Genomic DNA, 144,179 nt, shown 5'->3' with positions numbered 1-144,179 from the left:
CTAAAAATGTAAAACATCTTTTAGCCAACTGAAAATCAGACTAAAAATTGGTAATGAATCGAACCCGTCTTAGAAAGGAAATCTACATCTACATACATACTACGCAGTAAGGTGTGTGGCGGATGTTACCCTGTACCACTAGTAGAGACTACCTCTCCTGTACCACTCGCAAATAGAGCGAGGCAAAAACGATTGTTTATATGTCTCCGAATACGCCCTAATTTCTCGTATCTTATCTTCGTGGTCCTTATGCGAAATATATGTTAGCATCAGCAAACCGTTCTGCAGTCAGCTTCAAATGCTCTTTCTCCGAATTTTCGCAGTATTGTTCCTCGAAAAGAACTTCGTCTTCCCCCACTGATTCCCATTTCAGTTCCCAAAGTATCTCCGTAATTCTTTCGTGTTGTTCAAACCTACCGGTAACAAATCTACCAGCCCGCATCTGAACTGCTTCCATGTCTTCCTTTAATCCGACTTGGTACGGATCCCAAACACTTGAGCAGTACTCAAGAACAGGTCCCACTAGCATCCTATATGCGGTGTGTTTTACAGATGAACCACACTTTCCTAAAGTTTTATCAATAAACAGAAGTCGACCATTAGCTTTCCCTACCACAATCCTCATTTCACATCGATTTGCAATGTTACCTCCAAATACTTAAGCGACATGACTGTGTCAAGGAGGACACTGCTAATGCTGTATCCGAATATTACGAGTTTGTTTTACATACTCACCCGCATTACCTTACATTTTTCAACATTTATTGTAGCTGTCATTCATAACGCCAACTTGTTTACTCCTACTGTCATTCAAGTTCGACAGTTTCCCGTGCACCACAGCATCATCAGCAGACAACCGCAGATTGCAGCACAACGTGTCTACCCCATCATTTACGTATGTAGTAAATAATATCAGTACTATCACACTTGCCTGGGGCCTTGTCCCTGATGAACACTCGCAGTCGAGGACAAAATACTGGATTCTATTACTTAAGAAGTCTTCGAGCCACTCACATGTCTGGGAACTTATTCTATATGCTCGTGGCTTCGTTAAGTCTGCAATGGGGCACCGTGTCAAATACCTACTGGAAATCTAGAAATATGGAACCAGCCCGTTGCCCTTCCCCTATTGTTCGTAGTACATCATGTGAGAAGAGGGCAAGCTGAGTTTCGCACGAGCGATGCTTTCTAAAACCGTGCTGAATCGTAGACATAACCTTTTCCGTGTCTAGGAAATTTATTATATTCAATCTCAGAATATATCCTAGAATGCTGCAGCAAACCGATGTTAAGGATATTTGTCTGTAATTTTGGTGGTCCATTCTTTTGCACTTCTTGTATAGAGGAGTCACTTGCGCTTTTTTTTTTCATTCGCCTGGGACTTTGCGCTGGGTGAGAGATTCACGATAAATGCAACCTAGGTAAGGGGCCAGTGGCGTAGAATACTCATTATAAAACCGAACTGGGATTACATCCGGATCTGGTGACTTGTTTGTTTTCAACACTTTCAGTTGTTTCTCTACGCCAGGGATCCTTATTACTACGTCGTCCATAAGGGAGTCTGTTCGATGGTCAAACGACGCTATGTATGTACGATTTTCCTGCGTGAACGATTTCTTAAACGCGGAATTTAAAGCCAACACCAGATATCGTCTATGGCCACTGAAATGAACCGAATAAATTGGTAGAGCGATTCTTTTCCTTGCTTGCTTCGATATTGGTAGTCAATATTGTCAATAATTCACATGATAATGAAATAATATCTATTGAAGAGGAACTTCTAGAAGCATCGATTATTGCTTGCATTTTTTGCTATGGCTGCAGAAAATAAAGTGACAGATTCAATTGCAGAATGGTAAGTTGTGCATCCACAAAAGGTGCACTTTACGAATTTGGGAGCTGTCCATGTAATTATTATATTTAATTTGTTATATCCAGAAACTTGTATTGAATCTTAGGAAGAGATGCCAAGGGATCGATTTCAGAGGACGGTTGATCATGTGGGCAGAATTACAGTGCCAGTATTAGAAGCTGATTGTCACAGACGGTGAACAGATGTAAATATGTGAAGCGTGTAAACATTGAATGTAGATACACTATTCGATTCAAACTTGTCTCTGTTTATCCCTTGTAGATAAAATATGAACCTAACTTTTCACTGGAATATAGTATTTTGTAATAAAATTTATATACAGAGTGTTTTTGTTTAATTTTCCTCCCTGTCCCCCTTCTGTAATATATTAAAAGGAGAGAAATGAAATTTACTGCTTAGATAGAATTTTAGATGCTTGCGTATTTTTATTTGATGTTGCAAAATACGTTAGAAAGAACATTATGAACTTTTTTGACGTTCCGTGTATCTGAACGTTTACCAACCGTCGAAACTTTCAAAGAAAGTAGACGCGGCTACTTAATCGTTCGGAGCATCTACAGTACTGTGGTTGGTTCAACTTAGTTACATGACAGAGTCCAAGCCAGTACATGCGCAGAATGTCCATAACCTTGAGAATAAAGGTCATGTAGACGACAATATACCATAAACTGAATACTCCGAGATAAGGTTATCCTACGAATCATGGATCTAGCCGCAATAGAATGGCTTGCGTGCCTCAGCCATACGTATAGCGATATTGTAGGTGGAAACACGTTGGAGGTGTATCTGTAGAGAGGCCTTACGTTTACAGAAGAGGAGCAGTTGTCTTTTCAGTAGTTGGAGGTGCAATTGTCTGGATGATTAACTGATCTCGTCTTGTACGTTGGTCACGCTATGTTGGTACTGTCAATGGATGAAAGCAGTGAGGAAGTACAGCTGTTATGTTTCCTGAGAACAACCAGCTCTACTGTACAGCTTAATGATGAATTCATTTTGAGTAAAATACTCAGGTAAAACAGTTCTTCATTCAAATCTCCCACGGGAACTACTCGAGAGGATGTTGTCATCGGCAAAAACAAATCTGGTGTGCTACGGGTCGGGATGTGGAATGTGGGATACCTTATAAGCTAGAGAATTTAAAAGGAAAAAGTTGTAATTTGAAGTTAGACATTGTTGAAATTTCTGAAGTGCGATGGCAGGGAGAACAGGACTTCTGGTCATGTGAATAGAGTGTTACCATCACAAAACCAAGTAGGCGTAGTATGAAGTGGGACTGATAATGAATTAAAAAATAGGAATGAGAATGAGAAAGCAGCATAGTGAACGCATTATTATAGCTAAGACAGACACAAAGTCAACACCGACCATAATAGTATTAGATTACATGTCTACTAACTCCGAAGATAAGGAGATCGAAACAACGTATGACGAGACAAAAGATAAAATTCAGATAGGTAAGGGAGGTGAAAATTTAATTGTGATGGGAAACTGGAATTCGACAGGAGGAAATGGAAAAAAAGGGAAAAATCGTAGGAGAACGTGAATTGGGGAAAAGGGAGGCCACTTGCCAGAATTTTATTTAGCCGGTAATTAAATCGTTGCAAACACTTGATTCTAGAATCATGAAAAAAGGTCTCGTATGTGAAAGATACCTAAGTACACCGGAATGCTGGAAACAGATTATATAATGGTATTTATAAACCAGATATAAACTGCAAAATATTTCCAGAGGCATATGAGCCTACTGACCGTAATTTATTGGTTATTAATTGCAGATTAAAAAAAGAAGAAATAGTAGAAAGAAAGGTAAGAAGTTGAAGAGAAGGAGCCTGGATAAAATGAAAAAAATCAGACGTTGTTCAAAGTTTCCACGGGAGCATTAGGCAAATGTTAATTCAAAAAAAGGAACACAATAAAGTCCAATGGGTAGCCTGGAAAGATGGAAAAGTGAAAGCAGCAGAGGGACAACTAGGCAAAACGACAACAGCCATTAGAACACCTTTGTAGCTCACGAGATACTATATTTAACTAACTAAAGGAGAAAGCCAATGAAGCAGACGAACTGGAATACTCATACCTAAAACATAAGCTCGACAGGAAGCGCATAATCATAGAGCAGGAATGGCTAGAGGGGTAATGTAAAATTGTATAAAATATAAGAACACAGTAAATGAAGCAGGCAAAAGGGAATACGGACATCTAAAATATCTGACTGACAGAAAGTGCAAAGCGGCTTAGTAGGAATGGCTGGAGGACAAATGTAAGGCTGTAGAAGCATGCTTAAAGGAGTGCTAAAGTAACATTTGGAGAGAAGAAATAAGGGAGGAAGATTAGCGTTTAAATTCCCGTCGACATCGAGGTTATTAAATGCGGAGCGCAAGCTCGAAATGTTTCAAGGATGGGGAAGCAAATTCGCCGTGACCTTTCAAAGAAACGATTCCTGCATTTGCCTGGAGCGATTTTGGAGAATCACGGAAAACCTAAATCTGGATGGTCGGACGAAGATTTGACACGAAGTCCTCCCGACTACCAATCCAATATCATAACTACTACGCCATTGGAGAAGCTGTATGAGTATCAAGACCGCAAATGGCAAGCCAGTACTAACAAAATAAAGAAAGTCTGAAAAGTGTAAGCTATGAAGAATGTCTAGAATCACCATATAAAGAGGGAAAAAACTTGGCGACGATATCACGGAAAGGGAAGAGGATGTAGGCGAAGATGAGATGGGACATATATGGAGAGTAGAATCTGACAGAGTACTGAAAGACATAAGTCGAAGTATGGCCCCTGGGGTAGAGGGCATTCTCTCAGAAGTATTGAGATCGTTGAGAGAACAAACCATGACCAGACTATTCCACCTGGTATGCAAAATATCATGAGGCAGGCGAAATGCGAATTACTTACGGAAGGATTGAAACACTGGTACAAGCCGACCTCGGAGAAGAGCAGTATGGGTTTCGGAGAAATATAGGAACACGTGACGCAATACTGACCCTACGTATAATCTTAGATGACAAGCTAAAGAAAGGATAATCTATGCTTACAGCATTTGTAGATTTTGAGACAGTTTTTGACAAACTTGATTGGCACACAGTCACTGAAATTGTGAAGGGGACAGGGATAAACACAGGGAGCGAAAGGATATGGTTCAAATGGCTCTGAGCACTACGGGACTTAACAGCTGAGGTCAGCAGTCCCCTAGAACTTAGAACTAATTAAACCTAACTAACCTAAGGACATCACACACATCCATGCCCGAGGCAGGTTTCGAACCTGCGACCGTAGCGGTCGTGCGGTTCCAGACTGAAGCGCCTAAAACCGCTCGGCCGAAAGGATATTTAGTGTACAGAAACTATACTACTGTTATAATATTTCAAGGTTGTGAAAGGAAAGCATTAGTTTAGAAGGCAGTTAGGTAGAGCTGTAGCCTATCGCCGATATTATTCAATACGTACATTCAGCAAGCGGTAAAGGAAACCAAGAAGAAATTTAGAAAGGGAATTTAAGTTCAGGGAGAAGATGGCGATGGCATTGTCAGAGACCGCGGATGACTTGCGAATGTGGAGCAGTAGCCTCAAGAAACGGTCTCAAACTGTGGAAAAGACAAAAGTAATCATTAAGACCATACACGGCCGTGTCATTCTGTGTTTATATTAAGAGGTGCACAGGACCTACGGCAATAGTATCCTGTGGTTGTCTAGGAACTAACTGTTCTGCTCAACCCTAATTCAGTAGGAAGATTTTGATTATAATAGTTGATGGGAGGCAACGGAAGTAGCGAATGATTACCCTGAAGCAGGGAGCCTACGTCCGAAACAGTTCTGTGCGTTCTGGGTGGGCAAAATAAAACTGACACAACTAGCGTTTAAGGCTTTTTCGTGACATTATCTTGATAGCAAAGAGATCTTTAGAAAACTATTCGAAACACGTGCGAACACTGCAAGTCATAGCTCAAGTGAGAGACATCTCGCGAAAAGGACGTCAAAGTCGTACCGCCAGTTTGCTGTACGAGTGAGAATTAGAAGTTCTTCGTGTCAAAATATTAATAGAAAAGTTCTACATCATCATTGTTATATTTTTTCTCTTGTATGTTAGTAGAAGGTTCTAGACCAGCTTGGTCATGTTCATTTCTGCCGATAATTTTTGAATGAAATAGTAGCGGAACATTTAGATTCTCAATATTACTTTTTTCAGAAGAGGCGTGCTTCAGCCTTTGCAAGAATGTGAAGTCAGAGAACACTCGGCATTATGCATCACTAAATTCCGATGAGTGCGCTAGACAGCCGTGGTTTAATCTTTAGATTTAATGTTTAAAGTTTGGTGCGCAATTTCCGGTCAATTTTTATTGTGGTCACCACACACATTTTAGGTAGGAGTTTCCCCCTATTTTGATACTGAAATTGCTGTCAACGAGCTATCGGAATCGTTTGATTCGTTAGTCATAAGAATTCCCGTTAAACTGTCGAACATGTGGGTTCAGCAAGAAAGCAAGACTGTTGTAATTTGTTTGCAAACGTGTGTTATAAGTTTGGAATCACAATTTCTTCCAGAACGTATCTATTCACGTGATGTATTGTGTCGTGCAGCCGTAATCGGAGACGTTCGGCAGTGTTTGAATTGTCCAAGACTCATCCAGCTAATAAGCTAGTGGCCAATTCGCTGTGTCAACTGCGACAAAATTCACGATGTTCCCCAAAGCGTAGCGTCTTGTGAGCTGCACTGACAAAAATTTTTGAAATCTTTTTATATTTATGCTACTTGAAGTTCAGAACTCAACTAGCAGTGTTGCAAAGCAGTCCGATGCAAATCTCAAGAATTGTAAGTACACTCAACTTTGAAGTTTTCTGACAGTCCTTAAAAACTGATAGTAAGGTAGAAGTGCTCTCATCAAACAGCGTGGCACTGTGGTAAAATGCTCACTTGGTGTGTAAGAACCCTGCGTTAGATTTCTGGCTGATTTTAATTTTTAAAGAGACGTGCATGTTCGTAGCACTTCTGTGAAGCGTAAAATACGTAAACACAGAAAAAAATCAGTAGCGTACAAGACTGGTAATCGCTGGTTCGAGTCTCGTTTCGGGCATTATATTTTTTTGATTTTTTTTCCATTCAGTTCGAATACCAAAGAATTTAAATATAAAATACATCAAATATTTGCAAATTAACTCGCATATAACAATCATTTTATGAAAATGCACGCATTCTTTTTTTAATTCCATATTATAAAAAATCTAGTTTTCATTGCAAATATTAACTCTTAATTTCCTATATTTTATAACAGATTATTGCTAAATACCGTTTGAATTTTAAAAAATTATAAATTAATTTCTTTCATCCATATATTTTACCCTTCAAAGAAAAACTCATGGAACCTGTGTCTTCTTTTAAAATTTTACCACGGCCAGGAATCGAATGGAGGGCACCAACACAGCAGGCGAGTATTCTAATACAAAACGACGCGACTCCTCGAAAAGACGAGTTTCCTTTAGAGTATTGAGGACGCTCGAAAATTTCAAACTTCAATGTCGATTTTAACGAGAAGTTTTGAGAGTTGCACCTACATGCTTGGGACGACTAATAAATGAGTTCTAGTTCTGAACTTCACGTAAAAAAAAGTCCAATATGGAATATTCTTCACTACGTACTATTATGTGGCTTGTGGATTGTAGATGTAGAAAAATGGTTCAAATGGCTCTGAGCACTATGGGACTTAACTTCTGAGGTCATCAGTCCCCTAGAACTTAGAACCACTTAAACCTAACTAACCTAAGGACGTCACATACATCCATGCCCGGGCAGGATTCGAACCTGCAACCGTAGCGGTCGCGCGGTTCCAGACTGTAGCGCCTAGAACCGCTCGGCCACTCCGGCCGGCGTAGATGTAGATGTTCGTAGCTTAGTCGTTGTCTGTCAAAGGAACATATAAATAACCAAGTCGTACAGAAACTAAAACTTCTGCATTCCTCTGTGAACGACAGAACAGATTATTAAAAAGCAAATAAAATTATTACATTGTGCTAAACTACATAAGAAATGTGCATTTCTGTAAACAGAGACAGGAAAGAGTAAAAATCGCAAAGCCTATGTCAGTTGTTTAATAGTGACTGTGAGAAATTTGTATTAGTGAATGATGATCAATGAGGTTCCTTGCTACAAATATGTTCCGTCATTCCATGCGCCACTTCTGTTACGCGTATATCTTCCCAGAACAGGTCCGTTTTGCTAAGAAATTAGTCATGACGAGCCTTCTACACGGCAGTGGACACAGTTTTGTCCATATATCTTCATAAAACACAATGTGCCCAGTAATGTGTTAATTTCTTAACAGGATTTGTTAATATATTAGCCTCAAATCAAATTCTTCGCCACTGCCGAAGAAGTTACAATGAGGCGGTGACCTGTGTAATTAAGATACTTACTTTGCATGCACCACAAATATATCGTAAGTAACTGTTAGATCGTAATCATCGCCAAGTACCTATTAACAATACTTATTCCAATGCAGTACATAGCCCTTAATATACTCTGGGGTTGACATTTTTAGTTCAGTTATTTTCGTTTCCCAGTAGTTGCCGCGTAACACTTTTTCCATCAAGACAGGCAATGAACAGAAGTGTCAGCATGCATAAAGCTATTTTAAACAGGAGGGGCGCAGTTTATAGGCATGCATTCAGACATAGCGACGGGCTGGGAGCCATTGCCGTCAGCAGTCGGGAGTCATTCAGTGAACGTATGGGCGTCTAGATTAAAATAGCGGAGCATCCCATGACACTCACAGAACTTTAACAGCACCCGTAACTTGCACCTATTGCTGTAGGGGTAGGCACAGTCCTGAGTCCACTATTTTTATAAACGAGGCAGAGGAAATTATTGATACGTGTCAAAAACGTAAAAGGGTTATCGTATTCACACGGAATTTATTTAAGAGGAAACACCCTCAGAAAAGGGAATATTGTAACAGAGAGGTAGACTGACGTACAATTTTAGAAAAGATGAGATGAGGTACGGTGGGAGTGTGATGATTGTGGCTGTCTGTGTAAGTACTGTGGACCTACATCTTTACACACAAACTCACTTTTCAAATGTATCTCTACAATGCTTCGTTCACTTGTCGGCAAATGGTTATGTATAATTCAGTTCTCTTACCGGACCACCTAAAAACCTTATTTAGGAAAAAAAAAACTGATCGAAAACAGCTTAGAGTTCTGATGACTGTTTACACAGACTGCAACAGTCAGATTCAATACATAGTTCTTGAATTGTGATAACTGTTTTTCATGGGAAATACCATTTAATTTAAAGTTACAGACAACTTTTTCACTGTCTTTTCAGATAAAAAGCTTGCGGCACGCTCTACCGATATTTTGGCATGTCGGCAGTTGAACGATGTTCACCATAAACAGAATTAACACTGGCATCTCGTTAGCTCGCAGAAAATTTTTCTGTAGCTTATAGGTCCGTATTATCATTTTTCATATCTTTATTACGCATGAACTTCAGTTACAACTGAGTTCATGAAAGAAATGACTGAAACACTTAACGCAGGCACGCAGTACCAGCGGCTTCCTTAATAACTGGCATTCTCTGTTGTGAGACAAATGACTGAAAATAAATTGTTTCAAGCTCAGATTTTCAAATATTTTTTAAAGCAGAACTTCCTCCATTGTTCATCCGTATTTTTTCACAATGACAAGTGCGTATGCTTCAAGTTACGTCGTGAAATACCGATGACATGAGACTGGAATCAAATCTAGATTTGGAATAAATTTCTACACATTGTGAATTAAGTTAAAAAACAATAATCTTCAGATTTCTTTCAACATGCCTAAGATAAGTTTCGTAATTGAAAAATCTACTAGGTATAAATTCCTTCAGAAGGTCAGATTTATTCATTGTACATCTGAAATGGCAAAAGCGGAACTAACTTGATTAAACAGGAAAACCAAGTTCTTTTAAAGCTGGAAAAAAGGTGAAACTTACGTGCCGTAAGGAGACTCGTTACCTGATAACTGTTTCTTTCGCGAGCAATTGCTGTACCAACCCGACGTCTGGCCTCCATGTCCCTTTCCCTGCCACAGCAACCAAGGAAAGTATAGGGAACGGGGAGTAGAGGTTCAAAGCACATCAACAATTTTTATTTTAATTTATGGTTTTTTATTTCTTTTTATTTTTATCTTTTTTTAATGCCACCGATCATAGAAGAAACCGACCTCGCGACGAGGAGAGAATGGCAAGTCGCCACACTCGGTGAGGCAATCGATGCATAGTTTCTCGGAGTAGAACATTCCAATGGCCAGAGAAGAGCCGGTACTAAGAGTGGAAAAAGCGTGGGTAAACTACCCACAGGAGTAACGCCCCAAGTCCTGGTGAGTTAAGAGGTATATTACAAAGAAAATTGGAGAAAAATTGTGTGTGTTTGGCATTTCGGACAGCTGCGCATTGTCATTCATTAAGGACGTGCCAGAAATAAAGGACATTTTTCTCGCCATCAACAAACAAGCATGGAACTGTGTGTCCACAAATCCATTTCAAAAAGTTAGTCTTTGCTAGTGGTAAGTATTCCGAGTCTGAAAAGAGGGGCAGGTGATGAGGTATCTGATGAGGAGTCGTACGGGTAATTAAGGCCAGCATCTGTCGCACAGAGAACCAGACACCTATCGCCGACCCTCACATCAGGTGATGTCCGTCCGTGTCCGGAACATCATAGGCGACACACACCGGCGGTGTTTGCAAGGTGAATTCCGTGTAGGCGTGACCGGCAGGCTAGCTTCACATTGACCGTAAGTTATTATGCTGTCTGAGCGTCAGTGGCAAGATAATGGGCGCACACCGATCGCCAGACGACACGCCAGTCGACGTGGAGATGCTTCCTCTCAATCACACTCGGTGACCCGTTCTGCTGAAGGCAGCCATAGATCGCCTTCGTGGATATCAAGCGCGATGGCAGTATCGGAGTACGGACATAGCTCATTTCGAGGAAAAAATGGCGAAAATAAAAGAAGAGCGTCGGGATGTCAGAAAGGTGGAAAGGAGCTGAGAGCGTGGTGCAAGGGCCTCTAGCAACAGGCTGGTAAGGCACGAGGGACAGCGGCGCCACAGCACCATATGGGAGCTGAGGGAAAGAACTATCGTCCTGTCAGGGACATGAATACAGGCCTAAACCGCCCCTGCACTGTGGGAGGGTGAGGGTCTCGTACCGTATCGTGAACAGCAAGCCATGACAAACATATGAACCCAATGCCACTAGCATGCGGCGGGCCATGGGATGTGGAATGCGGAGAGTCTGCGCCACGTGGGGGACACATGACGCCAAACAGACATTTACATATTGGGTCCATTGCAGAAGATCAAGGGCTCGTAAACGATGATCTAGGAGCCCAGCTCGTAGTTCGGACAGTAGGCGCCGGCAGTAAAGGGCAATCGTGCGCCGTAGATCAGTTGCGAAATCGAGTCCTACGCATCGGATAATAGCAGCTACACGCTATGGAGCAGCGCTGTCCGCAGAAAGCCCCACACATATAGCCATAGGGCTAGATTTGCGGACGTCAAGGCAGTTACCAGCGGCTTCGCCGTAGGTGGTAACCCAAGACAATAACTCCCTGATCCTAGCACCGCTAAGAAGAATTAGGACGAGATTGTCCGTATAAGCAGTGCAACTGAATACATCGCTATCCCAGACAGGCGTTGGCGGAGGCTGCAGAGCAACGGTTCCATAGCGAAAGAATAGAACAGTGCGGAGAGTTATCGACCCAATCGAACGCCTGGCTGAAGTCAAGAGCGGCAAAAAGCCCAGGCTCACGACGAGCGTGAGCGAGAGCCATTACGACGTCTCTATAGTGACAGAGGGAAGTGCGGATGTTATTGGAACCTCCACCAAAGAAATTTGATAAGGGGAAACCACGTACTGGGCCGCCCTTTTAAACCGTGCAGCCAACAGTGTGGTAAAGATCTTCGCGTCGCTGTTGAGCAACGTCAGGGGGCGATAATAGCATATCCGTGATGTATCCCAAAGCTTGTGGATGGGAATGAGATCGTCGAGGAAACCGTCTGGGATCTGCACGATAGGCGACATAAGTCGCGACAAATTACCATCCACACCGACACTGGGGGGACACGAAATGTCCGATAAAATTCTAGTGGGAGTCCGTCAGTGCCAGGTGACTTGTTCGTAGAACCCACTCAGATAGCATCATGGACTTCGTCTTCAGTGGCGTCGGCAAGCAGATCCATCGTTGCATCCCCAGGAATCGAGCCAAAGGTGAGTCGCGAGACCGCTGTAATGTTGGAAGGTGGTGACGTTGTTCAGAGTACAACATAGCATAATGTGCGTGGAGGGCAGACGCTATATCGCATTGGGTATCTAGGCGACGCCCATCATATGTCGGCCGGTCGGTGTGGCCGTGCGGTTAAAGGCGCTTCAGTCTGGAACCGCGTGACCGCTACGGTCGCAGGTTCGAATCCTGCCTCGGGCATGGATGTGTGTGATGTCCTTAGGTTAGTTAGGTTTAATTAGTTCTAAGTTCTAGGCGACTGATGACCTCAGAAGTTAAGTCGCATAGTGCTCAGAGCCATCATATGTCGTAAGAACATTAAGCAAAGTCCTCCGACGGTGGCGGCGTTCCGCTATCACGTGGTACATAGATGGAAGTTTTTGCACTAACATGACGAGTGTGCACGCCCTGACCATAGCTCCTTGAAGGTGACGTCGATAGAGGACAGTGAGCTGTACCTTGGCACAATGCACCATCGTATGACGCCCTGAAGAATATGGCATCATTGACATTCCCGGAGAATAGTGAAGCAGAAATTCTGTGTTTGCCATCGCCACGCCGCGACCTCTCTTCCGTAACCAATCAAGGCCTTGTGGAGCGCACACTTTGCGCAGAGGACCCTCTATGACGGAGCAGACTGATACTGTATGCATCACTGCATCGAAGGCAAGCTGTCCACGTGGTCTCGATGAGCTGCTGGCAGTAGGGGTGAAGTAAGATGGTTCGAGTATGTGAGTCATGGTCAGAGAACGCAACGGGCCAGACGTCAGCAGCCTGGATCCTACCGACAATATCGCGGAAGATATAGACACGATTTAGGCGATTGGAAGAAATGCGCAAACCTCGGACGATCACCATGAACATGCTCCCAAGAGTCCACAACGTTGAGGTGTTGGACAATTGCCGCCAGTCCCGCGCAGGGAGAGTGACGCAGCAACTGCCATTTGAGCACCTGGGTGGAGTTGAAGTCGCCTCCCGTGATTCAGGCATTCTGCCGACCCAAGAAGAGAGGCGTTATTGCTTCAGAGAAGGAATTAGAATGTTCATTGTGGCGACCCAACCAGGTGGGACATAGACAATGATGATACTGACCTCACAAAACGTGAGAGTCATATCTCCGGCATCAGGGAGACAAGAAACTGTATCAGCGAGTATACCGTCACGTAAGACGCTCGCCATCCCACTACCAGTACGGGAAGCATGAGAGATATGTGCTGTAAACCCATTAGGAGTATAAAAGGCTGCAACGTGCACCTCCTGAAGGACGACAACGCATATGTAGCATACAGCATTTCATGAACTAATGCTAATTTATGGTGAGGGTGAATGGTATTGACAGTGACCGTGGCTATGCGATAAGTTTAAAATGCTTCCATCCCCAGAAGAGCGGTCGATGCAAAAGTGGACGAAGGAAGGGAAGCTCCCCATTAGGCCCCCATGAAAGGGCACATCACATCACTGTGACCCCACCAAGGGGGTTTCATCGTTCTGAACACCTCCAGAACGTCCATGCTCGGCAGCGACCTCGTCCGCCCAGGAGACAGAGGTCTGACTGAGCCGGTTTAGTAGAACACTGTTAGAGGTGTGACCTCAGATAGCATCAGGCACAGAAAGGAGGGCAATCGCATCAGACGCAGGCGGGGAAGGTCAGTGTCCATAACTGGATACTGGTTGGAGATGTAAGTGGGGTGAGATGATTTATCGTCCGGAGCCACGGCATTGGAGGACAGCGCATCATCAGTAGGAGGGTCATCATATTGTGCGCAAATTCGATGCAGGCAATCATCAGAAGGGGTACGATGCTGGCTCTTCCGTTTCCTCGGCAGCCGTTGCTTCCTAACATGTTGTCCCGTCACGGATGGAGGGTGGCTATCATCAGACATGCGTCCAGACGACAGAAAAGCGGAGGTCGTTAGCTCCGTGATCAACAACCATGGGGTCGGGATAGACAGCTTGTGTCTGTTGACGGCCGTCATTCTACGGTGACAGTGTAGGTGCGACAGGCAAAACATACATCGCGTCGTCGAGAGGAGTCGACACTGGTGCCGACTGATTCAGAGTGGGCGCAGCGTGCAGCCTCGCTGCGGACGCGCAGTATGGAGATAACACAGTGGGGTCCACATGGAGAGACATGACGTTCCTGGTCACAACCTGAATATGTGCGCGGCTGGCCATCGTACATGAGGCACCCTATATCCGGCAATAACCAGATAAGATGTCATGTGTTAACTCAGTTCAATTTTTAGCTGAGGACATGGTAAGTTTCGAACATCTTCCACGTTTCAGCAACGTGACTGATGACGTTGCCGTAAGGTTTAAAGGCGGCCACCACAACGTCCGACGGTACATCAAACGGTAGCTCGAAAAACCCTTAACGTTCGGAGGCCAAAAGAGCGTGGTCAATCACGATAGCCCCTATATGGCCGTCAGGGAATCGGAAGTTGAGTCCAGGATCATGGCGCCGCACAACGTCGGCGCATAGCTCTCCATTCGCCAGTTGTATGTACACTGTGTTACTGACAAGGGAACCTCCCCATCGCACCCCCCTCAGATTTAGTTATAAGTTGGCACAGTGGATAGGCCTTGAAAAACTGAACACTGATCAATCGAGAAAACAGGAAGAAATTGTGTGGAACTATGAAGAAAATAAGCAAAATATACAAACTGAGTAGTCCATGCGCAAGATATGCAACATCAAGGACAATGTGAGCTCAGTAGCGCCGTGGTCCCGTGGTTAGCGTGAGCAGCTGCGGAACGAGAGATCCTTGGTTCAAGTATTCCCACGAGTGAAAAGTTTATTTTCTTTATTTTCGCAAAGTTATGATCTGTCCGTTCGTTCATTGACGTCTCTGTTCACTGTAATAAGTTTAGTGTCTGTGTTTTGCGACCGCACCGCAAAACCGTGCGATTAGTAGACGAACGGACGTGCCTCTCCAATGGGACCCGAAAACATTTGATCGCAAGGTCATAGGTCAACCGATTCCTCCACAGGAAAACACGTCTGGTATATTCTATACGACACTGGTGACGGCATGTGCGTCACATGACAGGAATATGTTGTCGACCCACCTAACTTGTACACTTGTACACTTGTAAAAAGATTCTTCTTCCTTGCCCGATTTAGGTTTTCTTGTGGATGTGATAATCACTGCCAAAAAAGAGACGGACAGATAATAATTGTCTAAAAAAATTAAACTTTTCACTCGAGGGAAAACTTGACCCAAGGACCTATCATTCCGCAGCTGCTCACGCAAACCACGGGATCACGGCGCCCCTGAGCTCACACTGTCCTTGATGTTGCCTATGTTGCGCATGGACTACTCAGTTTGTATATTTTGCTTATTTTTTTCATAGTTCCACAGAACTTCTTCCTGTTTTCCCGATTGATCTGTGTTCAATTTTTCAAGGAATATCCACTGTGCCAACTTATAACTAAATCTGAGTGGGGTGCGATGGGGAGGTTCCCTTGCAAGCATAGAAAGCCGGCCCGGCTAGCCGCACCGGTCTAACGCACTGCTTTCCGAGCGGGAAGGCGTGCCGGTTTCCGGCACGAATGCACCCGGCGGATTAGTGTCGAGGTCCTGTGTGCCGGCCAGCCTGTGGATGGTTTCTAAGGCTGTTTTCCATCTACCTCCGCGAATGCGGGCTGGTTTCCTTTATTCTGGCTGTTACACTGTCTCTGCGATTTCAGTGCAAACACCGTTTCCATGTACACATATACCATAATTATTCTACGAAGCAAACATTTGGGGTTACACTCATTTGGTATGAGACGTTCCCGGGGTTGGGGGGGTGGGGGGTGTCCATTGGGGGCCGAACCGCACAATAACCCTGGGTTCGGTGTGGGGTGGGTGGAATGCTGTGGCCTGTTGTGGGGTTGTGAACCACTGAGGGCTACGGCGGGACGAAGCCACTCCGTCGTTTCTAGGTTCCCGGTTTAATACATACATAAAAGCATAGAAAAATGAATTCCGAAGACATCTTGCAGCGGGAGACGCATATCGCCCCATATAAACCGTTCTATTTCATACGCTTTTGGTAATTCGTGACCCAGAGGAAATGTTCATGAAATCGTGGCTTGGCGATAGGAAAACACCATGAAAGTCGATGAATTCGGACACGGAGGCAAGCCGCTAAGCGGAAGTAAACAAACGCGCGGTCGCTCACAAGTAACACAACAGGCGAGACGCAAACAAGGCGTGCCCGCCTCACCACAGCCGAAGGCAAATTCATCAACTGAGCTACCCAAGCACGACATACGACTGGCCCTCATAGTTGTACTTCCACCAGTACCTCATCTCCACCTTCTAAATTTCACAGAAGTTGTCCTGCATACCTTGCGGGACTAGAAAAGGTCCCTTGTTCGAGTACGAGTTCGGCAAGCAGTTTCAACCTACCAAGAAGTTTAGAATGAGCGCACACGACTGCGCAGAGTGAAATTTCGCTCTGTAAATAACTCCCTAGACTGTGGTTAAGCCACGTCTCCGCAATATTCTTTCTTCCAGGAGTGCTAGTCCCGCAAGGTATGCTGGAGAAATTTTGTAAAATTTGGAAGGTAAGAGATGAGGTACTCGTTCAAGTAAAGCTACGATGGCGGGTAGTGACTCGTGCTTGGATAGCTCAGTCGTCAGAGCACTTACCTGCTAAAGTCAAAGGTTCCAGGTTGGACTCCTGGTCCACCACACACTTTTAATATACTCGGAAATTTCAAATCTGCGCACACTGTGCTGCAGAGTGAAATCTCATTCTGGAAAGAAAGCCATTGGATTGATTTCCTCTGTTAGACAGGGCACTCGGTCGTGTTCAAATGCCAGTATAATAGAGATAACTATGAAACTCTGCTCGTTACAAAAAATTTCCACAGAACAGAAACTTTTTTGGAAGCCTAACATTTATTGTGAACAACTGCTTGAAATGTCTAAAAGTCTGGTTCTTTAATGATTACACTATATTAAAATGCCGTCACAGTTGCTTAGATATTCTTAAAGCAATTCATTGTTCCAGTGAACATGCAAAGTTTACAATACATGAAGCCGATTTTCCCTCGATGATGATCATGCAACAAACTCAACTCAGTTTACTAAATTTCATACAGCAATACGACGAAATTGTTCACCTTTGCAGTTACTGCTAACAATAAATCTCTTCTTAGAGATGAAAATCGACTTTACCTGCGGGAACTCCCGATTGGGAAGAAGCCGAAACTCAACAAGTTAAAGGATTATTGCAGTGTTTTATAGAGTACATTTGAGTTTTGAGTTGCTGTCTCAAAATATCACTGTCGCTATAAACGTCAAAGATAATTACGTTTGTAGTTTCATTAAAACTTTTATTACACAAAATGATGGAATATTACAAGGGGACGCTGAAAAGCTATGCTTCCGAATTTTTTATGTCAAAACTTTTACAGCTATTTAAATAAAACAAACGTTGTTAACATTCTGCATCTTTATTCTTCGTGTCTACATATTTATTTCTTAACATAGTCATCTTGGCGACTAACACATTTCTTCCAAAGAGTGATCAGTTTGTTGATACCTCACTGTAGAATGTTTGACTTTGTTGACGGAGCCACAATCTCACCTCTCCTTGTACCGTTTTTAATTTAAGTCCTCGAAAGTGTTTGTTAAGTTTTGGAAACAGATGAAAATCGGGCGCGGACAGGCTCATGTGTGGTCTGGCACTGTCATGCAGAAGAAGAGGGTGTTTTACGTGTGGTCGAACTCTTTGAATTCGATACTCGATTACAGCACGCTGTTTCTCACGCACCTATATAGGTACGTTCTGCACCGTCATGTTACACACTGCAATTCGGAAACCTCTAGCGACAGAGGGCTACAAATATGTATACATGAAGTATGAAGATGTAACTGTTAATAATTTTTGTTTTATTTAAGACATAAGAGTTTTCACATAAAAAATTAACTTTTAGCATTCACTCGTATTTTCCTTGTTTTATGAGGTTTGTTTTATCCATAAACAAAAAACATTTTTTATACGCTTTGCCAATTTGGTGCGATTTATTTTTTTGATTTTCTTAAAATCCAAATAATTATACGCCTATCCTTAGTGACACAGAATAAGAATAAAAAAGTAATCAAACAAAAACATTTACACACTTACTTCCACACTTATTCAGTGTAACCAGATGAAAAAAAGAAGCAGAGGTCACAACGTCCTCCAAGCAAGGTAATTAGTTCATACTGTTAGACACTTACAGGCTCAAAGCATTACATTGTCATGAAACATTTAAATACAGTATTTTGAGCAACTTTATATTATGTTTAGAAACAAATTTATAGCATAAAATAAAACTTAGCCTTTTGTTCTGAACCATTCACAAATGTTCGTTATTTCATTAGACTTGTTTTCTACAAACTCAATTGTCACACTCGTTTCTGCATGTATGTGTGCTGTCACAAAGTTACCTCTACAATCTATAAGTTTTTTCGCTTTCCAGTGGCTTAAGAGGATGTTTGTAAAATTTAAGTAATATACAGAATGGTCTGTATGTATAACTTATTTATATCAACCTACCGTCAGTCAGTCTGCTTTCCAAAGTCATTGACAGTAATATTAATTTTCCAAGAAATCTACGAACACGTTTTTCCATTTTCAAACAAAATGACTTTCTGACCAGCTCAAGTGTAATAATGCACGTACCTCTACAGTTTGTCACTAATAATACAACTATACAGCTGAATGTTGAATGTTAACCCGAGTTACAGTACATAAGAATAAAAAGCTGGAACGCGCTGTTCTCACTAAGTTATACCTCAATTTTACGATAGTGTAGTCACAGAACGGAGATGGACTAATTCCGATGCGGTGATGGAGCATCGGAAACCTTCCGTGGTTGAGTCATATACGCCAGACAATGAATATCAGCTATATGGGTAGAACAACAGTGTGGAAACATGGTCTATGTGAAATAACAAGATGAACACAGGCAAAATAGCTTCCCTTGTTCTGGTATCCTTGGCACATTATATAACGATAGATGAGTGAATTTTTCGTTAGTGATATGTCGCCTAGACGTATACGCACTTCGTGAGAAAGGACTCTGTAAATCTGTATGTGGATAGGAAGCGAACTTACTCTGATGGTTTTGATTGACAGCTGACCCCATGTTCCACCGCTGATCCCCAGAATAGGGGGGAAGCGCCATGAGGAGCATTCTGATAGGTTAAGTAGGGGTTCTTCAGTTGAGAATACAACTGACTATTCGAGAAAGACATCGTATTAAGTGGAAATTTGTCCTACAGCAGCTGCCTTTTAACACGTAATCGAATTTCATAAGCTTCTACTTCACAAACCACCAGACGGTGCGTGGCGGAAGGTACCTTGTACCACTACTAGTCATTTCCCTTCCTGTTCCGCTCGCAAATAAAGAGAGGGAAAAACGACTGTGTATATGCCTCCGTACATGCCCTAATTTCTCTTACCTTATCTACGTGGTCCCTACGCGAAATGTACGTCGGCCATAGTAGAATCCTTCTACAGTCATCTTCAAATGCCGGTTCTCTAAACTTCCTCAATAGCGTTCCTCAAAAAGTACGTCGCCTTACTTCCAGGATTCCAGTTTCCGAAGCCCATCCATAATACATGCCTGTTGATCGAACCTACCCTGGAACTTAATCAAAACTTATCCTTCCGGAATCAAACATCATAGTGCACAAACGATGTTCTACGGAACACCTAGAGTTATTACGTCGTGGAGAAAATGTTCAATGTTTACATTGTAATAGGCTCCTATGATCTCCAGCAACATAGCTGTGGTCTTTTCGTTCTTTGGAAAAGCTGGTAAGTATTTGTCGATAAAAGAAAGATATTATCCATTGTCCCTTTTCACCCTCTGAATTCAAACTGAGAAGAAACTCAGAGACATCGTGATTTCAGCCACCCTTCCAGTCGGTGTTTTTCGAATCGTTCAATTCGGGTTTTTCAGCCTCCTGAGACGCGACAAGGTAGCAGTAGGCAAAACGCAACAGGGAATGACAATATTAATATGGTAATAGTAAACAGCAGGAGCGTCCATAGAACGGTCCCAGAACTGCTCTCATTAATAAACGGTCACAATGCCCACAAAGTACTAGGAATGGAAAGTTGGCTGAAACCAGATGTAAACAGTAATGAAATTCTAAACTCGGATTGGAATGTAAACCGCAGAGACAGGCTGGACAGTGAAGGGGAAGGCGTGTTTATAGCGATAAAAAGTGCAATAGTATCTAAGGAAATTGTTCGGAGATCGGAAATGTGAAATAATTTGGGTGAAGGTTCAAAAATGGCTCTGAGCACTATGGGACTCAACTGCTGAGGTCATTAGTCCCCTAGAATTTAGAACTAGTTAAACCTAACTAACCTAAGGACATCACAAACATCCATGCCCGAGGCAGGATTCGAACCTGCGACCGTAGCGGTCTTGCGGTTCCAGACTGCAGCGCCTTTAACCGCACGGCCACTTCGGCCGGCGCTTGGGTGAAGGTCACGGTTAAAGCAGGCTCAGACATGGCAAATGGATGTCTCTATAGGCCCCCTGGCTCAACAGCTGTTGTGGCAGAACACCTGAAGGAAAATATTTCGAGTAGATTTCCCGACCATGTTATAGTTTTTGGTGCTAATTTTAATTTACCAGATATAGACTGGGAGACTCAAATATTTGTAACGGGTGGCGCGGTCAAAGAATTCAGTGAATTTTTTTTAAGTGCATTATCTGAAAACTACCATGAGCAGTTAAACAGAGAACCGACTCGTGGTGATAACATATTAGACCTTCTGGTGACAAACATACCCGAACTATTTGAAACAGTTAACGCAGAACAGGTAATCAGCGATCATAAAGCGGTTACAGCGTCGGTGATTTCAGCCGTAAATAGAAATATTAAAAAAGGTAGGAAGATTTTTCTGTTTAGCAAAAGTGACAAAAAACAGATTTCAGAGTACTTGACGGCTCAACACAAAAGTTTTATCTCAAGTACAGATAGTGTTGAGGATCAGTGGACAAAGTTCAAAACCATCGTACAATATGCACTAGATGAGTGTGTGCCAAGCAAGATCGTAAGAGAAGTAAAAGAGCCACCGTGGTACAACAACCGAGTTAGAAAACTGCTACGGAAGCAAAGGGAACTCCACAGAAAACATAAACATAGCCAAAGCCTCGCAGACAAACAAAAATTACACGAAGCGAAATGTAGTGGCTCTGAGCACTATGGGACTTAACATCTATGGTCATCAGTCCCCTAGAACTTAGAACAACTTAAACCTGACGACATCACACAACACCCAGTCATCACGAGGCAGAGAAAATCCCTGACCCGGCCGGGAATCGAACCCGGGCGCGGGAAGCGAGAATGCTACCGCACCACCACGAGCTGCGGACGCGAAATGTAGTGTTAGGAGGGCTATGCGAGAGGCGTTCAACGAATTCGAAAGTAAAGTTCTGTGTACTGACTTGGCAGAAAATCCTAAGAAATTTTGGTCTTATGTCAAAGCAGTAGGTTGATCGAAACATAATGTCCAGACACTCTGTGACGAAAATGGTACTGAAACAGAGGATGACAGACTAAAGGCCGAAATACTAAATGTCTTTTTCCAAAGCTGTTTCACAAAGGAAGACTGCACTGTAGTTCCTTCTCTAGATAGTCGCAGAGATGACAAAATGATAGATATCGAAATAGATGACAGAGGGATAGAAAAACAATTAAAATCGCTCAAAAGAGGAAAGGCCACTGGACCTGATGGGATACCAGTTCGATTTTACACAGGGTACGCGAAGGTACTTGCTCCCCTTCTTGCAGCGGTGTACCGTAGGTCTCTAGAAGAGCGTAGCGTTCCAAAAGATTGGAAAAGAGCACAGATCATCCCCGTTTCTAGAAGGGACGTCGAACAGATGCGCAGAACTATAGACCTAGATCAGCTGCATTTTGCTGCCACCTACTGCCAGACCTCAGTAGTCATAAGACATCGTGAAAGAACTGAATGGGCACTCCGCGGAACTTTAAATGGTTGAAATGGCTCTGAGCACTATGGGACTTAACATCTGAGGTCATCAGTCCCCTAGAACTTAGAACTACTTAAACCTAACTAACCTAAGGACATCACACACATCCATGCCGGAAGCAGGATTCGAACCTGCGACCGTAGCGGTCGCGAGGTCCCAGACTGAAGCGCCTAAAAGCGCTCGGCCACCAACGGCCGGCTCTGCGGAACTCACGGACTTCGAACGTTGTCAGGTGATTGAATGTCACTTGTGTCAAACGTCTGTACGCGAGATTTCCACATTTCTAAACATCCCTAGGTCCACTGTTTCGATGTGATAGTGAAGTGGAAATATGGACACCTACAGCACAAAAGCGTACAGGCCGACCTCATCTGTTGACAGAGAGACCGCCGACAGTTGAAGAAGGTCGTAATGTGTAATAGGCAGACCTCTATCCAGACCATGACACAGGAATTCCAAATTGCATCAGGATCCACTGAAAGTACTATGACAGTTAGACGGGAGGTGAGAAAAGTTGGATTTCATGGTCCAGCGGCTGCTCATAAGCCACACATCACACCGGTAAATGCCAAACGACTCCTCGCTTGGTGTAAGGAGTGTAAACATTGGACAATTGAACAGTTGAAAAACGTTGTGTGGAGTGACAAAACACGGTACACAGTGTGCCGATCCGATGGCAGGGTGTGGATTTGGAGAATGCCCAGTGAACGTCATCTGCCAGCGTGTGTAGTGCCAACAGCAAAATTCGGAGGCAGTGGTGTTATGGTGTGGTCGTGTTTTTCATGGAGGGGACTTACACCTCTTATTGGTTTGCGTGGAAGTATCACAGCACAGGCCAACATTGATGTTTTAAGTACCTTCTTGGTTCCCACTGTTGAAGAGTAAGTCGGGTTCAAAATGGCTCTGAGCACTATGGGACTCAACTGCTGAGGTCATTAGTCCCCTAGAACTTAGAACTAGTTAAACCGAACTAACCTAAGGACATCACACACATCCATGCCCGAGGCAGGATTCGAACCCGCGACCGTAGCGGTCTCGCGGTTCCAGACTGCAGTGCCAGAACCGCGCGGCCACTTCGGCCGGCAGCAAGTCGGGGATGGCGATTGCATGTTTCTATACGGTCGAGCATCTGTTCATAATGCACGGGCTGTGGAGGAATGGTTCCACGACAATAGCATCCTTGTAATGGTCTGGTCTGCACAGAGTCGTGGCTTGAATCCTATGGAACGTCTTTGTGATGTTTTGGAACGCCGACTTCGTATCTGGCCTTACCGACCGATATTCATACCTCTCCTCAGTGCAGCACTCCGTGAAGATTGGGCTGCCATTCCCCAAGATACCTTCCAGCACCTGATTGAACGTATACCTGCGGGAGTGGAAGCTGTCATTGAGGCCAAGGGTGGGCCAGCACAATATTGAATTCCAGCATTACCGATAGTGGGCTCCACGAACTTGTAAGTTATTTTCAACCAGTTGTCCTGATACTTTTGGTCACATCGTGTATGTGTGTTCTCCGACCTTCGCCCGAGGTCTGTAGAATCTTAAAGTTTGTTGTATATGAGCAAGAGTAGTAGTTCATTGGACGGCACGTTACGCATCATAAAGCAGCGGATATTATTGATGCCTGGAGGGCTGTTTGTAGCCGAGTTGATTGCCCTCTTCAGTTTTACGAAAGTAAACGGTGAAGCCAAGTAGTCATCATGTGTAGGTGAAATAGTGGACCTGTGATTTGTCGAGGACGTACTGAAAGAGGAGTGATTCGATCAGAGAAGTCTTGTAACCGATGTGCTTCCATTGTGTGTGGTCAAATCGCTTGTTCCGAAATTTATTGAGTTTCCATCACAATTCAGTGATACAATTTTTCTTAGTTAATGATGAGCAGAACTTTATCCAACTTAGCTTCTTTCCATGCTTAAGAACTTTCTTAGTGTATGCATTTATTCTCACGTAGAATTCGTTTAACAACTGAAAATGCTATATTCTCTTTTCTCTGTGAGATACTGGACGGTCTAAACAAAAAGTTTCGAAAGCTTGGCGTATTTTTTGATTTACCTAAGGCATTTGATTGTGTTGATCACAAAGTATTGCTTCAGAAGTTGGACCATTACGGAATACGGGGAGAAGCTCACAATTGGGTCACCTCTTACTTTAGCAACAGGCAGCAAAAGGTCATTATTCACAATGTTTATAACGGCTGTGATGTGGGATCTGAGTGCGGTATTGTCAAGTGGGGGGTGCCCCAGGGATCAGTGTTGGGGCCACTCCTGTTCCTTATTAATATAAATTATATGCCCTCTAGTATTAGGGGTAACTCTAAAAAATTTCTGTTTGCTAATGACACTAGCTTGGTAGTAAAGGATGTTGTGTGCAACATTGGCTCGGTTTCAAATAGTGCAGTACATGACCTAAGTTCATGGGTTGTAGAAAATAAACTAACGTTAAATCACAGTAAGACTCAATTTTTACAGTTTCTAACAAACAATTCAACAAAACCTGTCGTTTTAATTTCACAGAACGGGCATATGATTAGTGAAACTGAACAGTTCAAATTTCTAGGTGTTCAGATAGATAGCTGTCGTGGAAAGCCCACGTTGAGGATCTTGTTCAGAGACTTAATACTGCCATTTATACTATTCAAACGGTACCAGAAGTGAGTGATACTTCGACACAAAAATTAGTCTACTTTCCTTATTTTCATTCGCTTATGTCGTATGGTATTATATTTTGGGGTAACTCTTCCCATTCTACAAGGATATTTTTGGCTCAGAAACGGGCGGTTCGGGCAATAAGTGGTGTGAGTTCACGAACCTCTTGTCGACCTCTCTTCACGAGTCTGGGTATTTTGACATTGGCCTCTCAATATGTATATTCCTAATTGTCGTTTCTTTTTACCAATATTAGTTTATTCCCAAGAATAAGCAGCTTCCACTAGGTTAATACTCGGCAGAAAACAAACCTGCATTTGGATCGGACTTCCTTAACTCTAGTGCAAAAAGGTGTGCAGTATACCGCTGCATCCATTTTCAATAAGCTGCCACTCGAATTCAAAAATCTTAGCAGTAATCCACGCGCTTTCAAATCGAAACTGCAGAGTTTCCTCGTGGATCACCCCTCCTACTCTGTCGAGGAGTTCCTTGAAAATTTAAGCTGATTCTTATTGTATTGCTGATAGCGTTTACTTAAACTTATGGACTGACTTTTTTCAGGTTCATGAACATTTATTTTTATCTGTTATTACTCTTACGTTGAAATTTCATGTACTGACACGTTCCATGACCTTGGAGATTTGCTCCTCAATTTGGTCCTACGGAAATTGACGTGTAAATAAATAAATAAACAGGGTGTTACAAAAAGGTACGGCCAAACTTTCAGGAAACATTCCTCACACACAAAGAAAGAAAATATGTTATGTGGACATGTGTCCGGAAACGCTTACTTTCCATGTTAGAGCTCATTTTATTACTTCCCTTCAAATCACATTAATCATGGAATGGAAACACACAGCAACAGAACGTACCAGCGTGACTTCAAACACTTTGTTACAGGAAATGTTCAAAATGTCCTCCGTTCGCGAGGATACATGCATCCACCGTCCGTCGCATGGAATCCCTGATGCGCTGATGCAGCCCTGGAGAATGGCGTATTGTATCACAGCCGTCCACAATACGAACACGAAGAGTCTCTACATTTGGTACCGGGGTTGCGTAGACAAGAGCTTTCAAATGCCCCCATAAATGAAAGTCGGGAGGGTTGAGGTCAGGAGAGCGTGGAGGCCATGGAATTGGTCCGCCTCTACCAATCCATCGGTCATCGAATCTCTTGTTGAAAAGCGTACGAACACTTCGACTGAAATGTGCAGGAGCTCCATCATGCATGAACCACATGTTGTGTCGTACTTGTAAAGGCACATGTTCTAGCAGCACGGGTAGAGTCTCCCGTATGAAATCATGATAACGTGCTCCATTGAGCGTAGGTGGAAGAACATGGGGCCCAATCAAGACATCACCAACAATGCCTGCCCAAACGTTCACAGAAAATCTGTGTTGATGACGTGATTGCACAATTGCGTGCGGATTCTCGTCAGCCCACATATGTTGATTGTGAAAATTTACAATTCGATCAGTACATACTGACGAAGCTAAAATGAGGTGTAACATGGAAATTAAGCGTTTCCGGACACATGTCCACATAACATCTTTTCTTTATTTGTGTGTGAGGAATGTTTCCTGAAAGTTTGGCCGTACCTTTTTGTAACACCCTGAATAAAAGTAGTTAAGCAAATTATAGAAAAAGTTCGTTGCTTACTATAATAACTTAACAAAAGACTGCGTCATTGCCTGAGAGCAGATAGAGTTCCACCAAACACGTGATAGGTTCCTGACAACAATAAAGTCTTTCTTCGGAGGAATGGAAGCACGGGCTGAGTTGTTAATGGCATCAAGTAGCATCTTGTAGGCTGTACGCGGCGGTAATGAGCACCTGATGCACTGGAACGATTGTTTTAGTATCGACTGGTGATGTGGCCAGGGTGCCTGCTCAGTGTTTAGTGGAGTAGAGGGGAGAAGTATACGGGTGCTGTTTACATGTATCGTGATTGTTATCTCAATTCGGATATGATCGGACCCTAGCGAGTCCGTTTTGACGCACCATTTGTGGAAAAAAAATGTAATGTCAACATGTGATCCCTTTCAATGTGGTTCTGAGGGCACTGCAGGCGATCCATCACTAAGCACAATTGCCTGCATCAAATCTATTCCATTCGCATTCGCAGTGATACATCCCAAAGCTCGATGATAAACATTAAAATCTCCACAGACTATATAGGAAGCTGTTTAATTAAGTTGGTCTAAGTATTACTTTGTAATCTGTAGCAGGTAGTCTTGTACATTGAGGCGTTACAGAGTTGCTGTTATTCACATTAACCGATATTGCCTGGCGGAAGTTGTTTGTACACTTATAGGTATACGATGGGAATTAATCACAGAGCTTATTAAAAAGCGACACATTTACAGTCTCGTACATCCCGTCGTACCAGCACGTAACACGGAAGTGAATTAACATTAGGTTGGGGCCACGCTTCACTCAAAGCAACTGAAAAATAACTTTCCAGGGAAAGTTCTGCCTGCAAAGCTTCTCGATTAGCGAGAAGAGCGCTTGATAGTTCACTGGATAACAGAATTAATCAGTGCAGTTGTTTAGAAAATTAGCATTCATTATTTTCAAACTTTTCCTGTCTTGAATGACGGATCTAGAGACCTGCGAATGCCTCTAATAAAAAGAACCAAGATCCATTAGATTTCCTAGCATAAGCCTGACATTTGAAGGGTAGAATTGTGCTCCTACGTTTGTTTGTTCGACGATTCCAATAATGATATTGAGAATATTCTCTATGATCAAAGTATCGTCGTGATTTTTGTTACAAGAGACACCAATTCCTCCTGGTATACTGAGTGGAGCTTGTGGACATGATGATGTCATCGATGAATGTGGGTTGCTGTTGTAGCACAACACTGGTGTGCAAAACGTGAGGATGAAAGTTACTTTCGCATGATGTGTCACTGCCAAGTGACGTACCTCGATAAACCTGAACTCTACACAGAAAGAACTGCTGCAGTTTAGTACAGAAAGTAACTGAAAGAAATATGCAATGAGACGATCAGAAATGACACCATTATTCAAAGACAATAATTACACTAAAGTCACCGTGATTCACGAGTTGCTTTGGCAAATGAACCCAAGTTACTAATTGTGCTTCTGTTTTATTAAACAACAACTGATTCTTCACGTCACCCAAATTCGTCATCTTACTACCTACAGATCGACTAAGTTGTAAATTACACTCTTGATTTTTGCTTGATTATTCCTTGAGAATACATATGGTCTCATTGTTACGTAAAACAATTTGGTCTCCTCGGTGGGTGACATCGCTTACCTAAGGTTGTGTATTCCTTTTATTACATACAAGATAGCAACCCGCAGTGGCCACGTGGTTTGAGGGACCATGTCACGAATTGCGCGGCTCCTCCCGCCGAAGATTCGAGTCCTCCCTCGGGCATGGGTGCGTGTGTTGTGTTGTTATTAGCATAAGTTACTTTAAGTAGTGTATAAGTCTAGGGACCGATGACCTCAGCAGTTTGGTCCCTTAAGAATTCACACTTGTGAACATACAGGATACAATTTAATTCGTTTCTGGAAAACAGATCAAAATTCTCATCAAGAATCATATATCGAGATAACGACAATTACTACTGTTTTTGTTCTAGTACACAACGTTAGGAAACAGATGCTGTATTGAATGCAGTCATTCAAAGTTATTAAAACCTGCACAGGACTTTCATTTTATAACATTTCAAATCAATGTAAAGAGATCACTACACGCTTTACTGGCTCGTCTGGTCTGAAGAGAACAATGATGAACATTGACGGAAAAAAAACCGCAACATCAAAAAATAATTAATGTGCAGCAATAAAGTTTCGTGATTACATTTCTTTAGGTAACAAGTTTATGTAAGCACGCGATGCTGTTGCCAATATGAAATTCTAGTACTTTAATAACCGGTGTAGCCGTCAGAATGTTGAATGTAAGCATGCAACGTGCACGCATTGATTCGTACAGGTGCCTGATGTGAATTATGGGATGGAATTCCATGATTGTTTCACTCAATACAGATGCTGTTTATGGATGACGCTAAATTTGTCCGATTGTGTCCCATATGTGCTCCATTGGAGACAGATCTGCTGATCGAGCAGGGCAAGACAACATGTCGGCACACTGTAGAGCACGTTGGGTTACGACAGCTGTATGCGCGCAAGCGTTATCTTGTTGGAAAAAAATCCCTTGAGTGCTGTTCATGAATGGTAGCGCAACAAGACAAATCACCATACTGACGTACAGTTTTGCAGTCACGGTGCATGGGATAACCACGAGAGTGCTCCTGCTGTCATTCAAAATCGCATACCATAATTCTAGGTCTAGTTATTGTGTGTCTTGCACGCAGACAATTTGGATACAAGTCTTCAACTGGCCCCCTTCCAACCAACACACGGTCATCACTGTTAACGAGACAGAACCCTCTTTCATCAGGAAACACAACAGATCTCCACCCTGCCCACCGCTGAGCTCTCGTTTGACGCCACTGAAGTAGCTAATGGTGATGGTTTGCGGTCAGTGGAATGCACACTACAGGGCGTCTGACTCGGAGCTGTCCTTGAAGTAACTGATTTATAACAGTTCATTGTGTCACTGTGGTGACAACTACTGCTTAGACTGCTGCTGCAGATACCTTACGATGCTCAAGAACAGTAAGCTGAACACGATATCTGGCTGAGTGTCAGCGTGCAGTCTCTCAAGTCAAGTCCTCGGCTTACGAATGTCACCGTGTGACAAAATAATTCCGGGTTTCAGCGAGCTCTGTCGCGGCAGACGTATCTATTGATGATGAATGGCCTATTTGAATACCTTGTGCAGATACACAAAATAGTTCCTGGGTATGAGCTCCATCTAGGAGGCGACTGATCACACTATTTGTGTCGGCACGCTGAGACTGCCCGTTACGTGGCGCCCTCTCATGCTACCGCTGTGTTCCGTATCTGGCAGAGACGCGGCATGTTGCAAAAGAGTATAGAAATTTAGATTCTAAATGCCATGATGAGTTCAAAATGGCCTAATGAACAGTTGTAATACTGAATCGTTGACTACGCAAAAAGAATAGTGTGTGCCCAACCGTGTCGACATGGGATCGCGATTCAAACCATTTGAAAACAAGTTCTGTGTAGTCAGAGGTATGGAGGAAAGAGTAAAGTATAATTTTTTCCCGTACTTATCCGTTTGAGTTTTGGAAACGGTTCAGAGAAGTGTTACGTGAATACTGGATTGAGAGATGATGTATGCCATTTATTAAGAACTGCCTGGGAGGAGATACTTTCAGACGGGGAGCAGAGAATGCAGATGCGTGCTAAATAGTGCAGGATTTGGAAATATTGTTTCTGAAAGCATATTAGTCTTAGCAGGCCATCCACAATGATTTCTGGGAATGGACAGGGTATGAAGCTCGAATAAGCAGATGAAAGTGTTCTGAGATGTGGATTGATAAAGCTAAGCATTTAGCTAGCGAGCTGAAAGCCAAGACCACGATTCCGGAATTAGAAAATACGGCGCCCTGCATGTAAGGAAACTACGCTTTGGTAACGGCGTCTAGGTGAAATGTGAAAGAGTTCCTGACTTTTTGCTGAAGAGAGTGCAGCAGACTAATGTATCCAGGTGTCACTGCAGCTGTAGCGTTAGTCGTGGGAATAAGTAAGAGAGGAATGATTTCGGAATGTTTATAGAATATTCCAGCGGTATTTGAAGAAACATAGGCGTGTTAAAAACTGAAGCATGCAGTGTGAATGTTCCTCAGTACGATGATTTGCAATAAAATATACAAAAATATTATTGTGGCTCATTAATAGTGTGCGCTTCAGTTTGTCGATAATATTGGAATGAATCGTCTTCGAGCCACGGGACCTAGGTTTATTTATTTATTTTATTTTAATCTTGTGACGTCGTATGCATATATGGGATAATTAAATAAGCAGTACAGAGTTATCATTACCTATGTATAGTAGCCAACTTTAATGTAATGTATCGAACAGTTGATTGCTAAAGGTAATACACAGGTAGAATTGATGAGGGACGCCATGGTGAACATGAGGGGCAGAGCTATCCAACGTTTGAGAATATGTGGAACCCAAAAAATGGTTCAAATGGCTCTGAGCACTATGGGACTTAACATCTCTGGTCATCAGTCCCCTAGTACTTAGAACTAATTAAACCTAACTAACCTAAGGACATCACACACATCCATGCCCGAGGCAGGATTCGAACCCGCGCGGTTTCGGACTGAGCGCCTAGAACCGCTAGACCATGTGGAACCCAAAAACGGTCTATAATCGCAGATTAGTTTTATTCAATGACCAGTTTCGATCGTTAACGAGCATTGCGCTCTTATTTAAATATATGACCGAAAGAGTCAACCTACAGGAATTATGAAACGAACCCTGTCGTCCAGGACCATATGCCAGCCACAAAGGGCGCAGATTCACCACGAGATGGGGAAACTCACAGGCGCCTATTGTCTATTGAGGCCTAAGCGCTGTAGTGTGCGAGTGAGACAGACGAGAACCTACGTCATAGGGAAACCCAGTAGAAGCCGTTTGTAGCCGAGGAGACGTAGCAGTGTTAAATATGGTGGACCTAAGGTCGGCTATAAAGAGAAAGGTTTATGGGAACTATTTCATTCTGTAGAATGCAGGGAATTAAGCCACAGTTATTTTAATCTACCATCCTTCATAAATTATCGTGGTGATCACAATAAAACTTGAATATTGACCATATCTATAATAGTTTAGGATTTACTGTTAAAGCGAAATTAACAAGTTTTGGAACAAAGACCTGAGTGCTAAAATCTGAAGGCTTTGGTCGATCTTAACGATCGACATTTCATATAGAAGCGCATCATTAAAATGACAAACGTTGTAAATATCAACTCTGTAACTTCATTTGTTTAAAAGATATAGTAAATTTAAATTATCAGTATTTTCAGTTAAGCATCAGATCATTTCCTCCACACAAACAAACTGAACGATGACAGCATCACGCCTTATTGAATGACCGAGCGAGGTGGCGCAGTGGTTAGACACTGGACTCGCATTCGGGAGGACGACGGTTCAATCCCGCGTCCGGCCATCCTGATTTAGGTTTTCCGTGATTTCCCTAAATCGCTCCAGGCAAATGCCGGGATGGTTCCTTTCAAAGGGCACGGCCGACTTCCTTCCCCGTCCTTCCCTAATCCGATGAGACCGATGACCTCGCCGTCTGGTCTCCTTCCCCGAAACAACCAACCAACCAACCTTATTGAATCATTAGGTAATGGAATATTTGTTGTAAAGTTTGCTTTTGTTCTTTATTTATTTATCAGAAAGCACATTGGTGCAAGGCTACTGGCCGTGACATTCAAAGTTAAGAAAGATATTGTATTGGTTTTATGTAAAAGAATTTAACGTTTATTACTTAATGGATGTTATTGTTACTTTATTTAGAACGTGAAAGTGGTCAAACTTTGATTATTTAAATATGTTAAAATGTAAAATAATGTAGAATAAGCTGTAGCCAATCAGATGGACGGCTGCAGGAAAGGGAACTGCCCTAGTCAGTTGAGCGAGGATATTGGGCGCGCGGGAAACGCTGCCGGGGACGGTCAGAGGGACAGTGCTGGAGGAGACGTGAAAGCGGACGGCCGGTCTTTAGGCAGCTAGGAAGTGAAACGACTTAAAAAATTTCGCGTTGTGTGGTATCGCGGGACTTACAGACTCTGAGCGCTGAGCAGCAGCGCGTCTGTTATGAACTTAACTTTTCGTGTAGTTAAGGAGGTGGAGTATTGGACTTGTGTTTCGCGATGAGATTGTGAATGATCGATCTGTATCAAATAGATATGCGCTTGAGCGTAACAGCAAATCTAAATACTACCACTTTTGCTATTAGTTTGCTCTCTGAATAAACATTATTCTAACCAAATCGCAACTGTGTGGCCTACATCATTTATGGGTCGTTAATTTTGTTCCCGATATTATTACTACTGTTATTATATGTTATGTTAACTTTGTATTTCGCAAACTTGCAGTCAGCCAGACAAATTAACCAAAAGGGTCACAAGGGTCTAATTTAAGGCGTGTAATGCGATACATGCGGTTCAACCCCTAGACGAGTTTCAGACAAGACATTTCGACGAAGAGGAACCGCATGTGAGCCTGAACATCTTTGGGATGTTAGCTCGCATAATCATCAGATCGATCTGCCTCCTTAGTCTTAATAAGAGGTAAATATAATTTATAGACAGGTATGGCTTCATCACATAATATAAAAACACAATAAAAGTGTCACAGAATGTTAACGGCGGCCCTTCACCACGGTTCCTGAGTATTTACTACAATTTTATTATATTTTTATATTATGTGTCGATGCCAACCATGGCTATAAAATTTATCTACCTCTTTTATAAAATATAAAGAAACACGTCAGTTTGATGATGATCGTAACGATCGAAACCGGTGACTGAATAAAACAAATTTGCGACCATACATTGTTGTTCGGCTCCAGTGGTACAATTTACCTATGAAAGACAACATTAAAAAATTTATCACACACCTTTGGTATTTTAGCCAGGTACGTGTTTACCAAGCAGCCGATACTTAAACAGACCGGGCGCGGTGGCAGAGCGGTAGATCTACATCTAGGTGATTACTCTGCTATTCACAATAAAGTGCCTGGCAGATGGTTCAATGAACCACCTTCAAGCTGTCCCTCTATCGTTCCACTCTCGAACTGCACGCGGGAAAAACGAGCACTTAAATTTTTCTGTGTGAGCCCTGATTTCTCTTATTTTATCGTGATGATCATTTCTCCGTATGTAGGTGGGTACCAACAGAATGTCTTCGCAATCGGAGGAGAAAACTGGTGATTGAAATTTCATGAGAAGATCCCGTCGCAACGAAAAACGCCTTTGTTCTAATGATGGCCACTCCAATTCACGTATCATGTCTGTGACACTATCTCCCCTACTTCGCGATAATACAAAACGAGCTGCCCTTCTTTGTACTTTTTCGATCTCATCCGTCAGTCCTACCTGATGCGGATCCCACACCGCACAGCAATACTCCAGAATACGAGTAAGGTGGACAAGCGTGGTGTAAGCAGTCTCTTTAGTACACCTTTTGCACTTTCTAAGTGTTCTGCCAATGAATCGCAGTCTTTGGTTTGCTCTACCCACAATATTATCTATTTGATCGTTCCAATTTAGGTTATTTGTAATTGCAATCCCTAAGTATTTAGTTGAATTTACAGCCTTCAGATCTGAGTGACTTATCGCGTAATCGAAATTTACCTGATTTCTTTTAGTACTCATGTGAATAACTTCACACTTTTAGTTATTCAGGGTCAATTGCCACTTTTCGCACCATACAGATATCTGTATACCATACCATATCATTTTGCAAGTCGTTTTGATCATCTGATACTTTACAAGACGGTAAATGACAGAATCATCTGCAAACAATCTAAGACGGCTACTCAGATCTGCGCTTCAGTCCGGAATGACGAAACTGCTTCGGTCGCAGGTTCGAATCCTGCCTCGGGCATGGATGTGTGTGATGTCCTTAGGTTAATTAGGTTTAAGTAGTTCTACGTTCTAGGGGACTGATGACCTCCGATTTTGAACCTTTTTTTTTGATATTTTAACAATGTGCTTCACATATAAAAATTTTAATAAGACAGTAAGTTAGGTGATATAAGTGGTAACTTTACATTATAAAATTCCACTTGTGCTGTATTGTATTGTATGTTAACCGGGGGACTAGAAACGACGGAGAGGCTCTGTCCCCGCCGCCGACGCAGTGGTCCACAACTCCACTAAGGCTGCCGCAGTTCATTACACCCCTCCGCCGCCCCACACCGAACTACTCTTTCAGGGTTACTGTGCGGTTCGGCCCCCTGTGGAACTGCCAAATGTATCTTCCAGAACAATATTTCTGTTAAAAATATAACAGACATAATTAATAAGATCAAAGCTTTTCACGTTACCCCTAAAGCGAAATTTGTATATCTCAATATTATAAACCTTTACACCAACATACCTGCCAAAGACTCTCTTAACAACATTAAGAGCAGTCAACCGAAACACTATAAAAGTAGGGTCAACATACATTTACGAACTTAAGGAGCTGCTGGAACTCATTGTACCATTTAAAAACTAGAAATTCATTAATAAAGTTTACATTCGAAAAGGTAGCTAAGCCGTAGATCACTATACAGTTTGCCGGCCGGTGTGGTCGAGCGGTTCTAGGCGCTACAGTCTGGAACCGTGTGACCGCTACGGTCGCAGGCTCGAATCCTGCCTCGGGCATGGATGTGTGTGATGTCCTTAGGTTAGTTAGGTTTAAGTAGTTCTAACTTCTAGGGGACTGGTGACTTTAGAAGTCAAGTCCCATAGTGCTCAGAGCCATTTGAACCACTGTATAGTTTGTTTACTGGCTGTCGTACATACAAATGACCTTCACAATAAATTTATCTCTTCACACCTAGAGCTGAAAGGTAAACTAATGCACTATCACCATTAGGGTCACGACTCACTCAACCTTTTAATGACAAAACTGATAAAATTGATTATTTAGTTAATACAGTCATATGCAAAAAACGTAACTTTCAGAGCCTATGAAAAATCAAATTATGGCATCAACTTCCTTGATTTACGTATCAAAAAAAGAACTAATAAATTTATCACGAGCCTAATATGCTGAGTGAATGATACTGACAAACTCTGAAGGGTTTTAGTCGGTTTATTGAAGAACAGTTTGAGGACAGGAGCGGATATCAGGAAACATCATCCCACAATGCTGCAATGCACTGAAGTTACAGGGGGCCAATTCAAGCCGCTAGGCCATCCCTTCAGGAGAAATCGTGAGTTTGTACATTGATGTCCTTAGCGCTATTGCAGTCAGCGGTATTCACAATGTTTTCTGGCCGGTATGAATGCGTTCAACGCCACCTAAAGTCCTGAACACTATCAGACCCATTTCGAGAATTTCCATTTGCGGTCCGGCAGGGTATAAATGCAATTTTTCCTACCCACAGTATCGTTTTGTTACAAATTTATACAAGGTGACTTTTCTAAGTGCGGACAAACTACAGGAAGCAATAGTATAAGGGGGGACCAAAAAGTATCCGTTTGTGGGAGTTGCTGCAATGTATATGCAACCCAGCGCGGCCCCGTTGCGGCTGTATAAGCATCGACATGTAGCCAAGGGATTAGTGTGGCCTTCGAATGAAACTTTTTCATCGCCCATTATAGTACAGCTACCTATTGTTTGGCGCAAATATGCACACCATCTGTTCCTGGGATTGTACTAGGTGGTGGTTTGCACTGTGTTTGGTGGAACCACAACCCGCTATGAAGCCACAATGAAAGATCTCTCTTCTCTGCTACAATCACAGCCGAATGTTGTATCAGTCAGTAAAATGAAACAGCCAGTTACAACCAGGTATTTTATCAGCAGTAAGAACGATAAAGCAAATCTCAGCCCTGTATTTTTACAGCCCATTGAACGAAATATGCAGTCACAGCCCCGTATTTTAGCAGCCATTAAAATAAAACAGGCAGTACCCATATTTGTTCTCTGTACAAGAGTAGTTCAAATAATGTTCACCGCTTGGTGCAAGACCCAATGGTATGCTGAAATTAAATCTTTCCTCGTCTAAAATATCCGTGTTTTATATTGAAATACACTTAACACTACTGATGATCTAACTGAGAGGTTAAGCATCACATGTCAATTAGCTTAGTTAAATTTCTGTACCATACTTGGTAAAGGCACAATGGAGTCCCACAAATTAAATATTTCCACATCCAAATTATCTGTATTATTTACCAAAAATACATAATAACACACACACATTGTTTATCTCAATGTTATTACCACATCTAAATTGTTTGTATTCTTTCTAAAAAGTACGTAAGTGCAAAGTGCACATAAACACACACATTGTTTATTTCAAGTGTCATGTTGTTATTTCTATGTCTAAATATTCGTCAAAATTGATACCTTAAACATGGTATTGGACTCTCAAAATAAATATCACAATGCTGCTTACATGTCTAAATTGTTCTATAACATCACAAAACACATGTGGCTAAAAATAAATGTTAATCAGGCAGCTGACACTTCACTAGAGGCCTAAATCAAGTTATGTACAGAAACGTACCTTACCAACCCTATAACTGTACAAAACCAATGTTGGCTAAAACACTATGTTAAGCAGGCAAGAGGTATTTGACACTATAGGCAGCTGCAAAACGCGCAGCTGCCTCGCTCTTTCCACAGTCCAGGTGAATGCATACACTTAATGCAAAGGAATGGCAGTTGAAAATAAAAGTACATGGTTGATAAAAATGATCTGTATAGTTAACACTAGATTATGAGCGCCGGCCGCGGTGGTCTAGCGGTTCAGGCGCTCAGTCCGGAACCGCGCGACTGCTACGGTCGCAGGTTCGAATCCTGCCTCGGGCATGGATGTGTGTGATGTCCTTAGGTTAGTTAGGTTTAAGTAGTTCTAGTGGACTGATGACCAGAGATGTTAAGTCCCATAGTGCTCAGAGCCATTTGAACCATTTTTAGATTATGAGACACAGTTACTGGTATATCTGTTCAGTTTCGCTCTCAAGACCTATCTCCTCTACTTCTGCCCTCTCCCAGCCATCCCATTATGTGGAAGGCCACGTAAAACTCCTCACCTGCACCGACTGTCTGGTCACTGCTGCGTCCTTGTGAAGGCACCTTGTACCAACACGAACAAACACAAACAGCTAGGCAGTCTGAATTACTGTTCCATAACTGTAAGCTACTGGAAGGGTGCTATTTGCTGTGGCCGTCCACTTCAGACATCATAGCACCTACTGCACCGGCATCCCACCTCACTTCCAACCAACACGGGACGCCTGAATCACAGGGCGTATGTTCACCAGGAAAATCTACGTTGTCTGTGTTTCCAACACAAACATTTACCGGCGGCCACACCACAACACAACACCAGGTCTCCACCAATGGCGCCAGGGACCGCTACCTGTTCGCGGAGCCTACAGAACAGCTTCATAAGAGGTCGCAGCTAGCCTAGGAACTCAGCAGAGGACTTCCAACCCATGAGTGATGAATCATGTCCACGAACCAGATGGAAAACCTATTTCAGCACCCTCCTCTAGACGAACAAAGACGAATGCGAGGTATTCCATTCCCTTGCCATATCTTGAACATAAATCGAGTCTTCAGTTCCATAACTGCAGTGATTCTAAGTTAGTGGCAGGGGTTCGTGAGCTGCTGCAATCTCTGTGTATACATTTTCTTGACAGATGTCGTGTATGGAAGAGACTGTGTTTTGCTCACGGAGTTAGAGCAGCATGACGTGTAACTTCACATGTCAAACACCGCTGCTAAACGTTTGTCTGTTTCCTCATAAAATGTCGTTGTTTCATGCATTTTCCATTGCTGACGATCACTTTATAGGACTGATACGAGTACAGCACAATTTCCGAACCATAATCGGATGTGAATAGTGGGCTCTATATACCTCCGGAAAGCTACATAGCGCACGGATCACAAAAAATCTATATTTTTCTTTTGGTGTGGAAGGTAGTGATTTTATCATCTTAAAGTTTCTCATAATAGTGGGTGGGACAGAAAACTTGCAGGGTGAATGTATGTCATGAGATGGAAATATATTTCCTGTACTGGAGTATTTACAGCATTTTATTTCAAGTGACTACTGTATTTGAAACCATAATGCTTTAACGTTACAGCATGCTTAAGTGCAAAAGCGTGTAGCCTTAGAAGTGTGTGAATATGTTCTACAATCATTTCTCTCGTCCCAGAACCTCTTCGTATAAAATCCAAACACTACAAGAATTCTAGAGAATTGATAGAAGTGTCTTACGTAAAATGTTTCAAACTCCTTCCTTCTGGAATTCCATTATGCATAAATCATACGTTTCTTCTTCTTCTTAATCGTCTGTTATATCACCATAATACTCTCAAATGTATCGGGCTCATATCTACTATACATCAATAAGGAGTGCTAAACTCCTCAGCATGCAAGCATCTAGAGAGATAGTGTGTAACTGGATGGGTGATGTGAGTAAGATTGCTATGGAACAGTCTTTGCGGAACGGCAGTTACAATATTCGAATGAGAATATCGGTCTATATCACGAGTGTCGGTCAGTACAAGATTGGAACAAGTGTCACACTCTTTCTGAAAGCAAACTATCGAAGGATATTGATTACGTGGAACTCAGCTCATTCTGTTTCTTCACGAGACGTCGAATGTAGCTGGCATAGTACTCTCCTACTTCTGGTCGGTTCCAAATTAAATCGGAGACAATGTTGCAGTGAGGGCTGGTTAAAGACAGAGGAAGAGTTACTACGTGCGTAAAGAGAGGCCATCTAGAGTTTTGCTCAGGGTCCTTAGCCAAACAGTTCAACGAAGGAGTAACTCGTTTCGAAATAGAGGCAGAATCTCCGACTTGAGCCTACGAATGCAAATCGTAATAAAATCTTAACGAATTTATAAAGTGTTTCGACTAGGAGACGTAGTTCTTGCACCTCCTCTCTGCTGATGGCTACTTCCTAAACTAAGAAACAGTCTCTGTGTCGTGTGTTGTAGGCAGTGTAACAGGGTTCACAATATGTCCATATGTATATGAGCCTCGCAACTTAATGGAGGGGGTGGTTTAGCAATGATGTAGAAATTGAGAACCATGCTGCAATGTTACTGGCTGATAGCATCACGAGATCGAAGAGATGAGACGTTTTGTTGACGCGAAAACTCGTCGAGAGTGGTGGTTTACCTTGAGTAATACAGAAAAATGCGTTGAAATTACGGAAAACCTGGTATAATTACGAAAATTGATGGAAAATACGTAAAATTGATGAAAATACGAGAAAAATGTGGAGGCATGAGGATACTTACATGCACGCCTGTATGTATGAAAATCATTCCATTCCGTCCCTGGTGGGATTGACAAATGATGGTGCATGCTATTCGTGCTTTATGGGTTTAAGCCCTGCAGAATACTCCCCCCCCCCCCCTTGTTCCTCATGTGGTTATGCATTTTAAGTCATAAAAATGAATGACACAGTGTCCAAAGATTTGAGTGTCATGATGATTACCACCTAGGACACCAGAATGGCGATCACATGCATGAGCGCAATGTGCACCACCAATTTGAGAAATATCTGGGTCTTTTTAAAAATGGAACACCGAGACGTCTGCTACTCTGTCACTGTCGAAGATGAGATTAACTGTAGAGGTCATCACCTTAGGACACCTGTTTGGAAACGCTCCACAATGCCGCAAAGCTCTTCCAGTTTCCATATACGAGATCTCTTCCATATTTATCAGTAAGGAACACTGCCCCTGTCTTATTTCAACCTTTCTTTGTGTTAAAAGAGGAACTTAGTTTACACCATGCGATGTACAGCTTTCTGTGCGATTTAGTGGATTTAAAAGGGTTAATGTCAATTTAGTAACTGATACAGACCCCAGAGTCACGGTAGAAAAATAAAATGTATGGATGTGTGCACAGCTGTGGACATACACTGCTTCGATGTGTTACAGCAAAAGCAATATATCAAACAATTTATGAAACAATCACACAAGAACCCTCTTCTTGTAATGGGATATGGTCTTCCTCCAGTATAGGTGACATAACTTTACACAAGCCCGCAGAAGCAACTTCGATCACTGGATGCCTTCTCCAATGGACCAATACATGTATGTTTAATAGGATCACCACATATGGACGATGTCAACACGCAGACGGTATTTATTTCCGATAAATCAGAAGAGAAGGATGTAGTAATATTATTGAGTTCTCTACCGGGTGATGTTAGCGAAGTTTTTATAGTTCATAGTTTTACTCCATTGGATGTTCCAAAAATAATGAGGGGAAAGAGAGAGAGAGAGAGAGAGAGAGAGAGAGAGAGAGAGAGAGAGAGAGAGACTGAGCTGTCAGTGAAGACTCTGGTGCCATTCACTGTCATGTTTCTATGGTGGTAATAGTAGAAATATGATAAAGGAGTATAGGAAACATACAATTGGATATTTATAGACTATCATTTGGTATCAATGAATTGCATGTGTTATGCTTCTGAATTTCTTTGTGCAGTTCCCATATAATTTGCATGGTTCTGAATTTCCTCTTGTACGTTAGTGTGCTATTTTTCTCGTTGTGATAGATCTCTACCTAGATAGTGATGGATAGAGGACTCGACAAGCTTCTAAATATGGAACAGTTCTGTCAGAAAGTGATGGGATTTCAAGAGAATTAGTAGGGGTCTGTGACTTTGCTGGGGGTCTCAGTTCTTCTTGCTCTGGCAAACGCCAGCAAACATGCAAGTCGCAAGGGCTTTTTGATTGTTATTATGCTCGTTATCCTTTGACAGATATGTGACAATGATGATATGATGGGAGGGTTTTGATAGTGGGAAGTGTGAGTGTGAGTGTGGACATATCATAATTTTCGGGCACTATCCACCAGTAAATGATAATCAGAATTGTTATGCTGCTTGAACGAAAAAGTTATTGTGGCTTATATTCTGACATTTTCAAATAAGACAGTAAGTCCGGTCAAAAGGGAGGTGTGAATTTGACACGGAAAATTCAGATTTCATCACATCAGTAGCCGTAAGGGGGATGGAAGATTTTACTTGGAAAATTTTGTCTAGTCATAAGGAGGATATAGATTTACGTGGGAAATTGATACTTCCAGAGCTACAATCGTCAGGAGGAGATATTCCCGATACCTTACACATTGTCGAATGTCACCAGATTGGGGCTGCAGCTGAAATATATGTAATTGTAATTACAGTGATAAATATGTGGCTGGTTTCCTAGGACGACTCTGCCAACTGTCTGGGTCCGCAGCGGAGGTAGCCAGTCACCTTCTGACTTAAGATAAGAGCTGCTGCTGAGCGTCATGAACTGATCAGGCGACGTAGGGGGATGAAGCTAACCTCACAATGTCGCCCTCTGGGCGAGTTAATAGCGAACTAATACTCAGAATGTGTTGGGTTCCTTCGTGATCGCATGTGTTGCGAGTATTTTCCAATTTTTTACTTTTATGTTTGACAAGATTCAGTATCGATCTAACCCTGACAACTACTACTAAGGAATGGATCGTGGTTTAAGTGAGCCGTGTTTACTGCTTCTCAATACAGTCCGTTGAACTATGTCTTGCAGTAGAAAGGTGGGAATGGTATTCGTTGTTGTAACTATCCAGTCACGTTGTTTACCCTTCCTCCTGCTCCTCCTCCTCCTACTCCTCGTTCTTCGACCTGGCGTAGCAGAGGGAGTCAACTTAGGGATTATATAATGCTTTAAAAACCAAATCGCAACATGTATTTCCAGACTGATCGATTTATTTTTTCTGATAGTGGTATTGCGAGCACACACACCAGTCCAAACCCATGCCCTGTCTCCTGCAAATTGTTTAAGTGCACTGCATGCAGTTGAGCTAAAATTTGAAAATTTCAGCTACTTCCAGCGTAATGGATATACTGCCGAACGACCTACATGTGCCAGTATCCACCAATAGGACGCAAGGAAAATATCCTTAGGAGGGGGGGAGGGAGAATAGGCGTTGGAAACTGGGTAACTGCTGGGACGAATCCTGGAATTTCCCACGATATGTATACCAGTTCTAGTGTTCACCAATAGGAAGCAAGAGAAATCTGTCCCACACAGTGGGTATTGATTAAATTAATTAGTCAATCAATTTGATAGAGTGGGAAGGGGGGTAGCGTGAATGGACTATTTCCAAGACATCCACAGTTAGGGATTTACTAGGTATCCACTACTTTTTTCAGGACAAATGAGGGATTACTGCAGTACACGACAGATGCTCGCTGGGCAGGAAGTAGCCACTTGTGTGTGTGTGTGTGTGTGTGTGTGTGTGTGTATGAGAGAGAGAGAGAGAGAGAGAGAGAGAGAGAGAGGGAGAGAGAGAGAGAGAGAGAGAGAGAGGGAGAAGAGGGAACGTATTTTGACAGGAATTTCTCAGGTATCAATATCAGAGTTGCTGCCATGTGAAATTTTGTCAAACAGGAAGTAGCCTGAGGGGCGACAGGGAGGAGAGGAGGGGAATGCAGGGAGGAGTGGTGGGGAGGTTACTTCTCCCAGCATTCTCTGCTGGTGGCGTTGTGAAACTCAGCTTGCATATAGTGTCGTGCGCAGCGGAGCTCTCTGGGCACTACAGCAGTGGAGCAGCCTGGGCACTGACTACGCATCATGTGATTACAGTGTTGTTCGACAGCCTCTGTACGGCCAACATATTAATACCGGGTGATGTGCACTTAACGGTAGATGGCTGGTGGTCCCTTGAGTGTGGTGTGGCAGCCGACAGCGGTTGGGGGGGGGGGGGGGTATTTGAGGTAGGAGACCAAACTGCAAGGTCATCGGTCTCATAGGATTAGGGAAGGATGGGGAAGGAATTCGGCGATGCCCTTTCAAAGGAAACATCCCAGCATTTACCTGAAGCGATTTAGGGAAATCACGAAAAACCTAAATCAGGATGGGCAGACGTGGGATTGAACCGTCATCCTCCCGAATGCGAGTCTAGTGTGCTAAACACTGCGCCACCTTGCTCGGTGACATCAGTCATGGGCCCCAGCATGCCTCTTGGCTGGCTCGGACAACGGTGCGTGGTGGAGCCCAGCGATCGCCAGATATATTTAGCGCGATCTGTGGCAGTATAATTACATGTGGTGAGTGTTTCATGACGGTATTTCTTACATGATCAGAATAAAACAGCACAACAATTGTTTAAGTGCTCCGTGCACTGTATACCAGTATTGATTAAAGAAACAATGAAACAATATTCCACGTACTGTAATAGATTTCCCGCCAATCTATCAACGTTTTAGAGGGGCGCAGTATCCACCAAAGAAAACAGCCCCACACAAAAGGATATCGATTTAATTCAAATGTTCAAATGTGTGTGAAATCTTATGGGACTTAACTGCTAAGGTCATCAGTCCCTAAGCTTACACACTACTTAACCTAAATTATCCTAGGGACAAACACACACAACCATGCCTGAGGGAGGACTCGAGCCTCCGCCAGGACCAGCCGCACAGTCCATGACTGCAGCGCCCTAGACCGCTCGGCTAATGGATGGAACAGGAGGAGGGGGAGGGAAGCTTGGGGCTTTTCTCAGAAGGATGGATTGTAGTCATAAATCAATCCGCAGTGGGTCATAAATCAATTTGCATAACAGTAGGTTTTCCTCTGAATTTATGCTTGCCCCTGATGTAGGCAATCTGCAATGTGAGGTGGCACCACCACTGCCCTGATAATCAGATACACCTCGCTTGTGAGGCTTGTGGAAGGACGAATGGTCCCTCATAGCACTCGCCATTGATACCCATCCACTCACAGAAGCTGAACTGGTGCTACCAGCTCACTGCCACCATTGTGAGGGCATTCACCATAGCCCATAGGTGGGTGGTCTGTACGCTGACGATATCATTCCTCAAAAAGGTATCCTCATCTGTGAATGGTATAGATTACAGAAATCCCTGCACGTGTTGGTCTGTGTGACGAACCAGAGACAAAACTGTTAATGTGAAGGCAAGTGATTTGGATAGGGGCAGGAGAATGCTGCTCAAGGTCATCTGGATTACCCCAAGCTAATGGGCCAACTGTTTGGTGCTGATACTAGGATTACTGTGAACAATCTTTTCTCTATATCTTCAGAAGTGTGTACTTTCCTTGTAATGCATATCTGGCGGTAGGTCCATAAGATCTGTTTTACTCCTTAGCCTGTTATGGATCATTTCTTTCAGTTTGTCCCCATTTAGCAAAATAACTCTTTGTATATAGGGTGGAGAAAAAACAACATGAGTACAATTATAGCAGGACAGGGGACCGTGAAATCAATTAAAATTTTCTAAATAATCTTACGTCGTAAATACACATATATACACTCCTGGAAATGGAAAAAAGAACACATTGACACCGGTGTGTCAGACCCACCATACTTGCTCCGGACACTGCGAGAGGGCTGTACAAGCAATGATCACACGCACGGCACAGCGGACACACCAGGAACCGCGGTGTTGGCCGTCGAATGGCGCTAGCTGCGCAGCATTTGTGCACCGCCGCCGTCAGTGTCAGCCAGTTTGCCGTGGCGTACGGAGCTCCATCGCAGTCTTTAACACTGGTAGCATGCCGCGACAGCGTGGACGTGAACCGTATGTGCAGTTGACGGACTTTGAGCGAGGGCGTATAGTGGGCATGCGGGAGGCCGGGTGGACGTACCGTCCAATTGCTCAACACGTGGGGCGTGAGGTCTCCACAGAACATCGATGTTGTCGCCAGTGGTCGGCGGAAGGTGCACGTGCCCGTCGACCTGGGACCGGACCGCAGCGACGCACGGATGCACGCCAAGACCGTAGGATCCTACGCAGTGCCGTAGGGGACCGCACCGCCACTTCCCAGCAAATTAGGGACACTGTTGCTCCTGGGGTATCGGCGAGGACCATTCGCAACCGTCTCCATGAAGCTGGGCTACGGTCCCGCACACCGTTAGGCCGTCTGCCGCTCACGCCCCAACATCGTGCAGCCCGCCTCCAGTGGTGTCGCGACAGGCGTGAATGGAGGGACGAATGGAGACGTGTCGTCTTCAGCGATGAGAGTCGCTTCTGCCTTGGTGCCAGTGATGGTCGTATGCGTGTTTGGCGCCGTGCAGGTGAGCGCCACAATCAGGACTGCATACGACCGAGGCACACAGGGCCAACACCCGGCATCATGGTGTGGGGAGCGATCTCCTACACTGGCTGTACACCACTGGTGATCGTCGAGGGGACACTGAATAGTGCACGGTACATCCAAACCGTCATCGAACCCATCGTTCTACCATTCCTAGACCGGCAAGGGAACTTGCTGTTCCAACAGGACAATGCACGTCCGCATGTATCCCGTGCCACCCAACGTGCTCTAGAAGGTGTAAGTCAACTACCCTGGCCAGCAAGATCTCCGGATCTGTCCCCCATTGAGCATGTTTGGGACTGGATGAAGCGTCGTCTCACGCGGTCTGCACGTCCAGCACGAACGCTGGTCCAACTGAGGCGCCTCAGGAATGGCTCTGTGTGATGTCCTTAGGTTAGTTAGGTTTAAGTAGTTCTAAGTCTAGGGGACTGATGACTTCAGATGTTAAGTCCCATAGCGCCTAGAGCCTTAGAGCCATTTGAGCCATTCTGCAGAGTACCCATCTAGATGTAGATATGAACTTTTTATTTACACTGTGTGTGCACTGTGATGCCAGCTGAAATCAGCGACAGGTCTAAATTAATACTCCATGTCATCTACAAACATAAAGCATGTTAAAACATCGTCAGAAGAGAATTTTCTTTTAAAATACGACTTTTAATATATATATATATATATATATATATATATATATATATATATATATATATATATATATTCCAGTAAAATCGCGGCATATGCCCCTTTTTGAGACTTACCATTGCAGGATTTCAACTGTCTTGAGCTGTGGCTGGTTTTTATATATATCTGCCAAACGCGTTTTTATTGTTGCTTGTATATCTACAATGACCTGTGCTCATGGGTAAAAACTTTCGCGACCGTTTGGTATGGGGGACTATTTGGTGTTGTTTGTCGTTCATAGATTACTTTATATATTATAACAGTGTTTAATTACTTTTTATCCTGCTCATTGGTGAATTCTGGGTCTTATGTTGCTGGGATTTGGACAAACACAAAAAAACCAAGAGCACTCACATTCAGTTTATCACATAGTCACAAACCCATTGTTCTGATCAGACTTGTGGTAAATTTTTAGTACTGCACCAGCATATCATTTAGCCAGACACATGGACACTTTTCTAGAAAAACATATACAAACAACAGTAACTTAGAAAAAAATCAGTGTCCTAATCAAGAAAATCGAAAAAATGAATATACCCAGCCCAGCTATACTACTCTCATTTGACATCACATCATGTACACCCATATACCCACTAAAGAAACAATCAAAACAATTGCAAGGCAACTATGACAGTGAAACATGATAATATTCTTCTAGAGTGTGCAGCCGGATCATAACGTCATCTTGACACAATATTTCCGCGGTCCAACTGGCCGCCATCTTCAGGTGAGAGTGCTGGTACACGATCTCGCCGGAACAAACTCCTCAGCGCAAGCGGCGCCCCTATATAGGCCGCAGAAGGCCCACCCCGCGTGCGCGGGAAGGTGCCGTAACTGCCCTCTAGCGCAAGTAAACATATCGCGCCGCCAGTGGTGGAAACAGGCGAAATCGAGATATCGCTATCAAAAATTAAAAATTATTCCGGCGATCGAAAGACAGACCGTTGTTTTTTAATGTCAGATAACACCGGGTTCCAAGTCTTACTTAAAAGATAACCCTTGCCTCTATTAATAAGATTATCAGATAAACGAATCTCTATGGTTTCTTTTAAAACACAGTCCCAATAGCGAGATGCAGGGGCAACCATTTGTGTCTCGTCATACAGCATTCTATGTCCCTCGGTGAGACAGTGCTCCTCCACTGCACATTTCTCTGATTGAAGCAACCCTGTGTGCCGCTGGTGCTCAACACATTGGTCCTCAATGGTCCGGATTGTCTGACCAATATAAGCCTTCCCACAGTGGCAAGGGATCTTGTACACACCGGGCTTCCTCAAACCCAAGTCATCCTTAACAGAGCCAAGAAGCGCTGGCGGACGAAAAATACTTTTGATATAATATCTTTTTAGAATTCTTCCTATCTTCGAGGAAGTGCTCCCAGCAAAAGGCAGAAAAGCCACCGATTTGCAGGTATCTTCTGGTGGTTCAGGCGAAGGTCCACATTGGAAAGCAAGACGGATCTGTTTATCTGTATAGCCATTCTGCTTCAACACAACCTTAAGATGGTCCAATTCTTGTGTCAAACTTTCTCCATCTGAAATGGCATAAGCTCTTCTCGCCAACGTCCGCAGGACCCCCGTACGCTGTGCGTAGGCTACGTGTGCGTAGGCTTTCGATAAGCACTGTGTCCCAGTGTCCCATCATCCTTTCTGTAGACCAGAATATTCAGAAACGGAAGTTTTCCATCACTTTCCACCTCCATGGTAAACATGATGCTAGGATGCAGGGAATTAAAATGATCTAGGAGGCGGTCAAGAGCTTCTCTCCCATGAGGCCACACCATAAACGTATCGTCGACGTACCTCCAGAAACAGGTTGGTTTTAAAGACGCTGTCTTCAGCGCCATGTCCTCAAAATCCTCCATAAAAAGATTGACGACTATTAGGGACAATGGGCTCCTCATAGTCACTCCGTCAGTCTGTTCAAAATATTTGTCACTGAATAAAAAGTAAGTCGACGTCAGCACATGGCGACAAAGCTTGGGTTGTTTCCTCATCCAGTTTCTCACCAATTAATTGCAAGGATTCTTCCGGAGGAACCGGGGTAAAAAGCGACACGACATCAAAACTCACAAGCAAATCCTAGGGACTAAGAGACAAGGACTTCAATCTCTGAATGAACACCATGGAATTGGGAATGTGCTGTTCGCATTTACCGACGTGAGGGCCACGAACAGATGCTAAATACTTGGCTAGATTGTAGGTAGGAGCACCCAAATTACTCACGACCGAACGAAGCGGGACCCCTTGCTTATGAATCTTGGGTAGACCGTATAATCTCGGTGGAACGGTAGCACCAGGACGAAGTTTTTTGAGAACGTCGTCAGTAAAGAACTCTTCTCCAGCAGTGAAAGCGTCTTCCGGTTTATCCGTTCAGCTGGGTCGTCCTGCAATCTTCGGTATGCTGAGTCCTCAAGTAAGTGATCCATCTTTCCCAGATAGTCATCACGTGACAGAAGAACCGTTGCGTTGCCTTTGCCCGCTGGTAGAATTATCAGATCTTCGTCTTCTCAGACAAACATATTCCCCAGAAGTACAGACAGAACAGTTCTTAATCATTGAAAGTAATCAGAGGCCAAAATTTCCAACGGAAGGGTACACCACGAGGAAGGGGCGTCCTGGCCAGTGTTCACCTTAATTACCTTGAAAATAAAATATATGAAGAAATAATACAACTAAAACAGTAAAATGTAGAACATTGGGACCGTCATGTTGATGACATAGTTTACTTGGCGGGTGAAACAAATGACCATATACTGTAGGTTCATGGAGGCATCAATACAGCCCAAAACATAAATCCACTTCACAGCAGAGTTAGTTCTTTTTGCAGATGACAGTAGTATTGTAATAAATCCAAGCATACATATAGCAACAGATGCAGTGATAATAATGTTCTTAAAAAGTAACACTGACTGGTATTCAGTTCAGAACATCTAGTGGTACTACACAAATGGTAAGTGTTACACGTCGTGAGGAAAGAATAAATAGGGTAGAAACTTCAAAATTCTTAAGTATCCATATTGATGAGAATTTAAACTGCAAAAAGAACGTTTTGGACTCTAAAACAACTTAGTTCATCCACATTTGCCCTTAGAATCATTGAAAATCCTGGAGAGAGACAAGTAAGAAGGGCGACATATTTTTCTTATTTCCATTCAATACTGTCATACTGAATTATGTTCTAGGGTAACTCATCTTTAAGAAAGCAAATCTTCATTGCTAATAAAGTGCTGTAAGAATAATATGTTGTGCTCACCCTCGATTATCTTGTAGACATCTGTTTAAGGAGTTGGGCATTCTGACTACTGTTTCACAGTATATTTATTCCCCCATGATGTTAGATGTAAACAATTGGCTGCAGTTCAAAAGAAACAATGATGTGCCTAATTACAATCCTAGAAGAAAAAATGACGCTCATTACTCCACAGTAAGGTTGTCTTTTGCACAAAGAGGAGTGTGCACTGCCGCAGCGCAAAGTTTTGATGACTTACCCAGTGGCGAGAAATGCCTGACAGATAGCAAAGTAAAATTTGAAAGGAAACTGAAGAAGTTTCTCGTTGACAACTTCTTCCATTTTGTAGAAGAATTTCTATTATTTTAATATGTCTGTGGTGGGTCGGAATTACAAACTCACATCCGTATATTTAACTAAAAACGTCTTATTAATGTTCAGCATATAGCAGTGTTTACAAATTAATTTTCAATGTGCATGTACAATGATCCCCTTCCACATCATTACAATTTATCGGGTAAATAATCCATGTAATATAAAATTCACGAACTAACTCATCTTCGAAACAGAAATAGCCTAAACGTTCGTTTCCTAGTCATCAGAACAGAAAACAGAAACCGCAGACACTGGTTCTGAACATATGGAAAGCCTACATCCTCCAGTAGATTAATTCACAGCAGGCCAAACGGTCCCACAGCCTACATAAAGGTCAGTCTGAAATACCTCCTACGTAAACTAAACAGAATTCCTATGAACAAATACAGTTATGCACAAGCACTAAACATAATCAGATTGTCACAGAAAATGGTAACATCATAAACACAGTAGTCAAACTGCACCAAAAAACTGAAAGACAATCCACACCATATACGTACAACAGTCTCCCACACAACAAACCAGTAACAACACCACCACTTGACGACAAAACAACGCACAAAACTCGAAATATTATGAGAAAACAGGTAGTACATGTGTCATATAGAAAAAACAGTACAATGCAGGAAAGATTAAAAATACCGAACACCGCCACAGATAACATTAAAAAAGCAGGAAAATACCAGCCAACCTGTAAGGATTGTGATTCAATGCGTATCAGACAGACATGTAGAAATTTCAGCCTAAGGTTCTCAGAACATTTAAGAGCACTGATAAGTGACACCACACACTCCACATTTGTTGCCCACCTCATTAAAAACAACCACCATGTCAGTGGCACAGGAACAAACCTCCAGATCCCAAAACAAAATAATCATCCGTACCACTTTTTAAGAATAAAAGAAGAATACCACATCCCCATAGCTATTACACAGTGCAAAAGAGGCTGTCAGTGACCAAATACTCTAAGGGAACTATTAAGGCAACGGCCTTGCCGCAGTGGCTACACCGGTTCCCGTGAGATCACCGAAATTAAGCGCTGTTGGGCGTGGCCGGCACTTGGATGGGTGACCATCCAGCCGTCATGCGCTATTGCCATTTTTCGGGGTGCACTCAGCCTCGTTATGGTAATTGAGGAGCTACTCGACCGAATAGTAGCGGCTTTGGTCAAGAATACCATCATAACGACTGGGAGAGCGGTGTGCTGACCCCATGCCCCTCCTATCCGCATCCTCCACTGAGGATGACAAGGCGGTCGGATGGTCCCGGTAGGCCACTCGTGGCCTGACGACGGAGTGCTAAGGGAACTATTAAACAATACATAATAACACTCACTCACCCACTACACACACACACACACACACACACACCACAAACAAAAATGAAAACACTCGCAACACTTCAGCTTTCACAGCCGTCAATGAAAAACAATACTGCGTATCCAATGACTGTCAAAAGCGCGTCAAAAATGTAATTGTGTTGTGTCCAAGCCACAGCAACTTAACAATGTCGGGAAATCACCAATGAGAAGGAGAAAACGTAAGTAAACGCTGTTAAAATATACAACCTAATCTATAAATTACAAACATCAATGGAAATAGAACAATGGTAAGTCTAAAAAAAGGGGGATGTGCCTCTATTTTACTGGAGTATGTGTTTTAAAAGACGCATTCTAAAGGGAAATTCAGTTCAGACGATGCTGTAACGTCTTTGTTTGCAAATGACGTGGATTATTCATTTAGACCTGTGGCTGATTACGGTTGGCAGCCACAGTGCACACACAATGTAAATAAAAGATTAAGTAGATTGAAACAACAATAGAATACGATACAAGATATTTCAGTCGGCCGGAGTGGTCATGCGGTTCTAGGCGCTAGAGTCTGGAACCGAGCGACCGCTACGGTCGCAGGTTCGAATCCTACCTCGGGCATGGATGTGTGTGATGCCCTTATGTTAGTTAGGTTTAAGTAGTTCTAAGTTCTAGGGGACTGATGACCTCAGAAGTTAAGTCGCATAGTGCTCAGAGCCATTTGAACCAGCCATTTCTTAATCTACATAAAATCTTTGTGTGTGTGTATTGCGGGAACAATAAAAGAAAAAAAAACAGCTGAGAATGCGACAACTTTGGTGAAACGTATTTAGGTATTAAATCAAAATAACAATTGTGTATTTGCAAATTGCTATGTTTGTTCGTTTCCGATTTTTCCTTCTCACGTCGTTCACCCAGAGACCTTCTAGTGCTGGAATGGTAGGAAATATAAAGTCAAATGATAGAAATAAAACTACTCCAGTAAAAATAAACAGCACAGCCAAAATTTATATATATAAAAATGGAATATCGCTTGAACGACTCCACTGATTAATAAAATGTGATTCCTTTACATGTTAAACTATTATTAGAACGATTAGTGCACCCATGAATGACACAAGCTGCCATTTTTTAATCATAAAACTTCTAACAGAATATAATGTTTTGGGGCAACTAACATGGCGGACGTTGGCTTCAAGTTTGTGATGCCAGTACAGTCGCCTTATTATACCTCCATGCAAGTGATACGAGAAGTCTGCGCGTCTCTCAATGGAGACTGGATATTGCAACAAGCTCCCGAGCTGCGCTCCATATAAACGGCCGTAATAAAAGCACAGAAACAATCGTATTCGAAGTATTTTTGCTCCGTAGCTTGTTGGCAGACCTACAAAACCTGCGTCATACAGATCTATTATTCTGGAGCAAAAAATACTATACCTCGATCAAAAAAGTTGATGCATGTGTCTTGGTGATCAATTACTCTGCGAAATCATACTGTTTCATGAGCGCCTGATCACTATTTGTGCAGGTGAAAAGAGATCACAGGTATCTTTAGCTAGACAAAAGTTATTTGACTCGAAAAAATTAGTTGCCTCAGCCTGTAATATTTTAAAACTTTTTGCCGTTTTGTAGACAATTTGTACTAATTTCAGTTTATGAAATTAGAAATTAAAATGTAAAAACGATTACGAAAATCAATCTGTGGTGGCTGAAAGGTATTGATGTTCTTACTTAGCTGCATAATCAAAGTACTCTCCTAGCTATAATGTTTTCAGACTATATACTAAAATTGTTTGTTTCTGGCCTTGTGCTACCAGACCACATCACAGATTGTTCCGAATATTGTCTGCGTTCTGTTAATTTAAGTAAATTCACGGTATTATTGAGATAGTCATTCGAAACATATAGTGGAAAGATTAGAAAATAGTGACTGGCTACAGTTATTTTTGCATTCCGACTGAGATTGCAGACATTTCAAACTTTTACTGGAAAGAGTGTAATGTGAAGGTGCTATAGACATAAACTGTGATGATTATAATGATACATGTTGGGCGCACGACATCAAGGTCTTTAGCGCCCTTATGAAAATATTCCAAACGAGTATAGTTAAAGGAAATCCGTAAATGCTTCCGCATGAACCAGGCCAGTATCATAAGAATCAAAATCATAGCACTCTTTCGCTCTCACCCCCCCCCCCCCCCCCCTACCCTCCCAAACACACAAAAACTTACACATTAAAACCAAAGCAGTCGTCATTTCTAAAACAGTCAAGTAAAAGATAATACACACATTGAAAGGCGCGAAACAGTGCCGCATAAATTGTGGCTGGTTGAGCCAGTCACTGTGTGTTACACCTAAACCTCCAGTCTAACAGTTTTGGGTGGAGTCTGGACTATTCAAACAATTTTAAAAAGTGAATCACACTCACCTCGCCATCATCTAAAATAGAGGGCTGATTCACATTTAAATTTCTCGTCAGAACATAAAACACACTCCGTTAAAATATGGAGCACCGAAATGTTTACGCAACAGGCATCGTAAACGGATGGGTCCTCCTGGCGGAGCAATAAGGCATGTATGTGTAAGTAGGCTACGTCCTATACGGAGCCGAGTGAGTAGGACTTCGTCCCGCCTTTGAGATTGGAAGGAGGAACGCTGCGGACGTACCGTGGCGTCCTCAAACAACAGCTTGGTCCTTAACTTCAGCCACTCTTCCTTCTGAATCAACAGCAAGTTCACAACATGTAGGGGAATGGCACAGTGCTAAATTCTGACACCCCTAATAGCCTCCTTTGCTGCTACATCAGCTTGCTCGTTTACCTTCACTCTCAAACACCCAGGTACTAAGCAGAATACCACCACCTTCCCATGTCGTAGCAGCAGGAGAAGAGAATTTCGTATACAGTGTGATTCAGCAACCCCTATCGATGTCGTTTTAGGTAACCTGCGATGTTATCTTGCCTTCAAAAACCACGTGCGGTATTTTCAAATTCTCTAGTTCCCTACTTTTAATCCTACAGGACATTTTTGTAGGACATGTAACGTCATTAAATATTGTACTGGGATTAATTTTCACTAGAGACTGTAGTTTTTGAGTTTTTCAAGAAAAACGCACAAAATTGACCTTCAAACGCATCCCCACTTCCACACTCAGCCCCAGCCGGAGAGGATTTCTAGTACGTTGTTCATGGCACTCCTTCCTACCAGTGTACAAAAATTTACAGCTGCACTAATTATTTCCCAAATTCGACCTTTTTTGGTCTTTGTTGACGAGTTATTACGTCACTGGATTGGTCGGGGACTTACAAATTGTAAAACTGACGTTTATATAAACATTACCTAAAATTTTTGTGAATTTTAACAGCATAAAATAATCAATTACGTAGTTGTACTTGTCAAGCCTTCTGGCTACGAAACTAATGTGCTTCTAAGGATTAAGATTGAATCGAATTGTCAACGTTTAAAAAAGTTGTTTTCTTTCATTTCCCTCACGAGCAATTTTAAATTAATTACATTATCGAAATAACCAACTATACTGGTGGCGTCCTGAAACAACAGCTTGGTCCTTACCTTCAGCCACTCTTCCTTCTGAATCAAAAGCAAGTTCACAGCATGTAGGGGAATGGCACAGTGCTAAACTCTGACACCCCTAATAGCCTCCTTTGCTGCTACATCAGTTTGCTCGTTTACCTTCACTCTCAAACACCTAGGTACTAAGCAGAATACCACCACCTTCCCATGGCGAGGTGTGGCAGGGGGCGAAAGTCATTCCGGAGGGCTGAACGGAAGGCCTCTGCAGTTTGTCTGACGAACCGGTTTCAGGCTCTGTCTCAGGCTGATACTGATCTTCGGCCGGACATGGCTGCTTGTCCTGTTCCAAAGGTTGCCCCTCAGTCTGCAAGATCTGGACGGTTGCAGAGGGTGGGCTCACTGGTAGTTGGGAGCTCCAGGCGCGTAATGGGGCCCCTTAGGGATATGGCAGCAAGAGAGGGGAAGAAAACCAATGTGCACTCCGTGTGCATACCGGGGGGAGTCATTCCAGATGTGGAAAGGGTTCTTCCGGATGCCATGAAGGGTACAGGGTGCACCCATCTGCAGGTGGTCGCTCATGTCGGCACCAATGGTGTGTGTCGCTATGGATCGGAGGAAATCCTCTCTGACTTCCGGCGGCTATCTGATTTGGTGAAGACTGCCAGTCTCGCTAGCTGGATGAAAGCAGAGCTCACCATCTGCAGCATCGTCGACAGGACTGACTGCGGACCTTTGGTACAGAGCCGAGTGGAGGGTCTGAATCAGAGGCTGAGACGGTTCTGCGACCGTGTGGGCTGCAGATTCCTCGACTCGCGCCATAGGGTTGTGGGATTTCGGGTTCCGCTGGATAGGTCAGGAGTCCACTACATGCAGCAAGCGGCTACACGGGTAGCAGGGGTTGTGTGGCGTGGACTGGGCGGTTTTATAGGTTTGATGGCCTCGGGCAACTACAGGAAGGGCAGCAGCCTCAAAGGGTGCGGGGCAAAGTCAGGACATGCAGGGGCCAAGCAGCAATCGGTATTGTAACTGTAAACTGTCGAAGCTGCATTGGTAAAGTACCGGAACTTCAAGCGCTGATAGAAAGCACCGAAGCTGAAATCGTTATAGGTACAGAAAGCTGGCTGAAGCCAGAGATAAATTCTGCCGAAATTTTTACAAAGGCACAGACGGTGTTTAGAAAGGATAGATTGCATGCAACCGGTGGTGGCGTGTTTGCAGTAGTTTATCCTGTAGTGAAGTAGAAGTGGATAGTTCCTGTGAATTATTATGGGTGGAGGTTACACTCAACAACCGAGCTAGGTTAATAGTTGGCTCCTTTTACCGACCTCTCGACTCAGCAGCATTAGTGGCAGAACAGCTAAGAGAAAATTTGGAATACATTTCACATAAATTTTCTCAGCATGTTATAGTATTAGGTGGGGATTTCAATTTACCAGATATAGACTGGTACACTCAGATGTTTAGGACGGATGGTAGGGACAGAGCATCGAGTGACATTATACTGAGTGCAGTATCCGAAAATTACCTCGAGCAATTAAACAAAGAACCGACTCGTGGAGATAACATCTTGGACCTACTGATAACAAGGAGACCCGAACTTTTCGACTCTGTAAGTGCAGAACAGGGAATCAGTGATCATAAGGCCGTTGCAGCATCCCTGAATATGGAAGTTAATAGGAATATAAAAAAAGGGAGGAAGGTTTATCTGTTTAGCAAGAGTAATAGAAGGTAGATTTCAGACTACCTAACAGATCAAAACGAAAATTTCTGTTCCGACACTGACAATGTTGAGTGTTTATGGAAAACGTTCAAGGCAATCGTAAAACGCGTTTTAGACAGGTACGTGCTGAGTAAAACTGTGAGGGACGGGAAAAACCCACCGTGGTTCAACAACAAAGTTAGGAAACTACTGCGAAAGCAAAGAGAGCTTCACTCCAAGTGTCCAAGTGTAAACGCAGCCAAAACCTCTCAGACAAACATAAGCTAAACGATGTCAAAGTTAGCGTAAGGAGGGCTATGCGTGAAGCGTTCAGTGAATTCGAAAGTAAAATTCTATGTACCGACTTGACAGAAAATCCTAGGAAGTTCTGGTCTTACGTTAAATCAGTAAGTGGCTTGAAACAGCATATCCAGACACTCCGGGATGATGATGGCATTGAAACAGAGGATGACATGCGTAAAGCTAAAATACTTATCACCTTTTTCCAAAGCTGTTTCACAGAGGAAGACCGCACTGCAGTTCCTTCTCTAAATCGTCGCACAAACGAAAAAGTGGCTGACATCGAAATAAGTGTCCAAGCAATAGAAAAGCAACTGAAATCACTCAACAGAGGAGAGTCCACTGGACCTGACGGGATACGAGTTCGATTCTACACAGAGTACACGAAAGAACTTGCCCCCCTTCTAACAGCCGTGTACCGCAACTCTCTAGAGGAACGGAAGGTTCCAAATAATTGGAAAGGAGCACAGGTAGTCCCAGTCTTCAAGAAGGGTCGTCGAGCAGATGCACAAAACTATAGACCTATACCTCTGACGTCGATCTGTTGTAGAATTTTATAACATGTTTTTTGCTCGCGTATCATGTCGATTTTGGAAACCCAGAATCTACTCTGTAAGAATCAACATGGATTCCGGAAATAGCGATCGTGTGAGACCCAACTCGCTTTATTTGTTCATGAGACCCAGAAAATATTAGATACAGGCTCCCAGGTAGATGCTATTTTCCTTGACTTCCGGAAGGCGTTCGATACAGTTCCGCACTGTCGCCTGATAAACAGAGTAAGAGCCTACGGTATATCAGACCAGCTGTGTGGCTGGAATGAAGAGTTTTTAGCAAACAGAACACAGCATGTTGTTATCAATAGAGAGACGTCTACAGACGTTAAAGTAACCTCTGGCGTGCCACAGGGGACTGTTATGGGACCATTGCTTTTCACAATATATATAAATGACCTAGTAGATAGTGTCGGAAGTTCCATGCGGCTTTTCGCGGATGGTGCTGTAGTATACAGAGAAGTTGCAGCATTAGAAAATTGTAGCGAAATGCAGGAAGATCTGCAGCGGATAGGCACTTGGTGCAGGGAGTGGCAACTGACCCTTAACATAGACAAATGTAGTGTATTGCGAATACATAGAAAGAAGGATCCTTTATTGTATGATTATATGATAGCGGAACAAACGCTGGCAGCAGTTACTTCTGTAAAATATCTGGGAGTATGCGTGCGGAACGATATGAAGTGGAATGATCAAATAAAATTAATTGTTGGTAAGGCGGGTACCAGGTTGAGATTCATTGGGAGAGTGCTTAGAAAATGTAGTCCATCAACAAAGGAGGTGGCTTACAAAACACTCGTTCGACCTATACTTGAGTATTGCTCATCAGTGTGGGATCCGTACCAGATCGGGTTGACGGAGGAGATAGAGAAGATCCAAAGAAGAGCGGCGCGTTTCGTCACAGGGTTATTTGGTAACCGTGATAGTGTTACAGAGATGTTTAGCAAACTCAAGTGGCAGACTCTGCCAGAGAGGCGCTCTGCATCGCGGTGTAGCTTGCTGTCCAGGTTTCGAGAGGGTGCGTTTCTGGATGAGGTACCGAATATATTGTTTCCCCCTTCTTATACCTCCCGAGGAGAGCACGAATGTAAAATTAGAGAGATTCGAGCGCCCACGGAGGCTTTCCGGCAGTCGTTCTTCCCGCGAACCATACTCGACTGGAACAGAAAAGGAAGGTAATGACAGTGGCACGTAAAGTGCAATCCGCCACACACCGTTGGGTGGCTTGCGGAGTGTAGACGTAGATGTAGATGTAGATGTAGCAGCCCAGGCAATAAAGCTCAAAAGAGGTCGAATTTCGGGAATAGTTCATGTAGTCGGAAATTTTTGTACGCTGGTTGGAGGCAGTGCCACGAACAACATACTAGGAATACTGAATGGTGAGGGATGAATACGCGGGAGTGAAGGTAAGTTTGAAGGTCACTTTTGTGAGCTGTTGAATAAATCTAAAACAGCGGCCTCGAGTGAAAACGCATCCCACTACTAAAGATCCTGTTAATTTTTCGGTAGGACTTATAGTTTGCACGTAGCGAGCGAGAGAATACGAAAATCTCGATGGAGGTATTTGAAGGCCAGGTGTAATATTGCGTGTTGCATAAAAGACATCGGTAGGGGCTGCTGAATCACCCTGTATATAATACAAATTTCTCCGCTGTGTACGCTTGTCTGAAGACATGGTCAGGCAAAACTACTGAGCAGCTAAGGAATTCTGCCTGTTTTGATGCATCTGTATGTACAATTCTAAAATGGAGATGTTCATTTAAAATATTGCTAATCACGTATAAAAAATCACGTTTTGAGTGCTGCCTTCTTTGAAGTTAATAAAATTTAAGACAACTCTGGACCTCTGAAGAAGCCAACGAGGTGATTTTCTTCATTCTTGGGGTAAAACATTAGTGTTTGCCACATTGATTTCTAAAAGATATCTTTTGCTTTGATCCTAAAAAGCCTCGTTGCTCGCGGATCGGAGGGCGAGTAGCGGTGAGGTGTGCTGTCACCTGGGGTACCGAATATAATTTCGATGCTTGTTACAGTACAAGTAGTTGCAGCCTGATTAGAAGCAATGGCTTTTCAGCTTCAACGCTGAGGCTGGGACTGCGGCTCGTTCTAAAGGCGCTTGTTGCCAAAGTAATGCCCTCATGGTAGACGGAATCCAGTACCTCAAGGTAGGATGGTTTAGCAGACCGGTACACTGTGCATTCACAATCAAGCTGGTGCGGAGTAAAAGCTCTGTAAAACTGCAGCAGACATGCTCCGTCTGCCCCCCATACACGGCGAGCGACAACTTTTTAAATGTTAAGGGCTTAGGGAGATCGAGTTCTGAAGTCCCTCAGGTGTGGCAGCCACATGAGCCACTGATCAAAAGGAGCCTCAAATACCCCACAGACTTTTTAAAAATTAAAGTGATGTCCCTAGTCTTAAGTTCTGGGAAATTGAAAAGACGACGGAAACGTTTAAAGAAACACGTACAAATTTTTCTGGTGAAAACTTAAAACTAATTTTTAATCCCCATTCCTCAAGTCTCTTAATGATCATTGCAGCTGGCATGCATTTGCTGCAAGAATGAAAGATGAAGGAAAAACTGAAACGTCGAACACTGAAAGGGCTCTTTACTGTGGACGCAATGGCATCTACAGTTATTAAATACAAAGTCACATTTGAAACGGTACGTATTGGACACAATCTTCTTGCATAAAACGATCCGATAAAAATCACTAACTCAATGTCTAAAATAATGTGGAAAGGGGAAGGTTCACATAAAAACCGGGAGACATTCCCGGAAATTCCATGCATGAAGCTGTCCGAGGCCGTCATACCTCCGAGTAGTATCAAAGGGTTTACCAAGATCGGAAAACACACCACTTTAGTGCTGGTTGCGTAGGAAAGCCAGCTATATAACCACCTCCAACAGGAGTACGACATCAACTAAAAGCTAAATCTCCGTCTACTGGCCCAGATCGGCCATCCAGCACCGATCGGCCGCCGTGTCATCCTGAACCCACTGGCGTCTTTCGGTTGTGGTATGTAGGATCATTGGATCAACACACCGCTCTCCAGGCTATTTTCAACTTCCCAGCCTTTGGTGCCAATACTTGTCATTGAAGCACCTCCACAATTTGTATCACGAAGCAGAGCGCCCCATTCCCGTCCTCCCACCAAGGAAAAATTCCTGATACTACCGGGCTTTCAAGCCCGGTCCTCCACGCTAGTCAGACACATCGACCACATAGCTATGTAGGCGGACCTCCGATTGTCAACCATGGAGTAGAACTCCTGAAATCAACCTGAAAGCGCCTGGATTCTAAAATCCAGACTGGGCCGCACTCGTCTATCCGCTCCAGTGTCTTTCCCACACAGATGGTGAGGGCAACGTTACGATAACTATTCGAGTATCTCCGATTCTTCCCGTATTTAAGAAACGGTATTAAAATACACACATCAAAAAAAGTTTTGTATCACCTTGGTTCCGAGAGTTCCGGAACCTGTACAGAAAATTGGAATAGAGATCTACGTAAACATCATTTCCACTCTTTTTATTTACTCATGAAAACCACACATTGCATGTTGTACCACCGTACAGCGAAACCTTCTGAGGTGGTGGTCCAGATTGCTGTACACACCGGCACCTCTAATACCCAGTAGCACATTCTCTTGCATTGATGCATGCCTGTATTCGTCGTGGCATACTATCCACAAGTTCATCAAGGCACTGTTGGTTCAGATTGTCCCACTCCTCAACGGCGATTCGGCGTAGATCCCTCAGAGTGATTGGTGGATCACGTCGTCCATAAACAGCACTTTTCAATCTATCCCAGACATGTTCGATAGGCTTCATGTCTGGAGTACATGCTGTCCACTCTAGTCGAGCGATTTCGTTATCCTGAAGGAAGTCGTTCACAAGATGTGCACGATGGGGGCGGGAACTGTTGTCCATGAAGACGAATGCCTCGCCAATATGCTGCCGATATGGTTTCACTATCGGTCGGAGGATGGCATTCACGCATCGTACAGCCGTTCCGGCGCCTTCTGTGACCACCAGCGGCGTACGTCGGGCCCACATATGTCACCCCAAAACATCAGGGAACCTCCACCTTGCTTCACTTGCTGGACAGGGTGTCTAAGGTGTTCAGCCTGACAGGGTGGCCTCCAAACAGGTCTCCGACAATTGTCTGGTTGAAGGCATATGCGACATTCATCGGTGAAGAGAACGTGATGCCAATCCTGAGCGAGCCGGCCGGTGTGGCCGAGCGGTTATAGGCGCTTCAGGCTGGAACCATGCGACCGCTAGATTTAAGTAGTTCTAAGTTCTAGGGGACTGATGACCTCAGATAATAAGTGACACAGTGCTCAGAGCCATTTGAGCCAATCCTGAGCGGTCCATTCGGCATGTAAGGCCCATTTTTACCGCGCTGCATGGTGTCGCGGTTGCAAAGATGAACCTCGCCATGGACTTCGGGAGTGAAGTTGCGCATAATGCAGCCTATTACGCACAGTTTGGGTCGTAACACGACGTCCTGTGGCTGCATGAAAAGCATTATTCAACAAGGTGGCTTTGCTGTCGGGGTTCCTCCGAGCCATAATCCGCAGCTAGCTGCACCCACTGCATAAAAAGTTAAAAGAAACTGCTGGAATGTATAGAAGAAAAAACATCTCTTTAGTAACCAATAAAAATAATAAAATACTTCTAGATAGCATTGAGAAGATAGAGATATGGGAAGACTACATTAAAAACCTCAGACGACAGACCACGTGTTGAGACTTCTAGGAACAACAATTTAATAGGACCTCCAATCATGAAAGAAAAAATCGAGAAAGCCCTCAAAAACTCAAGAACCAATAAAGCCACAGGACCTGATGAAATTCCAATTGAACTTATTAAACTCCTTCATGAAGAAGATATCAAAGTCTTACACAAACTGTTTAACAAAATTTTACGACACTGGTCATTACCCTGCCAAATGGTTATTATCAACTTTCATTCCCTTACCAAAGAAGAGGAATGCGAGAAGATGTGAAGATCAAAGACTCATTAGTCTTATGAGCCATTCTCTGAAAATATTTCTGAGAGTCATCCGTCAAAGGCTATACGAAAAATGTGAGAAATTCATTAGTGAGACAGTTTGGAGTTAGGAGAAGTCGAACTACAAGTTCTGGTACAAAACTGCTATGATCAGGGTAAAAATGTAAGTCTCTGTTTTATTGACTACGAAAAAGCATTCGATTGAGTACATCATAAACTCATGGAAATTCTCAAAAGAACTGATATAGATGAGAAAGATATCCGCTGTATACAGAATTTATATTAGAATCAGACAGTGCAGGTTAAATTTGATAATGAGGACACAGATTTGGTCAATATATGTAGAGGAGTCCGACAAGTATGCATGCTGTCACCCCTGTTATTTGACTTATACTCTGAGAGTATTTTTCAGGAGGCACTTGATAATGTAGAAAAAGGCATAAAAGCTAACGGAGTGTATATCGACAACATTCGCTATGCTGATGACACGGTATTGATAACTGATGATGTAGATGACCTTCAACAATACGTCAACATAGTAGGAGATTACAACAGTACTCTAGGTCTGAATATTAACATCTAAAAGACTAATTTTATGATTGTCACAAGAGAGTTCGACTCATGTAAAGATGCAAATCTACGATTTCAAGGGTCTGTAATACAAAGATGAGCCGTGTGGCTCGATCAGCGTTATTCCCGCCGCCGGTATTGGTCATCTTTCCGGTGGTGTGCGCAGAGCACGCGGTGGCGCCACCTACCGGGCCGATCGGGGAGCGAGGGGTAAGCTCTAGCAAGTAGGGGGGATTTTGCTTTGGCACACCTAGCAGTAACGTCGTTTGGGAAGTTTGGCGGACAGTACAGGCGCCGTTTGAGGCAGCAGGAAGAGCACACTTAAAAGGGGCTGTTTACCCGGGTGACGGCGCCGTAGCAAATATCGCCGGCGTGGAAACAGTCACGTTACTGGGAAGCCGTTGGTGTATTTCACTTCCTGCATGTCTCCTGGCACCGGGATGTGCGGCGGCTGGCTTCGTCGAACAAGCAAGAGGGTAAGGGCCTTGCTTGTGCTGTAAATTGTGGCCGGAATTGACTACTGGTTTCGGTGCTGTTGACTTCGTTTTCTTGGCCGGCCGTTGCTACTCCGACTGAGTCTGTCCTCGAATGTGTTTATTTCAGCTTGCTTAGTACGCAAGGTTCTAGTGAGAGCTATATGTGATGTGATGATTAATATTTACTAGGGCCTGGAGTGCTGATGCGTTCTGTTTTTAGATTGCTCCTGTCAGTGTTAACCGCCATTGAATACAGTTTGGCTGTTCCTTGTCTAAGTGCCGCCTGGTTACTGTATTCATATCACACGACGGAGTTAAGCTGACCAGTTGCTATAGATATACATGGATTAAATTTTCCCTGGATATATTTTTCTGCGAATTGCAATAACTTTTCTGTTACGTTTCTATCTGAAGTGATAGTGTGTCTGAGAGACACGTGTCTAATTCTAAATGAGTAGTTTCATAAATTCTTAAGTTACTGAGAGGCCAGTTGTTATTGTGTGATTAAATAGTTTGAAACTGATTCTATTAATGAAAGTACAAGAATTCCTTCAATGGCAGTATGTGGATATGGTAATTCTGATTTAATCACAAATTTAAATGTGGCTATTAGCTGTAAGCCACCTAGCGTATGTCTCGACATACCGTCAGCCTGCACGCTAGTTACTTGCATTTGATTTCGTTTTATCGGGACTTCCGCTGTTCGTCTTGATAGCAGGTGCGGGGTCCTGGGTTGCGTCCTGATTGTGCTGTTGTGTATTTTCCGCCCCCTTTGCCCGCGCGTGCCGGCTGGCCGTGTATCTAGTTCGCTCGCGGCTTAATGTAATAGTTTTCTACTGTTCAGCTGATGTTCATTAATAGGTTGATTAATTTTACAGATGTGCTGTAATGAATTATTGTGTTTCTAGTTGCTTAAGGCAGATGTCAGTCTGTTGTAGATACTCACTAGTTCTGGGATTTCTCGTGCCTATTCGTGACCGTTGCTGCTCCCGTCTGGGGGGTCCATGCCGAGCCTGTATTGGAAACAGCTGAGTGGGCGGACGTCCGTTTTAGGGCGTAGTTTGTTGAATCCCACGAGGTTGCTTGGTCACACGAAATTATATATTTTATATCCTACGTTGTAGGGTGCCTGTCATTTAAGTAACGTGGTTGTGTGTCATGGTATCTGATTGGTTGTTGCCTGTACTCTGAAATTCTTTGGTAATACCAATCGATGCAGCAACGAAAGACTAGATTTCCTCGTTAGATTTTAGTAAATTGTTCTTCAGGTTGATCATAGTTTTTGAGTAAAATTTTAATTCATTTCACTGCCTGTGTAATAGGCCATAAGTGCCGTGGTTTATGAATGTTTAAATTCTGAAGCAACTTGCTCTCACCTAAATGGTTGTTTTAAAAGTGTGTTGATGGTTTTAAATTATTTGTCTTGTTTAAATGTGCCAAATATATGTTCAATGCAGCTGTCGATGGTGATTGTCTGATGTCACTTGCTACAATCTCAACACCCCACAGCCTATTGTGCTGAGCTTGTGTCGTTGTGTAAAAGTTGAATTCCATGCTGTGCTGACACATCAAAAGAGTCAACAAGATTAAATACCACGGAACCTGGCTTTGTGAAGACTGGCGAACAGACTTGGAAATAAAATGGCGCATAGAGAACGTCCGAAAGGCCTTCATAAAATTTAAGAATATTCTTACAAGCACAGACCTAGTGCTAAATCTTAGACTCCGATTTGTAAAATGCTACACCTGGTCCGTGCTTCTATATGGCTCTGAAGGATGGACAAAAAAAAAATGGTTCAAATGGCTCTGAGCACTATGCGACGTAACTTCTGAGGTCATCAGTCGCCTAGAACTTAGAACTAAGTAAACCTAACTAACCTAAGGACATCACACACATCCATGCCCGAGGCAGGATTCGAACCTGCGACCGTAGCGGTCGCTCGGCTCCAGACTGTAGCGCCTAGAACCGCACGGCCACTCATGCCGGCGAAGGATGGACAATAAATATGGCAACAACGAAGTTAGAGGCCTTTGAAATGTGGATTTATCGCAGAATGCTTAAAATACCGCGGACTGAAAGAATAACCAACACCGAAGTACCGGAACGAATGAACAAGCAGCGAGAAATGTTCAGTGATTAAAAAAAGAAACTGCATACCTAGAACACATAGTACGGAACACAAAATATATGCTTCTGCAGTTAATAATGGAAGGCAAGATTGAAGGAAAAAGAAAAGGGCGAAGAAAATCATCCTGGTTGGGCAATATAAAGCAGAGGATAGGGCTACGAAGTGTAGACCAGCTATTACATACTGCGGTTCACAGAAGAAAGATGCAACATGGGGTCGCCAACATCCATTAATGGATAAGCAGCAGAAGTAGCTTTTGGGCGGCCTTAGCGATGCATGTCATCGACTATTCCTATCTCCCTGTATCCCTTCCACTACGAGGTGGCAAAGCAAATTAAAAGACAATTACACCACTGGATAAACTTCCAAATAACATTAATGCAGAGGATAGATGAGTTGGAAGATGAACTTACATATATTGTGCACAAGAAAATGTACAAACAAAACCGACATACTCCCTCACAATTTCTCCCAGCCGAAGTACATCACACCACACATTCACAGGATGAACACAAACCAGAATCATCATCACATGGAAAACCCTACGACACACGTAAATGTGAACAGTACATCAAACCAGTCAAATTTGTCTCGGGAGGCACTCTTCACCCCGGGAAAATGGAACAAGGAACAGACAGGCATGCAGTCCCTGAATCAAAACACATCGAAACACTCAGGCTACAGACCAATACAAAACTCAAAACTACTGGACCCAGACTTATAAAAGTAGACCAATTAGATGAGGACAAATCTGAGGGAGAGACATGTGACATTTGCAACGATGTCAACGTGCGTCTAGCAACAACCTCCACTCCAAACACAAACAAAGACAACATAACATATACAGTCAGTCCCATAAAAATCACCACCATCGCCGACACCACGCAAGCAAGCACCACCAACATCAGTGAAAAACGTGTGAAGGCAAACAGCATTGAAGAGGCGTGTGACAAAACGAAAAGTAACCGTGTGACATCCCAAAGAGGTCTTAAGATGTCCCCCAATCAGCGGCCAACATCAAGCCACAATCCGTCCAGTACCACCTCAGAGACCGCAACAGAAACCAGCACCAACAGCAATCCAGCTGCACCTAATTATGATAATTTAGAACTTAACTTACTTTTAAGTAGGCTAGAGAAAAAAGAGATACTGCAGACAGCGCAGCGGATGCTACTTAGGTTGTGCCATCCAAAGGGAGATTCTCTCTGTTTTCCAGTAACTGAGCAAACAGACAGAATCATCCTAAAGACAGAAAATATTCCTACATCAGCAGAGCCGCTGCTCGATCTCATGCTCCAGGTCTGCCTGCGCAGGTCAGAATCTTTCGACTTGGACAAAATATATATAGATCATGTAAGAGCACACGGACGAACATATTTTGATTACTCACAGACTGGCAGTAAATGTTTTGTACACGTAAAACACCCAGAACACATAGACAAAAAATGAATATCTTACAACATAATACAAAAAACAGTACGACAGTCAGCGCGGAAATCCCTAAAATAGCACTAGACCTGCAGGCAGACATCATGTGCTTACAAGAACCCTATAACAGAAACGGGCAACTGATATGTCTACCAAAACATGCTACCACAATAACAGGCAGCAATGACTGTAAGGCTGCAATAGTAATTCTAAATAGAACTTATAACATAGTTAAGGTAACACAGTTATGCAATCAACACTTGGTTACCATAGAGATAACTAACGGGAACGTCACATGGGTTATTGCATCCATGTACGCCCAATACAGCCATCAAATACAACCGTATGCAGACTACATCAGAGACCTAGTAATGTATGCCAGAGGCAAAAAATTAGTGATAAGTGCTGACATTAATTCCAGATCGACCCTCTGGAACTCAGACAGAACAGATGACAGAGGACGCATAATCACCGATCTAATACAAGAAACACAACTACATGTAATGAATACGGAAGGACCTATACCAACATATGCAGGGTTCGATGGTACTAGCAGTAATATCGACTTCACGCTAGCAAATAATGCAGCAATGGCATACGTAACAAACTGGACTGTACACGACAACATAACCAGTAGTGATCATAATGTCATAACATACACACTAACTCACACTCAGAACACAATGACCAAATCACACACCAGACACTTGCTGTTGCACAAAGCAGACTGGAACAAATTAACGGAAATTATACAACGACACGATCTACAAAACATCAATGGAAGTATCGATTATAGAGCACACAAGTTAACACAGGTGATACAACATGCACAAAACACATCAATACCGACAGCAAAGAACACAAATTACTCACCAGTACCATGGACCAACGAACTTACGAGACTCAAACAAGACGCAAGACGCAAACGAAAATTATATCAAAGGGCGATAGCAGATAGGGACCGACGAATAAGACTTGAAGCATATAGGCATGCACAAGACTTACACAGACAGACCCTATACAACACGCGTAGACAACAATGGGAGCTATTTGTAACAACACAAACAGAGCAAAATATATGGGGGGGAACCATACAAAATATTGACAGAGAAGATAAAAACCCCACTAGTTCTGGGAACGCTAAGGCAGGATGACGGCACGATGACGAGGGGATGGAGGAATACAGCGGAGTTTCTGCTGTATAAACTGCTCCCTGACGACGTTATCGATACAGACACACAATATCATGCAACACTAAGAGGAAACCTACACACACCATACAACACTGCAACTGTCACCTGTCCTTTTGCGCAAGAAGAGGTTGCGCTAGCAATCTCAGAGCTCAAAAACAAAAAAGCACCTGGACCAGATGGTATCCACTCGGAAACACTGAAAAAACTAGCACCGCAGATCACCCCGTTCCTAACAACGTTACTGAACGATGCCTTACGGCTGGGCAGGGTACCTGCAGTATGGAAAACCTCCAAAGCAGTCATTATTAAGAAATCAGCGGACAGGGATCCTTCAGATCCAAAGACTTACAGGCCAATATGCCTAATAAACACCCTAGCAAAGATTCAGGAGAAGCTACTGTGCAAGCGCCTGCAAACACACAGAGCTCTCAGGGGTATGAGCCAACACCAGTTCGGCTTCAGAGCGGGCAGATCAATAGATGATGCCATCAACCAGGCCCTGCACATAGTTAACACCACAAAACAGAAATACGCCATGGCAATAATGATTGACATTGCCGGAGCTTTTGATAATCTTTGGTGGCCAGCACCGTTTCAGAGGCTAAGACATCTGGAGGTACCGCAATCACTGTACAACAGTTTTCTGGACTACTGTAAAGAACGAGTAGTCGAATGGCAGATGGACAGCCGGAAAGTAATTAAAAGAATTACCAAAGGCTGTCCTCAAGGGTCGATCTGCGGCCCCATCTTCTGGGACATAACAATCGAACCCCTCCTACAACTTCTGAATGGGGATGACAGGTCAGACGGAATTGTCGCCTACGCAGATGACCTATTAGTTGTAGTCACTGCAAACAACAGAGCCCAGTTAGAAGAGAAAGCCAGTGGATTACTACAAACAATTACTCAGTGGTGTCACAACAACAAACTCAGGATAGCCGAAAACAAAACAACATACACTTTACTGAAAGGATCACTCCAAAGGAATCCTTCGGTTAAAATTGGGGACACAAACATCAAACGAGCACGCATTACGCGCTATCTTGGGGTACACATAGATGAAAAATTGAATTTGCACGAACACATAAGGCTAACAACAGACAAAGCAGAAAAAATACTCCACAAACTGGTGAGGCTAAATTCAAAACAGTACAGACTACCTCTACCAGTCATACGTACATACCACTGTGCGCTCTTCGAATCAGTACTCAGCTTTGCAGCTAGCACGTGGGCACATAGACTGAACGTGGTCACCAACAAAGCATCCATCAGACGAGGGCAGAGAAGTGTCCTACTTAGGTTATCTGGAGCCTTCGGTACCACCTCTGCGGATGCACTGTGTGTGGTGCCCGGAATATGCCCCATAGATATCACGATCAAATACAGAGCTGCAAGGTACTGGTTAAAGGTGGGGAGACTAGATAAGGTACACACAATAACCGGTGTGCCCATAGAGACGATACGTCACCTTAAAAGTTGGCGTTTGGATACATGGCAAGGTGAGTGGGATGTAAGTGATAAGGGACGTAGATTGCACAACTTCCTCCCTGACATAAGGGAGCGATTGAGAACGAGACATATCGATCCCAGCCGCGGTATGGTACATTTCTTAACCGGGCACGGACCTTATCCCACGCACTTAAACCGCGTGAGTCTGAGGCAGACACCTACATGCACATGCGGGGAAGAAGGTTCCCCAGAACACACTGTCTTTTTCTGCGGGCAATACGCGAACAATAGACATACACTACACTTAGATTACACAGATACAGACATAGATATATACACAGCAATAAGAGACGAAGAACAATGGGCACAATTAAACGCACTGACAAACAGTATTTCAAAAACAACACATGAAGAGTATATGCGGACACGACGTCACAGACATGCCTATGTGCAGCGTAACAGAAATGTCCAGGGGATGGACAGCGATACCCACAGTGACAGCGAAAATAGTGACAATGAGGAGGAACAGGAGGAGGAAGCTGAGATGTGACAGTAAATAAGTAAATTGCTGGCCAAGAAAACACCAAATGCTGTGCATGGATGCGCACCTAATGTAGTTAATACATAGGATTAGTAACAAATAGGATAAGAAACATTTCTCTACTAATAACCATTTGTGTGTGTGTGTGTGTGTGTGTGTGTGTGTGTGTGTGTGTGACTGGCGGTCAACGGCTCGATGAAACCATTCCGAGGTATTCACCGTCAGTCACACTCGGTGATGGTACTAACAAATCTCTCATCTATCCTATCTTCTTTTTATATTCTTCTTAAAAACAACAAAATTTAATTTATATTTCAACCTCAAATTATTGTTATTTTGAATCATTCTTTGTAAATTTTGTAGATAAAACAAAAGGAAAGAAAACTGTAAAAAGATGAAAAACGAAAATTGTAAGATGTACGACCTGTTTTAAACATCAGGTAACAGGTCTATAATTTGGCAATAAATAAATAAATAAATAATCCCCTCCATGTCCGAACATCGCTTTGGTTCACTCAGAGACGCGTAGACATTTCGCTTGTTGAGAGCCCTTCCTGGCACAAAGTAACAATGCGAACACGATCGAACCGCGGTATTGTCCGTCTAGGCATGGTTGAACTAAAACACGAGCCGTGTACCTCCTTCCTGGTGGAATGATTGGAACTGATCGGCTGTCGGATCCCCTCCGTCTAATAGACGCTGCTCATGCTTGGTTGTTTACATCTTTTTTAGTGACGTCTCTGGACAGTCAAAGGGACTGTCTGTGATAAAATACCCACAGTCAACGTCTATCTTCAGGAATTCTGGGGACCGGGGTGATGCAAAACCTTTTTTGATATGTGAAGCTTCGTTCCATGCGCCAGGAAATTGTCTCCTTTCGCAAATTGTATTAGGAATCCTAGGGCGATGCTGCAACATGTTGTAATGTATTTTATACTGACCTAGTACCGTGACGTGTAGTACAATCAAAGTTGAAGCCACCTTTCACACAGAGGGGAGTTACAGACATAGTCACTGGTGGAAATAGTTTCAAGCAAGAACACAGTTGTGACGAAAGATCACAGCATTCTCTTCCAATGATTGCCTGTACCTGTGTTGGTTTAATGGTCAATTGATGGTGATGAACTGTTGCAACGATCCGACTTTGTTCTCCTGAATAATAAAGCGGCTTTTTGCACTCGCCGCCCGAAGGGTTGAGAGATTCTCATCAGATGACCATAACCTTACCTTGAAAGGTAAGTGTGTACAATTTTTTAAGTAATTTTCTTGTTTGTGGACTTTCAGGACTCGCATTTAGTTATGTGCGCGCAACTTCGCCAGAGACTCTACGATGTCCGGAGTCTAGTTAGGTCATCTTTGCTCGGAGAAGATGAGCGGGCGTCAAGTGTCTATGGCGAGATGAAGACAGGGAGTTGTAGTAGGGTGACATTGCAGTGAGCTTGTAGAGGAAAGTCGCAGAACATGCTGCTCTTTCGAATTATTTTATTGATCTGTTTGAAGATATCATTATTCAAAAAGCAATACAATCACCATGCACTGAATGAGATGGATTTACTAAGATAGATGCTATTCCGAGAAGTATGGGAATTAAGGTAACAAATGTGAATATTTTACTTAATTGCGGCAGAATTTAGTTAGGCATTCTTGGTTCAGCAGACATCCAAATCAGGGATTTGTTGCTGCTTTTATAAAGTCTTGTAGTAATCAATTTTTTGGGCTTGAAAAGACGAAAAGAATTTAATTACTATGAGGACTTGTGTCAGAATAAGTTTTCATATTGAGTTACATTTTGTATTTCTCCAGAGTTGATCTTACGTAATTATAATTTGTAATATATTATTTTCTTACTGCCTGATAAGCCTTCGATGGTGAAATTTTTGTAAATGGAATAGTGTCAAGAAATTTGTTTGAGATGATTTTTTCTTGAGAATAATTTTTGTCTAGAGTAACTCAGAGTATCCTAAGTCATTATCCAGCTCCCATTACCCGATGAATATTCTGTTTTATGAGAAATAAATTTTATGAAAACCAATTTTGCATTGCATGTGTTTAAGAGATCGCATTGCACAACCTCGATTCTCTGTAGTTAGTGGCAGCTCAGAAATTGAGACGCGCCTTTTCTTGTTTTTCTACGAGAGCAGTTGCTCGACGTTTTCCATTGCGACACAGGTAAGTCAAATAAAATTTCACAGGGTCAATTAACAGTGTTGAATTTAGTTTTCTCGTTAAAGTTCAGAGTAACGTTTTTGTAAGAGACAGTGTTGGTTCAGACAGGGCATATTTCATTTGTATTCTTCCAGTTAGATTTGCTTCTAATTCTTAATTGTAAGGATGTGGTTGGCTTATGCACACGTTTCTTTTCTATCAATGGAATTTTTTGGTATGCAATAGCTTACATTCATAAAGAGACTGTAGATTCAGAAAGATACAATCCAGAAGTAAAGGAGATAAGTGCACATTCACATAATCTTCATCTCTTTTATTTTTCAAGATAACTTTCACATGCAATTTTCCTGAAAGCATAGGGCGTAGGGGAATTTTCTGTGAATTTTTTGGGTAGTCGGATGAAGTGCACTTCCCTCGTCTACCATTTTTTTGTAATTGTTTTGCCGCTGCGCCATTACCTAACCATTTGTATTTCTTTTCAGCTTGCTGGGGTAGATTTTGCATTTCCTTTTTTTGCTCTGAATGTTTTGTTATGTCGCGCACAGGAATATCAAGTCCCGAAGCACTAACATCTTACAGGAAATCAATACAAAAAATCTGTTTCCATCTCGGACAGTCAGCCTAAGATTGATACATGCACTCCATAGTACATATAACTAAAACAGACAAATTTCGTCCATCACCCAAAGAATATTAAGAATTCTTTGCGGAATAATGACCTTGGGCCGCTGCTTCAGCAGTTATTACAAGAAAACAACAAAATAATGGCAAATAAATTTGTCACGAAACAAAAAGAAATCAATACACTCGAAGAAAATTTAACTAGGGAAATTAAAGACTTAAAGAATGTTACTAAAAAATCGAAGAAACTGCAGTTACAGACACGGTTAGAACAAGTTTTCTCATAGATATTTAGGTTGAGAAAATTTGAAAGAAATCAGACACGTATCACACAGCCAAGACTAATTATTTCAAAGATTAACGAGGTAGTTCCTAGCACCGATGTTGCGCAGTTGCAGAGGAAATTACAAACCCATTCCGAACAAATAGAACATTTAGAAGCAGAAATAAAACAGGCTGACCTCCGTATGAAAGAACAATTAAAGACGTTGAAAGCACAAGTAGATGGTGTTTCAAGCAAAGTTAAGCAAATCGAGATAAGCGCAGATGATCGCTCTGATGGTACATTTTACTGATACGGAAGAACTCCGATCTCTAGGACGCTTCAAGAAAGGAAAAACGGCAATTAAACACAAACAGGAAGTAAATACATTACATACTGATCTCGCTGAGACTAAGAAGAATTTGACACCTGAATACTTCACGTGTGAATGCAATGAGTCATCACGGACGCGAACAGTAATATGTGCAAGAACAACATTTAGGCAGGCTTACACGAGAAAGACACTACTCATGAACGCGAGTCATATTCAGACTCGACAGTCCTGACTCCATTTTTTTGTCAGTAAGAAAGTTCAAGGTCTTTAGCAATGGTGCTAACGACTTACTTTAGATTTGATTCAGCAAATAAGTTTTTTTACCTATTCGGCCAAACAGGGATAAATTAGAATTAGTTTGCGTCTTTTTGGAAGGAGAACCAGCTATACGTACGTAATCTGTAGCACGACAATGTTACTCATTAGAAGACTTTCAGAATGTTTTTCTTTCTGTTTTCTAATCTGAAACAACAAAGCGTTTGGTCAAGGGCAAACTTGTCAGCCTATCAAATTTTGAAAACTCAGTTTGCAAATTTAACTCAATTTTTTGAACACATGGTACATAAAATTAGCATGTAACAAAACCTACAGCACATTTGCATTACTACAGTTCTGTATATCTAAACTTTCCAGACCATTACGCCTATGATTATTAACAGGACAGCAGCAAGATAACATCAATGCTTTTCGCTGTTTCACAACTTCTCGAAACTGAGGAATCTAAAAATTCTTATAAAAACAGTAACTTTCACCCAATAATGTTATTATGAGGGACATAACAGAGGAGTTACTATTATTTCATGACAACAGAGATAATCGGTACGGAAATAACACAACCAAAATCGTTATCAGTGAAACGAGAATTTTAACAGACCACCACAGAAGAACTGCCAACAAAATCCGAACCTTTAGCGTAACAACCAGCAATAATTCAATACAGGAGGTAACATTTTATGGTATGATGATTATCTTTTTCTTTTCGACCGTCTGATTATAACTGAATGAAAGACAATTTTCGTGCCATACGCGTTTCGCTTTACATGTATGTCACCAGAATTGTTTCATTCAGCTGTAATTAGACGGCCCAGAGGTGAAAATTGTCGTTATACCGTAATATTGCACACAACTGAGGACGACTGGACTAGAAAAGTTGAAGATGTTAACATGAACAATCCTTCACACAACCTAATAGTTCCAGCAACAGTTAGGTAGAGAGAAACATCAATCTGCACTCCTAGAAAGCACTCATACCAACAAAGTCATTACGATTACAGGCAACAAAACTATAATTATACAGAAAATGACAGATACGGAAACAGGGCAACTGGAGAAGGGACTGTTTCAGAAACCAGCGGAACGTTTCGCTGAATGACTCATACAGTCGCTTCCATCCACTGCAAGATATTTTCAGCAATTCGGAACCACAAAGATTGGTACTAAAAGAAGTTTCGTTGCGCAACACACAGACGTGACAGCGGGGACAACTTTGACTAGCAGCCCAGTCTGAAAGATGGTCACGTTGAGATAACACAATGTACTACTCATTCTAACAACATTATTGAAAATACTATCTGTTTAGGAGGCATCAGGGATACGGTGTTACAAGGAAATAATTCACAGAAACATTTACCGCCTGATTATCAGCATTCATATAGGTAGACATACTTCAAATGCAGTTCTGGACTCAGGATTTCCCATCAGCGTAATCAGTGATTCAGTGTTTAACAAATGTCCACATTTACCCTTACAAAGAACTAAACAGAGGTGCTGTTTTAGGAAAAGTAGTTGATGTCAAAACCCAAATGCAATTCGAATTCATAAGAAAGGTAACACATTTTTCGCAAACTATTTTGTTTCTTTGCTTACAACAAATCTTGGAGAGACATAAAGCCGTTCTTGATTCAAACAGTTCGTGCATTTCGCTACGTAACAATGATACATCACATCACACTTCGGACATAGCTTTTCAGTGCAAGAAAAAGATATCAACGGATAACATTCTAACTTCAAATAAAAATATGAACTGGTACACGCCACACTACACAAATGTAGATTTCCTTTACGTGAATGCAGATGACGAATCGAACTTACATATTCTTCAGGGCAAACAGGTCAAAGTAGACGTCGGTGTAGCAGTATCAGATAGAGATAAACAACTAAGGCTGTTTCTCCTGTCTCATGCTCACGTTTTCGACGACGTTCCTGGAACTATTCATGGATTTGTTTATACGTTTAACGTGAAACCACATAATGCATTTGTTGCCATGTACTATACCATTCCTTTCGTTAACAGAGAAAAGATTAAACAGGAAACTGGAACTAAGCTCCAGCAAGATATCATTGAGACAACAGCTAGACCTTACAACAGCCAGTTACCCATTGCACCAAAACAAGATGGCTCTCTGACTTCTTCTTGATACGAGATTACTGTACAGGAAACACACACCTCAACCGTTGGATGAATTACTTCAGAAATTTCGTTTGTTACTGCATTTTCCACTCCTGACTTGAAATCCAGCTTTTGCCGTAAAAACGCAACCTTTTTCATGTTTTGGAATTTGTTACCAGTTTTGTAAACTGCGTTTCAGTTTAAATATTTCGTCAGCAGATTTTAACAGAGCTTTTAATTCTATTCTCCTGAAAGAATTAAAGAATAGAATCATAACCTATGTCAGCGACATCATTATTGAAAATTTGCTATCAGTGCAACAGCACCTTGAACTCTTTGTTATAAACCTTTTGGAGTCATGGAATCACTATCAACTTGAATAAATTCAATTTGGCAAATCTCCTGTTAAATTTTTAGGAAATATTATTTGAGCTTCTGGCATCCAACCCAAACCAGGTAAACGTCAGGCCATTCGTGATATTGCAATTCCAACAACAAAACGCCAAGTTAGAAGTTTCTTAGGCCTCATAAATTTAATTCGTCGCTTCATTCAAAAGACTCTTGACACTCCACGATTATGGCAGTTTAGTGGCAAAAACACAAACTGGTCTTGGGACGAACAGGCACAGAGTGAATTTGATAACTGAAACAAGCTTTTCTGGATGCACGTTTACTATCCCATCCTGACTCTTTTGTGTCTTCTGTATAACTACTGATAGTTCCAAGACAGATCTTGGTGTACATGTATTTCAAGAAATTGAAGAAAATAGTGTAAAAATTCAAAAAAATATTGTTTGCTAGTTGTTCCATCCCCCCCAAAACGTAATTATTTGATCACTGAAATAGAGGCATTAGCAATTGTTTTGGCATTTACTGTAGGTTCCTACATTTTTCAATTTGGAAAACACTCCAAAGTTTACACAGACCACCGTGCCTTACAATTTCTGATGACTGCCAAACTTCCTCACGATCGCTTGGCGAGACGGGCACTGTATTTGCAACAATCTAGCTTCATTATTGTACACATTCGTGGAACAGAACGTTGTAGCTGATGTTTTTTCACTATCTCTCGAAGGAAAGAAAAACCGATCTACAGATTTTTGGCAATCTAACTCCAGTTTACTAAATACACAAGAAGTAGCATTTGAAAATTACGTTTCTTCAGGTTTTACATGACATTGCCAGGGAACACGACAGAGATCCGGTACGGAAAGACATCAAGCAGCAGCGGCATGACAAGAACAACTCTACAATTAGACACTAATATTTAGTAAAGAGTAATATTCTATATAAACGATTGAATCCTGACAGCACTACATGGCTTGTTTGCATTCCTGGGGATTTAATCAAGCAACCTATATGGTACATTCGTATAAGTTATACAAACTGTGGAACGAGACAATATTTTCACAAAATAAATGTACAATAAGGCAATGTCGGCATAAATTCTTTAAGAAAAAAGCACAAGGATCAAATATTTTGTCAATCCAAGATCATTTTCAGTGGAGCATGAGTTTTAATAGTACAAGAATCAGGATATCGAGAGTGTATTTCTTACTTCAATATGAGCCGGCGGTGTGGCCGTGCGGTTCTAGGCGCTTCAGTCTGGAACCGCGTGACCGCTACGGTCGCAGGTTTGAATCCTGCCTCGGGCATGGATGTGTGTGATGTCCTTGGGTTAGTTAGGTTTAAGTAGTTCTAAGTTCTAGGGGACTTATGACCACAGCAGTTGAGTCCCATAGTGCTCAGAGCCATTTGAATTTCAGTATGGGAAAATGAATGTGTCGTGTTTTTAAAGACAAACTTCGTCAAGAAGCTGACACAACTACTACATATCTCGTTCAACTAACTACTTCACATTTTGTTCAACTATTTCTAATCAGTCCTGGAAAATTACGTCATTTAGCAGATGTGGATTTATATGAATGTTTTACCCAGTAAGCAAGAATTATTGTATGTTTTTGTCACTATAGAGCTCACATCAAAATTTGTTTCATTCACACCATTACGTAAAGCGACTGCCATAACTGTTTAAGCAACATTTGTCAAGAATTTCTTAAGAGAACTAAGACATATTGGAAAGGTAATCTGACAATGGACCACACTGAATAATAAAAAAAATTAGTCATCTTCTCTTCTCGGTGCCATGCATCTACTAACACGACTGAAAGAATTATGGAAGAAATAGGCAAATTGTGCAGATTTTACTGTCATAGGAAGTACACCGACTGGGAAGAGTATATTCACGTATTTCACGATATAATTAAATATAATGGAGAAAAAAGGCATATGTAGGTTAATTTACAAGTTTCCGCACAAAAATTATGATCTCAGTGTAAGTACGTTAAAACCTCGACCGTATATATAAATGCTTTGCAACAACTGCTCGAAAGTAACGTACTCCTAAAATAGCGAAAAACCTTTTATACTTGACTTTATTGCAATTACATGACGTCATTGGAGCATAGCGTAATATACCGTCAAAAATCGTCCATAAAGTAAGTTATAAAGCGCCTACTATATCCAAGGACATGACTCGTTCCAATGTCAAAACCACAAGTATCGTTAATGTATCCAGTGCCAATGCTTCCGTTTTAGATACTTAAAAATGGCCTGAGGCTGCAGCTGTACAATTTTACATTAAATGAAGACAATGGTAGCTGAGGGCATCAAAAATCCATTTAAAAAATTCCTCGAAGCTGCAGACTCTATCCCACCGAAAATTATAGAATTACAGAACTTGTTCTCTTTCTCAGATCACAATGTTTAAGACATCAAATTATTGACATTGCCCTTGCAATCATTGAAAAGGCAACAGGGAAGAGGAAACGACTTCAGAAAACAAAATGCAATGAAAAAAATTTCGAGGTAGGTCAACAAGTGTTAGTCCTGTCATACCGACTATAAATCAGAGCTAAAATTCAGTACAAGAAATTCTTTTTGATTTACAATGGCCCCTTCTGCGTTCGTCGGATTGCCCATTCCACCGCTACTGAAGTCGAAATGTTATGGACCACACGTTCTCGTGGATTACACCATGCTTCCAATTTTAAGGACTTTATTGAACAATTTTCTCACATCTCCTTTAGTAATCAGAAAGCATTTGTAGGTAAGGTTCTGATGTTGCTACTATGAGCATTTACTGCGGTCAAGTGGGTATGTCTGCGTTTGTAGAAATTGACTCGTATATTATTCAGTCCTATGTATGTGTGCATTTTGTGAGCTTGTATAGAGGAAGTGTATATTTTTATCACATATTAGATTATGCAGTTTGTGTAGATGTGTATCGTTGGTATTATGCCATGTCATTTTATCTTGTTAGGTGTAAGTTGAAGCTTAAATTTAGATCTTGGTTTTTATAGAATCAAGAGGGTGTAAACCATTTGTATTTCTTTTACCTCATGTAATTCTGTTAATAAAATTTTCTCTGCTGTTACAGGGAATCAGTCCTATGTCATTGATCATAATTTTTTTTTGTTGTATGTGCCATACGGATTCTGGCAAAACGACGAAGTAATGAGGAAAAAACATTTTTTCATCACATGGTAACACAAAACAGAATAAAAGCTTGATTGATAAAAGATGACATCAGATACAGGGTAAACGAATGAAATATTTCTTACAGGCAGATATAATGTTATGCTAAGCAATTTGAAGCACGATAACATAAGATGTTAAGTACTTATATATGGATCAGGCAGTTATTCTTTGGACGGGTTTGACATGATTCGTGGCTCATTAAAGGAGATTTCTTATTTTCAGCAGACTGCTGGGATAGAACAATGCACTGTAAATTCTATGAGTAGAAAATCAGAAGAAACCTTTGGTATGTCTATAGTATAAGACGGAGGATACTGCTATTCTTGATGATTTTTTTCCTTTCCTAGTGGACATGATGGCTTTGACTGTTGGATGATATGCTGATTTTATCGTAATGTGGATTTATGAGATATTTGTTTTTGAGGAATTATGTTTTATATGCCATGGCGTTAGAGGCTGTTGGGGACTATGTGATTATTTGCTTGTAGTGCACACTTTGAGTTATTAAGGTTTAGTGATTTTTGTCTGATGTAGGGGATTTAGTTTGAACTGAGACGGGATGTTGCTAGGATTATATGCTATTTGATTTTCCATCCTGTGGTGAGAGATCTTTTTTCTGTAAGTACTTTTCAGTACGCTCTATTTGAGATCTGTGGCTGTTAACAACTATGTTCATGTTTTTCTTCCTTTTTCTAACAACTTGTTATCTGTGGCAGATGACCACTGTGTTCATGCTGTTTGTTTTACAATTGTTTTCTTTTTCCTTGTTCTAACAACTTTCCTTTTACTGTCAGCACGCTAAGGACAGTTTCTTTAGCGAAAGTCAGTGTACATAAACTTAACAGGTGAAACACATTTAGTAGCAGTTTAGTATGCCAATTCTTTTTTGTGTGTATATCTTTAAGGCATTTGTTTGTTACAACTTTCTTTCTTGTGTGGGGGATACGTTAAGCATGTTGTTCTTAAATGATAATTATTAGTAGGCACGTGAATAGCATAAGCAGTTTTAGCCACATTTTATTATTCTTGTGTTTAAAGGTTGGTAACAGACGTTTCAATACAATTTGTTTTTTCTATCAGATATAACGGCAATTTTGTGCATAAATCCTATGTTCCCTCTCTTCATCACTTTCCTTGTTAGTAGTTGCTCGAGCTCGAGAATTCTATAAGAAGTAGTATTCTGATTTGTAACTATTGTAGGTATTTATTTTTATATTTTACTGTGCAATGTTTATGGTATTCTGTCATTTGATTAGCATTAGGATTTTCAATTTTAATTATGTACTGTGGACTGGTCTTGACTGTCTCTGCCAAACTTATTCTTTTGTGCAAACTTCATTTAGCTATTAGTGTATTACAATATTGCAAAAATATCTTTCAGTCTTTATATTAGCTTACGTAATTAATGTTTCACAACAATATTTATCTCCTATGTAATATTCTGACTGAACACATTTTTGAGATTACTTATGCTTGGAAATCCGCAGTGTGATATAATGCAAGGAATGAGCATTTTCACAACAAAGATAGGCTACCGCTCTTCGTTTGGATTTATGACAAGGCTGCTATCAATTACTAGAAATTTGACGAACTGAAACTACGTTTCTGTCTTGATATGGAACTCTGCGCCTCGCACAGTATGGTTGTGAGACACATTGGCTTTGAGTTGTCAGCGAAACATTTATGGACTGGTTCTGCATCCTGTGAGTCAGCTCTTAGACTATTTACGCATGAACTCATCTACTTATGCAACATCAGTGGGACTTAACACAATGTTTATCTTGCACTGAGGCTTCGAGAAAATGTTTATTTCGGGATACCCTTCTACGAGATCGTAGCGTTGTACTGTGTACACTCATGTTGTCGTCAAAATTCCTTGATTATATATCACCGACAGCATCACCTTTTACTCAGTGCTATACAAATATGACATTTCAGTGAAGTGCGATCTTTATCTTTGTGATGAAACAAACTTATTGTAGCACTCTCAGAGACTATGTGCAGTTTGAATCCAACTATTTCTTATGTATACAAAACAGTAACATAGAAAAAAGATGCGATTATCACGAGTAATACTAATATACTATGCTGGATTATATGTCTTTCTTACTTGCGCCTAGTGCACACAGATCTTTATTATTGTTTTTGAACCTGTGCACAACGACTTAATGCGTTTGTCATTAATGTAAAGCAAGCTTTTTTATGCTCAGCGTGTTGTTATTCCATTGTTTCAACTTTTGTAGTCTCTTACTCTGTTTTATAACTTCACGTCAGAGAATTTTGCAGAATAATCTTTGTCACTTACAAATCACACTCTCAAAAATTCCAACCAGAGATGCCGAGGGGTCATAAAGGCATACGCATATAATTTTATAGGTAATATTCTTATTTTTGAACGTCTGAGGATGCACATGAAATCTTTGTATCGTTTGATTATGTGCACACCGCCTCGTCAGAGACGCTGTGCTACCCAGAGACTAGTTAGGTCATTTTTGTTCGGCGAAGATGCGCAGCTGCTAAGTGTTAATCACGAGGAGAGGAGTAGAGGAGTGTCATGGCAGTGACCTTGTACAGGAAGGATGCAAAACATGGTGCTGTTGGACTTATTTTATTGATTTAATGAAAGATATTTTTATTACCCAATACAAATCAGGGATTTCTTGCATTTTTATAAAGTTTTGCCAGAGTAAATTTTAGTGGATCTGAAAAGACAAAAGGAATTCAGTTAGTATGAGGACTTTAGTGTTAGAGTAAATTTTCATGCTGAATTACATTTTTGTGTTTGAGAGCTGAACTTACGTAATTGCAATTTCTAATATATTTGCCTATTGCTTGCTAAACCTTCAATGGTGAAATTTTGTGAATGGAATACTGTCATTTTTTTAGATGATTTTTTTTAATGCAGTGTCTTGAGAAGAATTTTTGTCTAGAGAGTAACTCAGATTATCCTACGTTACAATCCAGCTGCCATTACCTGATGAACATTCGTTTTTTATAGGAGATGAATTTTCAGAATCAAGTTTTCATTTCACGTATTTAAAATACCGCCATTGCACCAACGCAATTCTCTGTAGTTAGTAGCAGCTCAGATATCGAGACGCGCCTTTTCTTCTTTTGCACGGCATTTTCCATTGCGACACAGGTAAGCCAATTACAGGAGATAAGAGTGTTCAGTTCTACAGAATCAGTTCAGTTTTGAGTTTAATTATTCTCATTAAAGTTCAGAGTCATTTTTTTGTAACACAGTGCTGGTTCAGACAGGGCATACAAGTATTTGATTGACATTCTCGCAGTCATATTTGCTTCTCATTCTCGCAGACTGATTTAGTTCTTAACTGTAAATATGAGGTTAACTCATATACATTTCTAAAAGAGACTTTCTTTCTTTTGCTTGTACCGTTTTCCCGCAAGGACGCAGGGTCGGCATTGTTAATCGGATTTGGCAAGGTTAATTTTTAAGGGGAGGCTGGATGCCCTTCCTGCTGCCACCCTGTACCCCCCGGGACTGAATTAGTCTATCGCAACTGTCCGTGTCTAGTGTAATCCATGGAACAGTGCGAATGTGTTCAGATGTCTGCGAGCTGTGTAACTGAGGCGGGACGCGGGGACCAGCCCGGTATTCACCTAGCGGGATGTGGAAAACTGCCTAAACACCACATTCAGGCTGACCAGCACACCGGCCTCCGTCGTTGTTCCGCCGGGCGGATTCGATCCGGGACCGGCGCGTCTACCCGAGTACAGAAAGCAGCGCATTAGTGCTGTAGACTAACCTGGTGGGTCACATTTTTAAAAGAGACTATACATTCAGAGAGAGACAGTCCCGAAATAAAGGAAACAGGGGAATACTCACATAATATTCATTACCAATATTATTTATAAAGATAACTTCCAACCTGAATCTCCACAATGTCGCGAGTGTGTCATCGGCTGCGAGCGGCATTCATCACTGCATCACGGGCAGGAGGTCTTCGTGGTTGTCCAATCCTGGACGCTGTCACTAAGCTCAAACACAGCCAGTTCGCTATAAAGTGTCCAGTTACCCTCGCAGAGCAACCATCTAGGTGGAACTTATTTGACCACTGTCTTTTCTTGTAGATGAATCCAGGTTGGGAAGTGATCACTGGAGTACAGGTCATCGCCGACATCCCACTGAACTGTATGTGCGAAGACTAGAGAAGATACGGAGATTTCGTTGGCAGAGAATGACCCTGTAACAGAGTTGAAGTGCGTGCTTTTCCTCTACTCTAGGAAGTAGACAGTAGACAGCTCGACGGCGGGAGCATGAGGTGCTGGAATCCCACTGCACATGTGATCGAAGTCCTCACAATGTAGAAACGGTCGAGGAAGCCGCGTGATGAGATTACTGAGAGCCGTCCTTTATAGCTTCGTTAAGTGGGAAGTAAAGAGAACATATTGTCAACCGGTATGGCGTGTGCGATATTACAGCAATTGCTTGCAAGCTGGCGTGCAAGGGGAGAGTCGAGGAATGGTAAGCATCTGCAAGGATAGGACAAAAATACGGTAACACTGCGAGAAATGCGAGCTTGAACATAAATGCAGATGCTGGCGAAGCATGGAGGTTGCGCTGTTGTATTTGACCACAAGCTGTATCTGTGCTCTGTGCTTAAGACGTCACAAGTCGCAAGTATCAGTCATGGTCAGAACAGTGTATAGTTGTGAGTTCATTATGTCGGTGCTGAGTGAAATCGAACGTGGGCGAATCGTTCGTACTCTTATGGTGGGTGCCTTCCGTAACCAAGGTAGCGGAAGTGTTTGGTGTTTCAAGAGGCAGCGTATCGAAGATTTATACCGCATACAGGGAAAGCGGGTAAACGTGGACAAAAGTGTGCGTTGAGTGATCCTGACAGACGTTCATTGAAGAGGATTGTCAAAAAAATAAGAGGACTAAAACTACAAAAGTAATTGTAGAGTTGCATGTCGCGCTTGTGATCTCTGTTAGGACCAAAACAATACAAAGGGAGTTCCACAAGCAGGGAACTGTAGGACAAGTTGGAATTACAGAACCACTCATCAGTGACGCAAACGCCCCTAACACGAAAACGTGGTGCTGAAGCCATAAAACCTGGAGTGAAAATAGTTCAAATGGCTCTGAGCACTACGGGACTTAACATCTGAGGTCATCAGTCCCCTAGAACTTAGAACTACTTCAACCTAACTAGCCTAAGGACATTACACACATCCATGCCCGAGGCAGGATTCGAACCTGCGACCGTAGCGGTCGCTCGGCTCCAGACTGTAGCGCCTAGAACCGCACGGCCACTCCGGCCAGCTGGGGGGGGGGGGGGGGGGGGGGGGGGGATTCGGTGATGATTCGGACAGCCATATCGTGGTATTCCATGGGTCCCGTAGTAATTCTGCAAAATCACTTTCCTGCCAAGGATTACGTGACATTTCGAGCGATCAGGTGCATCCCATGGTAGAATGTTAGTTCGCTAATGGTGATGCTGTGTTCCCAGACGACAGAGCCGCTGTTCACAGTTCTCATCGTCCAGGACTGGTTTTGTGAACACGAAGATGTATTATCGCACCTCCCCTGTCCACCACACTCACCAGGCTTCAATATTATTGGGCCTTTGTTGTCTACTTTGGTCTACGATGCACGATAACACTCCGCCTCCACCAGCGTTACGTGCACATGCTACTATTTTTCAGGAGAATGGTAGAATACTCCCTTAAAAAACACTAAGAATCTGTGTTTATCCATTCCGAGACGACTGGTAGCTGTTTCGAACGTCAGTGGGTTTGCTACGCCGTATTATTCATGGCGGTACGTTGTGTGTTTGGCGTTTACGTGTTTTTTTTCCAACCACTGTACGAAGATGACAACTCCTCCTTTAATATCTCGTCATTTACACATCCAGAGACAAAAGAGTGGAGCACCCAGAAAACATGGTAGGTTTTGTATCCCGCCTGGAATGTGGCGCGTGGGTCTGATCCTGAAAACTGAAAGATTGGCCGAATGAAGGAAGCGAGTAGGAGCAGGTGAGGTAAAACGTGTCGGGACTGCAAGTAAGTAAAAGTGGTTTACTGGTGCATGAATATATACAGAGGCACACATAACTTTGTACAGATGAGCACGTAGGTGCGAAGCCTTAGACTTGTAAGTAGTGCAAAGTCTCTATGTGAAGCGAAGCTGAACCGAAGTGTCCCGGCCGTCTGCTCTTTATCAAATGGGTAGAATCTGCAGCGGCGCTCGTAGAGCTGAACATCGCCGGCTATAGGGCGCTGTCGTGTTGTCGGTGTCATAGTGCCAGCCTACGAACTTGCACCTACTCCGTGGTATCGTAGCTATCGATAACACAGTTGTATGTCAATGTAACATCTTACACGTACATACCATCCGCGGATATGTGAATGATTAAGTTGCGATTCTCTGTGACGGTTAGAACAGCCACCAATGTGCATCAGTATTGTTCATATTTTGTGTTATCAGATCTGGTACGGCATATAAAGGGCGTGAACAGCGTCAAATGGTCAGTGATGACTGTGAAGAACACGAATATGCTTCGTGTGTACTTTTATGAGACAGCGTTATCGGCACCTGACATAGTTTGAAAGTGGCCTCATTGTGGGTGTTCATTTGGCCGGCTGGTCGAATAGGTCAAGATTCAGATTTAGGGGCATTCGTATGTGACAGTGGCTCGATGTAGAACTGCATGGGCTGGCACAATTGTCAGCCAAGTGAAGCTGGAGACTGCGTGAACATGATAGCGGACCATCTGCATCGCTTCGTACTTCACATCTTCACCGATAGCGATGTCATCTTCTAGCGGGATAACTGTCCGTCTCACAAGACCAAAATGATGTTCCTGCGGTTTGATGAGCATGATAGTAAAGTTACGTTGGCCACCAAATTTGTCTGTTCTAAGCTCGATGGGAAACATCTGGGCTGCCATCTGGCACCAAGTTCGCACGCGAAATTTACGGGCTCGTAATTTACGGGAGACGTATGACCAGTGTCAATAGATCTGGTGCCACATACTTCTGGAAACCCAACAGGAATTTCTCGAATGCTTGCTATGCAGGTTCTCTCCTGTACTGCTTTCCAAAGGTGGACTAACAATCTAATAAGCAGGTGTTCATAATGTTCTGGCTCATCAGTGTAGAATAACAGCCTGCAGAAGGCACTTAACAACTAAAACACGAAAGTATAAATGTAAACTAAACAGTGCAATTTTGTGTTATGTTATTTACGGATCATTAGTGGAACGTATCACTGTACCTGGTTAGTGTTAACTGTATACCGACAGCTACATTCTGAGGCTTTTATTTGGTATAGAGATAAAAAATCGAGGATTTATTAATACTGGCAAGGAAAAAGACATATAAAATCAATTTTTACAAGAAGTATACTGGGAGTGATCATGAAGTTATAATTAGCACCTCAAAAGAAAATAAAGATATGTAGTTCAATTTTTGCTTGTAGCTATTTAACTTCAGTTCTGATACACAGTGAATTCCCCGTACCCTGTACTAAGCATACCGTTCCAGAAGCGATAAAAACTACGTAGATAATGTAGAGCCGGCATGGGCAATCTTTGTTGACCCGCGCGCCTGATTCACTTAGCAATGCTACGTTTTCCTAGGTGCGGGAATTCACCACAGCGTGCTGCGAAATACGTCTTCGGCTGTTCGATGCAAGTTGCAGGACGCTGTGTGAAACGTTCTCCTAGGAGCGGGGCAGTGCGTGCCAGAACGTAAAAAATGAAAGTGGTGTTTTTTGCAATCTGGGAACTGTACGTAATAGAATGATACGAGAGCTACCTTTTGACACCTTTTTCTAATTCGATGAAAATTCTGTGCTATTGAAATAGAGAAATATTCAAGCTTTTAAGATAAGTTGATTAGTCACGGAACTCAGTATTTATTACGCCTCATTACCTAAACTGTCTGTCGTGCAACAACATAATTTTATAGATGCCTTCAGTAGTGCATCTCGATAACCTGAAAGCTTTCTGGCCAAAAGATTCGGTAATAGCGAAGTAATAAGTTAAATTATCACGTCTGACAAGAAATTTTTTGCAAACTAACATCCGAAATGTAGTTAAGCGACAAATTTTTCTCATTAAGAAGTCTCACAGAGGGTTGAATTTATTTTTACTGTTTGTTGGAAGTCGGTAGGTGCTACTGTTTCTCCTACACGAGAGGAGTATTGTGTGATCCATTGTCGCCTCACGAGTTCCAGCGTGCTGCGAGGAACATTTTGCTAGGCGCGGGGCAGTGAGGCGCGACAGTAGTAGCAGAGGCAGCGAAGGTTAAACATTCAGCGCGATGCTCGATCTAAAAAACTGTTGATTTTAACACTCCGAAAGTACATGGAAGTTAGGGAACAGCAGGAAGACTGTGTATTATTGGGAAGAGTACTCAGGAGGTGCGAAGGAACCAAACGAATGTCCTCACAGCCTGAAGAAGAAGGAACGTATAACATTTTAGTAACAAAACATTTGCTCGACGATGTGGACAAGTTTAAGGCATTTTTCAGATTTACACCAGACCGCTTTCATTGTCTTCTTTCGTCGATTGAAGACAAACTCAGAAGGAATTCCTGTACCGAGAGGCGAAACCCTTAACACCATCAAAAAAACTCGCAGTTGGGTACATTAAGGTGAGTTATTCATTAATAAGTAACATTAATGTAACTTGTCAGGCGATGGGACGTAGTATCGATCGTTATATGTACATCTGGTCTATTGTTCTAGTAGAATAAATGATGATTCATCGAGCTTCTGCTACTTATAAAGAAGTGATGATATTGGATCGTAATCGATTGCTTTCCTTCCACACTAATTATATGGTGTATACACGTAGTTTTTACTATTTCTAAAGGCAAGGAATGGGACAAAAATATTAATTCTCTAGTTTGACTGAAATACATTGCAGCAGAAAGAATGAAAATAATACTATATGCCCTAATATAGAAAACATGTTTCGCATGTTGTAGGCAGTGAAGTCTGCAGCAGTGTCATTATTTGTCGTTGGAGGTAGGTCCTTGGTGACAGTCAACGCCTGAGGTAAAAGCTGGAACTCAAGATGACGATGTGGCGCTGCAGTTTTCGTACATAATATCGAGTTATTACTCGTAGCATATGCTTGATCTCTCCGGTTTATGGTTTATAACTCCATCACAATGTTGCAAATTCAAATCAATTTCGACCTCAGTTTCAGACTCCACTATATTGTTGATAAATTTCTAAAAAGTCTTTCGGTCCTCATGCCTTGCTTTAACAAGTTTCTGTAGTAAACAGTAACGATTTTTTTGTCTGGGCGTAAGTCCTTGGACGAGAGGAGGAGAGATGTCAGGTTCTCCTCCAACCAAGTAAATTGCTGCGACGTGCGAGCCAGACTCCTCCGGTAGCACGCAAGTGTTTGCCACAGGTACAACCCGCAGCGGCACTGCGTTGTTCGCACCCTAGGAAAACAGTCTCGTATGTTTGCATTGTGTGTGCTGATGGCGGTCTCGCATGAGTTTTACGCAGCTGGGGAAACGTAACTTTACTTACGCTAGCAGGCGGTCTCGTCACGTGATGAGACGTGACAACTTTAATATGAAAACTGTAGCGTCCGTGACGTTAATTTTTATGAAGTAACCCACTGACATGAATGGCATAACAAATCGCGGGCCGGGTGTGCTCCGCGGGCCACCAGTTACCCATCCTTGCTGTAGAGTCGAGGTCACCAAACTTTTTTTACAGTGGGCAGGATAACTGACAAAATGATGATCTCGGGCCGCACCATCATTCTGTATCTGTATCTTGACACAATAATTTAATATTGAGCACAGAAAATTTAAGGCTCATAGGAATCAGGAGGTCTCATTACACGTAAATATCTCCTAGTATTCTGAACATAGTATTCATATTGAATCACATTGTCTCGTTTTCCATACGTTTTATCAAGCATATTAAAGTATTGTCGGTGGGCCGGATGAATTGACATCGTAGCTTGGATCCTGCCCATGGGTTGTTGAGGTTCGGTGGCCCCTGATGGAGAGTATCCTACCTTTTTCAATCTGAAGGGCAACAACACTGCAAAAATGCATAATGAGCTGGTGGATGGTTACGGTAACAGTGCACCGTTATTTCACATGGGTCAAATGGCTCTAAGCACTATGCGACTTAACATCTGAGGTCATCAGTCCCCTAGACTTAGAACTACTTAAACCTAACTAACCTAAGGGCATCACACACATCCATGCCCGAGGCAGGATTCGAAACTGCGACGGGAGCAGCACCGCGGTTCCGAACTGAAGCGCCTAGAACCGCTCGGCCACAGCGGCCAGAGGACCATTATTTGACGCAGTACATACTGATTAGGTGGAGCAGGCGCTACCAGTGTGGGCAAACATGTGTGATGGGCGAAGAACGAAGTGGCAGGCCATCGCTCTATAAATACCCGAGAATCACAAGAGAAGTGGAGGCCCTGGTACTCGAAGGCTGGAGTATTACAATCGAGGTGATAATGGAAAATCAGTCATGGATTTGCTTTCAACATTTTGTGCGACATTCGGAACACGGCAAAGGTTGCCGAGGCAGAAGCGGCAATTTTGTAGATGTGTTACGCCAGTCTAGATTTGTAAGATGCTACTCTAGGCGGGGGTAAAATGAATGTGCGTAACGGAGAATAATAAACGCTAAAATGAAGATTTGGCCCTGTCTGACTATCCCCTGAAGCAGCTCTTAGGATCTCTTAATTCTATAAATTACAATGTAATCATAAATGAATGATGAAGGCAACTAATCCTAATAAATGATAAACGTTGTTCCTGCTTATATATTTATTGTAGATTAAAACAAACTTAGATTATAAAGGTTACATCCCCTGAGTAAAATTGCTAATCAATTGCCCAACTCTGCCCCTTATTATGACTGCGCGATCTAATGTCAATAACGCAAAATGACTGACATCATCTACGTACCAAACACCAGAAGACATTACTTTCACAGATGATCTACGGTGGTGTGGAACCTCAGTGGATGTAAACTAACGTGATCACAGCTGTTTAGCTTTATAGCCCTAAGAAACTGAAGCAATTTGCGATATCACCGTATGTACTACGTCCAGTGCGTCGAAGTGTTGGTTCTTGTACTCGTCTGCGAGGATGGAAGAACTCCAGCCACAAATAAACTCTTTCAAACACTAGGGCGGCAGAAGGCGGTCCTCTGACTAATATACTCTAATACTGTCTTCTCCTCTCTGTGTTCTACAGACGAGAGACCCGAACCCCCAGCCACAAGGACGGCGTTCAGATAACGTCTCAACGTAAGTATAGGCAGAGGAAGTGCTCTCAATTACTGAATGCTGCGTACTCAACGACGACTTCCATCCCGGAGGTGAAGTCCAGAATAGTAAAGGTTCTCAGCAGTACAGTGCCTAACTGTTCTAAAAAAAAAAAAAAAAAAAAAAAAAAAAAAAAAAAAAAAATCACACCTCTCCTGAGAGCAAAGACAGTAAGTCCGTCTCTACCAACAAAAGCTGGTATCGAGCGGGCGCTCACAACAGAAGACCACGTCTCTCCAGCGCTGGCTTCCCAGCAAGGCTTGGCTTTCCACCATCGTAATTCCGAAAACGAATCATATTCCCGAAACCACGGAATATTCTCCCTCTCTACAGAATCTTCCGACCGCCGACCAACCATATTTTAGTCTTTTGTCGTCCAGCGCGGAAAGTTTGCGAGGAAAATCCTATACTCGTACAATGGTAGACTACGCTTCTGAGTAAAAATCCTTGGACATAATCCTGGCTGCGTGGTTTCCGAGATGCTGCTTCTTCGTTCCTCGCACCTGCGTCCAAGCTTTTCGTAGTTTCCGAAGTGTAATCCTTCCGGTTCAGCTACAACACCTGCCGGCCGGTGTGGCCGAGCGGTTCTAGACACTTCAGTCTGGAACCGCGCGACCGCTACGGTCGCCGGTTCGAATCTTGCCTTGGGCATAGATGTGTGTGATGTCCTTAGGTTAGTTAGGTTTAAGTAGTTCTAAGTTCTAGGGAACTGATGACCTCAGATGTTAAGTCCCATAGTGCTCAGAGCAATTTGAAACCAAGCTACAACACCGGCTGGTCGCGACTCTATTGTGCTCCAGCGCTTAGGTGCTACGATGTCCGTCTTGCTATTTCCTGTGTTTAAGCAGGACCAACACACATGTGTGCACCTTCCACCTAGGGCTTGAGTTCCGCCTGCCGTTTCATTTCCACTGTCGTTCCAACCTCTACTAGTATGATAATAAAAACACTCCATCACCTTTGATGCAACAAGCGGTAACAATTATTTACAAGGCGTATGTGACAATGTTAGTCTCCTTTAAATATTCATATATACGGTGTACTACCTATCAAACAATACCTAATGTGGTTGTAGATCACGGCAAGGTATGTGGATGAGTGCTTGTAATGTGCGAAATTATAGCCACCTTACAGATTATCGTAGCCACCTTGTCACAATGGACAATTGCTATAAGGGGGCGATCAAAAAGCTCGCGTTTGAGGGCTTTGCTGCAGCGTATATGGAAGAAAGCGAGACTCCGATGCTGGTGTATAAGCACAAACATCTAGGCAACGGATCAACGTGACACTCGTGTCTTTCCAATGTGCTTGCAGTAAATGCGGAAACGTGAACTATGGCGACGCTATAACCAAATGCGTCCAAACAGGACTAAAGTGCTGTTATTCTTATCTTGGGTGCCGAAGGACAGACACTGTTAGCTATTAATCGGAGAATGAATAATGTGTATGGGGCAGTATGTCTCTCGAAGCCCGTTGTGGGGTGGTGCGCCACGATCCGAGCTGGTCGCAATTCGGCGCAAGACGCCAGACGATTTGAGATGCCAGCCAGCCCAAGTGGGAAGCAGTCGGGCATACACCCTATAGTCCTGATCTCTCCCCATGCGGTTATCATGCTTCAGTTTTCTTTCGGACGAGGATGTGCAGCACACAGTTACAGATTCCTTCATGCAATAGGACAGTGTTTTACCGAACACTTCAACCAGGTGCGTCGGTTGGATTGTTGCCTCAATGTTCTCGGCGATTCTGCCTTATTGGCTTTTCTATTATAGACTGGACGGACTTCAAACAACACTTTTGGCCCGGCGCTATGACACTGAGACAAAGAAACAAAGCAGTTTGTAGAAATATGTGGATTCATTGCCGCCAAATAAGACTACGAACCGACCATCACTGGGCAAAGTGACGCTGAATATTCTTAGGTAGTGCTATGAACTGGCACTAATAAACTATACGGGTAAGCGCTAAATCGTTACAGCAATGTACTGACGAACTCTCCTGTCGTGGATTCGGGAGGCTGTGAAGATGAAGCTACGTGGGAAGCTGTCTAAGGTCTGTTTGTGCGCCAAGACAAAGCCCGAGCTCATTCTGCACAGGACACAGCAACACATGCTGCTTCCTTTGGCTATCGGACCTTTCTCATTCCACCCACATTCTCCTGAAATACAAGGATATCGTCAGCAGCGCCCTTGAGAAGTGTGATAGGACTGCTGTTACTTTCTATATACATAAATGATCTGACGGACATGGTGAGCAGAAATCTGTGACTGTTTGCTGATGACACTGTGGTGTACGGAAAGGTGTCATTGTTGAGTGACTTCAGGAGGATAAAAGATGAGTAACACAAAATTTCTAGTTGGTTTGATGAATGGCAGACAGCTCCTAACGTAGAATAATGTAAGTTAATGCGGATGAGTAAGTAAAACAAAAGCTTAATGTTGGAAGACAGATTAGTAGTGTGCTACTTGACACTGTCAAGTCGATTAAATATCTATGCGTAACGTAGCAAAGCGATATGAAATGGAACTAGAACGTAAGGATGTAGTAGGGATGACGAATGGATTCCTTCGGTTTATTGGGAGTGTCTTAGAGAAGTATGGTTCGTCTATAAAGGATACCGCATATGAAACACTAGTGCGACCCATTCTTGAGTACTGCTCGAGTGTTCAGGATCCCCATCAGTGTTCAGGTCAGATTGAAGGACGACATCTAAGCAATTCAGAGGCGGTCTGCTAGACTTGTCATCACTAGGTTCGATCAACGCGAAAGTATTACAAAGATGGTTCAGAAACTTAAATGGGAATCACTGGAGGGAAGGCGATGTTCTTTTCGAGGAACACTACTGAGAAAATTTAGAGAACCGACACTGAAGATGACTGCACTATGATCCTGCTACCGCCAACGTACATTTCTCGTATGGATCACGAACGTAAGATAAGAGAAATTAGGGCTCATACGGATGCGTATAGGTAGTCGTTTTTCTCTCACACTATTTGCAAGTGGAAATGGAAGGGAAATGACTAGTAGCGGCGACGTACCATACGGTGGCTTGCGGAGTATGTACGTAAATGTAGATGTAGATGTAGATGTAGACTTAGCAGCCAGTAACTTCTTCCTCTTTCATCGAATGAAGAAACCATTGCGTGGAATGACGAGGAGGTGATTTCCAAGGTGGAATCTTTTCTGAAAAGTCAAGATGCAGACTTCTACAACCAAGAGTTTCGTCAATTTATCCATCATCGCGAAAATTGGTGAATAGGGGAGAATGACTAACATCATCAGCAAGTTTCATTTGAATTTTTCGGAGTGGAGAGCAAAATTTTATGAGTACCCCTCGTATGTGAGTTCTACAGCATACCACGTGTCACATTTTTCACACACACACACACACACACACACACACACACACACACACACACACAGTTGGGTTTATGCATGTATAACTGAGAGTAGTACATAAATATAGAAACTACTACTTAGTCTTGGAAATAATCACGACAAGAACAGTGATTGTACTAAAATCAAACAAACGCAGAAAATGAATTAAACAATCTCATTTTCAAATTTCACCTAAGCGCTTACATTAAACTAACTTCTTCATGTCCCGTGTGCACTGCCATGTCATACTGTAGTCTACCGTCCTCTTACACAGCACCAGGGCCAAATCTGCTAAAGTAAGTTCCTTTACTCTGGTTTAGGCTAGCTCCAATTTTCTGCATATACAAATGAGCTCAAAATGTTCAAATGTGTGTGAATCGCTAAGGGACCAAACTGCTGAGGTCATCGGCCCCTTGACTTACACACTACTTAAGCCAGCTTAAACTAACTTACGCTAAGAACAACATACACACCCATGCCCGAGGGAGGACTCGAACCTCCGGTGAGAGGGGCCGCGCTAATGAGCTCAAATTAGTATCCAGTCTGCTCCTCATTCACTGTTCACATTCACCCTAATCGTTCACTCTATCAATGAAATTGAAAACTAGCTGCTATGGTTAAAAAGAACACTGGTTGCAAGAAATTATTGAAAACTGTACAGCCAATAGAAAGAAATGAAATTTATAAATCTGAATCCTCAGTTGAATGTCTTAGCTCCGGATTTGATCTCTAGAGTGATGTAAGTGGTGATATATACAAATATCCAGTTTTCCTTCCGACCACACACAAAAGAAGTTTGTTATAATTTAACATAGGCAATTGCAAATGTACACTTTGTATTTATTAACGTGGTCCTATCAATTCTAATACTCCCCTCCTCTGTAGCACCTCCCCCCCAAAATACACACAAACACGCAGATCTCGACTGAATTCATTGCCCGTCTCGCGTCAGATGTTGAGTGATTTCTGTGTGGGACACGGACTGCCACGTACACGTGTGAGACAGCGTTATTAGTATCTTAAAGAGTTTAAATGGGGCCTCTTGTTTGTTAATATGACTCCATTCTGTAATCACTGGAATAACATCTCTTATCCACTCAAAACGTTTCATTTCGTTTTATGCTCCGCTTCTGTGTGCTTCACATTTTTTTTATCAAGTAGGTTACCACCTGATATTAGTGGCGGCACTGCAAGCGAAGATGGACCGCTAGCGTAAATGTAATCCCTGGACGCAGAGGATGATACCTCGGCATTCACAATCTCTTTGACGTCATGATAACAAAATCTAGCCAATCAGATATCGTCTTCGGAACTTAAAAGTTGGTGCGTCGTCAGTTTCACGACAGTCAGACTTACGACCTTGACGACGATATTAATGGGTATCATCGAAAGCTTGGGCTTTTATCCGAATTTGACGCCCAGAGCTGACCGAGACCCTCTTAACCAATTCATGATGCACCAGAAACATCAATCCTTCCAAAAACATTTTCGCAGCGATGTTTGTGGCTGTCCGACCAACTGAGAAAATCTTGTGCTCGAGATTCTGCCTTTCACCTACCTATGATCTTCAGAGCATGGTACTGTTCTTGCCTTGACAAGCATGGCATTATTTATTGTTGTAGCGTTGGTTTCGGTCAAAAAGGTTTACTGATAATCGAGTGAATAGCGTGCAATAAGAGCAGTGATGTGACAACTACTCGAGTAGCTTGTGGTTTAAGGTGTATTGTAGTACATGGAAATTTCCCCGTATGGCTAGGGCCTCCCGTTGGGTAAACCGTTCGCCTGCTGCAAGTCTTTCGAGTTGACGCCACTTCGGTGACCTGCGTGTCGATGGGAATGAAATGATGATGATGATGATGATGATGATGATGATGATGATAAGGACAACACAACACTCAGTCCCTGAGCGGAGAAAATCTCCGACCCAGCCAGGAAGCCAACCCGGGCTGTTAGGTATGACATTTCGTCGGGCTGACCTCTCAGCTACCAGGGGTGGAAATTTTAGTATATGATTTACCTCTTTCATTAAAATTTATCTCAAAATATAAGGTTGGTGAATAAGTTCGTAGCGTTTTTGTTTAGCGTTTTGGTGCAAGTGTTATTACAAGCGTATTTATCAACTGTCATTAGTTATTTGAAGTGCTAGTAGTATTGCTGAGGCTATGTATTTAAGTTTCCGTTCTTAAACGTAATGAATACTGTTATAGGCATTATCAAACGGAGTGTCAAGTGGAAGTACCCTAACATTAGTGGCATAATTTCGCAAAATGTTTGTGTTTGGGCTTGTGGAGGAGACCTGGGACCTTTGTATTGGATTATGTTAGAAAAGTCAATGTCTTGGTCACATGCTCCTTTATCAAAATTACTGATTGTCAGTTATGCCATAGTGATAGCTAAGGTAGAAAATTCTTAGTGTGAGAGATCGGATCTTACGGTTAACGGTCTTCCTGAACTCAAAAACATAAATTTACCAAGTTAATATCATACCTTAGGAGACAATAATTTCGAATACTTCATAGATATATAAAGAAATTATCAAGTGAATTTAGTAACATAATTCGGTGCTACCTACAGAAGCACGACAATGGTTACATGGTTGTCATACATTTTCGAACATCTTGTTAAGTCTCAAGTGCGCCAGCACTAGGAAGAATACGTCTCCGTAACTACTCTGTATCTTGAGTAAGACAGAACGGTTTCGCATGCGCTACAGAGCATTCTAAGACGTGTCGCAGGTAGCCCTCTGGTTGACAGAGAACTGAAAATATCAAGAGAGTGAACCAATGAGATTCTTCCCATTTCTATAACTACTGAAAGAGGTTATAGCATAGTTACGAACGGCATTCAAATGCATTAGTGGTCACCGACAATGTAGGAGGTTTACCAGAGTTAGAACGAGTTTAACGTGTAGGTCTCGGGAGCAAAACATCAGGGGACGTAAATGCAATGTTGGAGACGAGCAGAATATATGAGATTGGCCAGAGGCTAATCTAATGCTGGTGGTCTATAAAGCCAAACGCACACTATATTTCAACAGTGGGCGTTCGGTATAACCCAGATTTAATTTGTGCTGGTGAAAAATTCCTCAACACAATTTGAACGGCATCAGCATCCGTACACCATACACACACAGACACATTACATTCATGTATTTGCAATAATATGTTCGATGCATACGCCTCTTGACAGGCAGTTTGACGTTAAGAAAGCTGACAGATTAAGTTCAATGCCGATTTGGAAAAAGCTGTACCACTTGTTAGTTAATATAAAGTGAAAATTTACTATTTATGCCCGACTCGGAGTCGAAACCAGACTTATTTCTTCTTGCAGATTTGATTCTCGGTGTGACACAGATTATCAACTGCCACATCATATTCCTTATTTTGCAGTTGCAACATTTCTTAACGATTTTCTTCGATATCATTTCATGTCATTGCAAGTTCACTGATTTTAGCCACATTGATTCCAATTACTTTCAGTGAGTTCCAACCAGTCCAGATGTTGCTACTTGTGTAGCTGAATAACACCTCTTTGTGGAGATGTTAAAAAGGAATTCCGTATTTTCAGCCCCCCCCCCTCCAACTACCCACGAAGAGACGGTGATAAAAGGCTTAAAACTGACAACAGCGGCAGTGAATGCAAACGGGATTCAGCAGATCATATCTTCACAATTTTACAGATATATTTGGGAGAAGAGGAAAATGAAGAAAATAATTTTTAGAGTGCGTCCTGTTTTCGACTAGCTACAAAAATTTGATTTCTGGAATACACATTTCTTGTTTATACTTACGTCAGACGTTTTCTTCAAACACGCTAAAAAAAAAAGACTCGCCACGAAGGAATCGTTCGAAAGGGACGGAAATCTGTAAATGTGATGAACATGTACAGATAAACGAGTGATTACAATTTCAGAAAAACTGGATGATTTATTCAAGAGAGAGCTTCTCAAACTGAGCAAGTCAATGACGCGTTGGTCCGAGACTGGCCCTTATGGAAGTGGTTATTCGGCATGGCTTGAACTGCTCGAGCTATTGAATGTCCCCCTGATCGTACCAAATTGTGTCCAATTGGCGCCGGCCGTTGTGGCTGAGCGGTTCTAGGCGCTTCAGTCTGGAACCGCGCGACCGCTACGGTGGCAGGTTCGAATCCTCCTCGGGCATGGATGTGTGTGATGTCCTTAGGTTAGTTAGGTTTAAGTAGTTCTAAGTTCTAGGGGAGTGATGACCTCAGATGACCCATAGTGCTCAGTCATTTGAACCATTTTCCAATTGGCGCCTTAAATCGTCGAAATCCGGAGCTGCTTGGAGGGTCCTGCCTATAATGCTCCAAATGTCCTCGATTAGGGAGAGATACGGTGACCTTGGTGGTTAAGGTGGAGTTTGGCAAGCACGAAGGCAAGCAGCAGAAACTCTAGCAATTGGCGCGCGAACATTATCTTGCTGAAGTCTAAGCCCTGGATGGCTTGCCATGAAGGACAACAAAACGGGGTGTAGGAAATCGTCAATGTATCACTATCCTGCAAGAGTACAGCGGATGACAACCAAACGGGTCCTGGTAAGAAATGAAATTGGAAAATTTGGAAATTTGTGGTAAGTTCTATGGGCCCAAACTGCCGAGGTCATCGCTCACTAGGCTTACACACTATTTAATCTAACTTAAACTAACTTACGCTAAGGACAACACACACACACACACACACACACACACACACCACACACACACACACACACACACACACACACACACACACACACACACACACACCCATGCCCAAGGGAGGTCTCGAACCTCAGACGGGTCGAGCCGCGCGAAACGTGGCAAGGAGCCTCAGGCCGCACGGTTACACCGCTCGGCCCAAGAAATGAAATGTTACCCCAGATCATCACTCATGGCTGTGGAGCCATATGGTGGACGACAGTCAAGTTGGTATCGCACTGAAGTAGAACTGTCTGCAGTTATGAGACCCACTCCGAACTGAGCCCCGATGACCAGCGAGACGCCCCGGAGAGCGGTGGGATACAAACCTGACTGTCGGCTGCGATACGGCTTGAAAGCCAGGAGTCATGGCCTGTGGTATCTCTTCATTTTATAGCAGGACCTTTTTGGTTGTCATCCGCGGCACAGCGGTACGTCGACAATATCCTGCACCCCCCTTTGTTGCCCTTCAGGTAAACCATCCCGGGCTTACATTTCAGTAAGATAATGCCCGCCCGGACACGGCAAGTGTTTCTACTGCTTATCTTTGTGCTCGCCAAACCCTACCTTGGATAGCAGCGACAATTGAGAAACCTTTGGAGCATTATGGGCAGTGCCCTCAATACATTTCCGGATTTCGACGCTCTAAGGCGCTATTTGCACAGAAATTGGCACAGTATCCCTCAGGAGGAGATACAAAACCTTTACCAATCGACGAAAAGTCTACTAACTGCGTGTATATGGGCCGGTAGCGGACCAACGTCATACTGACCTGTTGAATCTTTAAGCTCTTTCTCTTGAATAAATCAGATTTGCTAAAAATGCAATCATTTGTTTGTCTATTCATGTACGAGGGCTATCCACAAAGTACATTACGTTTTGGAATCAAAAATAAATAAAATATTGGAAATTTTTTTTATTATACACAGATGAAAGTTACCCCACTACTACTTTTCTACATAGTTGCCATTTAAATTAAGGCACTTATCGTAGCGATGGACGAGCTTGGAAATTCCTTCGTCGTAAAATTCGGCCGCCTGCGCCTTCAACCACGTGGTTACCTCTTTTGGGACAGAAAAGGTGTGATTTTTGTGGATTTCCTGGAAAGAGGCACTACAATAAACTCTCAAAGGTATTGCCAAACTCTGCACAACCTCAGAAGAGCAATACAAAACAAGCGCAGGGGAAAGGCGGGCTCAAAGATTTTGCTGATTCACGACAACGCCCGGGCCCACACGGCAAATGCCACTCGTGAAGTTCTCGAATCTTTTAAGTGGGAGTTGTTTCCTCATCCGCCGTACAGTCCCGACCTGGCACCGCGCGACTTCCACTTATTCCCAGCAATGAAGAAGTGGTTGGTTATGCAGCGTTTTGATGACGACGCACAGCTTCAAGAAGAGGTAACCACGTGGTTGAAGGCGCAGGTGGCCGAATTTTACAACGAAGGAATTTCCAAGCTCGTCCATCGCTACGATAAGTGCCTTAATTTAAATGGCAACTATGTAGAAAAGTAGTATTTAAGTGTGGCTTTCATCTGTATATAATAAAAAAAAATTCCAATACTTTATTTATTTTTAATTCCAAAACGTAATGTACTTTGTGGATAGCCCTCGTACATCACATCTATCGATTTCTGTCCAATTCGACACCATCGTAATGTGCATCGTTTTCTTTTACGCCTTAGAGTGTATCAACCATTTACCAAAGAAGTAAAAGAAATGACTATGTTCTAACTGTAAGTTTTGTGAGAGTCAAACTGCACATAAATGGTACTATGAATACTCCTGTTGTTGTTGTTGTTGTTGTTGTTGTGGTCTTCAGTCCTGAGACTGGTTTGATGCACCTCTCCAAGCTACTCTATCCTGTGCAAGCTTCTTCATCTCCCAGTACCTACTGCAACCTACATCCTTCTGAATCTGCTTAGTGTATGCATCTCTTGGTCTCCCTCTACGATTTTTACCCTCCACGCTGCCCTCCAATGCTAAATTTGTGATCCCTTGATGCCTCAAAAACATGTCCTACCAACCGATCCCTTCTTCTAGTCAAGTTGTGCCACAAACTTCTCTTCTCCCCAATCCTATTCAATACCTCCTCATTAGTTACGTGATCTACCCACCTTATCTTCAGCATTCTTCTGTAGCACCACATTTCGAAAGCTTCTATTCTCTTCTTGTCCAAACTACTTATCGTCCATGTTTCACTTCCATACATGGCTACACTCCATACAAATACTTTCAGAAACGACTTCCTGACACTTAAATCTGTACTCGATGTTAACAAATTTCTCTTCTTCAGAAACGATTTCCTTGCCATTGCCAGTCTACATTTTATATCCTCTCTACTTCGACCATCATCAGTTATTTTACTCCCTAAATAGCAAAACTCCTTTACTACTTTAAGTGTCTCATTTCCTAATCTAATTCCCTCAGCATCACCCGATTTAATTTGACTACATTCCATTATCCTCGTTTTGCTTTTGTTGATGTTCATCTTATATCCTCCTTTCAAGACACTGTCCATTCCGTTCAACTGCTCTTCCAAGTCCTTTGCTGTCTCTGACAGGATTACAATGTCATCGGCGAACCTCAAAGTTTTTACTTCTTCTCCATGAATTTTAATACCTACTCCGAATTTTTCTTTTGTTTCCTTTACTGCTTGCTCAATATACAGATTGAATAACATCGGGGAGAGGCTACAACCCTGTCTCACTCCTCTCCCAACCACTGCTTCCCTTTCATGCCCCTCGACTCTTATAACTGCCATCTGGTTTCTGCACAAATTGTAAATAGCCTTTCGCTCCCTGTATTTTACCCCTGCCACCTTTAGAATGTGAAAGAGAGTATTCCAGTCAACATTGTCGAAAGCTTTCTCTAAGTCTACAAATGCTAGAAACGTAGGTTTGCCTTTTCTTAATCTTTCTTCTAAGATAAGTCGTAAGGTTAGTATTTCCTCACGTGTTCCAACATTTCTACGGAATCCAAACTCCTAGTAAATTCAATTTCAACATAAAATATTCAATATCGAAATCTATTTATGAGTACGTTTTTATTGATTTAATTAGATGAAAGAACAATGTAGTAATTTCAGAATAATTCTGTAACTGGTACAGAAATGACGAAACACTAATGTAAGGATCGCACAGATCACCTAAAGGTCAAGCCACAGGGTTTTAAATATATAGTATAATAATAAACACTTTGTGACTTAAGGCAGATTTTATTCAGTAGTCCAGAAAAATCGCCTCTAGAGTGTCAAACGCATGAATTGTGACTCATGAACAAAATTTATCAGTTGAAGTGATTGTGATGAAAAATTTTCATATTTCACTGAAGTAAAACATGTTCAAATGTGTGTAAATTTCTATGGGACCAAACTGCTGAGGTTATCGGTCCCTCATTGAAGTAAGGTTAAACGTTATTTGTGGTTTAGTATGCCGCATTTTGCTTGGTTTTCTTCAATTTCATACGCTGTTATGGTGTGAACCTTTTTGAAGAGCGATTGGGACTCATCTAACAGAAAGATGATGGCTCTGTTGGTCGACTTAGTATTGTAATGGTCCTTTGTCCTCAGTCATCAGCTGGAAACGAAGAGAAAAAAATGTATAACTGAAGAACATATAACCTTTGGACACCGAAAAAATCATCTTGTCCTTTAATAGTGACATTTAACAATAATATAAAACAAGGTCGTACTTTATCTGTGACCATCGACAATCAGCATTTTGAATCTCTTTCCCATTCACCACATTCTACCAATTTCAGCCTGAGAAACCAACAGGAAAGAGATATGTTGATAGAACCGATTAGGATGTAGATAGATTGTTATAGCAATAAGGCATGATGAACTCACCAGGACTGGCAGTATGGAGTATCAGGTCACCACCTGACGGACGGAACTCTATTGACAGTGTTACACACCTTCAGTCTTTGAGCTACCGTAGAGAGGTCTGCGATTCAATACGGGACAATGGCGCACAAATGACGACCGAGAACTACACAGTACCAACTCTCTCATTCTAATTTCATCGTTAATATTTGATGCTACCGGTTTTCTCGAAATTGGGCTGTGGTCTGAGACATATTTCTGAGCCTGGCGTTTCATCTCCTGCAGCAAGAGACATGCTCATATGTACTGGAGAAGAAGGTAGTTCTTTCCTCAATGTAAGCTGTTTTAAAAAGTGAACAACTGTAAGATGTACTTGCTAAACTGGCCGAAACAATCCAAATGTTTGTTCGTAGGTTCGTTACAGCACAATGATTTCGTCGTAGCGCCATCCGACCGTTGCCAAAAATCACGAAGTAGCACCGATATATGGAAGGATGATTAGAGTTTAAAGTGCCATCGACAACAAGGTCATCAGATACGGAGCACAAGCTCGAATTAAGGGAGGTGGGGGAAGTAAATTGGCTGTGCCCTTTCAAAGGGGCCATATTGGCATTTGCCTGGAGAAATTTAGAGAAATCACAGAAAACCTGAGTCTGGATGGCCGTACGGGGATTTGAACTGTTGTCCTCCAAACGCGAGTCCAGAGTGCTAACCACTGCGCCATCTCGCTGTCAACGTACGTTATGGAGCTTACACTATAAAAGAGCTGGCACTGTTTGCTTTATTTCACAACAAACTCCTCTTTTCTGATAGAACTGTTTTTGTAGAAGGAAAGTAGTTTAGAGTTTATTATAAAATAACAATTTCTTATTATCACACGAGTTTCGTAATTCCCTGTAATGGGATGGAAAATTAAACAACTTTAAATGTTTGTCGAGTGGTACCAAATCTAATGAGAAGACCTGTACCCAAAAATATCCGAACGATCTTATGGCTTCGCGACGGTGTCGCATGTCTCACAACGGCGTCACATCAGCGTCCCATCGGTGTCCCGTTCCTTTAATACCATCAGGTGCTGCTAAGACCCCTTTATTTAGTGCTCAGAAGTACCTGTATTATTTATCAATGATGCACTGTTGCTCTCCATTCGAGGCCTGTGCTCTGTAACGAGTGGAGCAGGCTCTGAATATTTGTTGTAACTAACAAAATAATTTTTTTTATTATTTCAACTATGAAAAACTGTAGTGAGATGCAGAGTTAAAAAGTCGTGATGTAAAATACTTTTACATTGCAATATGTCTGATGTCACAGCATTTTCCGCGAAATGTTGGTCGTGTGGCACCAAATCCGGAAATCGGTAGTATTGGCAAATTGGCAGGACGCCAAATCTGGCGGTTAATAAAACTGTCTGTAAGAATCGAAATTTGGTAGGATGACAAACCAATACAATGGCGAATTGGTAGAGTAGGCCAAAATGCAGATGTAGCAGCCAGAAAGGAAATGGTGGATGTGTATCTGCCTGTTGTCTAAATACTGTACGTCCATTTTGGCTGCACTTTTACTTTAAAATATTTGCGTGCTTCGCTTTAATGATTGCTGCAGACATATTGAACCACTAGTGTCCATAAGTGCTGAGCTGAGATTTGGAACTTAAAAAAGGAAATGGTTGTAAATATTACGAGGTGAGGCACCTCGACGCTTCAGTGTGCGTGATGTTATAGCACATTTAACAAAACATAGGTAAATATTGACATGACGGTTTGTGTGAATTCAGCAAAAATATTAGTTCTGTAGGTGAACCGAGCGAGGTGGCACAGTGGTAGCACACTGGACTCGCATTCGGGAGGACGACGGTTCAATCCCGTCTCCCGCCATCCTGATTTAGGTTTTCCGTGATTTCCCTAAATCGTTTCAGGCAAATGCTGGGATGGTTCCTTTGAAAGGGCACGGCCGATTTCCTTCCCAATCCTTCCCTAACCCGAGCTTGCGCTCCGTCTCTAATGACCTCGTTGTCGACGGGACGTTAAACATTAACCTAACCTAACCTGTAGGTGAATTGTGTCTGACTGAATCCAAAAATGCTAGCGAATATTGCCATAATCAGTCGCATTTGTATCTCAATTAACAAAATTAGCAGCAACATATTAAATGAAACTTCCTGGCAGATTAAAACTGTGTGCCCGACCGAGACTCGAACTCGGGACCTTTGCCTTTCGCGGGCAAGTGCTCTACCATCTGAGCTACCGAAGCACGACTCACGCCCGATACTCACAGCTTTACTTCTGCCAGTATCTCGTCTCCTACCTTCCAAACTTTACAGAAGCTCTCCTGCGAACCTTGCAGAACTAGCATTCCTGAAAGATAGGATATAGTGGAGACATGGCTTAGCCACAGCCTGGGGGATGTTTCCAGAATGAGATTTTCACTCTGCAGCGGAGTGTGCGCTGATATGAAACTTCCTGGCAGATTAAAACTGTGTGCCCGACCGAGACTCGAACTCGGGACCTTTGCCTTTCGCGGGCAAGTTTGGAAGGTAGGAGACGAGATACTGGCAGAAGTAAAGCTGTGAGTACCGGGCGTGAGTCGTGCTTCGGTAGCTCAGATGGTAGAGCACTTGCCCGCGAAAGGCAAAGGTCCCGAGTTCGAGTCTCGGTCGGGCACACAGTTTTAATCTGCCAGGAAGTTTCATATCAGCGCACACTCCACTGCAGAGTGAAAATCTCATTCTGGAAACATCCCCCAGGCTGTGGCTAAGCCATGTCTCCGCTATATCCTTTCTTTCAGGAGTGCTAGTTCTGCAAGGTTCGCAGGAGAGCTTCTGTAAAGTTTGGAAGGTAGGAGACGAGATACTGGCAGAAGTAAAGCTGTGAGTACCGGGCGTGCGTCGTGCTTCGGTAGCTCAGATGGTAGAGCACTTGCCCGCGAAAGGCAAAGGTCCCGAGTTCGAGTCTCGGTCGGGCACACAGTTTTAATCTGGCAGGAAGTTTCATATCAGCGCACACTCCGCTGCAGAGTGAAAATCTCATTCTGGAAACATATTAAATATTTTATGTAAGCACCCCGCAAATAGCCACACTAATTATCAGACTGTGTAATGGATTTACATCAATTGTTTGGTTATTGTGAACATGTATTAGCGATATTGTATCTTATAGTATTTGTTCGATGTAGTATGTAGATTAGGCTACAGCAAGTATGAATTCGCATTTTTTGCAAGCCTCCGGCAGTACCTACATACACGTATTTCTACCAAGTCTGTTATTGCTAACAGTATTACCTAAGTAGTTCTGCAGGCCTCAAATTGTTGCTGACGAACATCCCATTTACTGCCATGTGTACACCAGCGCCTATGCCATAGCGCAACTGTTATATTAAAGCAGAAGGAGAAACGTAATTTTTCACGACAATACCGTCAAGTAATGTTGTTTCGCAGCTATCAAGAAAAAGAACCAGTGTCCTAAACAGAAACAGTTATCTTCGCATCTATAGTTTTAATTATTTTAGTAAGAAATCTGGACCCTGTTGTGTATAGTACGTGCTATCAGGTCTTTCAGCATACGGTTGATCTATTTTGTGCCTTCATTTATAGCTAAGCAAGCCCGGGTTCCCGGGTTCGATTCCCGGCGGGGTCAGGGATTTTCTCTGCCTCGTGATGACTGGGTGTTGTGTGATGTCCTTAGGTTGGTTAGGTTTAAGTAGTTCTAAGTTCTAGGGGACTGATAACCATAGATGTTAAGTCCCATAGTGCCAGAGCCATTTGAACCATTTTTTTATAGCTACAGTGTTTACCCTACACATACAAAGAAGACATTAATTGGGTAACGGACTTCTCTAGATATTGTACTGCTACAGTGTTGGTACACAGAAAACGACGTTAAAATGTCCACATGTCACCGTTGTTAAGTGTAACAAGCCATACGAAGTAATGGAATAGAAAGTGTACAGAAACTGATAGAATTAGCTGTCTGACGTTAGCAGAACACATCTCTTGTTCAGTAGTTGCACGTCTGCCCTTAACACAATTAGAACACTGACACCACTATAATGTGCTCTAGAAGGAAAGATAAACTATTACTACCCACCACAGAGTCTGTGCACTTCAAATCGTGACCACCCCCTGTCTTTTTTCCGCTACATTTTCATGCGTTAATATGACGCCTATATTACATCCTCACGTGGAAACCAATACGTACAGTAAAAAAGTTCCATGTATCAACAACGTTTTAGTGATTGTGATTCGCCCTGTCTCGTGGCCTCCCACCTAACGCCAAGAACACAGCTTGCCGACGTCATGATCAAATGGTTCAAATGGCTCTAAGCACTATGAGACTTAACATCTGAGGTCATCAATCCCCTAGACTTAGAACTACTTAAACCTAACTAACCTAAGGATATCACACACATCCATGACCGAGACAGGGTTCGAACCTGCGACCGTAGCAGCAGCGCGGTTCCGGACTGAAGCGCCTAGAACCACTCGGCCACAGCGGCCGGCATCATGATCACCTCGCCCCCCCAAAACTGCCAGATGAGCTACTAACTGTGAACTACATTCCAGATGGATAAGGAAAACGTCATTTTATAAAAAGCGCTTTGTTAATATTTTCATTCCATGTTCTATTCGAGTGTGGAAAGACTATGATGCACATGTGCAAACTAGTTACTAGCAGTGCAATCTCCCAGAAAAATATCAGCGCACTTTGCGTGCTATATGAAACCAGTAAAGTGGCTGTGTGGCAAATTGATATTGTTGTGTAGTTTCAGAATACTGGAATAACGCACTTCCTGCATCCACGTGCGTGTGAGCACCACGTCACAATGTATATCTATAAATTAACACAAGCACCTGGATGTCACGCAGCCAGTCAGCCCTCTACTGAGGGCATTGTCCCCCATTGCTTGTCTCAACAGGCCCCCACCCTACACGTGCACAGAAATGGCAGTAGCCTTGACGGTGCGTGTCAGAAACCACCCATGGCCGGCGTGAATCTTGACGCAGTGTGCTGTCATTCCAATTAATCCACACACTAATCGCATAAACTACAAGTAACAGGACGTGTAATGAGAGCTAAGTCTGTTGCTCACATAAAAAAGCCTTCCATATGCTGCCTCCTGAAACACAGCTCCAACATAATGCACTCACAGAACACTTGACGACATTGCACAGGTGCACATCGTGGTTACGAAACTTGCCGGCTTGGGTAGTATTCACTTCTCACAATGCTCTTCACATGGATAGTAGTCAGTAAAACAGCAGGCGTCTTTTAATCTTATGTCCATATAAACACCATGCCCTACATCACAGAATACTGACAGCTGTCGCTTATTCTAATCAAAGTCTGAGGCGTCATAGCTCTGTGCACAGAGATGTCACATGCGTGGCGTTGATTCATCTACCTGACGAAGTACGGAATAGTAGTTCGTAGTACGCTGTTGTGATGACGCTGGACCCCCTCTAACAGGACAGCCCACATAAAAATACGAGGAATCTGCGACATGTGTGCAGAGTTAGGTAGCATTTCAGTCTGATAGCTGTCCGAACACATGTATATGTAAACAGTGGACTACTTTACCGTCACTACAGTAAAATAGGCTTCCATCGTATTTCCGTCATGGTAATTACACACCACATCTATTAGTCCAACTTATGCTGCCAAAAAATCCTGGATTTTATATATTATACACCCCGAAAATCCAAAATGTGTTATAAAGGCGAGAAATAACTATAGACTGGATGGAAAATGAGGAGTAATGCCATGCATATTGACATAACACCTTTAACAATTAAACCATTAAGCACTGACGGTCTTGTACAGTATATCCATGCCATACACATTTAATGAAATTCGGAAGATGCTGAGGAAGCAAAGGCCGTTGCACTTTCGGTTCGCCGGCCTATGTGGCCGAGCGGTTCTAGGCGCTTCAGTCTGGAACCGCGCGACTGCTACGGTCGCGCGGTTCGAATCCTGCCTCGGGCATGGATGTGTGTGATGTCCTCAGGTTAGTTAGGCTTAAGTAGTTCTAAGTTGTAGGGGACTGATGACCTCAGATGTTGAGTCCCATAGTACTCAGAGCCATTTGAACCATTTGAATCACTCTCGGTTTAAAACAGGATATGCAAACGACGACAGACAAAGACTTGTGCGCCTGTGAAAAGGTCTATGCTCGAAGCATACAACAGACAACACCATCATGCCTTGGGTAAAGGTCTGGCAGAGAACCCGAAAAAATTCTGGTCCTATGTAAAACCGCTAAGCGGGTCTAAGGCTTCCATTCAGTCACTCGTTGACCAGTGTGGTTTGGCACTAGGAAAATGGCAAAAGGAACGGCGAAGTTTCAAATTCCACGTTTAAGAAATCGTTCACGCAGGAGAATCGTACAATCGTACCGTCGCTTGACCATCGCACAAAATCCCTATAGCAGAGAAACAACTGAAGGAGTTGAAAACAAATAAGTCACCAGGTTCGGATGGAATTCAAATTCGGTTTTTCAAAGAGTACTCTACGTCATTGGCTCCTTACGTAGTTTGCATTTATTGCGAATCTCTCGACCAGCGCAAAGTGTCAAGCTCCTGAAAAGTGGCGCAGGTGACTCCTGTATATAAGAAGGGTAAAAGAACCGACCCGCAAAATTACAAAAAAAAAAAAATGGCTCTGAGCACTATGCGACTTAACTTCTGAGGTCATCAGTCGCCTAGAACTTAAAACTAATTAAACCTAACTAACCTAAGAACATCACACACATCCATGCCCAAGGCAGGATTCGAGCCTGCGATCGCAGCGGTCGCTCGGTTCCAGACTGCAGCGCCTAGAACTGCACTGCCACTCCGGCCGGCCGCAAAATTACAGACCAATATCTTTAACATCGGTCTGCTGCAGAATTCTAGAGCAAATTCTAAGTTCGAATATCATAAATTTTCTAGAGACCGAAAAACTGATGTCCACGAATCAGCACGGCTTTAGAAAGCAACGCTCACTGAAAACCCAGCTTGCTCTTTCTTCACATGATATACTGCGAACTATGGATGAACGGCAACAGACTGATTTCATATTTATAGATTTCCGTAAAGCATTCGACACGGTACCTCACTGCAGAGTGTTAACGAAGTTACTTGCATGCGGAACAGGCTCCCAGATATGTGACTGTCTCGAAGACTTCTTAATTAATAGAACCCAATATGATGTCCTCGACGGCGAGTGTTCATCGGAGACAGGGGTAACATCAGGAGTGCCCCAGGGAAGTATGATAGGACAGTTGCTATTTGCTGTATACATAAATGATCTGGAAGGCAGGGTGGGCAGCAATCTGCGGTTGTTCGCTGATGATGCTGTGGTGTATGGTAAGTTGCCGAAGATAAGTGGCTGTAGGTTGATACAAGATAACCTAGAAAAAATTTCTAGTTGGTGAGATGAATGGCATCTGGCTGTTAATGCAGAAAAATGTATGTTAATGCAGATGAGTAGGTAAAACAAACCCGTACTGTTCGGATACAGCGCTAGAAGTGTCCAGCTTGACACAGTCACGTCGTTTAGATATCTAGGCGTAACGTTGAGAAGCGATATGAAATGGAACGAGCATGTGAGGATTGTGGTAGGAAGACGAGTGGTCGACTTCGATTTATTGAGGGTGTAACGTGCGCGCGGGGCACACAATACTCATTAAAGCCTGTACTATGGTAAGTAAGTGGGGTTTACCTTACGAGACAGGATTTTTGTATAGATATTGACCGCGTGTACCCGAATGGAGGCAAATCAGACTTACACCCACTCTGTAATAACAATGATACGTCAAATAAGTCCGAAATACAACTACACGTCAGGACGGACAAAAAGCAACACAGCAGATGCTACCAATTTGTTAATAATGCGGTCGCCAGCCTAATTAGGCATTAACTGATTTTCTTCCCTGTACAAGTTGGCAGATATTCGTGCAAAGCAACAAGTAGTAACACTGCATAATATAGTAGAATTTTAGAACCAGAAAATCTATTGAACTGATAGTTTCACTTTCTGTACTGATATGGAAAAACCATAAATACATAACACTACACTATAATGTATACTACCAAACTTCGTACTGTCTATTGATCTGATTAAAATCGGGCATAGGTTACCCTAGAAATAGCACTTTGGGGCCACACACAAAATGTCAGTTTTGATAAAGATAAAACACTGATAACTTTTGACTTTTATATTGACTTTAACTTTTTGCTGGTCAAATCAATTTAGAACACTTCAGAATTCAAATGAATAAAAAAAAAGGGGGGGGGGGGACCCTGAAACTGTTGTGATCACTGTATTAAAAAATTTGATTACTGAAATTATTATGCGCTCAAGATTTCCAGTATATGTGTTACTACTCTTTTTATCGCATTTACTGCTCATTTAAATACCTTTATATCTGTCTCAAAATAATTAAACTTCATTACTATATCAATATTAAAGTTATCTTCCAACTTTGTCAGACCTTCGTTATTCATTTACTGGTTCATTAACAAAACAGTTCTTTAAACACCATTCTTACATAGTTAGGTCTGCAAGTAATTATTATCAACACAAAATTTAATTTTTCATTTCGGGACACTCGGATTGCACAACATTTGGAAAGGACCCTATCTACGTTAGTTGTGAGGATAATTAAATGATAGGAAAGTTCTGGTAAAATTTAAGTTGTTATTAAGTTGTTATTGAACAGTATGGAACAAAAGTAACACTGGTCCATACGAATGCAGTACTAAAAGTTTCAACCTGTTTGTATCGATGCGGCGGTTGGCGGGCGGCGAGATGGCGAGGCACAGAGCACACATACAACCACAGCTATGGCTCTTGACGTATCGGCACTTTGCTTCTTAGCGTCGCAATACTTTTCCATTTAGTGCCTATGGAATTTTGCCATGATGTATGGGCGTTGGAACGGCATACCCGAGGCTCAATGAAACTACGTCTTCCAGGAGAGCCTCCTCGCTCCAGAACGTGATGCTCAGACCAATGCCAAACTCCAGCTACTACTGCTGAGGCCGTTGTGCTGTGCAGTGCCCGCGTGCATTTTCCCGCGCTCGCTTGCCATCCACCTTCTACCGCTCCCTTACAGACAGGGTATTCACCCAAGGTTTTACATTCTACATATTCTAACACATTGCCTACGTATGGACCAGACGCACATTTACAATTTTAAACATCTTACAATAGTTTCAACATTTGTTACATTTCAATTCTATTACAATATTGCTTGACATTTGACATAAACATTAATATTCACATTGAAAATTGTTTACAGTTTCCTTAACATAATGGCATGAAACAAAAAAGAAATGAAATCAGAACATCAATTACACTAATTTATCGAAAAATCAGATGGAAAAAAAATTTACTTATATGTGCAATAGTACAGCGTCGTTGTTGTTACAAGGGGATTTGAGGAAAGTGTGGTTCATCTGTAAAGGAGACCGCATATAGGACGCTAGTGCGACCTATTCTTGAGTACTGCTCCAGTCTTTGGGATTCGCACCGGGTCGAATTGAAAGAAGACATCGAAGCAATTCAGAGGCGAGCTATTAGATCTGTAAACGGTAGGTTCTAGCAGCACGCAAGTGTTACGGATGTGCTTCGGAAGCTCAAGTGGGAATCCATGAAGGGAAGAAGACGTTCAATCTGAAGAACCTTACTGAGAAAGCTTAGAGAACCGGCATTTGAAGTTGACTGCAGAACAATCCTACTGCCGCCAACATACATTTCGCGAAGGCAGAAGAGACCACGAAGGTAAGATACGAGAAATTATCGCTCATACAGAAGCATATAGACAGTCGTTTTTCCCTCGATCTGTTAGTGGAACAGGAAAGAAAACGACCAGTTGTGGTACAGGGTACCCTCAGCCACGCACCGTACGGTAGCTTGCTGAGCGTGTATGTAGATGTAGATTTACACACATAATTTTATCTGTTGCGGTGTTAGAGGATTAAGGTAATGTTGTGGATTGGCAAGAGAGCCAACCCGGGTTTGAGAGGACGCCGAAAGGCACGCGTTTTAGCTCACGCAGGCTGGTGTGAGGTCTGGAACAGGACAAGGAAATTAGACTAGCAAAAAAAGGACGTAGCTGTGGAATACTTAACTTTAATCCGTAAATGGTGAACATCGCTCTTGACGGTACATGTTTTACAGCATCAATAGTAACTGGTAATGGCGCCTCGCTAGGTCGTAGCAAATGACGTAGCTGAGGGCTATGCTAACTATCAAAAATGGCTCAAATGGCTCTGAGCACTATGGGACTCAACTGCTGTGGTCATAAGTCCCCTAGAACTTAGAACTACTTAAACCTAACTAACCTAAGGACAGCACACAACACCCAGCCATCACGCTAACTATCGTCTCGGCAAATGAGAGCGTATTTTGTCAGTGAACCACCGCTAGCAAAGTCGGCTGTACAACTGGGGCGAGTGCTAGGAAGTCTCTCTAGACCTGCCGTGTGGCGGCGCTCGGTCTGCAATCACTGATAGTGGCGACACGCGGGTCCGACGTATACTAACGGACCGCGGCCGATTTAAAGGCTACCATCTAGCAAGTGTGGTGTCTGGCGGTGACACCACAGGTAACACACCGAAAAGCGACGTATCGGTCATGTAACCAGCTTATGCCTTAAGTCTGCTTGACACATTGACTCCTTCAGGGATCTACATCTCCACCAGGAAGACAGTCGGGTCTTTCTTTTGTTAGCGGAGATGTACAGCTATTTTTTGCGTTCTGATAGTTACTGTCATGGAGGGTGGACTCGTAATAGTTTTGGCCTCATTGTTAACATTTGAAAAATAAATTCATTTGGGAATGTGGTGCTTTTGCCAGCCATAGGAACCGCAAATAATAAACGTGTTTTCCAGTATCATAATCTTACCCATTCTTGACTCTATACCAGTTATCTGATGAAAGTAACGTAGATGGCTAATGGATTTCTATTTAAATGAGCTTAATGCTCTACACGGAAATTGAGCAACGAATAGCCAGTCATCAACTTCCTTCAGCCATTAACAAATGTACCATTAAGAACTGACAATCTTGTACAACATATATGCTCCATACTGAGTTTGAAATGTAATTTGCGTTCAACGAATAACCAGCCATCCAGCAGCAGAACAACATAGAATTCCAACGAAAGATTATCTACAAGACAGCTGCCTGTATTGATGTCTTGGTAGTTTGTGTAATCGATTTCCGCATTAAATAGTTAAAACTATAAGCATACACAGCATAGCGCATTATCAAGCCTGATTAGCTGGAATGTGTGTGCTACACATGTCAACTGTCAGCTAGTATGTACTTACCTTAATTCTCCAGAAGGTGTTGCTTTACGTCCCATGTCATTCTGTCATAGTATTTGCATCTGTTACTTCTCTCATCCATGTTAATGGTTTTTTTTGTAAGTGTAGGACAAACACAGAGAGGCGTGTTAGTATAGCAATATAATCAGAATGGCTAGTGCTTTTTTGTTGATGATGATTATTCAAATGGCTCTGAGCACTATGGGACTTAACTGCTGTGGTCATCAGTTCCCTAGAACTTAGAACTACTTAAACCTAACTAACCTAAGGACATCACACACATCCATGCCCGAGGTAGGATTCGAACCTGCGACCGTAGCGGTCGCGCGGTTCCAGACTGTAGCGCCTAGAACCGCTCAGCCACTCCGGCCGGCGATGATTATTCGAACCAGTGTCAAATACCTCTAGGCGTAGAGCAAGATGGTAACGCTTCTAGTCACACATTCTTCCGGTGATGTCTTCTAAATGTATTTGTACTTGCAGTTTTGTTACACTGTCGCGCGTGTGTGTGTGTGTGTGTGTGCTGCAACATGGATACCCCCAGGGCCACTTTTCGTTTTATGGAATCATTCCACTTTAGAGTGCATCCAAATATTTTACTTCAAAAACCTGCATGTGCGAGCCCATCAGCAGATTACTGCTTCCATGTAATAACACAAGCCGCCAGTAGTCGAAACTCTATGCAGCACTCCGTGAAGCAACAGCCACACCGCCGGCACGTACACCGACTGAGAGACCGGCTGCAGTGCAGTGCCCCAATGCGAAAAATTGTTCTGGAACTTGCTTGTTCTTGTGTAAACAAATTGTGGGTCACTGGGTGGTGGTGGTGGGGGGGGGGCTATCGTGCTTAAAATGGTGGCCAATATAACTACAATTAATGGTTTAAAATGGTTGCAACCAAGTTTCGTATCTTAATTAACACATTTGGCTGTTTTTTTTAGTAAGCACTCCACAGACATCCGCTCTAAGTGTGAGATAAAATATCGCTACAAGTCCCGAGAACGTTTTTTCGTGTTTATCGTATTAGTAAGTTTAACCTTATGGGAAACACCCAAGCTTTTTCCTTTATTTGCAACCTATGTCTACCTACCTTCTATGGGCATCCTGCACACATATTAGCACAATTGGACTAGGAGTACTTCTAGATATGGTAAATATCAGCAAACCTGCCGGTAACTCGTCGGAATGCAGTTATGTACAGACAGATACACAGATACACACGTTAAATTTATAACATCCCTCGCCGCACGGTCCGTGCGGCTCCGCCCGTCGGAGGTTCGAGTCCTCCCTCGGGCACGGGTGTGTATGTTGTCCTTAGAGTAAGTTAGTGTAAGTTAGATTAAGTAGTGTGTAAGCTTAGGGGGCGATGACCTCCGCAGTTTGGTCCCATAAGACCTATTTGCTTCGTGCCTTATAAAGGAGACTTGACAGCGTCAACCAATCAGTCTTCTGTGGTAGCGGACAGCATCAATATATGAATACAAATCTTTCTTAATTTTTGTTTGGTGTAGTTTTAGTAGAAGTACTAGGGAGTGTTACCTTACCTCTTATCCTCTGCGTAACGTTGTTGTTCAAACACTACATCCGCCTGGGTGTACGCTACCTGTTCTTCTTTCCACACACTTGTAGAATTGCCGTGTAGAACTTCGTTAACTTGGAAACTGACTCGCCAGCTACATTACTGTGCAATGATACTTGATGTAGAGTCAAGACTGGGTAAGATGGTGATACTGGGAAACAAGTTTGTTATTTGCGGTTACTATGACTGGCAAAAGCACCACCTTCCCAGAGACTTTTTTGTGTGTTAAGAATATAGACGAAGACTAGTAAGAGTCCATTGCCTCCATGACAGTAACTATCAGAACGCAAAGAAAGCTGTACAGCTTTGCTAACAAAAGAAAGACCTGACTGTTGTGCCGGCGAAGATATAGATATCTAAAGGAGTCAATGTATCAAGCAGACTTAAGGCATTACCTATTAACATCTTATAAGCTGACCACATGACCGATACGTCTTTGTTTGATGTGTTGCCTTAGTGCTCTAACGCTAGAACATATAACATTATGTGTGTAAATGTGTAACTGTTCTACCACGCCATTCTGATGTCAATATGCAGTCCTAAAATACCTGCCATTACCAGGCACGTTCGATCCAATCTAAAATTATTTCTCAACTTCATAACACGTTTCGAATTTTCGTGATGTGTAATGTATAAAATACAGGATTTGTTCGTCAGAATGGAATACTTATCAGGTTGGATTAATAAAAAAATGGCTCTGAGCACTGTGGGACTTAACATCTGATGTCATCAGTCCCCTAGAACTTAGAACTACTAAAACCTAACTAACCTAAGGACATCACACACATCCATGCCCGAGGCAGGATTCGAACCTGCGACCGTAGCGGTCGCGCAGTTCCAGACTGAAGCGCCTAGAACCGCTCGACCACAGCAGCCGGCTTGGATTAATAGATGTGTGGAGTAATTAAGAGTGCTGTACGGAAAGTAAGGTCCGATCGGTCGCGAAATGAAAACCACAATGAAAATCAAAGAGTAACCTTCCAGTTGCCTCTCTAAATACTCGCCGCTCTGACACAGACATTTGTCGTGGCGTTGAGCAAACTTTCCAGTATCCTCGTCACAGAAAGCAGCCGCCTGTGCATTCCGCCAATTCTCTTCGATGGTCTGCCTTCCGCTGATTGTGCCAAAATGTTGTCTTCGTAGCCAGAGCTTAATGTGAGCATAGATCAACAACGGACGGAGCCAATTAAGGGCTGTACTGTGGGTGATCAAACACTTCCCATTGAAAACGATGCAGAAGCGCCTTCATTGCCCCTGCAGAATGCGGCTGAAAATTGTCTTGAAGAAATAAACGCATGACAATTATGTCATGTGAGCTACATAAAATCAGGCGAAATCTCTCACCAGATCCACATACTTGGCAGGAAACACTGTTGTTTGAGGCATTTCTACGTGATCACTTTGCGCTCTGAACTGAAAAGAGCAACGTGAAGCGATCGACAGGCACACTGCCGGCCGGAGTGGCTAAGCGGTTCTAGGCGCTACAATCTGGAACTGCGCGACCGCTACGGTAGCAGGTTCGAATCCTGCCTCGGGCATGGATGTGTGCGACGTCCTTAAGTTAGTTAGGTTTAAGTAGCTGTAAGTTCTAGGGGACTAATGACCTCAGCAGTTAAATCCCATAGTGCTCAGAGCCATTTGAACCATTTGACAGGCACACTAAAGACAAGCATTTTCACAGTGGTTTTTATTTCGCGCCTAATCGTACCTTACTTTACGAATATATCTCGTACAATTACAGAAATACGATGGAAGCCTATTTTACTGTAGTGACGGTAAAACAGCCCATCTCCGAACAGCAATCAGACTGAAAGGCCAACTAACTCTGCAAACATGTCGCAAATTCATCGTGCTTTTATGTGGGCTGCGCTGTTAGAGGAGTCCAGCGTTATCACAAAAGCGTACTACGAACTACTATTCCCCACTTCACGTAAGGTAGTTGAATCAACCCCCTGCATGCGACGTCTATGTGCACAGACTTGTGAACGCCTTAGACTTTGATTTGAATAAGCGACAGCTGTCAATATTCTGTGATGTAGGACATGGTGTTTACATGGACATAAGGTTAAAAGATGCCTACTGTTGTACTGACTACTATCCATGTGAAGAGCACTGTGAGAAGTGAATAATACCCAAGCTGGCGGGTTGCGTAACCACGATGTGCACCCGTGCGATGTCGTCAAGTGTTCTGTGAATGCATTATGTTGGAGCTGTGTTTCAGGAGACAGCGTGTCGAAGGATTTCTGATTTGAGTAATGGATTTAGTTCTCATAGTCATGTCCTGATATTTTTTGTTTATGCGATTAGCATGTTGCTAAATTGGAACGACAGCACACTGTGTCAAGACACGTGTCGGCCATGCGTGGTATCCGACATGCACCGTCAAGGCTAATGCGATTTCTGTGTGTGTACAGCGTGGCTGTGTGTTCAGACAAGCAGGGGGTGGGAGAGGGGAGGGTGGGGGGAGGAGGGGGAAAAGCGCCTTGGTAAATGCCCTCAGTATAGGGCTGACTTGAGATGTGGTGCTGACACATACACGGATGCAGGAGGTGCGTTATTTCAGTATTATAAAACCACAGGAGAATACTAATTTACCACACGTCCACCTTACGGCATTCTTGGCCAGTTCAGCGCCCTGATATTTTTTTGGTAGATCGCCCTGCTGGTAACAATCCTTGCATATGCACACTGAAGTCTTCCATAATCAAATAGCGATGGGAAGAAAAAAATGAACTACAAGTTCTTATAAAATGAAGTTCTGCTTATCCATCAGGAAAGCTATCTACAGTGGGTAGTCCAGATGGCATTTTTGGTAGGCGATGTAGTAGTGAGATTGGCAACGCATTTCCTGTGCATGGGGTGGGGGTTCCACATGACAGCAAGACATCAAAACGTCGCAGGTGCATGGAAGTTGTTTGCAGTTGGTATGGATTTTCCGCGTAAATATGTATGTAGGTGTCATATTAACACATGACTATATAGAGGAAAAAAGATGGGTAGTGGTCATACTCTGTTGTGGTTACAGACAAGGCATCCACTCTTTGGTGGATGATAATAGCTTGCCTTTCTTTCTAGAGCACGTTGTATTGGAGGCAGTGTTCCTAATTGTGTTAGCGGCAGACATGCCACTATTCAACAACAGATGTGTTCTCAGAATAAGATTTTCACTCTGCAGCGGAGTGAGCGCTGATACGAAACTTCCTGGCACATTAAAACTGTGTGCCCGACCGAGACTCGAACTCGGGACCTTTGCCTTTCGCGGGCAAGTGCTCTACCATCTGAGCAACCGAAGCACGACTCACGCCCGGTCCTCACAGCTTTACTTCTGCCAGTAGCTTCTGTAACGTTTGAAAGGTAGGAGGCGAGAAGTAAAGCTGTGAGGACCGGGCGTGAGTCGCGCTTCGGTAGCTCAGATGGTAGAGCATTTGCCCGCGAAAGGCAAAGGTCCCGAGTTCGAGTCTCGGTCGGGCACACAGTTTTAATTTGCCAGGAAGTTTCTTAACACATGTGTTATCTTAAATCAGGCAGCTAATTCTACCAATTTTTTATGTTTGCATTTTGATGTATGCCATAACTTTTTATGGCTTGTTACACTTAACAACAGTAACATGTGGACATGTTACGCCATTTTCTGTGCACTCACAGAGAAGTAGTATAACGTATAAAAAGCCCGTTACCCAATTAATGTGTTCTACCTATGTGTAGGATAAACATTGCAGCTATAAACCGAAGTTTAACACAAACTAGATCAACCACATGCTAACATACGCTATTGCCAATGCATATTGACAGCTCCTGAATATTTAATGTAAATGACTTACTTCCTTGTGATACACACACCCATAATGTCAAAGTATCATACGTTAATATTTACCAAAATTTTGCGAAATATATTTCGATATCATACTCACTGCAGTCAAAGTGCCTCACCCTGTAATATTTACAACAATTTCTTTTTTTAAGCTCCATCGCTCACTTCAGTGCATGTGGACGCTAGCGGTTCAGTCTGTGTGTAGGAATCAGCACTAACGGTTCAAATGGCTCTGAGCACTATGGGACTTAACTTCTGAGGTCATCAGTCCCCTAGAACTTAGAACTACTTAAACTTAATGAATCTAAGGACATCACACACATCCATGCCCGAGGCAGGATTCGAACCTGCGACCGTAGCAGTCGCGCGGCTCCAGACTGTAGCGCCTAGAACCGCTCGGCCACTCCAGCCGGCTAGCACTTTAATATTTTAATGTAAATGCGCATCTGCAACACTGGACGTACAGTATTTACACAGCAGGCAGATACACATCCACCACTTCTTTTTTGGCTGGTACATCTGCTTTTGTCTATCCTGCCAATTCTCAGTTTTCCTGATTTCGTGTCCTGCCAAACTGCCATTCTTACAGTCAATTTTACTTTTTCCTGAGGAGGAGCAGGAGGGGAGGAGATTAGTGTTTAATGTCCCGTCGACAAAGAGGTCATTAGAGACGGAGCGCAAGCTCGGGTGAGGGAAGGATGGGGAAGGAAATCGGCCGTGCCCTTTCAAAGGAACCATCCCGGCATTTGCCTGAATCGATTTAGGGAAATCACGGAAAACCTAAATCAGGATGGCCGGAGACGGGATTGAACCGTCGTCCTCCCGAATGCGAGTCCAGTGTGCTAATCACTGCGCCACCTCGCTCGGTCACTTTTTCCTGATTTGGTGCCCGATCAGTTTGCCTGTTTTATTGCCAATACTACCAGTTTCTGGATTTAGAGCCTCTCTACCAGCGTTTTGCAGAAAATGTTATGACATCACACATACTGCAATGTTGAAGTATCTTACATCACCTTTTTTAAGTGTGCATTTCACTACAGTGTCACATAATTGGAATAATAATGAAATTATGCTGATGTGACGCCAGCATAACGCCAGTGTGACGCCGGGACAACGCCATTGTGACGCCGTCATAATCCCAGTGTGCCACCGTTGCGACTCCGACGTGATGCCGTCAGATCATTTGGATACTTTTTGGCACATTTCCTCTCACTGAATTTTTCAGAAAAAGCTATGATGTCACACACACTGCTATGTCAAAGTATCTTACCTTCGAAATTTTTAACTTTGCTTCTCACTATAGCAAATGATGAAATTTGTATAGTAATAAAAATTAATTTGTTATAACAAATAACCGAGCACAGGGAATAGAATGGAGAGCATACTGCCTAAAGGCAGTACGGCCCATTCATCCTCGGAGTGCTGATAGCGAGTAATAGTTCTCATGCAATTGAATTAAAAAAATTAAAATTACCGGAGGGGTAGGGGGGCTGAACTTAGATTTCATTGTTCGAGAAGTCGGGCAATTTTCTGAGAGCATGCTGACGCTTTGTAGCGCCGTGGCCGGCCGGAGTGACCGAGCGGTTCTAGGCGCTACAGTCTGGAACCGCGCGACCGCTACGATCGCAGGTTCGAATCCTGCCTTGGGCCTGGATGTGTGTGATGTCCCTAGGTTAGTTAGGTTTAAGTAGTTCTAAGTTCTAGGGGACTGATGACCTCAGAAGTTAAGTCCCATAGCGCTCAGAGCCATTTGAACCATTTTTTGTAACGCCGTTGGTCACGGAGTGATTGGGTGGGGGGAGGGGGGGAGGGGGATGGAGGGGCGAGGGAAATGGGTGAAGGAGAGGGAATTTCGGGAATGTTGGTCCTGATGTTAGCGATTCGAGGATTCTGACATCAGAAATTTGGCCCAGAACTCTCATTGCCCTCCAAATCATATGCAACGGTGATACAAAATGTGGCAAGGGACAACACTATGACAGTATCATCACATATTGACTGAGAACTTTTGGTTTAAGTAGTGGGGAAGAGAAGGCACGATTTTTAAAACATCTTCATTCTATCCACGAAAATATTCTGTTTTCGATGAAAGTTGAGAAAATGATTGTCTTCCGTTTCTTGATGTACTAGTCAGTCCGAAAGCTGATGGGCCACTACGGCACTCTGTTTACCGTAAGCCTACATACACGAATCTATATTTGTAGGTGTGTAGCTGTCACCGTCCTTCACAACTATGGGCGTCCTTTTTACATTGCTGGACCAGGCACATGTTTTGTCTGGTGTCTTATAGAGAGAGCCTGGCAAAGGAGCCAGAACAGTCTGTGTTTAAAAACAATGGATATTTTTCGTATCAAATCAGGACAGCTTTAACGTCATTTAAACTAGGAAGAATCCTAAGGAAACAATATTTTAAATTAATTTTCCAGCCAGCTACGAAAACCTTTGTTTTTCTCGGAACGGCAGTGACCTGGATTTAGTGAAAATGGCTCTGAGCACTATGGTACTTAACTGCTTAGGTCATCAGTCCCCTAGAACTTAAAACTACTTAAACCTAACTAACCTAAGGACATCATACACATCCATGCCCGAGGCAGGATTCGAACCTGCGACCGTAGCGGTCGCGCGGTTCCAGACTAGCGTCGAGAACCTCTCGGCCACTCCGGCCGGCCGGATTTAGTGAAGGCTAGAGCCTATAATATATCATGCCAACGTGGCCAAGCGTGTATTGGTCAGACCACACGCACAGTTCATGAAAGGGGCTTGGAAAATGATCGCCACACTTTTCTTTCGCAGCCCAGTAAGTCAGCCAGTCGAACATTGTATCTCCACAGGACATTCTATGGATTATCCTGCCAAGAAAACCTTGGCCACACCGAGATCCTCCTGGAACTCAATTATTAAGCAATCTGCGGAACTATGTTTAGTGGAAGATCTTATTAATCGTGATGACAGTCTTCAACTTGATAAGGCTTGGGACCGATCATTTCTCTAATATATTCGGAAGGATATAATTTTTCATCTAATGACACGTCCAGGGACAGAGGGCGTCCTTGCAATATCACCGTTGCGAATGCTCCTGCAGATGGAGCAATATTCGCAGAGGGTCTTAAAGTCTACAAAGGGCACTCATACAGCAAAAATCTACTCGCATGCGCCACCGCGCCAGTTCGATGTAAAGTCAGCGACGTGCGCCAGCAATCTCTAGTGTATAACACGCTCGAATATGGCTGAGTGGTTGATAATGGCAATATCGTGGCAAGCTGTCGACGTCATTTGGCTGAAAGCCCGAAACCTCATGGAATACTCATTAAGCTGGAAAAACTTCAAGAATCACAACTCTTTCGATTTTCTTCGTTACTCAAGTACTCCTCAGTACAGGTTTCAGACTATATACCGCTCATTTCACTTGCCAGATCTTGTTTAAATTATCTGCACGGTAGCATTACTGTTTGAAGACAAAGTGAATCTAAAACAGAAAGCTCCGTCTACTGGCTCGAAATATAGCTGAACGCCACTAAGGTTCCATCCATGAAGATGAATCTCATACTAAAAAGAAGAGTGTATAGCGTGCAGTTACTCATCGGAATTCCCATGTTGGACAAGTACCTTGTCCAGGTCTGAAGATCCTTTCGTTCAGTGCTGCCATTTTACAGTTTAGTCAGAACTTTTTTTAAGACTACAAATTTTGAATAAATTTCGGTCAGTCCCTCGGAAGCGCTAGTACAGTCTGTGTGAAATGGTTTAAGAACTGTCGCGTATGTATTAAATACGCCCCTGTTTCTCATACTGTTTTTCGAGCTATCTGGCAGACCTTCTGTAATGGGATCACTCCACTAGCAGTTCTTTTCTCCACATGATTTCTCAATGTAAACATTTTGTCTATAGGTGATCGCGCCGGTCTAAATCCATTTTCTGCTTACGATTCCTGGACTTACTTCTCTATGTGCACCTATAAAAATACTCCGCAAGTCACTGCACGGTGTATGGTGGAGGATTCCACGTAAAACTACCCATCATTTCCTCTCCTGTTCCACTTGCCAGTAGGGCGAGGGAAAAACAACTGCCCATATGCCTAAGTACGCGCACTAATTTCTCTTATCTTATCTTCAAGGTCCTTACGCGAAATGTACGTTGACGGCAGTAGAATAATTCTGCAGTCAGCTTCAAATGCCGGTTCCCTAAATTTTCTCAATAATGTTCCTCGGAAAGAACTTGGTCTTTCTTCCGGGGATTCCCATTTGAATTCCCGAAGCACCTCCGTAATTGTTTCGTGTTGTTCGAACCTGCCGGTAACAAACCTAGCAGCCCGCCTCTGAGTTGCTTCGATATAATCATTTAATCCGGATACCACTACGCGGGCTACTTCACAGATGAACCACACTTTCCTAAAATTCTCCCAACAAACTGAAATTGACCATTCGCATTCTCTACTGCAATCCTTAAATGCTCGCTCCATTTCATATCGATTTGCAAAGCTGCGTCTAAATATTTAATCGATGTGATTATGTCAAGTAGGACACTATTAATGTTGTATTCGAAGATTACGGGTTTGTTTTTCCTACTATTTACATTTTTCTACATTTAGAGGTAGCTGCCATTCATCGCACCAACTAGAAATTCTGTGTATGTTATCTTGTATCCTCCTACATCCACTCACAGAGAACACTTTCCCGTGCACCGTAATATCTTCAGCAAACAACTGCAGATGGCTGCTCACCCTTTCCGCTATATCATTTTGTTTACAGAAAATAATAGCGGTCCTGTCACACTTCCCTGGGCCACTCCTGACGATACCACTGCCTCTGATGAATGCTTGCCATCAAAGAGAACGTAATGGATTCCATCACTTAAGAAATCTTCGATCTTCTCACATGTCTGGGAACCTATTCTGTATGCTCGTACCTTGGTTAATAGTCTGCAGTCAGGCACAGTGTCATACACTTTTCGGCAGTCTGGGAGTACGGAATCTACATGTTGCCCTTCATCCGTAGTTGCAGGATATCGTGTCAGAAAAGGACGAGCTGAGTTTCGTACCAGTGATGTTTTCTAAAACCTCACATTCGTCCTATCTTATTCCACAGAATCTGACCACACAGCTCTGCACAGAATTTCATGCTATGATCCCGCGATGATTATCGCAATTTCGTCGTTTTGGACTGATAGGGTAGATGTAGATGTAAATGAGATTGCTCAAAGAATGCTACGGGATTCGTCGTGGGTTTATTTAGTCGGCGTCAAAGACTAACAAATGCCTTTTTTCCCACGAGCAATCCGCGAATGAAATAGAAAAAGGGAAGAGGGACAAATATGTACAGCATTGGCAGTTGTACACTCTGTCATGCACAGTGCGGTGTTGTGCGGAGTGCAGATGTGAAGGTAGATATCAAGAACGTTCATTTCAACTACAAAGACTATTGCTCTGTATAGTGCTACGACAGTACACTTCATACTACGTCATTACAACTTGTATTCTAGGTATACTTCATTATTTATCAGAATTTCATTGATCTCTTGTCATCCATCCACCTCCTACCTTGTGATTAATAACATTTGCATGTACGTTATGTAATAATACCGCTGTCGTCCTCTGTTCTACTGCAGAGAGCTGTGCACCAAACATTCTTACTAGAAAGTGCGGTAATTTTATGTTGGGATGAATTTTCCGCCCTCCCTCACACGCAGACGGCATGGCAGCCAGCAGCAGACGGCGCCCTCCGTGCTCCCGTCGCATTCCTCGTCTGGCGGCCCCTCCGCTGCTTACTCACTGGCTGAATATAAGAAACAGATTGCTGGCTTAATATAGGCTATTGCCTTGCCCACTGGGTGTGGCTGGTATGTGGACTCAGGCAAGGGTCACCGACGCACAATGTGTCGTTTGGCTATAGATGGGGTTTTAGGCGGTTTCAGCTGCATAATGTGTTTACGTCTTTGTACATATATCTAGATAAAGCTCATCTACGAGACAAAATATATCTACATATACATAGATACTCTTCAAACCACTGTAAAGTAAATGGCAGAGGGTAGCAACATCTTACCGCATATTTGGGTTTCTTCCCATTTCAATCGCATGTGGACCGCGGGAAGAATGTCTGTTTGAAATTCTTTGCACATGCCGTAATAGTCTAGACCTATTTTCGTGACCCGTTCAGGAGTGATATGTAGGGGGCCGAAGAATATCTCTAGATTCTTCACTTAATACTGGTTTTTGAAACTTGTCAGGTAGGCTTTCCGGGATATCTAACATCTATCCACGAGCTTCTGTCATTTCAAGTTTTCAGCAACTTTTTGATAGTTTCCCATGAATCAAACAAAACTATGACCACTCTTGCTGCTCTTCCGTGTAGACGTTCAATATCTCCTGTAAGCCCAATATTTGAGCAGTATTCTAATGTGGAACATAGAAGTGATTCGTTACCAGTCTCCTGCGTAGATTGACTATATTTTCTAGCATCCTGCAAATGAAACAAAGTTTGCTTTACTTACGGCTGATCCTAAGTGATAATTCCAGTTCATATACATACAAGCTATTACATCCCAGCATGTGTACTAGTTGACTGATTCCAATGTCGTCTCATTATTTTAGTTTGAATGATATTTCCCCCACTTTACTGTACAAACATATTTATTTTATATTACTATTACGATTTCAGCCTTAAGTCATCACAACGTTGGGTATAATTAGCCTCTGTTATCGTTCAAAATATGTGTGAAATCTCATGGAACTTAACTGCTAAGGTCATCACTCCCTAAGCTTACACACTACTTAACCTAAATTATCCTAAGGACAAACACACACACCCATGCCCAAGGGATGACTCGAACCTCCGCCGGGACCAGCCGCACAGTCCATGACTGCAGCGCCTTAGACGCTCGGCTAATCCCGCGCGGCTCCCAGCATTTCAATCCGTTCTTCTGAACATGGCAATCAAGCCTGGTAATCAAATTAAAAGATATATAACGTCATTTCCACTGACGTAAACAAAGATGGCATTGAGTCCTGAGGTACCATTTAGGATACCCAAAAGTTTAAAGCTTATAAATCCGTTGTAACATTAATTTACGGTTACCTATTAACTAAGGAATTTCTATTTGTTAACTACGGAATGTCCGTAGAGCTTTAGTAAGTTATTAAAGCGTGTGAAAACAATTATAAATAGAAAAAGATATGTCTTTGCCTTCATTTCGCCCAGACATGCAGAATTCTAAGTTTACAATCAGTACTGACACCTTGTGGTGTTTGTCAGAAGAATGGACAAGTGAACATTGCAAGTGCGATGTGCATCGTACACGATACTACAGGCCAGAAAGATTCAGCTAGGTACGCACCCGAGGAAAAAGATAGAAACCTGGATGTATCACATATGATACTTCGGGACTGAAGAGGCTACACACAACATTGTTGAACGTGATAATAGGTTAAGGTCGAAATCATGATAATAATATGAAATGAAGTTCGTAGTCAAATGGAGCAAATATCGTTCGAACATCGTTACATGACTGTGGCCCAAAAAACACGAAAATATTATCATTAATTTTGTGGTCACATGATTATATTTACATCGTTTTGTGAGCATACAATTTAACATTTCTGTATTTTGCAGATTGTACTTCATTATAGACAACTGCATCCTTCGCGAAGTGTCTGAGGTTACTATTAATATTGTGTGTCAAGTGATTAACAAACCACATGAACAGCAAGGGTTCCAACAACATTCCGTATGGAACACCTGAAGTTACATCGACTTTCATCGCTAACTCTGCAACTGAGATAACATGCTGCTTCCTCCCTATAAATAAAACCACGATCCAGTCACAAATTATATACGCGTAATGCCTCTATGTATGACATAAGGACTTCCTCACTTGCACATTCATTGCATTTTACATCCGTAACCATGTGAGACATTTTCATCACACTGATACGATAGTATGATATTGCAGCTATAAGCATTAGTCGCATTAACACAGGACGTTAGTTTAATTTTTCGTTTACAACACCTTTAAGAATATATAGCGCAAAAGTAATGCTTACCGAATAGTCTTGGATATATCTGCACACCACGCTCGGACTCTTACGGTAATCGGCGAAACGCCGCGAGGATTGAGATTAATGGGTTGGAGCACTACTTCAGTAGCTTGTGGATAAGCTGATTCGAGGCTGAAGGGAGGTGTGCTATGGTAGTCTGCACAGGTCCGCCGACCTTTGTGTCCGGATTGATTAGTAGTCAGAGCATCTGCCTACTAATAAGGGAAATTCCCCTCCCCATCACCCCCCCCCGCAGATCTAGTGGGAAAATGGTCCATAGGATAGCCTGTCAAAAACTGAACACACATCACACACATCAAGCATGAAAACTGGAAGAATGAGTACTGAAATGTGAAAAAAAAGCAAAATAGAAACTGTGAACAGTCGAAGCTCAAGATGTGCAACATCGAGCGAACTCCAATAATGACAGCGTTGTGGCTGTGTGGACACCGTGTTGGTCTGCCATGCCTGAGGTCTGTGTTCAAATGTCCTTCGTGGTCTCCTTTCTTTTTCACACATTTATGAACTGCCCGTCCGGTCATTGACGTGTATGCTCTCTTTCTGTAGTCTTGGCAGTTGTCATATTAAACATCGGTTAAAGAATATGAGTTACGCGGTAAGAATATATAACGTTCCCGGGTAAATATGATGAGTAGTGAGAGTAGGCGAATGCCGCATAGACCTCATAAATGGGTGTCAGTTATGTTACAACAAAGGAACCCAAGACTCTAAACTTCCAAAACGGAATGCAAGAGTCATAAAACATATGGTACTTGTGTGAAACAAGTAGGAGGTACTTACGTCTGGACACCTCTTTCTTACACCTCGCTGTTGCAAACGGACATAACACCACAACACAGATACAGCGAACAGCAAACAACACATCAATGACCGGACGAACAGTTCATAATTCTGTGAGGGAAAAAAAAAGAAAGAAAAGAGACACGAGGAAAATTTGAACACGGATCTCCCCATTCGCAGTCCAACACCTTGACTGTACAAGTACCACGCCACTGCTACACGCATTTGCTCGATGTTGCGTATCGTAAGCTTGGGCCGTTCACTGTTTATTTTTTTGCTTCTTTTTTCACAGTTCAGTACGCCTTCTTCCCGTTTCATGCTTGATCTGTGCTCAGTTTTTGACGGGCTGACTACTGGGACATCTTACCACCAAATCTGATGGGGGTGCGACGGAGAGTTTCCCTTTTAAGCGAGAGACCCGAGTTCGATTCGACGTCTGGCACAAACTTTCAACTTTCCTCATTGATTTAAATCAATGCCAACTCGCAGCCAATCTCTGTAATTGCTTTATGCCTTAATGAATAAACTTGGAAAGGAACTGTAGTGGACAATTCACACGCTCGCGTTACGAAATTACTGTACACTTTATTCTACTGATATTGCCGATGGGCTGCTGTTTAAATAACGGCATCAGTCGCTTACGTGAACTGAAATACCACTCGTTAATCGGACTATCGTTTTCTAGTAATGTAAGATCATACAAATAACTATTCCGTCGTGCGTCGATAGCTTAATCGGTAGTGCACTTGCAGCTGAATGCAAAAGTCCTAGTTTCGAGTCGCATTAGGACGTACACTTTTAATCTGCCACGAAGTGCAAACTCCGCTCCAGGGTGAAAATTCATTCTGAACATATTTGTTGTTAACTGGCGGGGGGGTTCGTAGAATTGGTGATTATCTTAGGAATAGTCATAATAGGAACCGTCTTCAGAGCTCAAGCAAAGAAAGGAAGGAAGAAAGCTTATAGTTTAGCGTCCCGTCGACAGCGCCGTCATTAGAGATTGGAAAGCCCAAGAAGAAAATAGTAAAATTTCGGCTATGCTTGAAGCCTACAATAATGTCCATAGTCAGATGGCGCTGAAAAATTTATCAAAACGTTCTAGATATTGGTACTTTTCATCCAATATCTTGTACACCAGTCTACGTTGGAACCGCTGGCAATGTGTAGAAGTCAAAACATTGAACTCTGCTTTTAAAGATATCTTTATGTATTTTTGCAGGACGATCGTTCTACCGTACCACTGCACAGACTCATAAATGGGTGAGACCAAAGCACTAGTATTGAAAAACAACGTAGAATACTCATAGTGAACATGGTACGATGTTCTAATGTAATAAAAATTGGATTTTACGAGGGTTATTCGGAAAGTAAGGAACGATCGGTCGCGAAATGGAAACCACAGTGAAAATCCGATGAAGTTTTGCACTGGTGTATTGGGTAGTGTTTATAGTATTCCCGTCGATCGCGTTACGTCGTTATTTTTAGTTCTGAGCACACAGGGAACACATAAAGATACCTAGAACAAAAGTGTCTCCCGCAAAGTACGTGGGCCTGGCGGCTGCCTTCTATAACGAGGGTATTGGAAATTTGGTACAACGCTGCGACAAACGTCTAAGTCGTATCGGCGACTATGGAGATAAGTAGCTGGAAGTTGTAGCTAGCTGTTGCAAATAAAACAGTTTTGATTTCCGCAGTGGTTTCCATTTCGCGACCTATTGTTCCTTGCTTTCCGAATAGCCCTCGTACACTGACTGACTACAGAATCAACCCGTTTTCTATCTTAAATTCATCAAGAATTTTTCATGCATCTTTAAGTTTATCTGACTGAAAACAGTTCACAGAATGGAGAAGTCGCACCACCTGCTCAGTGAGCGGAGTTAATTCCGTACAAACTGGCCCTTGCTTTGTCCAAAAATGGCTCTGAGCACGGTGAGACTTAACATCTGAGGTCATCAGTCCCCTAGAACTTAGAACTACTTAAACCTAACTAACCTAAGGACATCACACACATCCATGCCCGAAGCAGGATTCGAACCTGTGACCGTAGCAGTCGCGCGGTTCCGGGCCTAGAACCGCTCAGCCACCGCGGCCGGCCTTTGCTTTGTTCAATGATTTATTAAATTGAGGCTGTGTGCGATATACTGCGTTACGTGCAGTGTTCCTTGTGATCATAATCTGCACGCTGACCTCCTGAAGACTGTGCGGCCAGGGCAATTAAAGAAGATATACAAGTACATGTATGTGTGTATATCTTCATGTCAATGAGAGCGACTGCTCTTACAGCTATTTCAGTGCGGATACACATTACGGTCCAACTCCTGTGGGACTCTGGGTGAGTTGTCAGCAGGAGGAGAATGGACAGGGACTGTACTTCCGTACGAGAGTGTGGGAATTGGGGTCGGATGAGAAGCATGTCATAACAGCTGATGCGGTCAAGATGACCACTCGCGTTAAGGGGAAAATCTGGGTTCCAGTTCCGGTCTCGCTGAAATACACTGACGGAAAAAAATCACAATACCAAAAATTAATTAATGGAGAGTAGCGAAATTTCGGGAATGCGTTTGTCTAGGTAACATATTTAAGTGAGTAACATTGTAAGTTCACAGGATAATGTAAGCGCGAGAGAAAGCATTGCAAAGTGAAACTCTAGTACGTTAATAACCGTTGTTACTGCCAGAATGTTCAATGCAAGCACGTAGACGTGCATGCATTGTGTTGTACACGTGCCGGATATCAGATTGTGGTATGGAGTTTCATGCCTGTTGCAATTCGTCGGTCAATACAGGGACGGTTAATGCTGTTTTTGGATTACTCTGGAGTCGTCGTCCTGTGATGTCCCCTATGTGCTCGACTGGACTCAGATTTGGTGGTCGAGCAGGCCAAGGCAACATGTCGACACTCTGTAGAGCACGTTGGGTTACAACATCGGTATGTGGACGAGCGTTATCGTGTCGGAAACACCCCCTGGAATGCCGTTCATGAATGGCAGCACAACTGGGCGAATCAGCAGATTGACGTACAAATTTGCAGTCAGGGTGCGTGGGATAACCATGAGAGCACTCCTGCTGCCATACGAAATCATATTCCAGACGTTAATTCTGGGTGTAGGTCCAGTTCGTCTACCACTCAGACACGCTGACTTGAAGGCCCTCAACTGGCCTGTCCTCCAATGAGCTCTCGTTAGACACCACTGAAGTCGCAAATGGTGGTGGTCTGGGTCCAGTGAAATGCCTGGCTCGGAGCTTCCTTTACGTAACCGATTTGTCACAGTTCGTTGTGTCACTGTTGTGCCAACTGCTACTCAAATTGCTGTTTCAGCTGCAGTACGATGCGCCAGCAGAAATGTACAGTGGCTACATTCCGGCCAAGACTTTCTGCAACATCGCAGAGGGAACATCCAGATTCTCGTTGCCCTATTACGTCACTCCGTTCAAACTCAGTGAGGTGTCGATAATGGCTTCTTTGTCGCCTTACAGGCATTCTTGACTAACATCAACTCACCACGTACAATATCAAAGGTAACTAAAGCTCACGACCATTACAGCGTGTATTTAAAGCAAACACGATTTTCGTCCTCAGTGGCGCTACTAGCGCCATTCTTATCCTACTGGCGGTAAATTTAAAGTGACATAATTTTCGAGATGCAGAAACACGCCTACCAACTTTCATTTATGTCGCACAACTCCTTCTTGGTGCTGCGATTTTTTTACGTCAGTTTTTGTATATATATATATATATATATATATATATATATATATATATATATATATATATATATATATTCAAGTCTGTGAGCGCGACGGCTCTTACAAATATTTCAGTGTGGATGCACATTACGTCCGAATCAGGATGAGCTCCCAGCAAGAGGAGAATGGACGTGGACGCTACTTTCGTACAACGGGATGGAAATTGGGATCGGATGGGCAGCGTGCCATAATAGCTGAGCCCGTTCTAACAGTACCCACTCTAAAAGGCGATAGCCGAGCTCCCTCTAACACTACCCGCTCTCCCAGTCTCTTAGATATCCCCCGACCAGCATCTCTCCAACCGCCGATCGATAAAGCACATATCGCGCCGTTATTGTACCATTTGGTAACTTATTTCGTCGAACACAGTTACGTTCGGAACGATCTCCCAGTCACCCCCCCTCCTCGTGAGATGGACTTTTATCATTTGTTTACATCGTCCACTCTCCGCAACACCATAGAAGCGCAGTACTCAGACTTTAACTGGCGAACGATTTTTTGTGCGTTCACACTCCGTTATTACCACAGAATGTGTCTGCACTCTGGTATGTCATTGTCAACGGTAAATTCCTGACTAATCGTCGTTTTCATCGTATGGAACTGGCTGCTTCGCTACCTCGCTCTGACAGCCAGCTCGACGACACCGACGAGCATCGTCTTATGTGCCCCCTGAAACGGAACAGTCCTTATCCAACGCATCGTGGGCTGCTACCTCTGCGCGCCGCCAACGACGGTTAACCCGGAGTTCCTGCTTTTGTCCCAGACCTCACACTACCCTCTTGCGAAACACCACCCACTCATCTGATCTCGAGGACATGCGTTAGAATACCTCTTTCACAACAGTTCACATCAGTCCTCGACTCCACAGCGTCCTTCATGACCCCCCCCCCCCCCCCGAGCCCACAGTTGGGATGTGCTCCGTCTCCCTATTCCATAAGGCATACGTGATCAACTTCCGCCGTACGGTATACTGACACGTAAAGGCCAACGAACGGATATTGCTATCGCTCTTAACGATTTGCGCTCGATCGTTGCCCCTCCTAGTTCTCTTAATTTAGTTGCCTTAGGTCGGGGGAGGTTTGGGTGTAGTTTGCATGGCAACGCCTGAAGACGGATGAGTTTATTTTTGTTTGTTAGGAACACAAGTGGTGGTGTTCCGTAGAGTTATTACTGCCTGTTCTTTTCTTCTATTAGGTACTCTTAATGCGATAATTTAAAAAATAAATAAATCAATAAATAGAAATAAAATATAAAAGGGGTATGACACCCAGAAAAAATAATGAAAAAAACGAAAAAGTGGAAAAAGGCTGTCAAGGCGACCGCTCGCATTAAGCGGGAAATTCAGGCTCGAGTTCCAGCTCGCCACAAATTTTTCACCTGTCGTCTTTTGATTTATTTCAAAATCCGAATGCGGCTGATGTCGTTGGTTTCACTTAATTCAGAACAATACGTTTCACGATTTTTTTCTTTTTTTTTATAGTGGGACCGATCTGGTGAGGTTATCGGTCCTTCACAAAGTTTGCTACGCCAGATGGCGCTGTCGGCTTCTGCTGGCGTCTTTTGCCTCATCACTCACATTTGGAAAATGTATTCAAAGTCTTGTGATTTTATGTGTCTACAGTCATGTGAAAGCTGCCTGTAGTTTACACTCTGTCTGTAAAGATTACATCATTTACTTCCATTCAACTTGTAGGCATAGTTTCTACATACTAATTTACCTATGGTTTTCAATTACAATGCTAAAGAGAACATAGGCGTTTTCCCGCATTTCCGCTTTCCTCCTATTTTCCTTTCGATTTCTGACTGATTTTTTACCTTTATTCTTATTTCATACCTCACCGATTAAGGCGAGGGGAGAGCTGTCAGTGGTGCAACATTCCGCTTTCCAGTCAGGAGCTTTTGAAAATATAAACGAAGATTAAAGCAAATACTATTAAAAGGTGAATAGGTTACACATAGTTTTAATAACTGTAAAAAAGTCAATGTTCTTGGCGTTTACATAAAAACGTTAAGACTTTGATCATTATTTTTTAAATTAAAATCGAAGAACTAATAGACAAAAAAACAATATATACACATTGAAAAACACATCGTGGAAATAGTGATATTGCGCTAGGAAAGAGCACTCCACTTTCACATAAAATCTAAAGGTCCTGCACTGGAAGAAAAGAATTTGGGGAGGCGAAAACGTGTTCTGTAATGGTGAGGGGTGTGGGTAGATAAATACACTCCTGGAAATGGAAAAAAGAACACATTGACACCGGTGTGTCAGACCCACCATACTTGCTCCGGACACTGCGAGAGGGCTGTACAAGCTATGATCACACGCACGGCACAGCGGACACACCACGAACCGCGGTGTTGGCCGTCGAATGGCGCTAGCTGCGCAGCATTTGTGCACCGCCGCCGTCAGTGTCAGCCAGTTTGCCGTGGCATACGGAGCTCCATCACAGTCTTTAACACTGGTAGCATGCCGCGACAGCGTGGACGTGAACCGTATGTGCAGTTGACGGACTTTGAGCGAGGGCGTATAGTGGGCATGCGGGAGGCCGGGTGGACGTACCGCCGAATTGCTCAACACGTGGGGCGTGAGGGCTCCACAGTACATCGATGTTGTCGCCAGTGGTCGGCGGAAGGTGCACGTGCCCGTCGACCTGGGACCGGACCGCAGCGACGCACGGATGCACGTCAAGACCGTAGGATCCTACGCAGTGCCGTAGGGGACCGCACCGCCACTTCCCAGCAAATTAGGGACACTGTTGCTCCTGGGGTATCGACGAAGACCATTCGCAACCGTCTCCATGAAGCTGGGATACGGTCCCGCACACCGTTAGGCCGTCTTCCGCTCACGCCCCAACATCGTGCAGCCTGCCTCCAGTGGTGTCGCGACAGGCGTGAATGGAGGGACGAATGGAGACGTGTCGTCTTCAGCGATGAGAGTCGCTTCTGCCTTGGTGCCAATGATGGTCGTATGCGTGTTTGGCGCCGTGCAGGTGAGCGCCACAATCAGGACTGCATACGACCGAGGCACACAGGGCCAACACCCGACATCATGGTGTGGGGAGCGATCTCCTACACTGGCCGTACACCACTGGTGATCGTCGAGGTGACACTGAATAGTGCACGTTACATCCAAACCGTCATCGAACCCATCGTTCTACCATTCCTAGACCGGCAAGGGAACTTGCTGTTCCAACAGGACAATGCACGTCCGCATGTATCCCGTGCCACCCAACGTGCTCTAGAAGGTGTAAGTCAACTACCCTGGCCAGCAAGATCTCCGGATCTGTCCCCCATTGAGCATGTTTGGGACTGGATGAAGCGTCGTCTCACGCGGTCTGCACGTCCAGCACGAACGCTGGTCCAACTGAGGCGCCAGGTGGAAATGGCATTGCAAGCCGTTCCACAGGACTACATCCAGCATCTCTACGATCGTCTCCATGGGAGAATAGCAGCCTGCATTGCTGCGAAAGGTGGATATACACTGTACTAGTGCCGACATTGTGCATGCTCTGTTGCCTGTGTCTATGTGCCTGTGGTTCTGTCAGTGTGATCATGTGATGTATCTGACCCCAGGAATGTGTCAATAAAGTTTCCCCTTCCTGGGACAATGAATTCACGGTGTTCTTATTTCAATTTCCAGGAGTGTATATGGGACCATTACGCAGGAACTATGGAAATGAAGGTAAGTGTTGTGGTGAATAGTGGTAAAACAGAAGATGAGGAGTTGGGTATGATGGCAAGGCCGTGATATTAAGAGGACAACGGATCGATGCGAGATGGAGAGGAGCCGGCCGCGGTGGTCTCGCGGTTCTAGGCGCTCAGTCCGGAACCGCGCGACTGCTACGGTCGCAGGTTCGAATCCTGCCTCGGGCACGGATGTGTGTGATGTCCTTAGATTAGTTAGGTTTAAGTAGTTCTAAGTTCTAGGGGACTGATGACCACAGATGTTAAGTCCCATAGTGCTCAGAGCCATTTGAACCATTTTGATGGAGAGGAAAGAGGAGAAGGGAGCCCTAATGAGGAATGGGGTTGGTAGGGAAGAGCTGCTGTTGGTAGGGCGGCTAAATATCGTAGAGCCTTTCTTTGTCTGGGAGAGGAAGACAGTTGAAGTTGCTTTGGGATAGGATTTGGGGTGTGTGTAGGTGTTATTACAGAGGGATATGTTTAGAAAGGCGCGTTCAGCATATTACGATTGGTGATCAGAAGGGAAACAACGGTGTTGTGCAGATAGTGTAAGATACCTGGAGGTGTTCGACTGTGGATGAGAAGGGTTCGGAATCTGATAAGATGGCAGAGGATCCACATGGGGAAGGTGAATGGATGGGAAAAACAAGGTGGAGTGCATGACGTCCAAGGATTTGGAGGAACTTGCAGAACTTTGGTACAGTAAATATCCATGCAACATTTGCATAGAAGAGGATGACTCTGAGGTGTGGATGATAGTGGAGAGGTGTAATCCGTATCTTAGAGTGTTATGTTTAATATTTTCTATGCCACAGTTCCAATATCAATAAAGGGACTACGCACTACTTCACTATGCAAACCCATTTTGTACCTATCTTATGGTTCAAATGGCTCTAAGCACTATGGGACTTAAAATCTGAGGCCATCAGTCCCCTAGACTTAGAACTACTTAAACCTAACTAACCTAAGGACATCACACACATCCATGCCCGACGCAGGATTCGAACCAGCGACCGTAGCAGCAGCGTGGTTCCGGACTGAAGCGCCTAGAACCTTTCGGCCACAGCGGCCGGCACCTATGTTATGTTCAACTGGTGTGCCACTCTGTATTTGCCTATAGCGCCATCTTGCAGCGAGTTGTAGTAGGTTAGTCTGTCAGCAGCTATCAAGATCAATCTGACACTTATCACTGTTATATACAGAAGAGTTGTTAATGTGATGCATTGTATGAACGGTTCAGATATTACTTTGGTATGATGTAATCGTGTTACGATGTTATATGCTGGGCTTGTTGATTACACTGCGCAACCCAGTTAAAAGATCACTGTTTCGAAACCCCATAATTGTTTCCCATTGCGAAGTAGAAATTTGAAATTTTGCACCAACAACATTCCCCTGTAATGGTGCAAAAGCGTGGCGCGCTGCGGCATCACCCTCGGGCTCGGCGACGCTTCAAACAGCATGGTGTCGACACATCTGAAAAACGACCAGAGATCAGACGTTCATGTGAGACGTAATGTGGGTAATGATGTCACATTGGTCAAACTTCCACCACCATTCTGCCAGACACCATCGTGGACGTGTCGTACGATGGGAAGGTCGTCAAACTCCCTTTTATCCACATTTCATACCTTCTTTTGACGCCTCCACTGTAGAGGTCAGAACTGCGACGCCAACCACTGAAATCAGGTGGCTTTTTTGTGGGTGGCCAAGGAAAACATTCTAGACACAATGCTGCTCAGAATAAACAGAAAAGGACTCAGGAGGTGGCATGAAAAGGCGTTAATGAAACAATCCCTTTTCTTGGAGCGCTGATGCTCAAATATATCACGGTCGAAAACGACAGTTCACAGCGCAGTGATCAACAGGGCGATGTCCTTGACAACACTGGTGACATCCGAAAGACCACTGAATCTTTCTATAAGGATATCGTGTGCCAGAAATCCCATTGCACATGATCGCACCCCTTTGGAGTGCAGTACGACCGCAATTTTTGCATCTTTTGTACAAAGTGGAACCACTACGGACCGTTGAAAATCATTCAACGAAAGTGGAACGTGATCCGAGCCACCAAAGGTTGTTTATGCTGCTTTAGCTCTTCTGTTTCGTGTCCTCCAGTGACGTGTTCACACGAAGTAGCGATGTTGACACAAGTGTGAATAAAACGGCACTGGGCCCCTCTAAGATACTCAGTTCGGCAACACCCTCGTTATCACCCGCTCATCTTTGATGAGCACTTTAAAAATGTACCTGTGTATGGATAACCTGTGATGAGAGCCCTACGTGCCTGCAGGCAGGCTACAATGCTAGTAGGCATGCGGAATCAGAGGGGTGTCAAGAGACTGCCTGTTTGCAGGCGTCTAGGACTCCGTCACAAGTTGCCTCTGTACATACACTACTGGCCATTAAAATTGCTACACCAAGAATAAATGCAGATGATAAACGGGTATTAATTGGACAAATATACACTCCTGGAAATGGAAAAAAGAACACATTGACACCGGTGTGTCAGACCCACCATACTTGCTCCGGACACTGCGAGAGGGCTGTACAAGCAATGATCACACGCACGGCACAGCGGACACACCAGGAACCGCGGTGTTGACCGTCGAATGGCGCTAGCTGCGCAGCATTTGTGCACCGCCGCCGTCAGTGTCAGCCAGTTTACCGTGGCATACGGAGCTCCATCGCAGTCTTTAACACTGGTAGCATGCCGCGACAGCGTGGACGTGAACCGTATGTGCAGTTGACGGACTTTGAGCGAGGGCGTATAGTGGGCATGCGGGAGGCCGGGTGGACGTACCGCCGAATTGCTCAACACGTGGGGCGTGAGGTCTCCACAGTACATCGATGTTGTCGCCAGTGGTCGGCGGAAGGTGCACGTGCCCGTCGACCTGGGACCGGACCGCAGCGACGCACGGATGCACGCCAAGACCGTAGGATCCTACGCAGTGCCGTAGGGGACCGCACCGCCACTTCCCAGCAAATTAGGGACACTGTTGTTCCTGGGGTATCGGCGAGGACCATTCGCAACCGTCTCCATGAAGCTGGGCTACGGTCCCGCACACCGTTAGGCCGTCTTCCGCTCACGCCCCAACATCGTGCAGCCCGCCTCCAGTGGTGTCGCGACAGGCGTGAATGGAGGGACGAATGGAGACGTGTCGTCTTCAGCGATGAGAGTCGCTTCTGCCTTGGTGCCAATGATGGTCGTATGCGTGTTTGGCGCCGTGCAGGTGAGCGCCACAATCAGGATTGCATACGACCGAGGCACACAGGGCCAACACCCGGCATCATGGTGTGGGGAGCGATCTCCTACACTGGCCGTACACCACTGGTGATCGTCGAGGGGACACTGAATAGTGCACGGTACATCCAAACCGTCATCGAACCCATCGTTCTACCATTCCTAGACCGGCAAGGGAACTTGCTGTTCCAACAGGACAATGCACGTCCGCATGTATCCCGTCCCACCCAACGTGCTCTAGAAGGTGTAAGTCAACTACCCTGGCCAGCAAGATCTCCGGATCTGTCCCCCATTGAGCATGTTTGGGACTGGATGAAGCGTCGTCTCACGCGGTCTGCACGTCCAGCACGAACGCTGGTCCAACTGAGGCGCCAGGTGGAAATGGCATGGCAAGCCGTTCCACAGGACTACATCCAGCATCTCTACGATCGTCTCCATGGGAGAATAGCAGCCTGCATTGCTGCGAAAGGTGGATATACGCTGTACTAGTGCCGACATTGTGCATGCTCTGTTGCCTGTGCCTATGTGCCTGTGGTTCTGTCAGTGTGATCATGTGATGTATCTGACCCCAGGAATGTGTCAATAAAGATTCCCCTTCCTGGAACAATGAATTCACGGTGTTCTTATTTCAATTTCCAGGAGTGTATTATACTAGAACTGACATGTGATTACATTTTCTCGCAATTTGGGTGCATAGATCCTGAGAAATCAGTACCCAGAACAGCCACCTCTCGCCGTAATAACGGCCTTGATACACCTGGGCACTGAGCCAAACAGAGCTTGGATGGCGTGTACAGGTACAGCTGCCCATGCAGCATCAACACGATACCACAGTTCATCAAGAATAGTGACTGGCGTATTGTGACGAGCCAGTTGCTCGGCCACCATTGACCAGACGTTTTCAATTGGTGAGAGATCTGGAGAATGTGCTGGCCAGGGCAGCAGTCGAACATCTTCTGTATCCAGAAAGGCCCGTACAGGACCTGCAACGTGCGGTCGTGCAATATCCTGCTGAAACGTAGGGTTTGGCAGGGATCGAATGAAGGGTAGAGCCACGGGTCGTAGCACATCTGAAATGTAACGTCCTCTGTTCAAAGTGCCATCAATGCGAACAAGAGGTGACCTAGACGTGTAACCAATGGCACCCCATACCATCACGCCGGGTGATATGCCAGTATGGCAATGACGAATACACGCTTCCAATGTGCGTTCACCGCGATGTCGCCAAACACGGATGCGACTATCATGATGCTGTAAACATAACCTGGATTCATCCGAAAACATGACCTTTTGCCACTCGTCGAACTGTTCGTGCAGATGGTTGTCGTCTTGCAAACGTGCCCATCTGTTGACTTAGGGGTCTAGACGTGGCTGCACGATCCGTTACAGCCATGCGGATAAGATGCCTGTCATCTCGACTACTAGTGACACGAGGCCGTTGGGATCCAGCACGGCGTTCCGTATTACCCTCCTGAACCCACCGACTCCATGTTCTACTAACAGTAATTGGCTCTCGAACAATGCGAGCAGCAATGTCGCGATACGATAAACCGCAATCACGATAGGCTACAATTCGACCTTTATCAAAGTCGGAAACGTGATGGTACGCATTTCTCCTCCTTGTATGAGGCATCACAACAACGTTTCATCAGGCAATACCGGTCAACTGCTGTTTGTGTATGAGAAATCGGTTGGAAACGTTCCTCATGTCAGCACGTTGTAGGTGTCGCCACCGGCGCCAACCTTGTGTGAATGCTCTGACAAGCTAATCATTTGCATATCACAGCATCTTTTTCCTGTCGGTTAAATTTCGCCTCTGTAGCACGTCATCTTCGTGGTGTAGCAATTTTAATGGCCAGTAGTGTATATTTAAAGTGATCAACAAAGGGAGAGGGTTGCACAGAGGGTACTGCTGAACAGGGGTATCATAGAGGGACCCTTTGCCATTTAATCACGCACATGGCAATGTCACATCCCTCTGCGATCACGCCACAAGAGGGCATGAAGCTAGAAGACTGTAAATGCATAATCACCCTTTGCTGCTTCGGATCGTGTTCAGATATATTGGCCGGCCGTTGTGACCGAGCAGTTCTAGGCGCTTCAGTCTGGAACCGCGCGCCCGCTACGGTCGCAGGTTCGAATCCTGCCTCGGGCATGGATGTGTGTGATGTCCTTAGGTTAGTTAGGTTTAAGTAGTTCTAAGTTCTAGGGGACTGATGACCTCAGATGTTAAGTCCCATAGTGCTCAGAGCCCTTTTAACTATTTTTCAGATATATTCGCATAGCTTTGAATGGTCTCTGGTGATACACCAGAGCAAAAATTGCGATCGTACTGTTCTCCAAAAGGGTGCAAACACGTTTATTGGGATTACTGGCCCACAACGTCTCTAGAGAGGGGCCGAAACACCTTGAGAGTGTCAACAGTGTCAAAGGTTGTCAAAAATGTCGTCCTGTTGCTCATCACACCGCGAAACGTGTTGGAATCAGTTTATGAGATAAGTTCATCGCTTGTAGAAAATAAACTAACGCTAAATCACAATAAGACTCAGTTTACACAATTTCTAACTCACAATTCAGCAAAACACGACGTTTTAATTTAACAGAATGGGCATATGATTAGTGAACCTGAACAGTTCAGATTTGTAGGTGTATACTGTCGTCATTTACTGTCGTGGAAAGCCCATGTTCACGATCTTGTTCATAGACTTAATGCAGCCATTTTCATTATTCGAACTGTATCTGAAATAAGTGGTCGTTCGACAAGAAAATTAGTCTACTTTGATTATTTTCATTCGCTTATGTCCTATGGTATTATATTTTGGGGTAACTTTTCCCATTCTAAAAGGATATTTTTGGCTCAGAAACGGGCAGATCGGGAAATAAATGGTGTAAGTTCGCGAACCTCTTATCGATTCCCGTTCACTAGTCAGGGTATTTTGACATTGCCATCTCAACTTATATTTCTTTACTGTCGTTTCTTGTTAACAATATCAGCTTATTTCCAAGAATTAGCAGCTTTCACACAGTTAATACTAGGCGGAAATCTAATCTGAATTTGGATCGCACTTCCTTAACTCTTGTGCAGAAAGGTGTGCAGTATACTGCTGCATCCATTTTCAATAAGCTACCGCAAGCATTCAAAAATATTAGCTGTAATCCACGCGCTTTCAAACTGAAGAGTTTCCTCATGGGTCAATCCTTCTATTTTGTTGAGGAGTTCCTAGAAAAACTAAACTAATTCGTATGTTAAATTGTTAATTGCGTTTACTTAAACTTATGGGTTGAGTTCTTTTGGGTTCATAAGCATTTTATTTTCTCTGTTATTACTTTTATGTTGTAATTTCATGTACAGACACGTTCCATGATGTTGGAGATTTGCGCCTCAATTTGGTCCTACGGAACTAGACGTTTAAATAAACAGATAAATAAATACCCCAACGGAAGGGGCGATTTCACTATCGGCTTTTATGCCACCTCCTAAGACCTCCTCGTGTTAATTCTAAGTGACGGTGGGTTTCAAATGTTTTCCTCGGCAACCCATAAGAAAACCGCGTGATTTCGACGCTGGGGTGTCAAAAGAAGGGCTGAAATGCGGATAAAAGAGGGTGTGACGACCTTCCCATCGTGTGATATGTCCACGGTGACGCTGGGCAGAACTGCGGCGAAATTTGGGGCAGTGTGACATCATTAGCACACCTTATACCTCACATGAACCTATGGGACTTAACATCTGAGGTCATCAGTCCCCTAGACTTAGAACTACTTAAATCTAACTAACCTAAGGACATCACACGCATCCATGCCCGAGGCAGGATTCGAACCTGCGACCGTAGCAGTCGCGCGGTTCCATACTGAAGCGCCTAGAACCGGCCGACAGAGCACCACACTTTTGCATGATTACAGAGGAAGGTTGTAGGTAACTTTGAGACAAATTTCAAACTTCTGCAACGCAATGGGAGACAATTAAGTGGTTTCTAAAAAGTGACCCTTTAATTGTGTTGCGCAGTGTAGTTCACAATGAATTGCTCCTTAATTTTTCATTTTTCTTTATCTCGATTTGGTAACTGAAATGCGTATAAGGATTAATGAACACACTGAGATCTAGATACATTTTGTGTGTAATTGTTAAGACTCATTGTCGACATCCACAAGGATCTCCTATCGCATGTAGTTAACCTATAATTGATTTTGGAAGTAAATCTTGCTATTTTCTCTGAGATGACTTCGATGTCCGTAAGATTGTTTTTTTCTCTGCACGTAACCTGGTTATAATTTAGTCTGGTCTTTGTTGCTTCTCTTCAATTAAGCCAACTGTACTGCAGCCCATTTGATCCAATTAAGTCCTCTTCCAACTTCAAAATCCAATCTTCGGACCTAATTTGATAATCTGTGAACGCAATCGCATAGACGGAATAGTCAGGAAAATTAGCGTAGCGGATCACAGCGTAGAACCGAGCGAGGTAGCGCAGTGGTTAGCACACTGGACGCGCATTCGGGAGGACGACGGTTCAATCCCGTCTCCGGCCATCCTGATTTAGGTTTTCCGTTGTTGTTGTTGTTGTTGTGGTCTTCAGTCCTGAGACTGGTTTGATGCAGCTCTCCATGCTACTCTATCCTGTGCAAGCTTTTTCATCTCCCAGTACCTACTGCAACCTACATCCTTCTGAATCTGCTTAGTGTATTCATCTCTTGGTCTCCCTCTACGATTTTTACCCTCCACGCTGCCCTCCAATACTAAATTGGTGATCCCTTGATGCCTCAAAACATGTCCTACCAACCGATCCCCTTTTCTGGTCAAGTTGTGCCACAAACTTCTCTTCTCCCCAATCCTATTCAATACTTCCACATTAGTTATGTGATCTACCCATCTAATCTTCAGCATTCTTCTGTAGCACCACATTTCGAAAGCTTCTATTCTCTTCTTGTCCAAACTATTTATCGTCCATGTTTCACTTTCATACATGGCTACACTCCATACGAATACTTTCAGAAATGACTTCCTGACACTTAAATCAATACTGGATGTTAACAAATTTCTCTTCTTCAGAAACGCTTTCCTTGCCATTGCCAGCCTACATTTTATATCCTCTCTACTTCGACCATCATCAGTTATTTTGCTCCCCAAATAGCAAAACTCCTTTACTACTTTAAGTGCCTCATTTCCTAATCTAATTCCCTCAGCATCACCCGACTTAATTAGACTACATTCCATTATCCTTGTTTTGCTTTTGTTGATGTTCATCTTATATCCTCCTTTCAAGACACTGTCCATTCCATTCAACTGCTCTTGCAAGTCCTTTGCTGTCTCTGACAGAATTACAATGTCATCGGCGAACCTCAAAGTTTTTATTTCTTCTCCATTAATTTTAATACCTACTCCGAATTTTTCTTTTGTTTCCTTTACTGCTTGCTCAATATACAGATTGAACAACATCGGGGAGAGGCTACAACCCTGTCTTACTCCCTTCCCAACCACTGCTTCCCTTTCAT

Source organism: Schistocerca piceifrons, chromosome X (genome assembly GCF_021461385.2).
Source record: "Schistocerca piceifrons isolate TAMUIC-IGC-003096 chromosome X, iqSchPice1.1, whole genome shotgun sequence".
In the NCBI taxonomy this organism is placed as follows: domain Eukaryota; kingdom Metazoa; phylum Arthropoda; class Insecta; order Orthoptera; family Acrididae; genus Schistocerca; species Schistocerca piceifrons.
This window is presented reverse-complemented; position numbering follows the sequence as displayed.